Consider the following 141821-nt stretch of genomic DNA (forward strand, 5'->3'; position numbering starts at 1 on the left):
ACAGCCGTCTGTTCTCCTTGCACACAAATGTGTTCCCAGCTCTGAAGAGGTTATGTTTACTCTGGATTTGAATTTAAAATCATTGGCTAGAAACAGCGTAAGGAGTATTTGTCTCCAGTGGCAAGAGTGTATGTTTTGTGTTAGTGGAGGAATGTAACTTTGTGTAATGTTATTGAAACATCTCAAACGCTCTGCTGTTGTAGAGGGAGAGCATACAACTTTAATCTTCTGTTGGGGGTTCTAGCATCCGGGTTCTGCAGTAATTGAAATAACTTAAAATGTAGGAGAATCTCAGTGAGCAATTCCTAATGAACTGTACTACGTTGATTAAACTGAGAAATAATGACTTTTTAGGGGTAGAATCGTCTGAATGTTATTTTTAAATGTGATGAAAATAGTATTATGTTAATGTCAGCTCCTGGTACTAATTGTTCAGTGGAACTATGTTTCAGTTCCCAGTGTTGGGTTTTTACCCCACAATAAAAGTTAAGATTGCTGTCCAGCTTCACTCTTGCTCTGCAGAAAATGCGAGAAATGAAGCACATCTCAATATGTGTTATCAGCAGTTACAGTTGGTCTCACTAAATTTTGTATTCCCATCCTATTAGTAACAGTCTTCTGCCCTTTGGGAAAACTGCCTTGATGACCTCCAGCTGTTGAAGGTTTAGTTCCATTTTGGCTTTGTGTTCATTTTGGGGGTTTTTGGAGTTAATTGGTCTTTGAGCAGTTGTACTTGCAATAGCTGCAGTGTTTTCCATCACCTGTCTGTATTCTTTCAAGCAACAGAATACACAAGATCAAAGGGAAAACTTAGTCAGCCTTAGGAGTCTATCTGGATATTGGATGCAAATCCCTGGGTGCAATTAGTAGAACAGATATTTTATACTCTAACTTGGCAAAAATGTGGTAAGAAGGATCAAGAGGCCTACATCAACCTGCTGTGTAGGATTTTAAGTCAGAAACTCCTGGCACGCAATTTTATTGTCCTGTAAAAACTAAAAAGCGTATTACTGACTCAAACTATGAAATTTAAAAATCGGCAAATGTATAAATCCATGTGCTTAGCAATAAAGAGCAGAAAGTCACTTTGAGACACCAGTGGTACCATGTATGCTGTACTTATAAAAGGGAAAGAAATTTGCTGTTAACATTAAACACATGAAAGAGTAAGGAAAGGGGTCTTCCTTTATTAAGGGCCCACTGGAGGGCCCCAGTAAAGCTGCTGTGTTTTGTTATTAACTGAGACTTTGTGTGGTAACCTGAACCCTGTGGCTTAGATCTGTGTTGGTGCTGAACCATGTTCCTAACTATTTGTTTTCTGATTACAGGAGGAGGCTGCAAATTGTCAGAATCTAAACAGTGAAAGTTAAATGCAGTCCATTAATATGCTTATGTGTTTACTAAATCTGCCCACAGTAGCTGTGGCTGTGAGTTGTTTCCAGTCAGATTTACTCACCTAGCACCCTTTTTATTTCTAAGAAGGGTTGGTGTTGTAAACACTGACTTGCTCAGCTAAGCAGGATTGGGTTGAAACAGGAGTGTGTCTTGCTTTTACTGAACTCCTACACTTTTCTTAGCTAAGTTTCCAGCTAAGGAGATGCTAATCTGTATTCAGCCTATGCATTTTGCTACCCTTGTTTCACCATTACAGCAAAAATTAATGGTGAATGCTCTTCCTATCTGTGTAATCCTGCCTCAGTGTCTTCTGGTGTTCTTTTCTGCACCTCTAAAATCAAGCTGGAAATCAAGTAACTTCATGACTCTTGTACATACAGTGCATATCTTCTGTTTGTTCTGTTCAGTGAACCAGTCTGCTCTGGGAAGGGCAGATAATGTGAGGAAGGGCACCAAGACTTTTTCCCACTGTTGTGTTTTCTTGGACTTCAGTGAAGAAGGATTCTTTTTTAATTTGCACTTGGCTATTATCAGATGTTATTGTGTTTGAGTCACCTGCTAGTATTTAAGTTTCAAGCAGGATGTGATACAAGGTGCTCAAATTCTGTAACGTTAGTAACTTTGTCTTGCTGAAGTAGGCACTTGTCCCATACAGTCAGGGACCACCTTGTTTTAAAGAATGTATAATCCAGGATATTCACATAATTCCTGGAAAACCTCGAATATGAAAGAAATTAAGTCTCAGCTTAGTTTCTTTGAAAACCAGAACCAGCATAAAATTCAGAAGTGGTGTTTTCAAAGTAAATAGTGTGTTACTGGGGGAGAAGATAGAATCATGGAATCATACAAGTTAGGGTTGGAAAGGACCTTAAGATCATCAAGTTCCAAGCCCCCTGCCATGGGCAGGGACACCTTGCTCTAAACCATATCACCCAAGGCCTCGTCCAACCTGGACTTGAACATTGCCAGGGATGGAGCATTCACAACCTCCCTGGGCAACCCATTCCAGTGCCTCACCACCCTAACAGGAAAGAACTTCTTCCTTATATGAAGATAAGAATCTGGAAAGTGGAATTAGTAACTTCTCATTAAAAAATGCAAAGCAACTACTTGTCTTAGGGAGTGGTTTTCAAATTTTAGGTCCTTTGATTTATTTTTAGTGTAGCAAATTTCTTATGAAATCACTTTTCATAGTTTGTTTCTATTTAGATCTTTCAAAAGTAATTTAGGAGCCCAGAAGGTTCTGGACAGCAGTTGAAACCCCACTAATCCAGGCTGCAGAAGGACTAATGCAAGCAAAGTTTGGTGGTCACTTGAGTCATTACAAGGTCAAAATGTGTTTTGGTCCTCCTTGGTGCTTCCTTTCATGGATCCAGTCATGATAAGCACTGCAATCTATAAGGCTACCTTCAAATTAATTTTAAATTTGGGAAAATAAGACTTGTAACTGGGTGCACTTGCATATCTTGCACAGTATGTCCTCAGCTTTCAACAATAAAAACACATTCAGTGCATCTCTGGTTTCCTGGTTGCTATATGCACATAAGAGACAAATGAACATAAGCTATAAAAACCTCCCCTTAGCCTTTTCTCCCACCATAATAGATGCCATCATCTATGTTACTTGTACAGTTATGTTGAGCCTGCTACTAACATGTAATGAAAAAAGTGGTAAGCAGTTTTAAGGCTCTGTCCATGACATGCAGCTCTTTCTTCAGCTACTTATGTTAATGAGAATGTGAGCTGAGAACAGTCATCAGACTGCCCAAGATCTGTCGAGGGGAGGGCTTCTCAGCTTTATGCCAACCAGAATCCCAGTGCTCCTAAAGTGCTTTGGTGAGATTTTGTGATCTTGCAGAACTTGGGAGGAAGGGTAGTAAAAGCTAGTAGGAGCAGACACTGTCTGTTCCAAACAGTTTGAATTCCTGATGGGTCCAACCAATGACTTTGTGCAGTGTGAGTAGAAAACATGCTTACAGTATTCTGTAACATCATAACATTAGAATCATGCCAACTGAGTTTGGAGATGATCAGTCCTCTGCTCTGTAGCACATGCAATTAGACTGTGTTGTCCTGGACCTTGTCCAGTGGAGTTTTGATATCTTCAAGAATGGAGATCCTACAATCTCTCTGGTGACCTTCTCAAGCACTTGAGCACCCTCATGATTTAAAAAAGAAACAGATAAAAAAAACAAACAACCCAGCAAGCAAAACCTTTCTCTGTTATCTAATCAGAATTTTTGGTTTTCTGACACTGAGCCTTACTATGCACCTCTGGCAAGCCTGGCTTTGTCTTCTCTATACTCTCCAAGGAGGTAGTTGAAGGTAGTAGTAAGGTCCCCCTTATTCTCTTCTTCAGACCAGATAACCTCTGTTCCTTCATGCTCATCTTGTGCAACGTACTTCAGGCCCATTTTCATCTTTGTGTGTCACAGTGCACCCTTGGTACATCCTACTGTGCTCTGTAGCAACACAGGTTGCTGAAGTGCCTCTGAGTGTCTTCCTCATGTAGCTTATGCTTGAAGGTATAACATGCTAGAAAAGCACGTTAATTTTATTGTGGAATCTTCCATAGTCTTTGGGATGGCGCTTGCAAGATTCCTGTTGCTCAAGATGCTATGCAGCAACAGTAGTGGGGAAGGTTCAGGTCCCCACCGTCCTGTAAAAACAAACAAAAAAATCTAGGAATTGTTCTTGACCAAAGTATTTGCTATCTGCCTGTGACCTACAGCCTTCCTATGCTATTCTGTATTGTATGCTGTTGTTTGCATACAGAGTTAGACAAAGGAGCTAACACAATAAGGGTAATACAGGCACTTCACTACAGGTCCTTCAAATATTTGAGTGATTGACTTTGCAACCATGGTGTTCTTGTGTTGTGGCTTTGTTCGTTTATTTGTTCTGATTCTATCCCTTTACAGAAACTCCTCTAAACTCTGGATAATTTTAAGTGAACTGTTAGGACCCTAAACAAAATAACCTGTCAAGTTTCCAGATCATCCTTCTCCTCTGATGTGGTTCTATTTCATGGAATTATAAACACCCATTTTTATTTTCCATGATTCCATAGTTTCAGTACTCACATATTATTCTTAGTGCTCATCTCAGGATGGTACCACTCCCAATGCAATCTGCACATACTTATGAGCTCCCTTTTTGGTTTATTTTTTGGCCTAATCACATTCAGTTGCAGTCAGAAATTCATACCCACCTCAGAAAGTCTTAGGATACGTTTCCTAAACTCCCCTGTAGTATCCCTAACACTGAGCTATATTCCATTGTTTGAGGACTGGGACAAACATGATGGGAGCTGGAAAGAAACTCAGAATATAGAAACCAGACAGAAAATGTAGGAACTGAGAGCAAGGATGGTCCTTATGACTCAGGTATTGGACTGGCTCTGGATCATTTGTGAGACCCCTGGCTGCCTGTGTAACCATTGGCAAGTCACATCATTTCTCAAGTTCTCATCCAAACTTTCTACATGAGGAGTTACAGGTCCCATTGACTTTGTACATCGCATCTCTTTAGTGAGCAACTCCAACTAAAAACTAGTAAAAAATGGCAAGGATTTTTTCCTTACATCTCCTGTGTCGAGTGTGCACATTGTTTAGAAACTCTGAGCTAGCGGAGGTTCTCCCATGGGATGCAACGCTTATTAACAGCATGACAAAAATACACTTCAGATAGTCTGTGCAGAAATGCCAGTAATTCTGAAATTGCATTCAGGCAACAGCAAGGCCATTTAGATACAAAAAAAGCTTTACAACTGTTCCAAATACTTACTAGGGGAAGACTGTTAACAGACGGAAAAAAATGGGGAAGTGTCCAAAACCAGCAATCCACCCTGGTGAGAAATCCAGCTGCTGGGAAGTGGAATGGTGCTGGAATTCATACCAAGTTGTTGTCTCTGGACACCAATCAATGGACTCCATCTTTTATATCACCCTCCCATTAGCCATAAGGATTCGGTGTTTTTCAACTCCTTCTCTCTTGGCGGCTGGATATGGAGAAGGAGCTTTTTCTTTCAAGTCCTTGCTGAAGAACTGCTTGAAAGCTGTTGTCCAGGAGGGGAACACCACCACTCTACCCCACTCCTTCCTGAAAGTTGCTGTTTGGCAGAGAAAAAACGACTGGTCTACCCTTCTTGCAGCTGCTTAGCTCCTGCTGAATGGTTTCTTACTGTTGGGCCCTGAGCTGTTTATCTCCATAGTCTTCCTTCTGCTGAATAACTTCAGGATTTACCTCTAGAATCAGTGACCACTTTCTTCTGCACAAAATTGGGAAAATGTTTGAAAATCTCAAGAAAAACACCCCATTCCCCCCTTCCACCCTGCAAATTTGAGATGACGATAAAAAAGGAGAACTAAAGAAAAAAATAATTGGGAGTTCTTTTTCTTGATGTTGGGCGTGCTTTTATGATTGTGTGTTTTGAGATTTTCCACATAGCCTCGAGGAATGGGGAAGCTATTTTTTTGGACGTTAAGATTTCAGGTTAACAACTACAAGATTCCAGCTGCTCAGGCCTCAGGCTTCATGATATACTCACCGATTTATGTGTGCTAATGTTAAGAGATTTGGCAGCACTTCAAGCAAGCGAGTGAAAACAACGTGTTTATTCTAAGCTTTGCTCTTGCCCTTTGACTTGATAGCGGCTGTGCAACTGGCCTGGCTGCTCAGCTTCGCTCTGCCGGAGCATGGGAAAAGTAGGAGCAGCAGCAAAGAGACAGCTGGCTGGCTGCTGACTTAGAAAGACATCACTGCATCACGTCACGCTTGGTAAGTTATCTCTGCAATCCGAAGGGCCGGGATTTTCCCTTTTTATTTAAGGGGGGAGGTAGGTGCTCCACAAATTGACCGCACGGATTTGGCCCTGCTGAGTAAAGCATTCCGTTTGTCAGTGGCGAGGTGGTTTTCAGCCTTGAAGTGTAATGCTTTTCTGACCCTTGAAGAGCTTTGCTAGATGCCTTTTGAATCCCCTTCAAATGAACTGTTTGTAACCTTATTAGGGTTTTCTTCTTCATTTCTAATATGTGGATTGTTTGAATGGAAATATTAAAGCCAGCACAAGCAATAAAGATGTAACTGCCAGTAAAATAAAGCTTGGCCTCTCACCGCACAGAGGAAGCAGATCAAGTCAAGAAAACATTTCCTAAAAGTCACTTTCCTAACTGTAGGACTATTCCAATAGCTGCTTCTTAAAACTTACACTATTTTGCAATTTACTAATCCACACATTTAACTCAAGTGGGAAAGTGCTAGTTAATTGACATTTTGATTCCAAAGAAATACTGATATTCTGAAGGGCTCTAAACCAATGCATGAATTACAGAGTGGGAAGCAATAGAAATGTATTTCTGAGAGTCCAAGAAGAGTTTGTAAATGATATATAATGAACAAACATGAAACAGTATTTACGTGCATATGGGCTGCTAGTAAAATCCTGGCTCTGGGTGAATCTCACAGGAAAATTATGATTTTCTGTCATGCCAGACTTTCGCCTTGTCTCTTTAAAACTCCTATGGTGAAACTCATAGGGAGGTATGTCTTGCCCAGTTCACATTTACTGTTGTAAAAGTATATATATGTAGAAGACTCACTGGTAGGGAATCACATATGGGACTCTAGCCTTGAAGTCACTAAGCCGGTGAGTGTATTTTACACCTATTTATGTTGAGCGGGCTCAGCAGCTTGCATGAGGAATGTAATGTCCTGAAGGGCTGACTTTGTAATTTGCGGCTGTGTATATATTTCCTTCATGAAACCACATTTATGTTTCTTTATTATCATTATTATTTTAAAGGGTTTTTTAACTACTCACAGCTTCCATTTCTTTTTCCGTAAGTCCTGCTACCCCATCTTCAGCATTCTGACTTTTTAGATTTCAGATCTTGGGTATGATGTTGAGGATCAGGTTACCAGCTGGGGACATCTGGATGGGTTTAAGATCTGTGCATATCATAATGAAATCTCTTAACTATATATTTTGAGTCCATGTTTTCATTCTTCCCCTGTGTTTCCCATTGTTTTGTATCCTCTCTATTTGCATGAGTGTACACAGTCTCATGCAATTATATAAAAATGGTTTCCTTATGCATGGTATGAATTTTTATAGCTTTACATTCACTTTCTTTCTTTCTTTCCATCATCCCACTTCATGTTTAAATAGGTAGAATAAGTTGGGTAATATGTACACAGGGACTGCTCCACCATGGACTGGAGCTTTAAGTATCTCTGTTAACACATGCTATAGCCAAAGAAGTTTACGGCATGCAGAGGGAAAAGGTTATTGTTAGTGTAACTGAATAAGTATTAGGGTTAATATATAATGTATAGGTCTATGTAATGGATAGTTTTTATTCATCATAAAATGTTCAAATGACTTGCAGATGTATGACTGCTGCAGCTGTTGCAGACCTTGTAATGGCATTAGGCTCTGACTCAGAAAGCAGCTAGTTTGCCAAGAGATTCTGGCAATGGCTATGGCTGTGATATCCCCATTGAAAAAAAGTATTGTCAGCAGTGGCAGTGGTGATACAAAACTGGAGTATGAGAAAGCGGCAAGGCTGGGTCTAGGTACAACAGGAAGGAAAATGGGGGTTCTGAAAGTGTTCATTTTTTTTTCATGTTTAACTATATCAGTAGTATTCTACCACTGCATGGTCTACTAGGGAATCAGCTGCAATTTATGGTCACCGCAGATTCTGGCTGCATGCAGCTTATGTTATACTAATAAGGGAAAAAAAAAACCCACAAAACACCAAAGCTTTGATAATGTAAAAGCTTGCTCCTGAGTTTTAAACAGGAAAAGAAAGCTTTAGTCCCTACAGGCAGATAGAATTGAATCTCACTGTGCAAACGCAGTCTGTCGCACAAACTGTGCAGCATGGGGGGTTGGCTGCTTGCTGCCCATGGAGACTGTGCAGTCATGGAATATGCTTACTTAGCAGTCAAAGGAGTGCCATCATCTTACAGATGCACACAGTACTCTGAAACAGTACTGAGGAAGAAAACTTAAAAGTCCCCTGCATGTTTTGTAATTGTTTTCCTAGTTCAAATTGAAGTAAAGGGAATAATGAAGACTGACATCCTCAATGGGCATGCAGTTTATACCTGGGATGTCATACTGAGGTGACCATGCTGGGTTTGACGAGGCATTTTGATTCTTGTGTGACTGCAAAGGCAGAAGCATGATCGTTTTTAGAGGAGAATTGGGGAAGGCAGTGCAAAACAAAAGCGCAATTTTGACAGGGTTCAGCACTAATACTCAGAAAGTGGGTGTGTGGGAAGCAAAGCCTTGCAGCAGCTGAACTCTAAATCTCTGAACTGGTGAGAAAGCATAACGAGAGCTGCCTCTCAATGAAGAGTGGATTTTGTCGCTGCCTTTTCCGATGCTTTAAACTACTTACAGACCGCAATGCTGACTCGTGCTTTCTATGAACAGTTACAAAGCCATAAGCAGTATTGTTACTGGCTCTTTTCAGAAGGCCCCTGCTGATTCCAATATGGTCAATGCCATATTTTTGAAAGTAAAGCTAGCAAAATATACAGATTATTAGAAAAGAGATGCAATCTACAAGAACTTCACTTACTAGATTTAAAACCCCGAAATTCCAACTCTTACTGATGTGATTTATGCCTTACATGAGTAAAAGTGAATGAGCTGCTAATAACTCCCTTCTTTGGGGCTCAAAATTCCTTGGATAAGGGAAAAGAAGCCAGCCAGCATGACTGTGTTGTAAGCTGTTAGCTGGGGCTTAGGTCTCCCGTCCCTAGCAAGTGTGCTGCTCGCTAGACCAGGGTTACTTGTTTAGTCTGGACAAGTCTTGGTGGGCAGACCAAGGTCTGCTGGTGAGCTCTACCAAGGTCCCATCAGTGGGAAGCAGTGTGTGACAGCAGTGAGCTGTTCAGCTCACCAAGCAATTCACCCTGCTCAGGGACTGTGCTTCAGCTGCTTCCTAAGAGCACAATGTAAAATACAGGGCTTTCTGATGGATGCAGGATGTGACTCAGCTTGGACATGGGGCATGAGAGCAATCAGGGCATGGTAAAAGGCAAATTTTATTTCTAGTCTGGTTCTTGATCAGATGTCTTTAAATAATCCTACAGAACACTGTTCCATCGTCATCTGTGCTGGCCAATAAATACTGTATGCAATGAGGAAGGATCTCCCTAATGGGTGGGTGGAGCTCCTGTCCACAGAGTCCCTACAGCAATGGTATGGGACTATGGTCTGCAGATCTGTGGGATTTCATGCGCCGTTTCTATGGGAGGAGGCCTAAGTCTACCCTGGGAATCTGCACCTGTTCTGGGAAATTAACATGATGTTACAAACTTAGAAGAGCTAAAAAGTCACTGTCCTGCATCTTCCATATTAGATGGTTGATGTGGGAGGTGGTCCTGTATCCTCAGGCATTGCAAAGCTTCAGAAGCATGCCTCTCAGGATGTGCCAGCATGGCACAGTACATCTCTGTGCTGCAGATCCCCAGCCCAGGTATTCCTCAGAGGAAGGAGCAGATCTTGGCAGGGATGTAATCTTGGATCCCAGAAGCAGTATTGCCTTGGTAGCACAGTGCTCAGTTTCAAGCTAATGTGCCTTGCCTCTTAGCCCACCAGCTGAGGTTGGTATTTCTTACTCTCCTGCTTCCAGATCCAAAGCTATTTCATACAGAGCCAGAATAGGGATCTCTGTACCTTATTGCTCTGCAAAGTGTTGACACATCCTTTCTTTCCTATGTTTTCTCATCAATAAATTTTAGAAAAAATGTCCAGAAAGTCTGCTGTATCTCCTCTTGCTTGCGAGGAAAGGCTGACTTAGGTAGTCTGTCTCCAGGAAAGACTCACTGGTAGGCAAAAGGACATTAAAAGAATTGCAATCTGTAAATGGATTTAAAAACTGGAATAGGGGAATGATGGAGAAGTCTGCCAGTGGCCATTGAATATGGGGATCTGATTCAGGAAGGTGCTACATCATCCACCCCAGAAGCTCCTAAGATACATCAGAGAAAGGCTGACCCAGTTTTCATGTTTCTCACACTCTTTCACTAAGCACCTACTTCTGGCCACTGTTGGACTCAAGGTAGTTTGACCCACATGTACATATGGAAGAAAGGATTGCCCTGCATTTAAGAAGTGGGTGCCACCTAGATCCATCCAGGCTATGTGTGCATTCAACATGTGTGCACAAGTTAGTCTTGTACTCAGCTGTCAACAGCCATTCATGTTGAGGGGGAGCCTGAAAGAGTTAATGGGAATGCTGCCCCAAACATCAACCATCAGATATCCAGAGCCTGGTCCAGGTGCCTAACAACTCCAAAGAGGAATGGCTTCAGCTAGATGTGGTAATAGGAATGTGTTTTACATCTGAATGACAGTGTGGATGTGGGCCTGGAGGATATGGTGTAAGTACTGCAGCGTGGACCATCAGAAACAGGCTTGTCTACTTTCAGCCCAGAGGTGGGTGTGCATGGGTGTTTCCACAAATCCTAGCCTGGCGAAGGCGTGAAGAGGAATGCTTGTGGAACGCTTCTGCCCTTGGCATTTCCTATTTGCTTTTTGCTCTGTGCAGACGTCTGTGTGGAGCTCAGCTTTTCTTTTGCTTTGTGCTACCAGCTCAGGTGCCTGGCTAGACAGTTTCACTAGGCAGCAAAGAACCTAATCCTTGCTGAAGGCCACCTAATCCTCTCAGCTTAATGGCCTTCTACTCCTTCAGATTGTCCATTCTTTATTTTTTCTCTATTTGCTCAGCAACTGAATTCTTTCCTCTTCCATCAAAAAAAGAGTGTTGTGAGCAGGCTGCCTGGCCAGCCATTCTCATTTGTTGTTACCAATGCCCCTCGGTTCTTCTAGGCTCCAAAATGCAGAAACCCATAAAACCAGTTGGAAGTAAATGAGTAATGGAGGGGAAAGGCATGTCTCTATGGGCTGAAGAAAGTGCTCTGTAGACCAGTGTTTGAAAACCTCTCATTAATGCTTCCTGGTTATTTTTTCTGCATTTCACTTTGCCGAATCCAAATCCCTCTGAAGCCAGTGGGAATTGTTCCACTGACTTCTGCGAGAGTTGGATCTAGCCCCTGGTCTGAAAGGTAAAACTAGTCTCACAGGTTTTCTTTTATTTCAGTTGGTTTCACTTTCTGCTTCTCAACTCCCTGAGTAACATGAATGCATTAATAATGCTCCACGGTGAGATTCATACAAAATATTCTCTTTTTAGGCTTTTTGTAAAATAAAATCAAGATGTGCATTAGCAATTCTACCTCTGTCCTCCTGACTATGCTTTTATGCCCCTCTGCACTGTTTTTTGCCCTCCCCCATTGAGGTAAACGACAATGTATTTTTAAGTGTAACACATTTCTGACAAAATTTTGCAATCACACAACAAGATATTCTCAACTTTTGGCATCGTTAAGAGGAGACAGTTTGCCCTCAGAAGGTACTCTGTTTATACCATCTCAAGTGGAACAAGTATTAAGTGGGTATGCTGGGTTGTGAAAGATGTTTGTTCCATCACCATGGGACTCCTCACACAGTTCCCAGGGCAAGGCATTGCATGTAGGGAGGTGACAGTGGATTTCTACATCACAGCTCAATTTTCAGCTTTTAAGTAGAAGCTGTACTTTTATGATAAGTTCTTTTTCCTAAAATAGCAATTTGTTCAAATTAACATTTCTGATAGCAGAAAGGGAGCAATGTAGAATACGGTACTGCAGGACATAGAAAGGAACATTATCTTATAGACCTTTGGGGTTTTATCCTCCAGATTGCCCGAAATTCTTTCCAAGTAACGTGTTAAGATACTGGTAATGCAATGACTCAAGCATATAAACAGATGGAGTGAGTAGTATGAAACCAGTGATTCAGCTAATGTACAGCTCTGGAAATTCAAATTTGATTTAACAAGAAGAGAAATGTTGAATAAGACATTTATAATTTTTCCATTTTTGAAGGAAGCTCTAAGTAGGTTGTTTTTTCTACTGTAAGGGTACAAAAACATAGGACAATAACAGCTCATCAAAAGGATAGCATCTTGATCCCCACACAGAAACTCCTTGCAGTAGTACTGCACTGCAGTGCCAGCTCTTGGTCTGAGCCCAAGTCCTGCTGTGGGACACGGGCTCTTAATTTCTCCAGAGGGAGGGCTCCCAACTGAGTTACACAGACCTCCATAATCTAGTTCAAGCAAAGCCTGACATTTATTTAGACTGAGTTAACTCATTAATTTCAGCTTTAAAAATCTTAAAAGCCATATCCATTATAAAATAACTCACACATTTTTCCCAGGCTCCTCCTATACCACATAAATTTGTGGCTGCAGATGTGAATGTGCTGTGCCTACAAACAGGGCACAGAGAGGTTGCTTTCTGGAATGCTGTCCAAACAGCCAGAGGACATCTAAGTCGTTGACATGTCTTTTTACATACTTTTTTCACTGTGAGTGATGAAAGAAGTAACTGGTTTGCTGCAGAGGCCTCCCATTGTTAAGAGATCAGCACTTAAAAATTTACCTGATTTTTATTGGAATTTGGGGAAAACCCTGCTCTGTTTAAATTATTCCAGTCTTATCACTGCAATTACAGTCTTATCCAATAAGTTATGAGCCCAGATTACTGCCACCCTCACGGAAGACCATCCTTTCACCACTACATAAATGTTTCCTTTGAGAGCTTAATTATGAAAGAGTTGCAAAGTACACAATCAAGAGCCTCTTTGTGAATAGGTTAAATGCATGTGAATGTTATATTATGCACACAGTTGTACTATTTAGAACTTGGAAAATACTAAAGGATGTCAGAGTAAACCTAATTTTGTAGATACAGTTTTGCCTTCCAGTAAATTTACACAATCCTAATAGCACTGAACTGCAACTGAAAGTGTGTTTCAGAGAATAGATTTGGGAGTGCTTTTCTCATTTGGTGAGACAGGACCTTCTTAGTTTAGTGTTTGAAAATATTTGGTCCAGCTGTGGGGAATGCTCTTATACATCTGAGACTGTTCTCAGTAACCAAGTAAGGTCCTGACCCTACAAACATATCTGTGCATACTTTCAGTAATGAGCTATATTTAATAAGCCTATTTAATACATACAATGTTAAGAAAGAAACAGAAGTTTGAGAATTTGAGTATTCCTGAGAATTTGAGTATTCCGTTATTTGCAGTTACAACCCTAAATATTACAGAACCTCAGATTTACGTACTTGTAATTTGCTATTACAAAAGACAAAAATGGCATTTCATTCACCCTGGCATGTAGCTTTTGTTTTTTCAGGGTAAAAAAAAAAAAAAAGGCAGCTCTCTCCCCATTGCATTTCAGTGAGCACACCCATACCAATGGGAGTTCATAGCATAAACCTACATCAGTTGTGTAATAATCCTTATAAAATGTGTAGCATGGAGAATTTCTTCATGATAGCTGTCTTCTATCCTGCACTTTGGACGCGTGTCCTTTTGCAGAACTGATGAGGGATAGCACAGTTTGCTTGGACAATTAGAAACAAAGAAAGGAAAGGGTACCTATCCTTTCCCTTTTTGTTTGCTTGCCTTTGAATTGCTTATCTCAGTTATTTCTTCATTCTTTTCCCTTGCTGCTCCTCTCCTCCCAGCTCTTTTCCAAATGCTACAGGCTCCTCTCAGAAGCCTTGTAATTTTTAGTGCTTTATCTTAAAACTTCATCTCCTGAAGTCATTTTAGCTGTGGTATTTTAAAAAACTAAGCTTAGCTTTCAAGCCTGCAGTGGCCGCATCAGAGAAAACTGAAGATCAAATGAAAAGCACGGACCTCTCAACAGTGGCTGGGAACAGTGCACTCAGTGAGTTTAAAGCTGGGCAGCTGGAAGACACAAGTCAGATCAAGCTTGATTTTCAGGTTACTTTCTTGTGGGAACAAGGTTTATATGGACATGTCATGTAGGTACAGGTATATCTGGGGGTGTATCCATGTAATTTAATAACATTTCAAGATACTACATTCAGGATTAAAGCTGTCAGAATAACGTAGTTCCTGTAGCTTTCATGAAAATAAGTTGTCAAACAGAGAGGATGTATCATGTACTCCCTGAACAATGGAAAGCCTGCAACACCAGCTTTTAGGCAACAGCATCTATTAACTAAAAAGAGACCTTACGTACACCACAACTTTGGAAGATATTTCAGTTAAAACTTGCACCTTAGACCCTAAAGTTAGCAAACTGTGAGCCACAAATGTGTGGGGAACCAGGCTTTCTTAATTCTGCTGCTTGGTGGTCACATGCTTTAAGATTCAGGGAGTCAGAACATCTACTGTTATCACAAAAAGCATAAGGGGCTGGAGAGGGTAAAGGATGGAGTAACCTTACTTACAAAGGAAACCAAGAGATGAGATTACTGGGGTGAAGGGGAGACAGCAGATGAGGAATTTCTGCTGCTGTCATGTGTGAGAAAGGGAGCTAGGAAGAGAAAGTGGCAGGCAGGAAGGAAAGGAAAACCAAAGGGAAGCAGGAAGAAAAAGGAAAATGCAAGTTGGGAAAGGCATCAAGAAAGGCTTTGAACATCACTGGGAGAAGAGATTAAACAGAAACTGAATTAGTTTGAATTTAATCTATACTTTTTCAGAAGAAATCAGTGATCTGTCTAAAGAAGTACAAGCAAGGCAGAAGGAGACCAAAGGGTTTGCAGAGAGAATCAAATTTGAAGAGGCAGGTCTGGACATGGGAACCAGTTAATTTTAAGCACTGTTCAGTGAATGTGTCACTAATGAATGTGTCAGGGATAATGAGAGATGAAACCTGTGGTAAAAGAAGCCAGCCACAGGAACTCTATTAAAGGTGTTACACGGTGCAAGAACAGAGACTCTTGTGAGTAAGACAAACTAAGAGTTGTATTTTTATTTTTTTCATCTTGTTTATATAAGCTGTTCACATGAACTTTGAGACTGGATTCACACATCTGAGCACTCTGGATTAGCATAGTTCATTTTCTCGCCCACTCTCTGCTAGGTGTGCAAGTTATTTCTATGTTCACAAGCCTGGCGTCCACGTGGTTCTGTCTGTATGGGGGGGGAAATGGCTCAAAAGCAAACTCCCATAAAGGCTCCCAGCAGTCTAGCAGGAGGATGAAGTGACTGTTTTGTTAGTGGACAAATGGTGGCAGTGTGCACAGTGTCTAGATCCCTGGAGACTGAGAGCAATTGGGTTGGCAGAGCAGAGTCTTGACACAGCAGTTACGCTCAGAGGACTGGAGGCTGACTTGGCTTGTGGGAGGAGCTGTTTCTATTGCCAGAGTATCAGCTAGCTCTTCTTTAAGCGCCCTGACCCAGGAAAGTACTATTGTAGAACCAACTAGGCAGCTTGCTACCGCTGTTAAAGCAACAGGAAGAGTAGCATGGACGTTGAAAAAAAAAGGTAGGGCATTCCCTGTTTACCAGGGTACAGGATACGCAAGTATATTCCCAGCTGCTGTTCTGCAGAGGGACTACAAAACCTGAAACTAAACCTGCTTAGGTTTTAAGCTGAGGTTCCTACAATGACATTTGCTCTGTACATATCAGCTTCTTCCCCCACCCTTGATAACATCGGCCCTCAAAGAGAGAGGGAGAGGGGTTTCTATGATCTTAGATGCCTTAAGAATGACGAATCACCCCAGTGATGTGACCCAAACATGCACATTCAAGCCCTTTTGAACGGCAGAGAATCCACAAGTGAGAAACTTGTAATATCCCGCCAAAATGGCTAAGCCACAAGACACCCATCTGTCTGATACCACATTTCCCTGATAGTCCTGCTTTTTGGGAACAGTTTAGGGAAACAGGGTGGCAAAACATGAGGGAAGAGTGCTGGTTTCTTCCAAGTGGGGAAATGGGAGTTTCTGTGAAAGACATCTGTATCCAGCAATTTTAATTCAGATCATGGCAGGACCTCGGGGCAGGATCCTGGAGCACTGCAAGACGTGGGTTCGGAGGAACGTGAGAGCAGCTCTGGGAGTCACAGCATGGCAAGGGCTTACCATGTTTCACCAGCCAGTTTCACACCACACAGGGTGAAGATGCTCCCCCACATAGTTTCAGGCTTCTACAACCTTCGGGGACGCCTCCAGCGAGACCCCTGCCTTACCTTCTCCGAGGCTCTAGGGCTCGGCAGGGTCCGCCTGAGGTGATCCGAGGGACAGCTGCACACCTCACGGCTGAGCCCTCTGCCCGCCATTTGGTATCTCCCTCCTCCCCCCCCCAGTAAAGAGCTGATTTCACCGTTCCCATCTAAGAGCCGGAGACGGGCGTGGTCAAGCTATTTGCCCGCCCCCTTAATCCATATTCATGAGCGAGGCGGGAGGCATAGGGAGGTGGTGCGCGGTAGCCCCGCCCGTTGGTGGGTGGGGCTACCGCGCACCACCTTCCTACACCTCCCGCGCGCCCCGCCCCTCGCGGTGAATATTGATGAGGCGTGATGCGCGGCGTGGTGTCGTGTAGGGCGGCGCGCCCGGCGATTGGCCGTGTGCGTGTGTGCGCGGTGACGCGTGTCGCGGCGGTGCGGGTCCCGATTGCTGCAGCCGCTTGTCAGTGTGACGAAGATTGGCACCCAAGGTAAGCGCTGTCACTCAAACCCGCTCCCAGCCAGCCAGCCAGCCATCCATCACGGCGCACCCGCCGCCGCCGCCACTACCGCCGCACGGGCCCAGCCGTACCACCACACCGGCGGGGAGGGGAGGAGGGGGGGGAAGGTTGAGGAAGAGAACGCGGAACAGCGGGGAGGGGGGGACCCGCACTCCGCAAGTCGCCCCAGAGGGGGGTTAGGGGCGGTGGCGGGGAAGGGGGGGGGAGGAGGGGAAAGTGAGAGCGGGGGGGGAGGGAGGGAGCGAGGAAGATTCTGGAACGACCGCCGTGTAACCGTTGTCTCTGGCGGGGGCGCGCGCGGGTGCGCGCGGAGGGGCGGGGAGGGGAGAAGGGGAGAGGCGCCGGGCGTGAGGGAGCGCGAGTCGGTGCTCGAGGACGCGGCGGGAGCCGCTGCCGTGGAGAGGGGGAAGGAAAGGGAGAAGGAAGAGGAGGAGGGAGAGGGGGCGACGGGAGGGGGGGGGGGCGGCTACGTGACACTTAAAGGGGCAGCGCCGTGCTGGCAGGCGTGCCTTGGGGTGAGGGGGGGATGGGGTGGGGGTGTTCTCCGGGGTCCTCATCACCCCTGCCTCCTGTCCCCGCCGTGTCAGGCCCCTGCCGACTCGACCCAAGACGGGGAGCTCTCTGCTGTGGCCGCGATCAGACCGTCGCGGCAGCTGCCTCCTCTCCGCACCTGCCCTCGGGGGCAGAACGGGGGCTGCCGGCGGCAGTTGGCCTCGAGCTGACGGGGGGTAGGGCGGTCAGCACCCACCCCCCTAGACCCTGCCCCCGGCCTTGGTGCCGTTTCGGCGGCGGGGCGGTCCGGCGGAGCGCGGCGTAGCCCCCGGGAGAGGGGGTGTTGGCGCGACTTCGGCCGTACCCCCCCCGCCACCCCCCCAGCCTCCTCTCTTGTTCATAGGAAGAGTGTTCATTCAGCGGCTGGCACTTGGGGCAGTGTGCGCGGTTCTGGCGTGAGGTGGTGGTGTCTTCCTCTTTTTAGTATTACTTTTATCATTTGTGATGTGACCTCATTGTCTCTTGGCTCGGTTATAAGTGGAAGTGCTTGACACCTTAGACCGAGGCTTCGAGTGTTTACATAGCCGCAATTAGGAGCTGAAACGTGACATTGCCCAGAGGTCCTGCTTATGATGTGTGTAAACAATAATGAATCAAGTGCTGGTTTTATCCTGAAATATTGCCTCAATTAGCCACATGTCATGGGTCTCCGTGGAGTAGTCGATAGCTTTCCCTCATTCGCACAGCACCAGCTGCTGTGACCCCGACTTCATCAGTTAGTGGTATCAGTAGTTAACGCATCTGTGTGATAGGTCTCTTTTTAGCTTATCCCTGTCCTTTTTAAATTATTATTATTTTTTAAACACTTTGTGTTTTCCTAAATGGGAACATTCCATGTAATTCTAGAGACACAGACATTAATCTGCTGCTCTGGTTCTTGACCTCTTTTTGTCAGTTACATCTAGGTAAATGACTAGTGTGTTTTTTTTCGGGGGGGAGAATGGCCTGATCTGAAATGATACCCTTATAAGTGAATTTTTATGCCATGCAGTTATTTATTTTTTCTTTTGGTCTCATGGAGCTAAGAGCTGTTCTGGCAAGATTCGTTTTTGTCCTTGCCCCTATTTGGAGTGTGATGTGTGCATTCCATTAAAACAGATGACAGGAATAAGGAGCATGGACGCTATGTTCTGATCTGTGGATGCTGGGGAACACTTGAGCCTATGGGGGATAGTGGGAGGGTGTAGATCATTTTCAGTGTATGCTAAATGTCTCTAATTGTTTTTCTTTTAAAAAGCTAAATAATTCTTACTCTTTACAAAAAGCATTCACATATAGTTAGTTCAGAATACTGTTCCTAATTTTATTGTAGAGCATGCTTTGTGCAAAGTTTCACCAAAACAGGTTGTTTGATTAGGGGAATGTAACACAGCTCAAGAAATTTATGCATCTTGCTCTTCTCTGTACTGTGAATACACTTGTAGATTACTCCCTTTGCTCTATGGGATATAAACTGTTTTATGGTCTGCCAGTGCTGTGGCAATATCCCTTTAGCTATATATGTGCAGCTAAAGCAACACAGCATCTGCAGCTGGGCAAGCACCGAAGTCTCGATTAAGAATGAGACCTGCTTAGTCCCCATTAGCTTATGTACAAGTTTTATCGCTTATCCTGAACCAGGAAACAAATTGTATCAGAAATTCTTGTATGTGTTTCCAGAATGTGTCATTGCTAGAGTAACAAGGAACAGCAAATGCATTTTGGGTGCATTTTCTAAACAGCTTTGTAAAATAAAATTGACAGAATTATCCTTTCCCGAGTTTATGTATAGCCATATATAATTGTTATGTTTAAGTTTTCAAGAACTTGGGAGGAAAAAAAAACCAAAGTGCTTCACACTCGATCAATCTGAAGAAACAGTTCAACACTTCTCAGTATGTCATTACTTTTAATCTATCCAAAATAAATCTGATTCTATTTTTAATGTGTGTCATATTTTCTATTTATTTTATGACGTGTATAGTGCATTTTTACTGTTGACTGTTAAAGCTTTACGTATTTTCTTGTCATGATGTGGTTAAAGTATGCACAGGAAAACCTAGTGTAGGTTTCACTGTGTGTTCTTAACTTAAGCTTCAGTTAAGCAGTGGAAGGCATAGCTCCATTCACTTCATTCACAGAGTAAAGAGGGATAGTGTAGAGGCTATTGCGTTGCACTGAGACTTTGAAGCCTTGACCTCAGTGATTTTTGGAGCATGCATTTTTTGATCTATGCCTGTGTATCCTTCTCTGTGTACACTGAATTCTAATAACTGTCTTGTATCAGAAGTGGGTCTTATTATCAGTTAAGTTATTAAGTTTGTATTTGGAAATTTCTCTTTGGCGTGTAAAAACTTAGTCTAATCTTGTGCCTTCTGGCCTTGATTTGTGCTCTTAATCTAGATACAGTTTTGAAGATTAGGATTATCTTTTGAGTATGAAATAACATTTTTCAAGCTAAGTCCTTGCAGTCTTCTGTTAGTGCAACTGAAAGTTTAGAATGGATGAAATATACATGATTATTTTAAATGTTTCAGTCTTATAAAATGGTATGGCTTCTAGAAGCTGTATGTTCTTTTTCAGAATTTTACTTTCTGTACTCTCAATGCAGTGCTGTAATGAAGTAATGATAGTTCTGATTGCTACCACAGCAAGTTTAGAGATATTTAGAAGCAATCCAATTTCCTGGAAAAGATTTAACACTTGCTGTTATTAAGCCCTCTACTAACAGCCAGGGGTGAATGATCCACAGAAGCACTACTGTGATAGTAGAAATGCTTGTTCTAATGGCCCTGTTAATGTCCTGAAGGGAGAGAGATGTAGACCAAAATGTATTTCAGTATATTATGTTGTGGTCTGAGAGCCAAATGTTACCTCTGCAAAACTGGCACATACGTGAAAGCTGACAGTAAATCAGATTAATATTTTTATTTTGGTGTAAGTAAGACAATTATTTTGTTTGGTGTGAAACGTAAAATTCCACAGATGTTACTTCTGGTTGCTTTGGTGTCACTTGTTGAAAGAGTTTGTAGGCTTACAAGTGAGAAGTCTCGGGGGGTGGGGGGTGGTGGTGCTTATTTTACCACAGCTCGGTGCTGTACAAAATGTAAAACAACTCACTGCTCTTCTAAGAAGCAAGAGGATTCCAAGAGCAAGGAAAAAAGCTGCTGATAAGAGTTCTTTCTTCCACTTAATTAGTGCCAGATGTTACCAGAGTATTTTACCCAGGCCATTATAGCTCTCCCCCCAAGATAGCAGAATGCTGAAGTGTTCACATTTGTTAGCAGGTTCTTCACATTGCTCAGTAAGATTGTTTCATGTGGGACACTGGTATCATCAAATGGAGCTGGGGGTGGGGTGGAAAGTGGAATAAGAACACCATGAATCTAGAGATACCAGTCTTTGTTGTTACGGAGTGCTGGCACTTTTTTATGGGATTGGTAAAAAGTCGTAACTTGGTTCCCCCACCAGCAGCTTGCATATACTAAACCTTGTATGTTACTGAAGCACAAAAAGGAAGTTGATGTTGGAAGTGGAAATACGGGTTTGCTCGTTGTTAGGTGCTTGCTTATCATCCTCCATATGAATATGCTTGTTTGTTTTCAATATAGCAGCTACTCCAGGCCATAATCTCATTTTTTCTATACATACATGCCTAAGAGGTATTTGCTGTTAAACAGGAAGGCCATCAAAGTACTTAGGCAGTCAGAAGGTGACTTGTGAAAATGGGAGCTAATGGGCTGTGATAGCCTTGTATTGTTCTCTATACATACCCATGAGTCTGTCATCTTCTGCAGCTGACAGTAAATTCAGGCAAAAAAAAGTAGAATAGAGTAGTTTACTGCTGGTGAACTGAAGGAGGAATCCATTTTTTTTTCAAACCACCAAATTCCAATTTGTATTTTATTTGTGAGCTTTAGGAGTTGCCTGTGTTTTTTCTTGAGGACAGAGGAAGTTAGGAAATGGGGTTATACTTCATATCCTGCTTAGCTTTTTTCAATTTACATAGCAAACAAAGCAAAGGGAAAAGGGTATTATAATACTACTGAAAAATAAAGACCAAGTCTTTCATGTTCAAAGGAAGCAGAGGCAGCTATAAAACAAATTGGAGCTTTATACATGTTCAACATGCCTGGAGAGTAGGGGAATGAAAATGTGCTATGTTGTATGTTTTTATAACTAAGGAGCATGAACTTCCAGGTCAGTCTGTGATCACTTCATTCATATGTGTTCTAGCCCATTTTTCTGGGTCACAGGTCATGATAGTAGTGATGCCAGGAGTAAGGTTACCTGGTTGTTGGGGGTTTTTTTATTATCATTTTGAGGTGGTGGTTTCAAGTAGCTTATTTCTCAGTCATACTGAAATTTACTGTGATGAATATGTTCAGAAACTTTAAGATAAAATTACTCAGCATTTTGAAAATTACTTTTAGAGAAAGGAAATAGGTTTGTTTAAGAGAAGCAAAATGCTAGCTTGCCTCATTTAAGAGCATACCAGCACCTGAGTCCTGGAAATCAGCATTGCAGAAGAGAGAGGGGGAAGAGAGCGTAAGCATTCACACGAAGCATATGGCTGTTCCTTAAGAAACTTCAATTAATCACAAGCTCTTGAAAAGCTGGTTCATGTATGTTACTTGGCAAATATTTATTAACAAAATTATCTGAATATTCCATGTAACACAAGTATCTTACTGTCTGTTGGTCCTTGGGTGTCACCTGACTGTGCAGTCATCATCTGAACCAAGTAGTTAAGCATGATGCATCCCTCAGCAGTAGGTGACGGGTAAGTTTAATCCTAAATAGTCTTTATCTGTACTTGTCCCCTAACCGCTTTGGGCTTAGTCAGCAGTCAGACTCCTGGAGGGACGAAGGCTGGTGTTCAGGGAGTGGTGGGGAACAGGGACTAGAGCCTTAAGAAAGCACAGTAGGCCTAGGAACCTGAAAAGGATGATGCTAGCAAAATTACAAGTGGTCAGAGTGAGGGAAAGGAACAAGAGAGGGCAGGAGGTGAGAAAGAGGTCAAGCTGTATGTTGAAGCAGCAGGAGCAGTGGGGAGGGGCAGTGCAAGGCCGAAGAGCAGAAAGAACATGGGCTGAGAAGTAAGAGAGGATAGTGTTGGCAGCAGGAGCAGAAGAGGCTAGAACATGGCATGTGTTCTTTGCAAAAGCGGGCTGAACAGATTGCTTCTGGTTCACCTGCTACCAAAGAGTTGTGGATCAAGTGGGGTGGGAAAGGAAGAATTTTTATTTAATTAGCATTTGGAAAGAAAGTAACAGTTCATTTTAGGGCCTAAACTTAGTAACAGAACAGAGCTGTTCGTGTTTGTCCAGATATGAGGGTCAAAAGAGGGAAAATTCTGGAAAACTTGCCAGTTGGAACTGGATTTGACAGAGGGTTGCAGGGCCAGGATTTTGTTCAGCTAATCCAAGTTAATGCGTGGCTCATTGACAGGCCTATTATTTCTGAAATCTGAAAGACCTAAAAATGAAATAACTGATAATGGAACATCTTAATCTTTAAGTTTTTAAGTGCAAAAACGTGTAGAGGGGATTTTCTTACGCATTCAACATCTTAAGTCCATTTTAAATGAAGTTACTAGTTAAATAAAACGACTTCATCCTTTAATTGTGCTTCAGCAGCATTAAAAATTGAGTCTTTAATAGAAAGAACCATTAGAAACTTAAGGTTTTATAATAAAAATGTTAGAAAACTTATATATGCTTACATAAACTGCTTACTAACATTGTAATGTATTCAGTAGCAATAAAGGCATAGTGAGATTGGTGGTTATTTTGTGTCTTTATGAAACCGCAAAGTATAAACACAAAACAAGATTAATTTCAGACATAGTTTATTGGGTGCTGATACAAATCATGACTAAAATAGGATTTCCTGTTGCTTTGGTTTAGTTTGCCTGGAAGGAAAACTGTGCTGTGGCAAGTAGGTATTTGTGGTGGGAATGCTTGATACCTGTGCTAGAATTCACAAGCGATAATTGTAAAAAGTTCTGCAATTTGCAGTATTAAGAATTCAAAGGAAAAAAACACAAACAAACAAACAAAAAAAAACAACCCACCAAAACTAAAGATATCTTCATTCACTCTCTGAATGCTGGGAGATGGAGTGATGGGAAATATTTTTGCTCCCTTGTACCTTAATCCCTCAGGAGTCTTGGAGCAATTAAAGAAGGCAGGTTTCCTTTCCCCCAAGTTTTGGTTTCCTTTTACCAAATTTTCTGTTTAGGCCCCTTAATTCTGTACTCTTGCTTTATGGAGCTAATGAAGCAGGGTCAAATAACAGTGTGAAATGGGAAGGAGAAACTGAGATGCTGCAGGAGGTTTCTTGAATTTGAGAATTTTTTAGTAGTTGGAAGATTGAGGTTTTCATTTTGCAGAAGGTAGGAGAGCAACCTGAGGATTTCTGCAATGCCAAGAGCTACCTGGAGGTGGGATACCTAGCATACTGAGGTGACATTATTTTATGACTAGATTGGATATGATTTTTCATCTTTCCCTTGTTAGGAAGAGCTGTGGTAAATTGGTGGTCACATGAACCATGAACATGAACCATTATTACGCATGCTTCCCAAGAAATGTGCTGATATAAACACAGGGATGCATACAGAATTAGGGGACGAAAGTTCTTCAGAAGACTCAGATGCCCTTAATTCTGCTTTTGTTGTTGTGCTCAAGAGGTTTGTTATTCATCCTTAATATCCACTTAACCAGTTAACTGCATGTACAATTTTAGCTTGTAAAGTGGCACTTTTTTTATACTTTTTTTCATATTTGGTACCTGCAAATAGGAGAATTTCCAAAATTCCTTTAAAATATCAAAACCAGAGTTTGCTCAAGGAGTGAATTGCTAAAGGAACGCAAATCTTCTCATGAGATGATTGGTTGGTTGTCATGCACTGTGATGTTGATTGTTGATGCTTGGAAGATAGTCTGTGATATAAATACTTTGTATGACTTGTTAAGTTCGGAAATGGGGTGATATGAAAAGAGGATGCTAGGAAAGATTAATGGGACAACAGGGTGGTAAATACAGTGTTGGAGAGGTCTTGCTGAATAAAGTCAGTGTAACAGTATAGATGTTCAAAATCCTACAGGCAAAGAAAGTTTAATGATAAGTTGTATTTCTAAATAAATTTTAGTGGTGGATTTTAATTTTTAATTTTCAGTTTCTTAAAGTATAATATGCATTTAGGTTTTTTAAAGTAATCGCATAGTCATAAAAAATAATACATAAATAACTCCATTGTGCCACCAAACAACAAAGGGAAAAAATTGACACAAAGTAAATCTCAGTGCAGCCAAAAAATGTTTTTGTGGCTTTTTAGTGCTTGTCTCCTAGGGAATTTGACAGTGTAGCTATTGTGTAATAACTGTTTAGTGTGTAGTGCAGCTCCCTGAGGCTGGCATTATATTCCTGAACAGGAGCATCATCTTTCTGAAAGTGTAATATTCTAAATAATGGCTGTACTTTGTGAGTACATGAGATAGAGGAAATGGAAGCCACCTTACTGCTGAATGAGGAGTATATTCTCATTGAGCACAGTTTTAATAAACTTGTGTGCATCAACTTCATACTGATTTGTTTGTCTTAATTTTACTGAATGTCTCTTTGTAGATAGGTTGATGGAGATAAATAAACATTCTACCTTTGCAGCAAAGGTAGGATGAATCCCTGATGGCATGTTGTCATATATTGTCTACATATTGCTTTGTTATTTGAATCTATAAAAATATGTGTCTTGATCTTAATGTTTGCTTATATTTATCATATGTATATGCACAGGTCTTTGTTTCTTACTAGCTGACATGCAAAATGAGAGAACAAAAAGAGGGTTCTTCAGTGCTTGAATGAGCAAGGTCATATTTTACTTCATAGTAAAAACTTTAATGGTGACACTTCTTTTAAGTGACAAAGCAAATTGCTTTTGTTTTTTGTTTCATAGTTAAATATCTTTTTTTATTGTAATAACATGACTTTAAATCTTGTTTGCAAGAAGAATAAAAGGAAGAACCAACTTGGAAATAGCAGTTCCAAGCTTAGGCTTGATAGTGAATTGATGTTGTCTCCATCCTTTATATAGCAGGTGTCTGTTCCCTGTCTTGCCCCACTGAGACTTGTAAGCTCAGATCTATTTGTTTTCTTGTGACATGTTTTAGAGTAGATTCTTGTCTTAATTGCTGCCAGATATCTCTTGGAAGAAGGCAATAGGACTGCAATGTCCAATGGCTCCTTCTCAGCCAAACCTTTTACTCTGCAGCATCTTTCACTTGTGCTTGCATTTCTTCAGTACCTCTTTAATTCTGACTTCTCATGCACTACCCAGAAACTTGCCTATTTCCAGAGTGTCAGCTGAAGGCTTTCTTCATGGCCTACTTTTCATACATTTAATGTATGAAGAGCTACTTCTTCATACATTAAATATTTCAGACTGACCAGATCTGGCAGCAGTGGCACTGCCAGTTTTTTGCTGCCGTTGTTTCTGAATGGAGGGAACAGGTTTTTCAGATTTGCTGTGGTGAAGGAGTCGTTCCCTATGTCTCAGCAGGCAGGGAAGAGATAACCAAAATTTACCTGGCAGTGACCTACATTCAGAAGATGCTGTGAATAATGAGAATTTATCTATTTGAAAATAGCCCAATAAGTTGGGCTGTGTGAAAATGATTATCAAAAATGATTATCAAAATTGCAGAAGATAAATGGCTTGTGAAGAAGGGAGGAAGAAGGTACACTGCTTCAGAACAGAATTAAGAAGCTGCAGAAATGAGAAAAGCCCATTCTTTGGGGACGTAGGTCTTTAACAGTTTAAGAGAATGGTAAGAACTTTTAAGATGTCGTCTGCTCCTTGAATCTTCAAGACCGTGGCTGTCAGTTTGAACTGAAATTTCTAGCTCAATATTTAATCTCTAACCAATGCTTGAAGCTTGTAACTCATCAGAGTATCTTCCCTATTCTTTTAGAGCTAGGTTTCATGAACCAGAGATGGCATATATGCTGAGTGGCCCTTAGCGTTTTGCTTTTCTGTGAACTTGTCTGAAAAACATTACTTCCATACTACACATGGATAAATTTTGGTTCTCAAATCCATTTTTCAAAAATGTTGGGGTTCCTTTCATTGCAGTTGACAGAACTGGAAGTGCAGGAACTTCATCTGTGTGAGAAAAAGCGATAATCTGTTTCAAGATCTCAGCTGTGTGTTTGTCCACCATATAATTTCAGTGGCCTTTTTGCAGCGTTGGTGTCTGGAACTTCCCTTTACATAGCTTTGCTGGCTTTTTTCTAATACTTTCCAGCAATTGCGTTTTTTTTAAATGAATTTTCACAGTGTCTGCTACTTCGCTTTTGCAATCATTACTGCTTTTTAAAAGTTGTATATTTTACAAATATATCAAGCAGGTGCTATTAAATGTGATTAAAATAATTATAAAGTTAAAAAAAAAAATTACCAGTTTTAAAAACTGCTGAATAATCCTGTTGCAGAACCTGTCTTCACAGCACATGCGACCCTAACAGTGGCTCATGCCCTTCCTATAGTCTGTTAGTTTTATATCAAGTAGTTGATTACTTGGTCATAGCCCTTGTTAGAAAACATTCTATGGTAAAATCAAAGCATGATTAGGAAGGAGATTTAAATAAATAGATAAAAAAAAGACTTTCACCTTTCTTGGTTTCATGCTCAATTTTTACAACACTGAGGAGTTACAGCTATTTGCATTTCATAGTTTTATTTTTGGGATGTGTCTTGTCTAGTCTAAGCAGACAGACACTGAGCCAGAGACTAAAATACAAAGGTTGAACTACAAGCAAGTTAGCAGTCCTAATGCAGCCTTCTGCTAGAGGTGTCAGCAAAGACAAAGGTAAATATGGCAAATGAATGAAATAAGATGGGGGAATGCGCGAGTAATAGCACGAGTAGGTGTGATTAGAGATTATTAAAATTAAACACCCCTCCCCCCAAAAAAAAACCCAAAATCACACACTCACACACAAAAACACCAAAAAACCAACCAAACAAAAATTGGATTTGCAAAACATGTAAGCAAGCAAACAAAAAAGGCTTGTCAGTTTCAACTTGGGGGTAATAAACCGTAATGTTTTCTTTGGTCATACTCAGTCTCAGAAAGTAGGTGCTATGTTGTTGTCTCCTGAACATTTCTCTGTTGATTTTTAGGTTTCTGTTGTCTACTTTGTACATCAGTGGGATCACTCTACTGGAACAAGATAATGTCATCTTCAACCCACTGAGGGAAAGGGGTGAGTTTTCTCACATCCGATATTTTATCTCCTTTAAAAAAGCAGTGTGCCCTGGAAGCAAATATCATTATGTTTTTTGCTGAAAAGTGAAGACTGTTCTAGATACTTTTAATGTGTCAAGCAGGCTTGCTGTTTTGATTTTTTTTTTATTTTTAACTTTGTATGTGAATATAGGGGTGCATGTTATAGAGCAATGAATGAACAAATAGCTGAATCTGCCAGTCGTTCATTTCTTTGTGAAGGACTTCAAAGGAACATGTATAGGGGAAAATTAGAAGGAAGGATTACTTGTTAACAAGTCTGGTAGGTAGTTTCTTCACCACCCTAAGACAGTTAGTGGTTAGTTTATACCCTGAGGCATAACTATTTATATCTCTTACAAACATCTGTTGTAGCTTGTATATGTTAAAAATGATATTACTGAAATCCAACAGCTTGGGTTTACCTTATGTTAAAGTTACTGGGTGGTCCCTTTGCTCTTAATTATGAAGGAGTAAGTAGAGCAAGTGAGGAGTGATGTATGTTAAAGTTATCACTTTGTGTACATGTTTCATCTCACCTTTAATCTCTTCTCTTTGATATTCCTTAACTTGCAACAGTCTCCACATTTCTAATTATGATTATTCCTCTTAATTTAGTTTCCTTTCTACTCTGCGTTTTACCTTCATACTTATTTTTATTAAAGGCTTTTTATTTTTTTTTTCATTTCACTTTGTTTTCCAGAACACAATGCTTTTATGAATTCCCTTTTGCCAGAGATCTCAGTGGAGTTTCTGATTGCAGTTTGTGCATCAGCTTCCAGTTTACATGACCTTAAACATTTCCTTGGGTTTTCCTCACACTTTGTTTTCAAGATAAATAGAATCAGAGTTAATTCTGTTCTGCATGAAGCAGGCTGGCTCACTTTCTCACCCTTGGGTTATTTTTGTTATTTGTAACTCTTTGACTGTAACACAGATGCACCGTTCTACTCTCATTTACTCTTGATTTCTTTAACAAAAAATAATTGACATTTTTAAAGCTAAGTTGTTCAGAAGTCATGTGCTCTTAGGCTCACTTCAGATACCGTAGGCTATATAGTATTGGGTATAGCTGTGCTGGTTAAAGATGGTCCTGCTGTGAGTTGATAATCGCCACACATGAGCAGAAATTACCACACTAATAGGTCAGCCAAGAGCAGGGGTTGTATGAGTCCACAGCAGTGTGCTTCAGACAAAGTCAGCTGGTTTACATCACAGCCACCTTTAACAGCGGGTTGAACTAGCCTAGCTGACTTTGTGTAAAACGGATCAGAAATGATTCACATGTTCTGTGTGCACAGTGGTAGAGCTGTGGAAGTAATTAGCTCTGCCAGGGTGGCACTGATAAACATCTGGGTGCGATACCAGCTTCATCTAGCATCATTGCTTGCAGAATGAACATCTGCTTAGGCTGTGTATCTGTTAACTAGAACTGGGTGCTGTAGCCTAAATTAGGTTATAAAAGCCAAATGTGTAAATACCTTTTCAGTTACTTTTCTTACAGTTTGATGTAGTTTGTTTCTTACCAGTACTGGGTAATGAGGAGATGTTTCTCTTTACTGAACCAAAGTAATTCCTCAGTTAATTGCCTCAATTTAAGTATGTGATTAGCTTAATTTGTTCTTCTTGATTTGCAGTAGTTGTCTTCACTAAATCTCATCAGTTGTTATCTTGCCTAATAGCTTAATCTTCTACTGTAATTATAAGTCAGAGGTTAAGCTTTTACAGGAAATGAAGGATATACCCATGTAGAATTCTTTTCAGCTGTTCTCCTGGATGACAACAGGACAAAAGTCCTTCTTGATGAAATAATCTATGGATCTAGCTTTTTCATTCTTTGTGTGGCCTGAGGGACATCCAGATGTGGAATATCTTTTCCTTATGGAAATCTGGAAGGAAGGGTTGATCCAGTTTGTCAGATTCTCCAGCAATTCTTGCAATGTCCTACTGTCTTCACCAGTTTGCATTTGTTATCTTTGTTGCTTCCCTCTTTGTTGCTTTGTGTGTCACTAATCTGATTTCACATCCTTGCTAACTCTTAAGACATTTTTTCTCTTCCAGGACTGTTTTACCTCTTATTTCCCCACCTGTGACTAAGAACTTCATCTTTCTCCCACAGCCAAAAAGTTTCTTTAGCCACATTTTGTAAGGAACTTCTTCAGCTTCTAAAAGAATTATTTTGCTGATCCGTTCTACTTTTAATTTGAGAGTAGTCTGGTCTGCTCTTTGGATATCACAGTCAGAAATTAAATGTGTGCCTTTTGAGAAGGAAGACAAGCAGCATTTTGTATGTGTCCATTCATTCTGTTTGTATAGAAAGACACTAATGCCCCAGTTGCAAGTTAGCATTTTTTTAAAGAAAATAAACGTTTAAATGTAAAACAAATGCTTACAGGACTGATGTTTCAGAATGTACCCCTCTTAAAGTATTTTGAGAGATAAATCAGCATTTACCACAGGAAAATGAGGTAACTTTAACATTAATGATTTATAACTATATATAAAAAAATCTGAAGTACTTCTGTCAGTGAGTGGATGTATGTTGTTCCTTTTCTGTGAAGAAATCATGATTTTGGAGTTTCAAAGAAAGAACTACGACAAATTAGAACCAGAAAATACTTTCATTAAAGCTATTAGGAGAACTCTGAACACAGTCTTTACTCTTTTACTCTGTAAATCATATTCCTAAGAAAAATATACTTTAGCATAGGAGTCCTCAAACTGTAGCGTACCTTTTAGGTAGTATTCCACAAGCTACTTCAGATGGTATGTGCATGTTGTCTACAGATAGCATCTTGTTCAGCTCTGCAAGCACATGACCCAGTACCAGAACCAAGATCTGTTGTCTGCTCATATTTGTGGTTCTGAAGATGCCTTTGCATGTGTAAAAGGGCAGTCTCCCCAAGAGTGTCAGCTCAGTTTAAGCATGAGTGAGTGAAAGTCAATAACCTAATTTTTAGAGGAGGTCATGTTTACGTCATCCTTGTGGATTTCTCTGGTCTTCAAAGCTAATTAAAAAATTAAAAATCTATGAATGAACAAATAGATAACCATTAGGAATTGAACTGTGGCTAGAACTTGATGCGCAGTAAGGCTTGAGGCTTGTCCCAAGAAGTTAGGTTTGTCTCTGTGCTTGAAACCATTAAACAAAGAAGAGGATCCTGAAATTTCTTCTGTCTCCTAAATGAAACATGTACTTGAGACTGTTATCTGTGCAGGGAAATACCCAGAAATGTAAACATTGCTATTCAAAATGGTCACATACTTTAGTAGTATGCAGTAGTGAATGAGAGTTTTAAAAATAGGTTTAAAAAAATGTAATGTTTGAACACATTACAAAGAAAAAAGGTTTTCTTTCAGATCTGAAACTGCTGAGAACACTGTAACTTAGTTCTTCGATACTGATATAAGTGGAGAGAGCAGAAAACCTGGAATTAATACCAGGATATAGTATTTTTCAAAATATGAGCTATGTTTTCTTTTTTTAATATGAGTATTTTTTATAGTGGCTAAACATTAGGACTCCTACATGTCAAGGTAAATTGACTTCTGTGGTAATACTTAATGGTAATAGCCTAATGAATGATGTGATTTCAGTTGCTAATCTGACAAGAAAATGAAATGTAAATTAGTAATATAATGAATAAACTCTATCAATGTGCTATGCTAATTTTTATTTTTTTTATTACTTAATGTCTAACTTGGAAAAGTGTTTAACTCATTTGAGCACCAAACTCTAGCTAATGCTTAGAGTTTCTCACTTGTGCTATAAATCCTATTAAAAATAATATTTCCCGAAGTATCAAATGTCTATGAAAATGAGACTTCTGAATTCCTAGGTCACTTTTGAAACTATACAATCACATAGGCCCAAGTGTTTAAAAGTTGTTAGATACTAGTCTATTCTTTGTTGAGCCTTAAATCGCTGGTGTCAGAAGCAATTTGAGACTTTGGTTTTCTAAAAGTAATTTCAGGCCTTAATCTTAGAATAGGATTCCTATAAGTAAATAGGGTATTCCTAAATACTTTTTGCATTTGGTTCATGGTTTGAGGTCTATTATTATTTCAGTTACAGTAATGGCTCAATGTCTTGTTAGCCTTCTCAAAACACAGAAATGTAAATCTTTGCTCTGTCCTAGATTTTTATGTATTACTTTAGAATAACTTAGATAAGTAGCACAAAAATATATGCTAAAGTTTATTTGAAGTTTGTAAAAGAACCACAGCCACTTATTAAAAATCTTATGTTAAAATATAAAATTATACAAGGATCTTTTTGCTGATGAAATGTTGAAGCATTTGACCAACTTGATCATTGTCCTCCCTCCCCGACACTGAAAAATACACACCTAATTATCATTGCCAGGGTCGCAGATTTTTGGGGGGGAAGTGTGCATAAACCTTTATATTTTCATCTTTTATAACTGGATTCTAAGTTGTCATTTTTGTAACTGACTTTTTTTTTTTTTGAAGAATATTTGTTCATACTTATGATGATTTGACATAATTAACGTATTATTAACCATGATGGCAACACAGACATTAAGTATAGACAACTATCAAGATGGACAACAGGTAGGTGTGATTTTCTTTCTCTATGAACTAAATACAGTTAGCAAGAAAAAATAAGGTAGTGACTTTTTCCTTAGTGCCTGCTTTGGCATTCTTTTAAGCATCTCTTCTTGTTTGCATAACAAGATCTTGAAAGTGATAAGCAGTTATTTAGTACCTCTTAACAGCTTTGCTAATCTTTGCATGACTTTGATTAACTTGTGAAAGAATGGTTAGATAAGAGGTTTTCTTCTGAATCTGCTCTAGGTCACTTGTGTGATGTAATGCTCCTATTTTTAGAAAAGTCAAACGGGCATCCGTAATACTTTGTAGATGATATTTCAGTGTTATTATGTGTCTGCAGTTACAATAGATGGATGACACTGATGCAGTCATAGACTTTTTGGCCTTGATCAAGTGAAGGATAAATTTAGTTACCTAGAATTATATACTACTTAGACTACACTGAAGTTGATGTAGTTATGCTTCAGGCTGAAAACTGGAAAAATACTTAATTTAATATTAATTAAGCCATTGATAAAATAGCTAATTAGGAAGCTGGTCAGTGGGCTTCCAGTTTCTTACTTACAGTAACAGCTAGAATAGTGAAACATACTCCCATATGTTGTGGCTGTGTTGTTTCTTGATTGTACAACAGGCTATATATTGCAACTGTTTGAATTGCTACATTAAAATACTGTTAACTGGAGACAAGTAATGCAGTGGCCGGTACTCTGAAGACCCTTTTTTACGTTACTGTATGTCAGCCCTAAGCAGTAAATACAAGTACTTCTGTGAGCAGGTGGAAATAGTGGTGAACAGTCAGAATTAAAAAAAAAAAGGGCAACTTTTCCCATGTCTTATAAAAATGTGTTTACCTGAATGCAATCTGGGATTCTTGATTTTTGTTGTTGTGTGCTGCTTTTATTGCAGTTCGCATTTCTGTTCTCTCACCTACTTTACATCTTTTATTTTATTTCCCCTTGCCATCCTGTGACAACACATCAGTGAAAGTAATGCATCTTTTTGTAAGGAATGGATTAGTAGAGAGAATTTTATTTCTATTTGTTTTGTATTTTAAGTTCTGGGTGAGCTGGGGATGGTAATTTGGGTGCCTGCTGCTTTTGTATTTTGGAAATGGCCCATAGAAAATAGCTTGAAGTTTTAAGTGAGCTATTTCCCGTAGTGAGATGGAGCCCTAGCTGAACATGCCCTCTTCCTTCAAACTCTGTAGATGTATGGCTCAACATTTACAATCACTTGTATGAGTCATCCTCTTTATTTTGCTCCTCCTTTGTGTCATTAGCCAAGAAATTGTTCCATTATTTGCATCTTTTTTGCAAGCATTCTGGTTTAAAAATTATCTATGATTGATGAAGAACAGCTTTGCAAGGCAGGCTGCTCTGTTGGGTAGGATATGCTGGCATTTTCTCACTTTCTGATAGTGCTAGGAGATGGCTTGACATCCTCAATGGCTTGACATCCCCAATTCTGTCAGAGTCAGATCCTCTAGTAGTTTCTGGAGGCCAGCCCTCCTCTTGGAGAGTTTCTGTGGGTGATATGATGTGTACATTTCATGGGAAAAGAAGGCAGAGAATTGCATTCTGTACATTCCCTTTCTGCAGGTGTCAGTGCTGTCTCTCTCATGGTATCTGTACACTGTCTGTCCTCTACTTGAGACATAACATGCTAGGATTAAAGTAATAAAAAAGAAGATTGCAGGAAGTTCTTTGTACAGATGTTCCCAGTGCTCCAATAGGAGCCTGGGTTGGGGGCAGAAACAATGGTTTTCACAGGTCAGGTTACTTTAAGACCTTTTAGTCCAAAAGATAATTAAGGCGATTTAAAAACTACGCATTTAAATCATCTCAAAGGCATTACCAGCCATTTATTGCAATTTTGGAGCTACTCTGTAGAAGTTGTGGCTCTATGTTGTTTTTCCAGTGGTGGGAGATTGTGTAACTTATTAAATGGATTTATGGAAGTAGTTACTGCTGTCTTCTCCAGTAGCTTGATATTCCTAAAATAATTGGTAATTACAATATGTAAATGTGAGTGGTAAAGGTCAGGGAGGTTATGCTTCTGAAGATTGGAGAGACACAGAATACAGAGACTATTTCAGTTCTTTGTAAGAAAATACACATTTTAATGGACAAGAGACACATCAAAATCTCTTTTCTTCAGTATCCTGATACAATGTACAGTAAGAAATAAGGAAAGCCAGAGTAGAAACTTACCATTCTGTTGCTTGCATCCAAAAGGATTTTTATGCAGACATCCCATCATTTTTTTGGAGCAATGTACTGTATGTAACCTGTATTCCAAAGGTAGACACTTTGGAGACAACATGCTTTAACAGTTTATTGCTATCTGTCATTTCCATTTTAAAGCTGAGTGCTGTCATTCCCATTTTAAAGCTGAGTGCTGAAACTTGAAGTGACCTTTAAACTACCCATCAAAAAGTGTCAAGGATTAAAAGAGGGGTTTTGTTACTTCTGCAGCTTTTCGTGCAGCTGCCAAGTCATACCAACCTTCTGGCAATTTAGTAGCCCTTTGCATTGCTATTTTGCTAGAAAACAGTACACTTATTTTATGTCAAGCATGCAGGCTTACTTATAAATTACTCTTTTTCTACAGATGCAAGTAGTAACAGAATTAAAAACTGAACAAGATACTGATGCAGAAGGGGTGAGTCCTGCCCCAGTAGAATCTCAAACTCCAATGGATGCGGACAAGCAGGCCATTTACAGGTAGTAATGGAATCGTGTTCTGTCTTTTGAAGGGTAATAGAGGATTTTTTTTTTTTTTACTTTTTTAATAAATAGCTTAAAACTAGGTGCCTAGCTGTCTCAGTAGCTTGCAGGGAAAGAATGAGATTAAATTAGCTTCACTGTGAGTCTTCAGCCAAGAAAAAACCTTCCCTTTATTATAGGATTGTCCAATTTCAGCATCGTTTTAAAGGGTATTCTAAGGGTGGCTGCCATTAAAGCGACTCAGACTTTTGAACTATGGTCACTATTTGTTACGCTGCAGTTTTTAATCTTTAATGTGAGATTTTATTTTTATTCTAATTAGGTCAATCTTTACCCTCTTTTCTTTAGGAATAACAGTCTATTGCCCAGTAATTAGCTCAAACTGGACTAAATGTTGATGTATAAATACAGTAATTTGAGATTTTCCCATGTTAAGTGCTGTGTTAAGCGGTATGCCTAGTTTTGATGAGGTTAAGTGTTCTCTCACTTTAAGTGCTTTATAAAGACATAAGTATTACCAGTTTGCATGTAAAAAAAAAAAAATCCTAGCCAAAAACCTGAAGCAGAAGGATGTATCCATTCATTTTCAGACTTGTGCTAACAAAATCATCTTCTGCTCTGAGCATGATTTCATAGGAGGCCTCTGAGTACAGTACTAAGAACAGTATCTATGCTGTAAAGTTGTGATGTTTAAGTATGGGCCACATTTAAGAATAAATGATTTTTATCAAGAGTTTTAAATCTACATTCATTCTATCTTAAATCCTAATTCTAATCTACTGTATTAATGTATTTCTTGCCACTCAGTTATAGTGGGTTGCGATTGTTCTCTTTATTTAAGTTTACCTGTTTTACTGCTTTATTTGCCTCTAGACTATGTGGTTAAACCAAAATAAAAACAAAAAACCAAACCCACACTTTCATCATGTTTTTCTGTAGCTTGTGGTATTCTTTGCAGTCTCTTCCAAGGCTTGTCTTTCTGTTTCTCACATGAATGACTGTACATTACATGAGGTAGATCTTCCTTTTCAGTGGTGTACACAAAAGTGAAAGTACTTATTCATGTATTTTAATTTTTATTCTAGGCACCCACTATTTCCCCTGTTAGCACTATTATTTGAAAAATGTGAACAATCTACACAAGGCTCAGAAGGCACAACTTCTGCTAGTTTTGATGTAGATATTGAAAATTTTGTAAGGAAGCAGGAGAAAGAAGGAAAACCTTTTTTCTGTGAAGATCCAGAAACTGATAATTTGGTAAGTATAAACTGTTTATTTCTGAAACAATCATCACATTCGCGTCTTCTTCCTAACTTCTGATCTCAACTGGTACTTACTGTTTCTCCTCAAATTTTTCTTCCTACAGAAGATTCTTCTTTCTGTTAATGCTGAGAAACATTTATTTTATTTTTTTTTTTTTTAGGTTATTCTGACCTCTTTCTTTTTCCGCCTTTTATCCATAAACTTACATTGGGCCCTTCACAGTAGCTTCCCATTCTAAACTGGTTGAGGTCAGTGTATTAGAGACAAAAAGAAACACATGCTTGCAGTAGCCAGGTTGACTCTACAAATCAATTTTAGAGTGTCAGGTGTATAGACAAACTGATAAAACATGGACTAGATAAATGAGCAGTGAGATGGACTGAAAACTGGGTGAACTGCGGGGCTCAAAGGATTGTGGTCAGCACCATGAAGAGTAGTTTGAAAGCTAGTCATAAGCAGTGTACTTCAGGGGCTGATACGGAACCAATACTATTTAACATCTTCATTAATGACTTGGATAATAGAACAGAGTATACCTTTGGCAACTTTACATACGTTGCAAAACTTGACAGTGATGACTGTGCCATCATTCAGAGGTACCGTTGTGGTTTAAGCCCAGCCGGCAACCCAAAACCACGCAGCCACTCTCTCACTCCCTCACTTCTTCCCCCCATACCCGGAGGGATGGAGAGGAGAATTGGAAAGAATGTAACTCCCATGGGTTGAGATAAGAACAGTCCGGTAACTAAGGTATAACACAAATCACTGCTGCTACCACCAATAATAATAAAAGGGAAATAACAAGGGGAGAGAATACAAGCACTCACCACCTGCTGACCGATACCCAGCTTGACCTGAGCAGTGATCTGGGCCTTCTGGGTAAATCCCCCCCAGTTTATATACTGGGCATGACGTGCTGTGGTATGGAATACTGCTTTGGTTAGTTTGGGTCAGGTGTCCTGTCTCTGCTTCCTCTCAGCTTCCCCTCCTCCCTGGCAGAGCATGAGACTGAGGAAGTCTTTGGTCAGAGTAAACATTACTTAGTAACAACTAAAACCATCAGTGTTATCAGCATTGTTCCCAGGCTGAGAGTCAAAAACAGCACTGCACCAGCTACTAACAAGGAGAAAAACGACTGCTACTGCTGAACCCTTGACAGGTACTTCGTTTCTTTTGGAGAAATGGACAAACAGGAATCTTACGGAGTTCAACAAAGAGAAATATCAAGTCCTGTAGTAGGCAGGAGTAACACCATGCACTAGTACACTTTGGGGACCATCCAGCTGGAAAGCAGTTTCACGGAAAGGGACCTCACAGTCTTGGTGGACGCCAAGCCAGATATGAGACAGCAGTATGTCCTTCTGGCAGTGAAATTCAACATACTTGGGCTGTGTTAGAAAGAGCTGTAAGCAGGTCAAGGACCATGATCCTTTCTGCCTGCTTTGCAATAGTGAGACACATCTGGAGTGCTGGGCTCCCCACTACTGGATGTAAGACACACATACTGGAATGAGTCCATCAAAGGACCAAAAAGACAATTAGGGGACTAGAGCATCTTTCATGAAGGAAGACAAGCTCAGCAAGCCAAGACTGTTTAGCCTGCAGTAGTAAAGGTTTGGGGAGATAGCAGTGTATCTAAATACATAATGAAGAAATAAACAGAACAGACTGTGTGACTCTTCTCAGTGGCACCCAGTGAAAGGGCAAGAGGAAATGGGCATAAATCGAAATACAGGAACCTTCATTAAAACAAAAAAAACCCACTTTTACTGTAAGGGTGATTGAATACTGGAGCAGATTGTCCAGTGAGTTTGTGGAATCTCCATCCTTGGAGACAGTCAAAACGCAACTGGATGCCTGAGCCACTTGCCCTAGTTGATCGTGCTTTAGGTAAGGGGGTGGATGAAACAGTCTCAGAGCTATTTTGTGGTTTCTGTGAGACTTCAGAGATTGGTTTGCCAATGCTTCTGGTTGTATACAAGAATTTCCTCAGATCAAGTTTGCTTTGGTTGTAGATGGGTCTGCTGTGTTCAAATAGTCATTCGTGCCGGTCGACCTGTTTGTGACTTTAGCGGTGACAAAGTCTCTTGGTTTATGCGTTATTCACCTTTGGGCTGCATGGACCTGACTGATCTTACTCAAGATGGATGAGGAAGTATTTGTTTATGTCTTGTATTCCATGGCTGCTGAGGTCAGTACTGTCTTAAACTGGAAACACATTGCAAAATCAAAAGTCTTTGGCATGGAACTCCTGTCGTGTAGTCATATTGTTAGCTATGACTTTCTATTACTAGATACCAAATGAAACTTGAGTGCGACTTCTCTTCTGCCTGTCCTGAAGGCTCAGGACTCTGAACAGCTGACGCTCAGACAGGTTGTTCATTTTGGCAGAGGCAATAAGAAGAAGATCAGAAGAGTTTCTGTCAAGTTGTGGAACAGCTAGTATGATTTTCAGCTTGAAATACTGGTGCTTGCACAGAGAAGGCTGTAGCTGGGCATTTTTTTCTGCCGTGTGTCACACAAATAATATATTTTTTATATATATTTCAAATCTCCTTATAGTAAAGAGGGATTGTAATATTGTGCACTTTTGTTATGTCTTCTGTTCTTGCTGTTCCTCCTTTTTTTAACTCCAATATAAGTCAACCATCCCTTTGAAAGGAGAAGGTAGTACAGACTGCTAATTGGAATGAGCCAGAAGGGTGGAGCAGGTTGGCCTGACAACCAGTTGCTTTCCACCTGTGCTCTAATCTGACCCCAGCAGAGTTAAATAAGGTGTAAATGCTTGCTTCATAGCAGTCATTCAGCTTGGAGCTAAACTGAGGTGAATTGAATATTATAGTACTATAAAGAGCCAAATTCAAGTCCTGTCCAAAATGAGTCGCAGGCTTGTGTACAATAAGGCAGTTAGCCACTAATTCAGGTTTTTTTTGTTTTTTTTTTTTTCCATTTGCTTATTTTGGAAATGGCATATAGAATTCAGCTTCACTGTTTTTGTGATTGATCTTAAACTAATGGCTCAAAAATAGCAGAATATCATTTCAGGCTCCATACTGCCTATAGACTAATTGACTAGACAGCACTCTTCACTAGAAATTGTGAAGGGTCACACTTATTGTCTGTAGGGCCTCTTATATTCCTGGCAATGTTTGACATTGCACACTCGCTTGAAATGCATTGCATATTCCAAAGAAATAGTTTAATTTTCATCCAGAGAATGACCTAATGTTAATCTGGATGGCACAGGCATTAGATCAGTTTGACTAGAAAGGACATTCATTAAGAGGAGTGTATGGGGTTTTTTCTAACTTGAGTAGCTCTTAGTAAGCTACAGTCTGTATTACCTTGTTGCTTTGGTATTACGGTTTCCATTCTAAACTAATTGGTGGTTTCCTGCATTTGTAGTATAAAGGAGTTTGGCATGGGGCAATAGAAGTAGCATTCATGTGAAGCTTAATTTTAAGGATATCCATGTATTGCTGAAATTGGACTGTAGATGAAGTTTCAATCCTTTCTTGTTATCTAGATGGAGGGGTTCCATTATTTCTAGTTAACCACTCCAACAGTGTCAGTTGGTCATCTTGAAGCAGTGTGGGAAAGGGTAATGGTCAACACAGAAATAGCATTACTAGGCCTTTTACCTTTGGTCTGACTTTGTCAAGCATTGTCAAAATAGGTGTTTGAAGTGAAATGAAAGAAAGCATTTCTATAAATAATGATGGCTTCTGGATTGGGATAGGACTTTAATATTAGGTTGCAGCATATTTAGAAGACTTAAGAATTTCTCAGAAGAGATTTGAAGAATTTGGAAAAACGTTGAAAAAAATGGCACTTTCTTACAGAAGGTTTTTTCATCTTAGACAAATTTTTAAGGTACTCTGTGAAACAACCTGGATTAAGTATATTTTTATTTTATTTATTGCTATGTTCCTATTGTTTATGTACATTCATGCAGTGGAATTGGCAATGTTTATGTTCAAAACCTGTAGCACTGAAAACTCCACTAAATTGAGTTATGACATCCCTGAAGTGTGACATTTCAGGTACTGTCTCTTCCTTTGTCTGAGAGGTGCATATGCCTCTTTTCCTTCCTAGGAAGAGCATATTGCAGGAAAATGCAAAGTTCAGTTCTAGATCTGTTGAAAGAAAACTGAGGAGCTTCAGTGCTAGCTCCTGGACAGATTTTATCAGCTTGCTCTGAGATGCACACAGTCTTGACATTCTAGGTATGTCTTTACTTTTCATGCAGATTCATTTTCCAGTTAGAAGAGGTAGTTGTTTTTGGACAACAGCAGTTTCAGTCCATCCCTAGTGAAAACATAGAGAAAGTGATTTTTCTGTGGGAGTTACATGTTTGCGCTTCAAGAATTGATGGTTACAAACAGAACTTTGAAACTTTCCCCTTCCAGCTTCACTGACTTCTAGCCACACAGGTTAGACTGTTAAGGGGGGTAAAAGAGACAGGTACAAGTCATGATTTTGTGCATTAAATGTTTAGTTCTTATAGATATGTATGGCATAGCATGTAATTTGAGCCAGAATTTTCCTCTATTTTGGGATGTCTTCCGTAGGTTTCTCCTGGCTTTCATCAGTTTAGTTCTGTTTTCTGATTCTTGGTCACTCATGCTGTTTATATCTCCATTGATCTTCTCTGAACTTGATAGTGCTGATTAGCTGCAAGAAGTCTTGCAGATCTCCCTTTTTCAAATTCTAGTCCCTGTGGGAAAGGAAGTGAAAGCTGAAGATTTCTACAGAAACCTTCATGTCCTCCTGTTGTAGATATTTAAGGTTTTATTTACCAGACTGGAAATACACTTTCTTCCCCTGAGCTTTTACTACTTCCATATCTTTTTGGATTGTTATTTTGCATCCAGCTTAGTCCTTACATCAAGCAGCAGTACCAGAAGATATATGTTTGCTGACAAGAACCAGATCTTGGTTCTTAATATGCTTCTTTCTGGAAGCATGCTCAGCTATAGCCCCATAACATGGAGTATCATCTGTTGAAGCTCCTTACGCTTTGACATCTTTATCTCATTTTCACAGGTAAAACAGATCTTGGAATGAACCAGTGAACCAACTTCTCTTGCTTTCCATTAGTATCCTTCTGTGCTTAGGACTTAACATGGACAGGTTCCTCCATGTTCATGAAGTTGTTCAGCTTGAGTGTTTGCAGATAACTTTTAGAGCTTTCACAAATTACATTATGTCTTAAGGCATTAAGTACTTAACACTTCTTTATTGCTTACTGTTAACCTAGCCACTGCAGAAACACCACAGTGCCTCAGGATGGTTCCTGCCTGTTGTAGAGCTTCCGTTCAAAAACTTTCCATGTATGGGAGGCTTTTTAAATTTCCCCACATTCATAGGACCATAGGATGATTTCAGGTTGGATTATGAGCTCAAGAGCTGTGGTCCAGCCTCCTACACAAGGTAGGGCCAGCTGTGAAGTCAGAGCAGGTATCTTAAGGCTTTATCAAGTCAAGAAGCAATACAAAACAAGGGGCGTTAAATATACTCTCCCTTTCCTATTTGAACAGGACACTACCCTTTTTTGAAGACACGAGAGTTTTTTGTTTCATTTGGGATAAGGAATTTTGGTTCAGCACCTTCTTCTCAAAGACTATCCTGTTGAATTTTCGGTTGTGTCAGGAAAAGTGTTAGTAGTGGTGAAGCCAGCTGATGTCATATGGATATTCTTCATTGAACAAACGATGCTTTTACATTTCTGAAAAGCATTCTTACTATTGTAATGTGCACAACTGTCTCGTAAACCTCTAATCATACCTTTGCTAGCAATGTTTGGGTCCTAGTTGGGATCTCAAAACATAGGAGAGAGGTTATGAAATCAAAACAAGTGAAAACAAAATAGCCTCCCTCCCAGAATTTGCATTCTTCCCTTAATACCTAAATTGCCCCAGAAGAATTTGCTCAGAAATGTAGGGGGGTTGTGAATGTACATATTTTAACTGGGTTTTTTGGTGGTTTGTTTTTTGTTGGGTTGTTTTTTTTTTTTTCAAATAAGAAGAGTCATTTGAGTGAGAAGATTAGTTGCCAGTATATGAAGATTTTTCCATATATGTTGTCCCTGTCTGTATTTGCTATATGCTTGTGTTGTGTGCCCTGAAATTTGTAAAAAATGGTGGGTATATGTTTTAGATAAATGAAAGTGATCTGGTTATTATGACCAAGTGCATAGTGTGTTCTATGCCCTTTGCATCATGTGCTTGAGGCACTGAAAAGACAGGATGCAGGCACAGTCTAAAGCATTTTTAGGGCTAAAGATGTCTCCAAAATTAATACATGATAAATTTATATGAAAATATGCTCTAGATAGCAGTTCTAGCAAGAACTGGAAGTTTTTCTGTGATCTTTTTTTCCTGGTAAGTAGTTTACCATTACCTTTATTTAAATAAAACAGTTCCAACAATTTCCATATATCTTGTGGTTGCTTCTGTCTTTCTGCATTTCTGTGGAAATCGTGCTCCAGGTTTATTTCTGCATCTGGCAAGGCTGAATCGGTTGTGTTATAAAAATTCATTGTTCTGTTGTAGATTTGTTCATGGTTGTTGTAGGTATTTAAGATTTGAAATTTAAGAACGTAGGAATGAAATATTACTGCTGCTGTGATCTGTCTGGAAACATTTATTTGTATTACCTTCGTTCAACAAGGATGATTTTATCAGGAGTTCTTGGTTTTCATTTCAAGGAAAAACTGAACTTTGCCAACAAACTTAAGGTTTGGTCCACCCATGCTGCAAAAGAGCGAGCAGGAGCCATATGGCCACAATTAGCATAGCTGTAAATGAGTAAATAAGTCCTGGTGACAGGCATGGCATATTTACAAAGTTTTGTTTGCCTTCCTAACCACAGTAGCGCAGCTTCCTGTAAGAGCAGTGTGACTGTGTGTGGCTCTGTAGAAACCTGGGTAGTGTTACTAATTCTTGGTTTATGGTTAGTTTTGACTTTCATTCAGTTTTTACCTCAAGTACCAACCATTGATCGGAAACTAAATCTGAGCTGAAGAAAGGACTTTTATTTTTCCTCTGAACAAATGCTGATTAAAAAAATAGTATAAATGTGGGTTCTGGTTTAAGAGGGGAGAAAAAAATACTCCTGACTGAGCAAAACTAATCACTGATATGGTCAAATATTATGTGCCCAAAGGCAGCTTTTTTTGTTACCTCAGTTGAAGCTGACTGTTCAAGGCATTCACTAATGTATGTGCTGTTTGTTGGTCTGCCACACATGAAAAATTATGATTTAAGCTTTTTTGTCTTTGAAACACAGGTAAAACGTCTTTAAACATAGATGTCTTTTGTTTGTTTGTTTTAAAACCTAGTTAAATTTGCAGAGTTTAACTTGGCTATGTTTAAGGTACTTAAACACAGTTTAAACAGCCATCACTGCTGAGGCCTGTTCTAGAAGGCATACCTCAGTGCTAGGCCATTGCACTTAATATTTAGAAGACTTCTGGTGTCATAGGTTGTATGAGTTACCAGATACTAATTTGGATCAACTGCCTCAAGTCTACAGCTCACATTTTTCTGCAGCTGTGCTTATAAAGATACATGGATGTTTATTTTTTTCTTTTTACTCCTGAGAAAGAAGAAGAGGGTAAGGATTCTTTCCCTTTTTTTATTACTTTTTTTTTTTTTTACCTCTTGTTCAGCCCCAAAGACGCTATGCTAACCCCCCAGCTTTTGGTTACCATGGTAGTGTTATTGGGTGTACAGTAACTGCAGCTGTTTAATACACGGGGCTCCAGAAACCGAGCCCTTTTGTGCCAAAAACTGCCACAGAATATGGGGAGCCATGACTGCCAAGGCAGGTGAGCGGCCTGAGGCTTTGGGGGTGGGATGGCTAGGAAGTGGGAATGTCTGTGCCTCCATCCTCCAGGCAGCCCAGTGCTGCCTTCCCTCCTTCCCTGTTTATTCAGAGCAGCCCTGTGGAGAAGGACTTGGGGGTGTTGGTCGATGAGAAAATGAACGTGAGCCAGCTTCAGGGTGCGCTCGCAGTCCAGAAAGCAACCGTATCCTGGGCTGCACCAAAAGGAGCGTGACCAGCAGGTCGGAGGAGGTGATCCTGCCCCTCTACTCTGCTCTTGTGAGACCTCACTTGGAGTATTGTGTACAGTTCTGGTGTCCTCAACATAAAAAGGACATGGAACTGTTGGAACAAGTCCAGAGGAGGGCCACAAGGACGATCAGGGGACTGGAGTACCTCCCGTGTGAAGATAGGCTGAGAAAGTTGGGGCTGTTCAGCCTGGAGAAGAGAAGGCTGCGTGGAGACCTCATAGCAGCCTTCCAGTATCTGAAGGGAGCAGGGATTCTGGGGAAGGGCTCTTCATTAGGGGCTGTAGTGATAGGACAAGGGGTAATGGGTTCAAACCTAAACGGGGAAAGTTTAGATTGGATATAAGGAAGAAGTTTACTGTGCAGGTGGTGAGGCCCTGGAATGGGTTGCCCAGGGAAGCTGTGAATGCTCCATCCCTGGCAGTGTTCAAGGCCAGGTTGGACAGAGCCTTGGGTGATAAGGTTTAGAGCGAGGTTTCCCTGCCCATGGCAGGGGGGTTGGAACTAGATGATCTTAAGATCCTTTCCAACCCTAACTGTTCTATGATTCTATGATTTTAACATACAGTTGTCTGCACTGGGTGAATGCAGTACTATTTCTATTGGAAAAAATGGCAAAAAGGTCTGTCACAATGAAAGCTTAAAGTCATCATGGTGGAGAAGGCAGCACACCAAGATGTTTGTTCGCCTTGATCTTCAGGTGCTTTGAACAAAGGCATCTTCAGCTCCCAGCTGCCTTCTTTAGTAAGAACTGTACTAAATGGATTGCTTAGTAAGCCATCATTTCTGGTCATTGGATTTAGTACTCTGGCCAGGTAAATGACCCTTCACATAGGACAAATTTTTCCAAATAATGCTAAAAGCAAGCTCTGCACCATGTTTCAAAATTAAAATCTGCTCAGTTCTATAAAACTGAAGGATATTTTTCTTTGAGATCTAGCACAGCAAGCGAATGTTGGGGATAGCATGCTGTATAAAAAATAATTACTTTGCTAGGGTGTTATGTATATATTTGAATGTCCTCAGTTTCTTACTGCTTCATGAAAATTTAGACCATCTGGATTTGATTTTAGCTGCTGATCTTCTGCCGTGACCCTTACAATCACCTAAGCTATTTTTATGCAGTATGTAATACCATTAGCTATCCAAGCTTACAAGTATTTTTCTCACAGAAGCATCATAAATATTCTCATCACTTGCGTATCTCTGTACTTCAGTTTTTGCTTAAACATGGATTGTTACTGGGTTTAGTGCTTTGTATTTAATGGTTTGTGTTTCAGAAAGAGTCTCCTTTCTTACAAGATTTTATCCCAGAGTTGCTAATCTTTGATGTACAATTGCAGGAGAATTTCAGAGCTCTAGGACTGAAGAACTGTTTGATTACTTCAAGCTTTTTGGACAATGTGACTAACTTTGGGACCTCTTTATTCTAATTTTATAGAAAAATAAAAGCTATTGTGTTTTTATTACAGGTCCAGATGGTGGGCCTTTTACCCTTCCTCACAGTCTGTGTGACAAATTTATGCTAAGTTACAGAAGGGGTCTTTGCAGTGTATCTCCAATTCTTCTGTACGCTTTTGGTTTTCTTCGGTCAGGGTGTAATGTGGAACTGAACCCAATACTTCTGATATGAGGCTCAAGATCACTGTTGCTTACCAAGCCTGTTTCAGCCAGGCTTTCCAAATAGCATGTGCGGATGGGATTACTTGCCTTCACTTTCAGTCTTGTTTGGTGTATGACCCAGAGCTGTATGATGAGGATAAAGATGACATGGGCTCCATGTACACTTAGCTGTGCTCTGTCTGCCTAATGAGTCACATGTGACAAAGATTACATTGCTGTGTTTTGTTTCCTCTTCATGGTGGTTTACTTATGCAGTGGAAATATACAGGTTTTGTATGTAAACATGATCCTTTCACATTTCAGGAGCATAATGATCAGAGCTAGAGAACTCTAGTCAGCACTTAGCAATTAGTAATACTGCTTTAATTAGATAGTGTTTGTTACTGGAAAAGTAGTATTTGCTTAAATCCACATTAAATATTCTTTTAAATAACAGTTGAGGGTTTTTTCTATTTTTTTTTCCCAATTCCCTCCATAGATGGTAAAAGCAATCCAGGTTCTACGTATCCATCTGCTTGAGCTAGAAAAGGTTAACGAACTCTGCAAGGATTTCTGTAGTCGTTACATTGCCTGCCTGAAGACAAAAATGAACAGTGAAACGCTATTAAGTGGAGAACCTGGAAGTCCTTATTCACCTGTGCAATCTCAGGTATGCTTCAAATAGTTATGTGTACTTTTGCTCAGATTTCTTTAGGAAGTTATAAGTACACTTCTGTTGCATTAGTTTGCAAACAGAGTTTCTGCTGTTTCTTTGTTTTTCTTAAAACTGGTTATTAGGAGTAGAAAGAGCTGTAATTTTTTTGGGGCACCCTTGTGTGCCACTGCCTGATGGACAAATTTATTGAAATGTGCCAAAGCATGGAGTCACTTTTTTTAGTCTGTCTTCCTTTTATGATTCCTTTTATGTCAGTTCAGCAAATGGAAACACTCAGAATAGGCTGGATTTTCTATTTTGTTGGAAAAAAAGGCTAGGAAACAGGATAAACAAAGAAGAAAAAAAATTCCTTGTTAAGAAGGTCTCCTTAGTCTAGTCTGCTTCATTAAAATATTGAGGTGACTGATACTTTTTATACACCATCTGTATTCTGGAACAAATGGACAATGTCTGATGGGTTGTAGTTGCAATATTTGAGATACATCATTGCGTAACACCTGGGGTAACTGAAGTTATGAACAGTACCCATTTTTATACATGTGAAGCCCAGTTTGTGTATTATTGACATTACCTAAATGCAATAACCAATTGCATCTTTTGTAGTAAATTGACAACAGTTAATTAACAACAGTTACTACATTATGGTTGATGCTTCTACTGTTGGATGCTAGAAAGTAAGTCCTGTCATCAGAGTGCCTGCTGTGTATCTAGTCTTAAGGGGATGGCCCTTCTCTGACTTGCTAATGTCTTCAATGCTGTGTATTCTGAAAAACCTCAGTGATGTAATCTTCACTGTCTGGACTCCTTACTTAAGTCTGGAAGTGTGGAAAGGAGAGTCTAAAATCAGACAAAAGCAACTTATTTTAAAAGATGCTTTTTGTGTATCTGTTACAGCCTTCTGTAGAGACAGGAGAAACTGAATTTACCATTTGGTAAAAATAAGAGATTATTCCATATTAAAGAATAATAAAGAAAGTCCTTGGTCAGAGTAAACATTACTGAGCAAGAACTGAAAACATCGGTGTTATCAGCATTGTTCCCAGGCTGACAGTCAAAAACACGGCACTGCACCAGCTACTAAGGAGAAAAATGACTGCTACTGCTGAACCCAGGACAGTGTATCAGTTTGCATAGTCATGGTTGAGTAAGAACTATGCTGAGCAGAATATATTTGGCAACTTGAATACTTTATACATTATTTTGGAATTGAAGGAATTAAGGTAATAATTAAAATTCTACAGCTTTGACGCTTGCAATAAAACCACCAAGGGTTCATCTCATCTGTCCCCTTTCCCTTGTACGTTTAGAAACTGTTTCTCTTAGTATCTGTATACCTAAAATCATTTCTCTCCAAAAATTTCCCCAAGGTAGTTTTGTCTTTTCTGGCAGTTGTTTTCTTGAGGGTTTGCAAAGGTAATGGTTGGTGATAATGAAAAAGTTAATGTAGGTAATGAAGAACCCCTAATGAAAATCTTTTTTTCTTTGAAGTTAATCCTGTGATTAAACTCCGAATGTCTTTTTAGAGACAAAATTACACAAGCATGCTTTATCTCCCTTAGAAAAAAAAAAAAGGAAAAAGAAAAAGTGCAAGCAACTAATTGTTTTATTTTTCTAGCAAATTCCAAGTGCCATTGCAGGCACACTCAGTCCCCAAGGGATTATGGTGCCAGCATCAGCATTGCAGCAGGGAAATGTAACTATGGCAACAGTAGCAGGTATGACACAGTAATGAAAAACTGGCACCTTGCTCTTAATTTTGTTTCTTTTATAGTTGTTATAAAAAGCACACAAATACTTTAAACATGTGTTTTAACTTCAGTACCTGAAAAGTTGTTACAATACAGTTAAATGCCTTAATGTTTCTGAATGCTTGTTTAATTTATATGTGTACTAAGTATGCATGTGGGTGGAGTTTACATATATATATAATATTAAGAGATCTTTCTGTGTAACACTAGTTTTATTAAAAGGCATTTCAGAAATTGGAGTAGTTTACTCTTTTTCTTTTTTTTTTCCCTTTCTTCTTCTTCAAAAAAAAAAAAAAGGAATTCTGTTTGACAAAAACAGCATTGCCTAAAATACTGCACTTGTTAGCTGTCTCATGTCCTGTGGAATTTGGAAACCCCCCTACAAGTCTGTAAAATCCTGGATGTCCAAGTTGTTTTGCTGTTGTGTGGAGATGGCATTTGAACTGAAATGTTTTATCTAAGCTTAGAAGCATAATAAAAGATAAAAACAGAGAAAAACCTCGACTACAAAGGCAGCAAAGCAGTGCAGTCTGCTCCTGCAGCATATACTTGGAGAGAGGTTATCCTGAGACACCATATGTGCCTTGTGGCTTTGGTGTCCAGAACCCTCTGTGCATTCACCAAGCTTCAGTCTCCTTGGTTGATCTGAATATCAAGGTGTCACCCAGCTGACCACTCTAACTGCTTGACACATGTAGGTGTGGTACTGGTGTTGAGGCTTATGTTGGCTGAAGAGTTAGCTAAAACAAAACTATGAACTATTTTATAGCCATAGTCATGGCATTGTCCTTTGAAAATGGATTCAGAATGCCTAAAATGCAGGGAAGTAAAATGAAATTTTGCACAGATTTTTGTGCATGGAAAAAAATGTAGTGTAGCAAAGAGCATATCTTACCTGCTTACTAGAAGATAATAGTTGATATATTATCAAAACTGCTGTATTGTCCACATTGCTGGTGTGTCTTGTGTGTTTAAAAAGAATAACATTTGAAGGGCTTTTACTTACCTGTAATCTTCGTTGCTGTTTTATATTAAGGCGGGACAGTGTATCAGCCAGTCACTGTGGTCACTCCACAAGGTCAAGTGGTGACACAAGCACTGTCACCTGGGACTATTCGGATCCAGAACTCTCAGGTTTGTTTCATGTGCTTTTGCAGAATACTATTCTGGGTTCAAATAAATCTCACTGGTTTTCAGAGGTTTGGTGTAAATTTAACACACAGTCAGAATGAGCTCTGTGTACACACATATAGTAACTAATGTGGAATTAATGCAACCACTCGTGTAGGAATTGAAAGTTGTATAAGGTGGCATAAAGTCCCAGACAGATCTCCCTCACTATGGCAGGTCATCACAGTTCCTACCTGCTAAGTATCTTTTTTTATTACTGATGGCAGTGAAGTGTAGGTGGATTTAAAAAAAAAAAAAAATTAATAAAAACCCCCGAACCTAACAAACATCCCCCCAAACTGAACAACAAGAAAAAAACCCACTCTGAATTAAATAGACACTTTTTTTCAATGATCAGAACTTCTCTAATTGTTAAGTTAGGTTTATGGCTGGATAGATTTACTGTGCTGCATAATGGTGCAATGCCGCTGTTGTCTGGAATTTGGCTGTTTATCATCATGGCAATCACAAGTATCGTGAAACTGTGTATGTATTTTGGAATTTATTTATACTGAGAAGCATTTTGCCATAAAACCTTCAAAAATCTCAGATGAGACTATGGGAGATCCTTGCATTGGGCTTGTTATATCCTAAAATATAAGGGCCAGCACTTCTTTGAGGAGGCTCTTAAGGGCTGGGCCTGGAGTGTTCAAAGAAACAATTAAGGAAAAGGAAATGTGAAAACTAAACCATCTTCAGTTATGGAAAACCTTGACAGCTTTCTTTTGGAGCAGGAACTGGTAAATAAGTCTTCCAGGAATCTGGAGTCAATTAAAAGTGTGAATGAGGAGCTACCATTTCCACAGTATAAAATCTGCTGGTGATCACTGATGCAGTGTCTTCTCATCTTCCTTATTCTGACCTTCCAAACAAAAAGTATGCTTAGAATATCCTTACTTTCTTTACATTGGTGGTAGCGTATATGTACTTGCCTATATTCTTCCCTTGAATGCATGCAGTTCTGTCCTCAGATGCCTTTCAGAAAGAAATGTGTAAAATTACAATCCTAGGCTGAAGTGGTTTTGAAGAAAAATGCTTTTTATTCCTCTGATGGGAAAAAAAAAATAGTGACTGGAAAATAATTCCTGTAGCCTGCAAATAAAAATTGTCTTGACCTTATATACATATAATATACATGTATATATTTATATATGTATATCTCCATGTCTACTTTTGATGTGAGAAGGAATCTCCAAACACACCTATGAGTTTGAGCCTATTTTCCTTGTCACCCATAGGAAACCCTTCTTGAAATTCTTCTTTCTCGGTGTTTCAGAATGCTGTGGAGGTAGGGGAAGAGCTATCCTGAGTTCATTGTAAAACCTCCATACACCAGCAGGTTATTGAAAATGTAAAGCCTTATTCTGGGAAAAAAAAAGTATGCTCCAAATATATATTTATTGTAATTTGATAGCTTAAGCCCTGTTTAAAACTTGTTTCATACAACAGACAGACATAATGACTGGCGTGAAAAAATTGCTCTGTATTGTCTGAAGAAACTGGTTTAGATTTATTTCCATTATAATTGTCTGAAATATAATCTCATATACAGTTTATTTACTCTTCTTGTTATCTCTGCGTAAGCATTTAAGAATGCGTCAGTCATATTCTGGTAATTGATATGTAAATGATGTACCCATAGGAAGTGGAAAAGAAAGTAAAAGTAAGAAAGAAATAGGACCCTTTAGGGAAACTGTGTGTCATAAAATGCATTGAGGGTTCTATCTCTTGTCTTTGAGGATGTAGATGTATTTCTTTAGAAGAACCTTCAGCATCTTTGTAGCCCTAGCATAGTAATTAATTTTACTTTAAGTCTTTAATCAGTACTGGTTTACAACTTGTTTTGTTGTTAGTATTTCCACACAGTCAGTATTTCAACATTGTGTTTTTTAATTGCTCTTCACATGTGCAAATGACTACATAGGCTGACAAAGCAGTTGGATCCCTAGGGTAGTGTAGATAAGTACAGAGGATCATTAACCTGACATGTGCTACATAGGTGGATTTTATTCTAAGTTATAATGAAGTAGCGTTTGGCATTGTCATAAGATCACAGACATAACCTGATAACAGCTATACTTCTTAAAACAGAAGTTACATGACATGTGAAAACTGTAGGAGTCTGGTATGGCATTCTTCTTGGATAAAGATATCTTATAATGCTACTGTTGTAAGTCTTCCCTAGCAAATAAAATAGCTTTTTATGATCAGCATGCATCAAGCCTGATTTCATTCCTTCTATAAATGAGTTATTCATACATTGATACAGAATGCTATTACTGTGTTAATTGCTTTATTTCTTCTAAAATTGTATGTGCAGCTTCAGTTGCAATTAAACCAAGATCTAGGCATCTTGCATCAAGATGATGGCTCATCAAAAAATAAAAGAGGAGTTCTTCCCAAGCACGCCACAAATGTGATGAGATCTTGGCTTTTTCAGCACATAGGGGTAAGGACTGAACATGATCAGGAGTCACAGGTTTTTATGTAACTCTTTTATGTGGTCTCTTATGATTTTGCATTGTAAAGAAGGTGGATTTTTTTCTCGTGTCATTTGCGTAATCACAGTTCAGTTTTTCCCTGAAGTCATTTGGAGTGGTTCCCCAGTCTAATGTCTGTTGATTTTATTACTGTTCTAATGTTACATTTGTACCTCATGATCTTAGTAAACATTGTTAAAAAGGATCTTTCTTCATCACATTATGTTGAGAACTTAGTGATCTCTTTGCCCTGGCTCATGGCACAAGAAAAAATGGTTCCATCTGTGGGGTTTTTTTGTGTTTTTTTGTTTGTTTGTTTGTTTGTTTTAGGAGAATGTCAAAATTTTTTGCTTTATCTCCTTTCTAACAATCCTTCTAATTTGGACTGAGTGTGTTTTTTATAGTATGTCTTTCCCTTGCATATCCCTGAAAGGATAAATAGGTCTCAAGTTATATCACAATGTTTAGTTGAGTGATATTTTGTCATTTACAAATATTTTACAACAGACAAATGATACAGGGGAAATGCGTGTACACTTCTTTAATATTACATATGCTCTTCATCTGTTTAGTTCAGAGTAGCTTTATTTAACTGGAAAGTGCTTGTCAGTACTCTCATACGATGTTGCCTTTAGACAGCATAACTAATCAGATCTTATCACATGCTGTGTTGCCTGGGGATCATGCTGTTTAATAAAGACTGGCAGCCATGAGAAGCTTTTTATTCTGCATTACACATCAGCAGTTTAATGGTATCACTTCCAAGGATAAAATCAGCTTTGTGTAGTAAAGTGCTGTTTGTTAAATTATCTTCATATATGAAAGTTTGACAGGTATCTAAAGTTTTGTTTTTAATGAGTCAGGTGGTCTTAATCTAACAGCTTTAATCAGTTGTAATAAAGGAGTCCTTATTTTTGATGAGGAGATGAAACAAGCTTATGCCTTTTTTCTTTTTTTTTTGTTTGTTTTTTGTGTTCTGTTCAGCATCCATATCCAACAGAGGATGAGAAGAAACAGATTGCAGCACAAACAAATCTGACACTACTCCAGGTTAACAACTGGTAAGCGCAGAATCTCTTACTTAGCATCTGTCATTGTCTCCACGTGCTTGCAACATAGAGAAGTAGTTAAGAGTATAACTTGGACATGTGGACTTGAACTTTCGGTTCTACATGTATTACAAAAAACGTAAAAATACAAGAATTACGCAGTGATACACAAGGATATTATTTTATAGTTATATATAACATTAACTTCTGCCATTTAGATTATATAAGAACTCCAGAAAACTTTGCAACATTAAGGATTTACGTTCTTTTCTATTGCTGAAAGAGATGGAAGTACTCTCATGTCTCTCCTGCAAGTAAAGAAATTGAAATTTAAAGGCATCTAGTGACCTGAGACTCTGAAAAGTGTTCTCTGGAAATCATGGTTGCAAATGTTCAAAAAGTTACTGTCCACAGATATTCATTCTGCGCTTCAATGAAAGGATGCTGTTCTCTGAGCAGTGATGTCCAAATGGAGAGTGTCAGTACTCCAGCTACTCTAGTTCATGGTTCACCATGTTTTAGCACGTCTCACTAGAGGTTTAAGATAATATACTTGCCCTGCAGAAAAGAGGATCAAGGGTGCGAGCATGCATCCTATTCTGCTTGTGGTATTAGTTCCTAAGATTGCTGCAGCTAAGTCTAGCAGGGATCTTCCTCAGATTTCAAAGATGACGCTGGCTGTGTGGCTGCAGAGAAATACTCAAGATAGTAGCAATACACTGATTCCAGAAGTGGAACAGTGTAACTATGCCTCTGTGACACCACAGTAACTGAGTTTTATGGTAATGGGATCCAACTAGTATCTACAAAGCATTGCATTACATCATGTGGACCTGCCAGCTGCACCTTACTTCCTTCCACTGCAGGTAAAAAATGGGTCGTGGATGTGTTTTGTCAGATTTAGCAAGGGATGCTGTCCTCAGTCACAGCAGCTTGCCACAACTAGCTACATTAAAATTGATTCACCTAGCTGCTGGTAGCTAAGTGTGATGTGGTTTAAGTATGTTCTTTACTAGCAGAAAGTGGAAGGACAGCAATTAGCATGCTAAAGTAAAAATGAAAATCAGGGAACGAAAAGGAAATGGGAAAGATCTGAAAAATGCGTTTGCTGTTGTCTCCTGAATCAGGAACCAGACCTTGGAAAGCCAGGGAGCCTGTAAAATAAGTAATGCAAGAGCTTAAGGAGGTAAGTGAATCCAGACCAAACAAACTAGGTTAGGCAAGGGGCTATGTTTTAGGTGAACTCTAATGAGAGGAGTATCAGCTTTCTGAGCTGTGCTGTCAGCAAGTTTTGTGGTGCTTAGTTTTTAATAACATCTTGAAATGTGCATCTGTCGTGCTGTCTAGAGAATTTCCCCTTCTGAGGTAGGGGAAAAATTGCTGCTAGCAGCAAAATGTTAGAAGTACTTTCTTAGCTAGTTCACCAAAAATCAAAGGATGTCAGTGTTCTAGGAGCAGTTTTACATGTTAGAAAGAATTTTTTATATTGCTTCCCCACCCCCACTGCATACTGTGTGAATCTGAGAGAGAATTTGCAGTCAACTGCTCATAAGTACTCCTTACATTTGGTTGTGTTTAGGTTTATCAATGCTAGGAGGCGAATTCTTCAGCCAATGCTGGATTCCAGTTGTTCCGAAACTCCAAAAACGAAGAAGAAAACGGCTCAGAACCGACCGGTTCAGAGGTTCTGGCCTGACTCCATTGCCTCAGGAGTTGCTCAGCAGCAATCTAACGAGCTTACAATGTCAGATGGTAAGGAGAACTGGCTAAACTGCAGATAACTGAAGTTAATCCCTCTGTAACAGGGAAATGAAGGGTTTGATGCCCTTGAGGAGAAGGAAACTTCTTGATACTTTGGTATAGATGTGTTTTTAATCTAGAAAAACATAACAGAAATGTGTTAAGTTATACCTCTTTAAAAAGTTTCTGTGTTTTAGAGGGGTATTTTATTGGAATTTATGTGAAGAGAAAATTGCTTTTGTTTCAGAAGATAGGAAACAAAGGTTAGGTGAACAACTAAGTTCTTTCAGTATGTGTAATGCGCATCAGTAGCATTCTGTTCGATTAGCAGCAGTATGGGACTGCAGTTTCAGTTTCATGGTTCCCCATCTTGTTCACATTCCTTTCACTGTTCCTAGAGGGACTAAGCATCTGCAATTCTATATATGCCTCACGTTTCAAGTTGAACATTGAGAAGCAGATAAATGTAATAAAGCTTCCAAAGGCTGAAGTAACTTCCTTAGCATCAGATCAAATAGACTCAATTTAAAAAAGAAAAATAACTGCTTTAAGTTCAAGACCATCCTTTCTGTCCTGCTGTCTCCTGCTTTACTCTTCCCCAGTTTGTAGTTACTTTTCCCTCAGCATCTCCTGGGTCTGATAACAGCGTTATCCATTTAAGTCACCCTGAATCTCTATGAACCCTTGCATTTGTCTGCAATGAATTAAGCTGGAATACTTTGCAGAAATGGTCTTGTGATGACTTGATTGGAAAACTGTTGTAATAGGTGTCCATAACACAGCTATTCCTGGCCAACTTAATTCCGGGATTTCCTGATATTTAAGTGTTTGACAACCTGTATAGCTTTTATTTTCATTTAATACCTTAAATTTTCTTCCTGTTGATTAGAAGCAAACTCTATTAAATATAAATACGTATTACTTAGAAACAAAAAAGATACTAAAGTACTGCAATTGTGCTTCTCCAGGTGCTGTTGTAACAATTACAGCTCCAGTCAACATGAATGTAGACAGTCTCCAGTCTTTGTCATCCGATGGTGCTACTTTGGCTGTTCAGCAGGTTATGATGGCAGGGCAAAGTGAGGATGAGTCTGTAGACAGCGGTGAAGATGATGGAGGAGATCTCTCAACAACAAACATCAGTGGGCTGGTCTTGGATAACAGCGATTCTCTGCAGTAGGAAGCAAGAGAGTGTGACAAAGTGTTTAGGAGAAAGAATAAACTGACTGACTGACTTTTTATAGTTTGCACAGCAAACATTTTACACAAGTTTTATTTCTAATATGTTTTATATGTAGATATAGAAGGGTGCACTTTTTTGTATTTCATAGTAAGCTTAAAGAGTGTTTTTGCAGGTGCAGCAACTTCTTTCAAATGTTTTTTTTCTCTTCATTTCTTTTTCTTATTTCATAAAATTATATCTAGTAATATAAAGAACCACATAAGCAACCCTTTGTTCTATGAATTGAAAGTGCTGCCATTTCTGAAGAATTATGCAGTTTCAATTAGTGCTGTTTTTAACACAGATTTTGATGGGCAGGTGATGTAAATTTAAAGCATGTGACACTAGTGTGTGGAACTTGATCATTAAGTTAGATGCATATATTTGAAAGATGCTTCTGCACCTTAAAAACTGCTAGTCTGAGGTGGACAGCAACACACATAAAAAGAAAATGTTGATGTGTGATTCGGTAGCGAATGTATGGCAATTTAAATAAGTTTAGTTTCTCTCATAGTCCGTGAGCCTGTTTATCATTTGCTATGAAAACTCCTATTTTTACCTTGCCGGGGTTATTGGATAAAAAAAATATTTTTATAAATTCACTAGGAATTGGGATGACGACTGTATTAAGCAGGAGGTAAAAAAAACAAATTTCCAGAGGGGAAAAATAAATGTTTAGTATTCCTATTTGGAAGGTCTGAAAACTGACCCAATTTAATAAATGAGCCTATGCTAGCATTCTATGATTGTCAGCTATCCCACAGTGATATACTATATTTGATAATAGCATAAGAAGGCCCCAGTGTTTGGTGGGATTTTGATATTGTCAAACATTGGTTTATATTATGTGTAAACTAATACTCAGATTGCATTAACTCTGTATCTAGACTTGTATCTGCAGATATTTGCTAAATGAGTATTCAGGTAAGTAAATTCAAATACCCACAACTTTTCCAGTTTTAGAGCAATTTAACAGTTTATAGTTTGTACATCTGAATCTGAAAAATGAAAAGGTGCCTACTATACAGTCATGAATTCTGCAATCACTCTGCTATTTTATTGCATTTGAAATATTTTCCCCTAATACAAAAAGAAATATAACTTAAGGATTTATATAAAATTTCTTCAAATATGAAGGTTACTACCAGAATATACAGCAGGCTTTATTAGAGTAGAAAATCCTCGTGTGTCATTTAAAAACTAAGAGCTAGTGATAATTTTTTGTTTGTTTGTTTTGTGGTAGCAGTTCATTTCTTCTTTCCCAAAGTTTGGAATCTTTCTATCCATGAACACTTTTGAAGCTTTTGTATTTCCTGTTGTTAAGTACAAATATCAGACTCCAAGAGTCTCATGGTATGATCAATGTCCTCTTTTTTCCCCCTGTCCATTCATCACAGTGCTGGATTAGATCAAAGCCAGAATTTCCTTCTGACTTAGACCAAATCTAGTTGTGTTTCTCACATGACAGGGAAAAAGATGATAAGCTTTTAGACTCTTTAAACATTGTATTTGAACAAAGTCCTTCGGCAGATGCAAATATTTAACTGAATACTTAGTTTCTGCTTCACAAAACACTCAGGCATGTGCTTAGGTCCCATTGATTTCAGTAGGATTAATGCATGTACTTTTTAACATGCTTAAATGGTTGGAAGCTGGTCTTTAAAGATTGTTTTCCAAGACAAGTGTAAGTCGGTATGAAGGAAAACTTAAGAAACAAATGTCAGTAGTATTGGCATACCTACATGGAGAACAGTAATAGTTTTCAGTGACTAGTAGCTATTTTGAACAATTTATGTTGGGTTTTATTCAACACAAGTGATGTTTCTGGTATGGCTTTCACTGATTCCTGGCTGAGAATCTTGCTGCTTAGTTCAAATGCTGTATGATCTCCTCCAGCTGGAGTGGTAATTTCTAAAGAATTCGTTTACTTCAAACTTTTCTGCTTTGTTACTAATGTGACATGTTTGTTAAAGAATATAGTAAATGAATGATGAAAACTGTAATTAGGAAGGCTTTGACATAGCATAACTATCTCAAAGACTATTGCCAAATCCAGTTTGACGTCTCAAAACGTTTTAAAAGACAGATACTATGTACAAATCATGCTCCTTTTTAAACATTCAACCTACTGCTTCTACAAAGGATACCTGAAATGACTAGAGCTGAGAGGCGGATCCTGTATTTTTCTTTTTAGTTGTTTTTGATTCAGCTCTGTTGAGTGCTTTGTCACCCCCACAATTTCCATTACAAAGTAGGGTATATTTGTTGGTTTGTTTGGGGTTTTTACTCAGCTACCTTCCTTGATGTTTAATATTGCATTAATCCTTGTACCCCTAGAGAGCTATCCTTGTACCTGCAGAGCTACGAGGAAGTCTGGGAACCAGCTCAGCTGGCAGATTTGTTGTGGTAGCAAGTGGCCAGCAGAGAAGGGAAGGGTAAACCAAGATGGACAAAACTGTGTTTTGGAGATAAATGTGGCAATGGGCATTTGCCTGCATTTCAAAACTGTGAGAACTGAGATTTGAAAAAGAGAGGATATTAGAACAATTTAGTATCTGTACAGATGCTGGATTAGGGTTCAGGAGCATGTAGTTTATGTGTCACTTGGAATTCAGTTGGAAACAACCAGGTATCAGGGTTTGCAGTCTTCTGAAAGTCTGTCTTTCAGAAAGAAACTGTTACTAGATTTTTTTATTCCCCCCACCTTACACGCAGCAGACTTTTTATGCTTCTGGAACATTTGCAAACTTGTCTTCAGTTAATTTCTCAATACCTGGAAAGTGAGGTTGACAGCATTTACTGTGAAAGGGGGAATGTGGAATAGTTTCGTTGTCAAATTAGAAACATAAAAACATGGATATGTATTCCTAAAACTGAAAAGGCTTTACCAATGTAATCACAGGTATTGCTTTAACATATGGGACTCAAACCTTGTCTTTTAGTTCAGCCAGAATTTGGTGGTGGGTGTGAACCCCACACAACTACTTGTTCTTTTCACAATTAAAAAAAAATAATGTGCCCTTCATTTCTTGATGTGCAAAAAGTATTGGTGGTTTAAGCAAAGCATCGCTATTCAGGAAAGGTACATGTTTACATTAGCTAAAAAGTCTTTATAGGGGGCCTAACTTTAAACCCATGTATAATTCCTCCCCGCCTCCAATTAAAGTCATATTCATATGCAATAGAACTGATTTGTTTTTAAAATAAATTTAATTCTTCTGCAATTATGGTTTTTGAAGCTTTTAATTCTTTTTCAGTGTGATCTAGATCATTAGAACAAGGTTCTCAGACCAGTTTTTCCAAGATTTCTGTAACAGGCCAGGCAACTTCCTCTTGTTTTTTAACTTCAGCAATACTGCGTTTTAGTAAATCAAAATCAGTCAGGATATATTTTTAAGTTATTGCTCCAAAGAAATAACCATGTTGGGAAACATTTAGAATTGACAGGCATGGCTCTGGCTCTGCAGAGAGTTTCCTAGATCTGGATATTGGGTCAAGGGAACTTGGGAACCACAGGGAAACTCCATAAGACTGCATGTCAGGCTGTATTTACCTGCAAGAGAATTGGTTCTTTATTCTGGTCCCTGATCACTATTAGGAATCTTTTGTAGAGCCCTCCAGTTTTATCTTGCCTGTATACCTGCGATTTCTTCCAGTGAAGACCAGGGTATGGACAAAGGGCTTTTTTGGAGGGCAGGAATTCATATTGACTTGTGGGCACTACGTATCATTTTGATGTTCAAAATATGGCCAGTTCTTGCCAATATCCAGTTTACGGATATTCTAGTGGAGTAGGGCCACTTAAGATTTTAATCCATGAATGGTGTATCTGTTTGTTTCTGGAAGAATTAGAAGGCAGTTCACCTTCCTGTCTTTATGAACTTGACAGCCGGAAAGATGAAACAAAGCCTTTCCAAGGGGTGATAGTTTCATAAAACCATTAGTCTTGTAGCATTTAAACAGAAAACCCGAAGACCATGGTATTTTGAAAAATTGGAACGTGCATTTAATTGTAAAGTTGATTTAAGATTTATTTTCTGAAGCTGAGTTGTCTTGGGAGAAAAAAAAATAGTTAATTATTTGTCTATGCAAGATACAAATGTCAAAAATATGTGAATTACCCATTTTTAGATGCTGTACTGTTACTTGTTTTCTGACTTCTTTGATTAGTCTTTTAATCCTTTCAGCCATATATTCAGCTTAGTTTTTAGAGTTGGATAGGCAAAATGTAGTTTTGAAACCCTGTTGGGAATGTAACTAACCTCCATTCCTTCATGCAAATGTCACATTAAACAAGTAAAATGGTTGGTTTCCTAATAATGAATTCAAACTCTCACCACCTGCTAAAACCAGAGCATATCCATGAAAATGCACATTTGATTGCAGCATGCAAATGATGAAATCTTTAGCCTTAATGCTGAATACACTTTGCTCTTTACTGTTCAGTGTAGCTGAATAGTAGACCAGGTCCGTTTTGCCCAACTCAGACTCAGTGTGGATTTCTTCCTCCCTGCCCTTGGTTTGCTAAGTTCCTTCAAATAGGTTTTAGGTTGTTTAATTTTCAACTCCTAAAGTAACTTGATCATCCCATGTAAAGTGTAGCGAAATTGGCACTAATGTGCTTTTAAGCGATTGCCCAGGTCATGTTATTTGTTCATTCTGGTCACCTGGCAATATAAAATCTGTTCCTTTTCTGTGACTTAGCTCTTTAGGACCTGCTGAGTGATCACAGCTGTCTTTGTCAAGAGGAAAGCAAGGTGTGAGAAAGCAGTGAAATGCCTTACAAACCTTGTAGACTACTATAAAGATACTTGTTTCATGCTAATAGAATTGTGTTTTCAGGTCACGGCAGAAATGGCCCATAAATCTTCCCATGGGTTGGCAGCATTTGGTCTATACAGTTGACGGTCTTTAAAATGTGAACCCTGTAACTTTTTTTTTTTGCCTAGGTTGTTAAAGGATTTTGAAGCAACTGATCTGTCAAAGGATAAAATTCAAAGTGAGAATCTGCTTCATGGATGGTTTGTTTTTACACTACTGTTCTCTGTGAACAGAAAAAAAAAGTGCATTTTTAAAGCAAAGCATTTGTGTTACTTTAAAGTTAACAGGTTTGTTTGGCTGAAAGACATGTTTTTGAGAAATCTTGAGCATGGTTTCAAACTAGTTAACCAGTTCTTGGCCAGAAACAATCCTGGGCCTTTTTGTTTGGTTAGTTTTTCTTGTTTATGCAAATTAAGAAAAGTGTTTACTAGTGCTTACACCAGTATGGGGTTTTTTATTATGCTTTTGTAATTCAGAAGCGGTTTCGATGAAAGCAAGAATTAGCAGGTAAATAGACCATAATGTATGTGACTTGGGGTTGGTTTTGTTTAGGGGTTTTTGTGGTTGTTCCAAAATGGTTAATTAAAATGGCATGGACATGAAACTTTCAGTAATGGTTCCAAGCATGTATGATAGCAATGTACTTAAAAAGACATCCTCTGTGTAAGTGCCATGCATTAACTTGTTCCGCCAGACAGATTGAGATGCATTTCTAAAATTGCCGTCTTCGGCTAGATCAGAAATCTTCATGAAATTAGCAGCCTTTTTATTACAAGATAGATTCCTGTGTAGCAAGAAACACATCCAGTGTGTGAGTCTTACTGAGCAAAGGTGCAGACAGACATGGGTGCTTTATAGATAAAATATACTTCTGCTTAGCACTGAAATGTTGTTTATTCCTACTCTTGCTTCCCTGGTATCTGGCATGATGACATCCAAGTTCAGTCAACAAAGAGTACAGCCCAGAGCCCGGTACACTGGGCTGCAGGGGTTGTGTGTGTGACTGTACTGACTACAACAGGTACAGCCTTGTGATGCCATACGTTGCCTGGCAGCACATCCCCCTGAGTAACAGGTGGACCTGGTGGTGACAAGGTGTGGGCACCTTCCCTTGGGTTTCATGGGCCATGTTCAGGTTATCAGGCCAGGGGCTCTGTCACCTTTGTCACTGACTGTATGGCAGATTTCCTTTATGGGATTTTCCTGAAGTACATGCAGTTCCAAGTATAATTGACAGTGTTAGAAAATGGTCTTTTTATAGCTGTTAACTTACTCCGGAACATGTCCCCAAGGATTTGGATCGTATTTTGTTTTTAAGGGGTTAATCTGCGATTAGCCGAGTAGTATGTGTTCTAGACACAGGAGTAGTTGATCATTTCTTTGTCTAACATTAGAAGACTGCCCGAGAGTAGTGCGAGTTAACTCCTGGGAACATCACTGGGAATAGTTTTAACTCCACTAGTGACAGGGAACAATTTTTTCCCTCAGTACTTGCTTTAGCGTGCAGTTTAGGGCTGTTTCTAAATACCTCTCTTCATAGAAAACCAGAGCACTATTTTCAACACTAAAATGAGGAAAAATTAATTCCACAAGTAGTGTAAAATGAGGATTCTGCAAAAAGCAACAGATTAGGCCGGGACACATACTAGGTATTGTATTATTTATTTAAAATCTATGTTTAGAATCATGCAAATTCAGCATCTGCAAGGTGTTCAGGATTAAGCCTGTGGTGTATTTAAAAATCACAATGTGAAACCACCATTTAGATACCCTACCTGAAAGCAATGGGACCTTCATAGGCTGATCTTCACTGGTTGATCTTCCCAGTGCAGCTAAGATGTAGTCTAGAGCTTATGAAACAATTAGGGAGAATCTATGGGTATTTATCTTCTCTGTTGGTCTTTGGACTTTTGTGTCACTATTAGCACAAGTCAGAAGGTTAGGCCCTTGCACCTACTCCTGACTTTTATTCCTAGCACACTTTGCTAAGTTGATCACTGAAGCCTAAGCATAAACTGATGGATATACTAAATGTGAATGTGGAAATAAAATTTTAGAGACATTCTTGTCAAGATCCAAGCATTTTTAAGCTTAGATTTTTAATAGTCATGAAAAATATGCAGATCATACTTAAAAGCTAATGATTGACTGAAATGCCAGTTTTGCTGTTCCCCCCCCCCACTGCAGCCTTTCACTATGAGCTGTGGAGTGCAGAGGCTCTCCTTAATGTCTTAAGGATCATCAAATCACATGTACTACACAATTCTGCATGTAAATAGTAAATCAAATAGCTCGCTTTATTTGGTCTTTAAGATTTAGACCACTTTTAGCAGGGCTAGCACACAGAAAAGACAAGGGGACTTACAAGGATGTAAGCAAACTCAGTTACTGCTCAGGTACTGATTTTTTCTAAGATAAGATCATATATGGCTCCATGGGTGAGATCTGAATTAAGGCCAGGAAAGAGGGAGAGAGTATTTCTGATACTGGTGTCTCTCTGTATTTCAATATTGGAACAAGAGGGTGGGTGGTTTTGCTTTAACACACAGAAGGGCTGTTTCGCACAGCTGATTCTGATTTAACTTGCTTAACTCAGTACTACAGCTGCATTGAGACCTGGAAGCTCTTGAGAATTTTGAGCAGCATCATCAAATGAAACTCAGAATTGTAAAACCAGGGATTTTTATGAGCTGGGTAGCAATTGTTAGGTAATACCTGTGCTGCCTTTTCAGATACTGGGGCAAACAATACTGCTTGTAAAGCCTGTGACACTTTAAGTGCTTACAGAAACAATTTCCTCGGAGATCCTCCAGTGTGCTTCCAAACAACTGGGTTTGTATTCCTGCTCTGGTTTTCCTCCCCTTTCGTTTCTTTGAAAACGGGCAACAATTAATCCTTGATTACACACCCTAGGCTTTTTCTGTGTCTCTTGAACTGTGAATAGCGTTGAATAATGACTCCATGAATCGCTCCAAGACTCAAAGCCAGCTTTGATGGAAAAAAGCCCAACAGCCTTCCTGAACTGAGTTGTGGATGCGCTATGAATGCAGTATAGGAATGATAACCGAAAATAAGCTGTCTTTGGCAAAAATACACAACATTAAGCTAAATCATTTGAAGCCTAAAGCAATTTGTATGTTATTTTCCCAAATCAATGTGTGTCAATTTTGTCTCCATAGTTTGTTGTTGTTGGGTTTTGGTTTTGTTTTTGTTTTTTCTGTGGGGTTTGTTTTTGTTGGTTGTTTTAAGAATATATGTTTGCTCCAGTGAAAGGTCTTGGGCATAGAAAGGCACATTGTAATACTCTGTGTCACAAAATATGCACATCTTAGGGAAACATGCAAAAGCCCTCCCGATTAAATCATGCAAATTCTTAATTTAAAGAAATCACAATGGTCAGAAAAATACATTTCTGTTTTCAGTTTCGGAAGCAAAGCATTGACTGTATCAAGTGTGCATATATTGAGTTTGCCCTGAAACTCCTGAGCACTAAATCCTTCTTCTTACGCAGCCCCTTGCTTGGTGTTCCGTAATTTTGACTGAAAAAACCCCAGTGCTGGCTCCTCTGCTCTTCCCAGAGGACGTCTGTTTTAAGTGCTGAATCTACACTTCTGGTCCCCCCTGCCCGCCTACACAAAAGAAGGGAAGGCTGTTACTTGTGTAACACAGGTAGAACAGAGAACATCTAAGGCTTGGGGATTCTCTTAATTCCATATGATACTGCCTGCAATTTATTTTAAAATACCTCCATGATTTTTCACTGTGATACTGAACCAAGGGGATAGGGAAAGAAGTTGCATTAAAAAAAACGTGTTTCAGCTGAGCATCCTGTTGTAGGTCAACTTTCACTTCATAATATGTTTATGTTGATCTGTTTGTGCATGTGGGTTTAGTTCTCATCTTTGTGCTACTTGCTGATTAATATGTTGGTATGCCTGGAGGCATCCAGGGCAACATGTGCTTAAAATTTCTGATGAGGATCATGTTCAAAAGACGGTGTTGAATATTACCTCCCTTCATGCCCCCAGAATGTTCAAGTATTTATAGGGTGATGTAGTCCAATGCGTTACTAACATCGAGTGGGTACGGTCTAGTTTAATTAGGGCATCCTCTAGGAACCCTCTGGCACCTTGTTTTCACCCTGATCAGAAATCACAAGTGCAGAACCTGCCACAGGATCAGGATTTATGGTAAAAGCATAGTGATAGAAGCATAGAATGGTTTGGGTTGGAAGGGACCTTAAATACCATCTAGTTCCAACTCCCTTGCCATGGGCAGGGACACAGTAATAATTCCCAGACAAAATGACAGGCACCCACCTCCTACATCCCGGCTTTGGAGATGCAGGCTGGGGGAATGGAGCAGCAGGGATGCTAAAGCTGTTTGGTGAACCACCCAGAAGGAATTCACTAATGCAGATTGTCAGTAAAGGTAGAAGGACTTGGGGAAACACTTTAACTTCCTGGCACTGGGTATAGTTGTGCTGAAACGACATCTCCTAACGGGCTTTCACTAATAAATGTTTTAGCTTACTATTTTACAGCCTCATGAGGCAGGAACAAAGAGAGCAGTCAAAAGGATTGATGCCCAAAACATAGTTCTGTTTAAATCAATGACTGAATCAATGAAGAAAGGCCCTGTCCCTTCCATAAATAAAGCAATGGTGACAATCTTTTACAAGTTAGGGACATGAAGAACACAGAGACCCCACCCCCCAATTTGACTGCACTATGTGTAAAATGAGTTACTTTTAGGAGTTACAAATTTCAGCTTTTGCCTCAGTTTTCAGGGCTAGTTCAGGGATGCACAAGGGTGAATGCTGCTTTGCACTTCAGAAACAAGTACAGCTCCTAACCTGCAAACGTGTGCCTGCTGTGATGCAAAGCACCCGTTACCATGCAAATGAGGAGCCACAAAACTACACTGTTGTCCAGTCCATGGGGAAAATCTGAGCTGGAAAAACACAAGTAACGATAGCAGCAATACTGTGTCCGAAATGTGGACAAGCACATGGGTGATTAATACGGAGAATCCAGGGCAACACCCGTTCAAATAAAGCATGACAAAAACCAAGACATTAAACTTGAGTGAATAAACTCTGATGCCTGAACAGTGTGTTGTGTTTGAACAGGTTTATTTCTTTTCTCCCCTCTGCTGGGGCTGTTCATGGAAGAAGTAACACAATGCAGATACTTCAGGGTGATGAAGCATAGACAGAGATCCTGTGAGACTTCCAGGCAGAGCCTGCACATGCAAGCTGTCCTGAAATCAGAGATGGTGGCAACCCAGGCATTGCTGTCTGTTGGCCATTTTCTCCCTCAAAGGTTATCAGTCACACAAGGCAGGGGGAGGAGGAGGCGGGTGTAGTGCAACAGATAAGCTGTGTGACAAAGGATAAGCAACCCCAGCAGACCACCACCCTGCCCAGGCAAGGAGTCTGGCCAAATCACTTGTGACTCTCTCTGAACAAACTCTCCTCTTGCAAACCCATTATTCTTTCCTTGAATGTTTGTCATACACAAAAGAGCCAACCCCAAGGACTAAAATGCTCACACCTTGCAAGCATAAAGCAAGCAAAACAAGGGGGATTTAGGTTAGATATAAGGAAGGAATTCTTCCTTGTGAGGGTGGTGAGGCCCTAGCACAGGCTGCCCAGAGGAGTTGTGGCTGCCCCATTCCTGGTGGTGGCCAAGGCCAGGCTGGAGGCAGGCTTGAGCAGCCTGGTCTAGTGGAAGGTGTTCCTGCCTATGGCAGGGGGTTGGAACTGGACGATCTTAAGGTCATTTCCAACCCAAACCATTCTGTGATTCTATGATTCTGTATACAGGATGTGAATTAATTCAGCTGTTCATAAATACCTGGACAGCATGTAATTACTGCCCTGTAATGGGCAGAATCCGTCACACTGCTGGCTCCAGCAGCAGCACAGGATGTCTGCTGTGTGCCTGGGGGTTGACAACTGAGCCTTGACCTTAGTGAAAAATAAGATGTTTTCAACCAAATGGAGAAGAGCAGAGGGGGCAGGGACTCCCTTCCCTGTGACAGAGAGGCACAAACAACCTCGCTGCCTGGGAAGGGTGAATTGTGATCCCTGCGCACCGCTCAGCCCCAGTAAAGTCACTGGTGGAAGAGGTGTGCCTTTGCTGTTGTACGCTCAGTATGAGTCACCGTCTACCTTCCTTTATAACACCTACCTCAGAAAACCAGGGGAAAAGAAGAGGTGTTGTTTCCTGACCTTGTTGGGTGTTGCAAGTGGCAAGTTTCTCAGCTCTGATCTGTGAAGCCCTGCAGAAACTGCTGACTGCCCAAAGACAACTTGAGTCGGTGCCTCCTGTGCTTGTGGTGGCTTCTGTGAGACTGCGTCACATCACGGTTTGCTGGAGGTGAAACTGCCGAGTGCTCCGGCTCTGTAGGGGGGGTGATGGCCCCAAGGGTTGTCCCATCCCCACTGGGGAGCTTGCAAGGCACAGGCCGGGCACATGGTGGGGTAGGTTTTCCCTGTTGAATGTGTCTTTCTCCTCTCCTGTTCCCTTGCCGCTGTGTCCCCACAGCAGCTGGTGCAGGACCAGTGCAAGGAAGTATCCCAGCTGCCTGCTCCACACAGAACATGTCCCCTCACGTCCCCAGCATGTGCTCTCAAACTGTCCACTGCAAGGCCACAAACCCTTTTCCCTTTTAATGCCCAAGAGCCCTCCAGACATGGGAAGAGTCCCGGCTGGGGGTCCCAGCCTGCTCCCACCCTGCAGCTGCCAGCCAAGAGCCATCAGTGGGGTGGCTGGGCTGAGGGGGACAGTGCAGTCACTCGGATGCTCTTACGCCACAGGCCCAGCTTTGAGGTGCACTGGTTTGGGGGTATGCTGAGCTGTTACATCCCTGGATGTAACATCACTAGAGCCCTGGGCAAGGTCAGCCTCTGACAGCCCTGATTGAGAGACGCGTGTTTCATCCTGAAAGGCAAATTCCCCTCCTTCCTCCAACTTTCTTCTAACCTTCCCCCTGAATCTCATCGGCTCCCTGTTTTTATTGCAGTCAGACAGAGCAGTAGAGAGGAATATGAAAACATCCAAGGGGCACGTATGATATTGTCAGGCATACCTGGGGCAAGGTGGCTGAAGAAAGGCTCGCCTGGCCCAAGTAACACCAGCTGACACATAGGAAATCACATGTGTGCTTATCAGTAGGTTTCAGAAGTTTATTGGCAAAACTGATTTTATTAAACCCCTTGAAAGAACACAATTAACACTGGTTAACGTCTCAGCCTGAGGAAGCTGTGGTGTTTATTGAAGTATCTCTGCATATATATATCTGTGTGTGTGTGTGTGCAATATATCTATATACATCAAAGCATTCAGGAGACGCAGCTCTGCTGTACCCTGTGTCTGTCTCCAGTGGTAACAGGAGAGCCCAAGTGAGGACACAGTCACTGACATGCAGTCTGAGGTATTGGGACATGTCAAGGACTGACAATGGGATCGGCCCTGGGTGACTAGTCCATTGAGGTGACTGACCCTAGACTGCCAACATCCTTACATGAGTCTTCAAGGCTTTGATCTGGAGGATGCAGGCACAAGAGGAATTTGCTTCCATCTAAGAACACAGCCCTGTGCTAACCCACCTACTGCTCCCACCCCAAAAAAAGCCTGGAGAGAGGGATGCCAGCCAGCCTTCTGAGTTTGGTCCCATCACCTTGAACTTGATGGAATTACAGGAAGCAAAACCCTGGCTCCTGGGAGGAAGTTTAGCCAGCAAGTTATATAGACAGACTGCATAAACACATACAAAAGCACAACCATCTCACAAATAAATAAGTAACTGCCTTTGCTCCAGTTACATGCTAGCAGCAACCAGTCTAAGCTCTCATAGACCACTGCCATGGAACAAACCTTATAACGAAGCAAGCTCACCCGCTATAGACGCTTTGCCCTGGTGTATACATGACATACAATGAGGCATCTCTCTAGCGCTCTTTGGCACGGCCACAGCCATCGCCAAGTCCTCTAGACCAGTCTGAAGCACTTAATACCTCTCAGTGAGGATGCCCTCCTGCTGCTGGAGGGGCTCCCCTGTCCCTCTGCCCTTGCCAGCGGAGGGAACAGCGCAGTTCACTCCTTGCTCTTGCACTGCAGCCGCCCGCCCTGGGCTGGGCAGGTACAAACCTGGTCCCCCCGGGCGGTGGTGGTGCCGGCGGGCACTGCCATCTCCTCCTCGTCATAGCACACGCATTGTGGGCAGCCGTCAGCCACAGGGCTGCCCACGGCCTGGCAGGTGGGGGGCAGGCTGGGGCACAGCGGGGTGCAGGTGATGTCCCCGCCGGGGTGGCAGGTACACAGCTTGCGGGCGAAGTCAATGTAGAAGGAGCGGCCGATGGGGACGTGGCCGCTGGCGAAGCCTTGCATCTCACAGTCGCTCTCCAGGTACGGGGGGCAGGCGCAGGGTGCGGGGCACGGCGGGCAGCAGCCCTCAGCGGTGGTTGGCTCCTCCATGTCCCTGTCAGGGCACGGGGTGCAGGCACTGGGGTCACACGTGGGTTTTGGGGCCACACCGCAGAGCAGGAGGCAGGCGAGCAACAGGCGAAGGGCACTGGTGAGAGCCATGCTTTTGGGGAGAGAAAGGGGAGGCCAGCGTAGGCGTCAGGCTGGGCATGGGCACACCAAACCCACAAGCTCTGCACCCCAACGACATTCCCATAACCCACTCCCACAGTTTTGGTCATATGCAGTGTTCTGGGACCAGCATTGTTTGCCTTAAAACATGAAGTCTTGCACCCAAAAGCCCACCGAGGTGTCCTCCAGCCACCAGCTGTGGCTGTCCTCTTCAGACAGCACAAGATGGGCACTGTGGCAGCGAAATCCACACTGCAGCACACGCTGAGCTTTGCCATGGTTGCCCTGGCCAGCAAACAGCACATGTTCACCCCTATAATGATACTGATATTTTATGTTTCAGTGACTAATTGTCCCTGGGAGGCATTCAGGCATGGGCACTTGAAGGACTCAAAGAAGCACTCCCTGCTCTGCTGGCACATCCCTGTGGCTGCGGCCGCACTTCGGACCCTGCTTCTCTAAGGAAGGTGTTCCCAGTGCCAGGCGCTCCTGTGGGACACTGCTCGTCGCCTTCTCCAATGCTCTCAAGCAGAGAGCCTCTCACAGGATGAAATCCCCTCCCTGTGCCAGCTCCCTCCTCCACCTGCAGCTCCTAGGATGCACAGCAGTGCCTGGCAGCCCATGCTGACTCTCCTCTCTGTTTTAAGGACCCTGCCAGCTTTCCAAGACCCAACATTTCCTTAAGTGCAGCCACAGTTTTGGATCCCTTCCCTCTGTCTGACTGACCTTAGGTGCTGCTGTATTAAATACGCTTGGTCCCCTCCTGCACTGGGTCCTTCCAGGCTGGGTCTCTTCTCCAGTTGCCCCAGTGCCACCTTTGATTGCAATTACATCATTACCTTCACGCTGTGCATTTGATAGCCCAAATTTCCTACTCTTGCAGACATGCAACTACTTGTAATTGCTTCTTAATGTTTCTTTAAGCAATAATATTCCAAAATTGCATAACTCTGAAGAAAAAGCTTGGAAGCACAAACTCCCATCTTCAGTTCGAAAAAAGAAAGCCTTTGAGGCTTTCCCGGGTTTAAAGTAAGCTCTTGCTTGTTTAAGTTACTGGCAACTGCCATTACCAAAGGCTTTGCCCCTGCAGACCCATTCACTGCTGAAACCTCCAACCCCACCTATCAATGGAATTGGGCTTCTCCAACAGAGCCTGTTTTCCACAGAACCACTACATGGAGCCTGTCCCTCAGCAGCTGCAGCGGGAGCAGCCTCCTGTGCATGCCCAGCCACTTCTCCTAGCTCACCCCCCTCAGTTCTGGAGAGCCGGGACTCAGGCTGGCCAAGGTGCTCCCCTCCTGTCCCAAGCCAGGTCCCCGGGGTCTCGGCTTCCCGCGGTGCTGGTTACCTGCTGCAGGGCGGCTGGGCAGGCGGGACGGGTGCTAGGGTGCAGAGCAGGACCCCAGGTGGTGTCTCCGGTCTTCACCCCACAGCCTGCCCTGCATCCTCTATTTATGTGCTGCTGGTGGTGGCTCCACCATGAAACACTGGTGGGGGCAGACGGAGGAGGCGGGGAAGGTTCTGTAGCACAAAAGGTGGGTGGGCAGGGCCAGGGAGATGCTTATCTTGCGGGTGGTGTTGGCTTAGTCTGTCTGGCTGCAGACTAATCCGGCATCTCCCAGCTGTCTGCAGGTCTGTGCTATCTCCCCACGCCCCTCTTTGCAGACTTCAGACCGGGTTCCTGAAGCGTCAGCATCTCCCTGCGCTTCGCAGGCTGCCGGGAGCATGGGTAACAGTGTCCAAATCAAACTGATTTGAAAAGTCTAGTGAGGCAGCACAGGTGGAGGGCAGCCAGCTCTGGGGTGATGCACCCCACAGTGCTCCCGCTCAGGAGCCGAACACGGGTATGGACCTTCTCAGGGCACATGTTTTATCCTTGTCTCCATGCAGCTTCCTGGGGCATGCTTGGCACACACCATTTAAAGTGCTTTAGGCTCTGCATCGCTGTTTTCCTCTGGATTAAGACACCTGGAGCCAGGGTTATGTATCTCAGTAGAGGAGGTAGGCATGAGTTTCACATGCAGGCATAATCCAGGTGTCCTGACCAGCACAGGCAGCCCAAGCTTCCCCCAAGCTTCCCTGGGTCCCCTCTGCTCTTTGGTGTGAAATCATCATAGCCTGATGTACTACTGAGCTCATTGGAAATGTGCCCCCCGACCTTGCAGAGGAATGGGATGGTGAAAAACAGAAATACCTCGCAGCAGATGGGACTGTGGAGAGCAGCTCCCTCATGTACGTGTGTGTGCCCCTCAGAGCAGGAGGTGCTGCAGAAGAGCATAGGCTGGGGCTGCTGGACCACAGTCTGTCTCCTGCAATGGAGCTATGCTGTGCTCAGTGGAGTGAGCACAGCACAGTGAGGTGGGATGCTGCCCAGCCCTCACTCTCTTCCTGCCACCCTCTCACAGCTCCTTAAGATGAAAATCCCCATTCCTCTGGGAGATATGTGACCACCATGCCCCACAAACCATGAGATCACTCAGATACACTGAGCTGCACATGCAAAATACTGGTGTGGCCTCGGTGGCAAGGGAAGGGAAGGGAAATGAACTTGAAAGACCAGTTATCTGGAAGGGGTTGTCGCTGTCAAGGGCAGCCCTGAGGACTTCAGTAGAAGGGACAGTGGGTGGTGGGTGACAGGTGATACACTGGGCTCTTGGCCCTGCTCTACCGTGAATGCTGTGTACAGGCATGTCTTTACAGCTCCTGCAGTGATTACTGCAGACAAAGCAAGTGAAACCCCATCCCCTGCTTCCTGAAGCCTTGTGTGGGCAGAACAGCACCAGCCATTCCCTCTCACCACCTCCTGCATCCAACCCAGCACCCCGCGGTGCCACTGCTCTGCCCTGGTGCATGCTATGGAGTGTGTTTGCATCCTCAAGACCGCAGTCTGTGGCAAAACACCACAGATGCAGCCCTCACATTGCCAGCCAGGGAAATGCCACTGCTGGATGTGCCTGCAGTGTGGATGTGGAGCAATCCTGGAATGTCCAGGGCTCACACCCAACTTTATTGATTCCCACACTCACAGTTAGCACACAAAAGCCATTGTGTTTGTGACTAATACTCAGCGGTTACTTCACCTCTGCTGAGTGCAGCTGCCTGTCCTGTAGCGCTGCTGCTGCTGGGGCACAGGGGCTAATCCATAGGGCCCATGCAGACTGCAGAGAGGTTCAGGGCAGCTGATACCTGGGCTGTTGTTAGGTGCTGTGAGCCCGTCATCTGGGCTTTCACGTGGCTGGTTTTGAGAGCTGACACATTGTGCACGCCCATGCTCAGCATGCTGGGCAGGAGCCTGCTCTGCAGGCGAGCATCAGCTCAAATGCATCAAATAGTGTATTTGTTTCTGTTCAAACTCATGGTAATGGTACACGTTTTACATCAACAGATGCAGTTCCTGAGAGGACAGCCCATTAGCGAGGCTTGTCCCCCACAGCCTTGCACTTCAAGGTGGTCCAGATTCATGCTCAGGTCTGGGCTCCGTGGAGTTACGGGGCACTTTTACTCATGTGAGTTTGGAATACATACCCAGACTAAGATCCTTCGGTTTGCAACAGAGCTGTTAAAATAAATACAACACAATGAGGTTGAGCTAATCAGTTTTTACTTTTTTGTCAACAAATATGGTTATTACTCGAGCAAAAACTTGCAGAAGATTTGATACAGCTTGTGTTCAGGAAGCAAAAGACAACAGAGACGTTCTTCCTAAATATAAATACTTCAGCATTCTATAATTTAATAAAAGTCTCGTATAAACTAGATTAGGCTGAAAGTATGGACTAAACACTTGGCAGCAAAGCAGAATTGGAATTGGCTGTTGTCACCTTGCAGCAGCTCCCAAGACTTATGGAAAGACTTATGGCAAGGCTCAGAGTGTCTTTGAGGGCAACTCCCCCAAACCAGGTTTCAATGGTGTTTTAGTTTGGGCCCCCAGCCCACCCTCCTTTCACTTTTGCTTTCATTTATGTTTAGTGCAGACATGGCAAATGGCTCTTATGACCTTCATTACCAGTTCATGGAACACAGTGCCTTCACAGCAAAACTAAGATCAACCTCTCCTTCCCGTCAATAACGAGCTCCCAGGATGCATATCCGTGAAATGACTCTTACAGGACACAGGGATGAAGCCACATTCCCTTTCCCAGTTACTGCATGGTGAGAATGGGTCTTTACTTCTTGAATAGGTTTGGTTCACTGCCCCATCCTGAGGGACTGTGCTAGAGACACCCAGTGCTGCCAGCTCCCTCAGAGGTAAGGAAAGCGTTTTCCAAAGGCCGGTTACGACGATGGGAGCCATCCTTCCCCCGGCAATCGCAGCCCTTGGCTCTCCTTTCACAACTCTCCTGGCCAGGTCCCCACCTTCCACATACCAGGGTGCAATGTCCCACCCATTCCTCACTCTTCATCACTCCTCTGGGGCCCTGCCTCTCCTGCTGCCTCCTTGGTCCACAGACAGAGCTGGGGATAAGCAGGAGGGTCTCCAGGGGTGTCTGCAGCTGTCCTGTGAGGGATGGAGAGGGGCAGAAGGGTGCAGCCATGATGTGGCTTGCCTCAGCCCTACTTCTCTCGCAGCAGAGATGGGCTCCAGTACTGGTGTGGCCAGGGTGACTCGTGGCAGCACCAGCAGTGCATTGGTACCTATGGGTAGCAAATACATTGCAGAATCACAGAATCGTTGGGGTTGTAAGGGACCTCTGGAGATCATCTGGTCCACCCCTTGCCAAGGCAGGGCCACCCAGAGCAGGTGACACAGGAACGTGTCCAGGTGGCCCTGAATGTCTCCAGAGAGGGAGACTCCACAACCGCCCTGGCACCTGTCCCAGTGCTCTGCCACCCTCAACATAAATAAGTTCTTCCTCGTGTTGAGGTGAAACTTCTTCTGTTTTAGTTTATGTCCATTGCTCCTTCTCCTGTCACTGGGCACCACTGAAACGAGTCTGGCACCATCCTCCCGGCACCAAACCCCCACCTGCTAAAATCTGTGCAATAACAACCTTTCCCTTCCCATCCCCACCCCTCCCTGCGTTACCCCTTCATACGTGGGAAGCTCCATGTAACCACACATGGCTATTAAACACAACTGCATTAGTTATCTTGTTGTTAGTGGTATTCTGGGATGTCATTTAGCGGACAAATGATCATTACAGTACGATTTTCACCTAGTCATTCTGAGAAACGATCAGCTGGATCAGACCAGAAAGCACCTCGCCAGGAGGTGGATGCTCGGGGGGCAGCTGGCTCTGCCGGAGGAGCAGAGGAGGGTACAGCCAAGCTGCTCTGCTACTCCTTCTCATTTCTGCTGACAAAGGTGAGGAGGTCCATGGCTGTGACCACACTGAACACCATCTGCTTCATGAAGGAGCTGCCGTTCCCATTGACTGCAAGCACAGAAAACGCCAGTTTAGTGGAAATACAACCAGAAGAACCCCCCACCCAGCTGTGCAGGGGCTGCTGTTTGTTTATGAAACAAAAACCTCAATGGAACTGCAGCTGTCTCTGCTCTGCCTCAACAGGAAACACTGATGCAGCCTCGGTCAGGTCACATCAGGGAGGTTTTAGCTGCGAATAATGCACCTTTTACCAGAGCAGGAAGCTTAATTCCCCAGCTGTTTTTATCCAACCTCTGTTGCAGTCTTGCTTCAGTCTTCTCAAAGCTTTTCAGGCCAAACTAATGAGACTCTAAGAGCAGCACCGAGGCGCTTTCTACTCTGCTCTCATAATGTCCTGCACCACCATTAATGAAACAGCATTGCAAGAATTGCTTTAGCTATCTGATAAATGTTTTCTTAAATAAAACAGAACTAGCCACCAGAGCCCAAACACGAGATAAAATGCAGGCTCTGAAGGTGTGGGGATAAGGTAATAAATAAGGGGGTAACTACGACAGCATTAAAACAGCAGCTCTGGAAAAGCAAATGGGTGTTGTCTGAAAACCAGAACAAGAGGCACTGCGTGCAGCTGGCAGATGTTTTTCAGTGGGTACCATTTAATTTGTGTTGAAATGTGATGCAAAACAGATCTTCACTATTTTGTGACAACAAAGCTGAGAAAGGAGATTCTGCCCAGCATTATTCTCAGTGAGTGAACTGAAAATGTGCATCAAAGGCAGCTTTGAATGATGGACTTTTGCTCACAGCATTTTGCGGGAACATGTCTAGACTTGTAAGCCAGCTTTAGAGCCGGCTTTGGGGCAGCAGGCTACAGAGAAGGAAGCAAAGGGGTTGGGGTGTTTGCATGTGGTTGGTTTCAGAGACCCTGGGTTCAACAGGCAGCCCTTTGCTGGCAGTCAACACAGCACAATATTGTAGGAATGCTCTGCATGTAGCATGTGTAATCCCATAAAATTAGTACAGTTACACCCTTCAGCCCTAATTTAGAAGACCTAAGCATGAGTCTTCTGACTGCTTTTTCATGCTGTTAACATTTTAAACAAAGCAACTCCCCTGAGATAAGGCCAGATTTGTACTTCTAGAGGTTTTACAGTATAATTGCCCTGGAAGGGTGTGTTAGGTCAGATTTGCAGAACAGCACCTGCCACCGTATCAGTTGTGGTCAGAGGAGCAGCAAGGTGTGATCCCTCTGTCAGGGATGTGTCAGCAACCCTCATGCGGTCCCACTGCATGTGACTACTGAGTGGTTTGCTTCACAGAGGAGGGGGTGGCTGTACAGTGGATCGAGAATAAACCAAAGCTGCTGGTACAGCTGCTTTATTGGACTGGTCTAGTGGTGCTCCTGAATTGGCAGAGCATCCCTACATCCAGCTGTGGTCCAGGTAAGGCTCACACACAGATGTACCCATCAGTGTGTGTTGTGCCTCTTGAGCCATGTGCCTCTGATGCAGGGCTTGCTCACGGTCCAACACATTTGTTTTCATCTTTCTCAACTTACCCTGGACCTCCAGGGTAGGTGTCTGATAGCACCAGCATCAGATAGCACCCTAAGTTCCCTCAGCATATCTAATTACCTAGGCTCCTTTGGGCACACAGGCATAAGGATGTCTCTTGGCTGCATCTCTAAGGGAACAGGGAACAGGGGTGTTCAGAAGATGGTACAGCCTCTGGGCATGCACAGAGGAAGGTCTTTAAGCAATGGGATGCAGACTGTATAGTTTGTTTCCTTGCACTTAGATGCCTGAATTCCACCTAAGTTCTATCGAATGTGCACAAATTCTCCTTTCATAGAATCATGGAATCACAGGCTGGTTTGGGTTGGAAGGGACCTTAAAGATCATCCAGTTCCAACCTTTCTGCCATGGGCAGGAGCACCTTCCACTAGAGCAGGTTGCTCGAAGCCCCATCCAACCTGGCCTTGGACACTGCCAGGGAGGGGGCAGCCACAGCTTCTCTGGGCAACCTATGCCAGTGCCTCACCACCCTCCTAGTAAAGAATTTCTTCCTAATGTCCAGTCTAAATCTATCTTCAATTTAAAACCATTCCCCCCCTTGTCCTACCACTATATGCCCTTGTAAAAAGGCCTTCTCCAGATTTCTTGTAGGCCTCCTTTCAGCCATGCCTTGAATACTAAGCCTGCAGAGATCTCTCATTTCCCTTGTTTCCTCTGTTGCTCACAACCAGTGAGGCAGTGATTTGAATTCACGGCCAAAAGGCTAAACAAGAACTAGAGGCCTGAGCCTACAGCTGTGCAGCAAATGCACTGCACCTGAAGGTGCTACTTACAGTACACCTCGGCTGTCAGAGGGGACCAAATGAAATCCCTTAATGAGTACTTCTCATCCCCAGAAGTGGATGTCTATGGGAAACCGTGAGATGAAGGGAGGGGATTGAAATGGTGGGTGCTTCAGCATCACCCCTGCATGGAGAGGACAACACAGCTCCCACGGCCAGGATCTGGGAAGGGCTCCAGCAGGATGCACATCCTGGTGCTAGTCCTGGACTCCTTTGATTAAGGCTTCCCTTCTCTCCCCTCATCTCTGTGGTGTCAGGAAAGGAAATGGGTGAATAGTTGGCAGTTCCAGGGCTTTGCAGAGCCAAAGGGCAGAAATCTTTGCTGTAAGGGCTTATACCTACCAAGCTCAGTTTGAGAATTTGCCTTTCCCCTCTCAGGCATTTATGCAAAGCCCACACAGTGCTGCTGAAGATACCTACACTGCATTTGCTCGTGTACAACAATAGCAAAGTGGTCGTTCTCCAGGATGCGGGAAAGCTTGCCGAGGCTGTCCTCCAGGCCAATCTGAACAGGACAGAAAGAGACATTTTAAGCTTCACTTCACATTTAAAGGGCAGTGGTAGCAGAGCCTCTTTCCTGCCTCTAAGCCATGAGCTGCCAACGTGCCATGCAGCTGGACCAAGATCAGGTGTACCTCACCCACTCACACTGTTATGCGGAGATGGGAGGGCATGCCGGCCACCTGCAGACCAGGCTTTTCTGTAGAATCAACTAGGTTGGAGAAGACCTTTAAGATCATCAAGTCCAACCTTTAAACCTCCCCCCAGCTCAAAGGGCCTCTGTGGGCTAGCATGAGGAGATGGCTCCAGCTCCCCTAAAACACCATCCTTTTACCTCACTCCCTCTCTGGACCACTGATGGACATCCAACCCAGGCATCTCTTTCCTGCACACCCACCAGGGCCCGTGCCTGTTGCCCCAGCCCTGCTGAGCCCTGGCAATGCCTGGGCTCTGATTTCAGAGGGTGCTGAATCCCCAGCTGGACAAAATCCTCTGACAGTGTAAGACTGGAGGTGGACATTCACATGCTTTGTTCCTGGTGTGAAAACTCCCATGTCTGAACCCTACAGGCTCAGCAGCATTTTTGCTGCTGCCTGTCCTTACTCTCATCTCCATGATGTTGCCAACACCCTCCCACCTCTCTTCTTTCACCTCTCTGTTTTTTCATTGCCCTCCTCTCCCAGCTCCTGTCACACCTCAGGGTGGTCTCGCTTCTCTCCCCATGTCCCCATCCCTGGGCAGCAGATGCCACCAGGCACAGCAGTACCTTTGAGAACTGGTCGTGGATGACCTTCGTAACGGAGTCTGAGAACTGCGCGTTTCCACTCAGCACTGAGGTAAGGGTGTTGCTGAGGGTCACCATTCCCAAAATAAGCCTGTAAGGGAACAGGGAGTTTTCCAAAAGGTCAGGGCTGAGACAGAGCACATGATTTATGTGGGGGCTGAACGGCTCCCCTCAAAGTCAGTGACTAAATCACTGCTGCTGTCAACGGGAGGCACCAACTTTTTCCTCATCTTAGTGGGACAGGAGGATTCTTGTCCTCCCCAAGCTGTTGGTATAAGAGTGGTTAAAGTCTGCTGTTGCAGAGCAGGACTTAGCAGATGGGAGAAGGAAAGCTTGCAGTCTCTCCAGTTGCTTATTTGCGTGGGTTTTCCACCTAGCCCTCACCTCTCTTCTGGCCTCCCTTTGCACTGATCCAACCTCTGCTGAGTCTGGTGGGCACTGGATTTGGTTTTGACTTTAACTGGCTCATTTACAGAGACACACGCATCACAGAGTCCAGTGCAAGAGCCCCATCATGGGATCAGCAAAGGCACTTTCTCTTTAGCTTCCTTGTGGCTGCTTTTCCTATGTGAATGGCCATCTTTGTAAAGAGTAAAAATAGTTACCCTGATTCAGCAACAACAGGAGCTTGATCATATCCCTTCTCCTGGAGGATCTCAATTGCTTTTTGACAGCTGACTTCAGGGAGGAGAATGAGAGGGGCCGAGAGATTCAGTTTCTGCACCTTGATGTTCCACCACCTGTTGAAAGACAAATGGCAGCACCAAGCTGTTACCCTCTGCTGCATGGCTGTGGGCCTTGCTCAGCGAGGCAAGGCCAGCAGAGATGAGACCAGCCACACAGAGACATTCTGCCTGCCTGCAAGGATCATCCCACTTCTATCCCCAAAGCAGTGATGCTACAAGTCTGCCATGGCCAGGTCTTGTTGAAGCCAAGCCCAGTGTTCATACAGCTCCAGAGGCAGGGCTGAGGCCAGCAGCTGGCAAAGTGTGGAGCTGTCCTGAATCCAAGGAAGTTACTGAGGGCTTTGCTCCAAGCTCATGAGTGGTGAGGACTATCAGTTTTACTTCTTTGGTCTGCATCTTTGGTCCTCAAAATGCAGCATCTGCAGGTCCTCCAGGAGACAGCCTGGCAGAGATGCTTGTGTGATTTATACAGGACAAATTACGTTTGTTTGCTGGGGACCACAGGCAACTCCCAACTCATCTCAGCCCTTCATCCTTGCTAGAGGCTGGAAGAGAAATTCTAAACAGGCACAAGAGGCCTTGGAAATGTATTGAGGTTTTAGGAAATATTTTGCAATAACCCCTGGTTGTAGTACCCTACAGGAGCAGGTGACATCAGCAATACCTGCTGTCTTCAAAGTGAGACTAGGCACTTTCTAAACAACTGGCATATGCCCGGCCACATGTCAACTGGCATCAGCCCAGCTGCATGTCAGTTGGCATCAGCAGTGTGATTCCCTCCCTTGAAGGGGCTCTTTCTCCATGGCATCCAAGAGACAGCTCAGTTGCTCATCTCTGCTGGCCTGAAGCTCTGGAAAGTGAAAATGTACTGTTCCCTGCCTGAAAAGACCTTCAGAGCTGTTTGAAAGGGTGCTTGCTACAGGAGAGAGCCGTCTCCCCACCAGCCCCATGTTCCTTGGAACACAGGAGGTTGTGAGTGGAGCTAAACGTGCCCCTCAACTCAACTGTTCTGCTCAGCAGGGCTTAGGTGGTCTGGACAATGACTGCCATGTGGGAGCAGATCAGCAACTTCAGGATGTAAACATCTCCTTCATAGACTTTGATTGCAGAACAGGGGTTTCTGATCCCTCAGAAGAGGGATCCAGCAGGTTTTCTAAATACTAACAGATAATGCTTTCCTTTGAAGTTGTTAATTTCCAGGCACAGTTTGTACCGCTGGAAGCTGTCTTACCAAGGCTTGTGCTCCTGGGCGTCGTTTAGGAAACCGTTTTTTATCATCCACTTATCATTCAGAAATTTGGACCTAGAAATGACCAACAAAGAGCGAGTCTGTGAGCCCTCCAGAAGAAGTCGTGCTTTGTTTCATGCACTAGACCGCAGCACTGCCCCGGGGCTCCCATGATTTTTGCAGCTGGCTGCTCTTAGCCCCTTTTAAGGTCAGCGGGAGCTGCGGGTGCTCAGTAACTCCTGTAAGCATGTCAGCTATTTGCCTTCCTAACTTTAGGCATGCAAGTTCAAAAACCATCGCTTGACTCATTCCTGCTCCGTGCAGTCAGTCAGTGACAAGAGGAAATAAAACCCAAGCATCCCAAGACCCAGCCCGTGGTGCTTGCCACAGCAGTATGCTATTTATCCCTGTCGTTTGCTTTGTTTTTCCTATGAGTTACTCCAGGGGGACTCCCATCTCTGGGCTCACACTGGATGCCATGCAATGAGAGGTACTGGTGTGTACTCCAGCAACCCATGCCACCAGGGCTCAGCAGTGTCCCTGAAGGGCCCCACGGACCCAAGCCATGGCGTATGCAGAGTTGGGGAGAAGGCTGTGGAAGCTCCCACCCAACACCAGAAAGCAGGTGAGGAAGCATGAAACTCACATGTAGTTCCTGACAGAGTCGGGCAGGATGACAACACAGCGCTGACCTTCCTTCAGGTCCTTGGCTGCCTGCACAGCAACAGACATGGCACTGCCCGAGCTGCCTCCTGGGTGGGTACCAAGAAGAGAGAGACAAGCATCAGGGCTGCCCAGGGTGTAGGACCACAGTTCCAGTGCATGGGGCACGGCACTGCCATGGCTAATGGCACACAGGCATCCAAGAAAAACAATAGCAGAGGTGGCACCTCCTACACCAGGCTCAAGACACTGGGAATAGGAGAACAATCAGCCCCACAGCCCCGTAGGCTTTAGGATCAGGAACAAGGGATATGTTCATATGATGGCTCTTGGCAATCGGCATTTGTGGCAGTGTTAAGAGTCATCTTATGAACTTCATGAACCATTTCTTGTGGTGAGTCTGTGGGCAGGCCAAGGTCTGAAAGGTTCAACAGAGGGACATTCTGCTGCCCACACCGTACCCTTCCTTTGGGTGATGAAAAGACCACACCAAACCTAGACCTTCTAACGGACATATCTGGCAATCAAAGATTGGCTTTAAATGCATTGTAAAGACTGAAAAAAATCCATAAACATTACACTCGTGCTTAGAATACCAAGCCAACGTGATGGAAGACTTGAATGCTTCCTGTGCCTGTGTGCACACATGTGGTTTGCTGCACGTAAGGAAAGCAGGTCCCTGCTTTACAGAGGCAATTCTTCCACCAGTAGTTCAAGCACTGGAAGTCAAACACATTCCACTATCTGTGTGCCAATTACACACTGCATTCAAGGCAGCACGTATTTTACAGCAGGTTAATTAGCACATTTTTCAAACAAATGGGGAAAGGCCCTAAAAAATGCAGTTCAGGGAACATGGAGCTATTCACAAATTATAGTTGGGGTCAGTAAGTGGTTTCTGGTGAAACACAGTGACTCTGTGCCTGCTGGGTTAAATCAACATTTAAGTGTTTCATTACAAATGGCCTGATCTTTTCCAAAACTCCCTGGATGTGAGTACTCAGGGCTTTTATCAGCTGTAACTATAAGCCTACGTGTTGCCTGATCCTGGATGGGAACCTATGGCTAGCTGCTCGGTGGCAGGGAACGCTGGCTAAAACCCTGATGCTCTGTGGGGGCTCTTAGGGCACAGGCAGGGTTTGTTTGAGGGCATCCTTTCATTTTGGAAAGCTGGTGGGATCACTTACAGGTTGTTGGCACAGGGAGAAATGCTCAGTAAGAACATCTTACACTTTCTTTACTTCCAAGCTTTCCTTGGTCCAAACCTGGCACCTCCTGTGTGTGTGGCAATGGTTCAACAAGTGTCCTGCCTCACAGAGTTGTCAGTGGAGCAACAGTTCTAGCCCACCTGTCCTGCCCCGAGCCCCATTAATCCTCTCTTCAGCCCTTGTAACACTACACCACACGGGGTTAGGCCTGAAGATCCAGTTCCATGTGCAGAAGTGCCCCGGTAAGAGGAGAGTTATTGCTTCTATAATTACTGTGGCTGATGAGTCAGATCCCAGACCAAAGGCACACTGCCATACCTCTGCAGTCAACACAGCCCTACACACCAGCTCAGGGTGCAGCCACCCGGCAGGCACGAAATGCAGAAAGCACCCACACCAAAGCGTTTTGGTTCCAAAAGGAAGAGATTCAGAAAATGTGTTAAGAGAAGGAGGTGCTGTTGGTGCTTACCACACAATAGTCCCTCTTCCCTGATCAGCCTGCGCGACATGAGCAACGAGTCTCTGTCATTGCATTTATACCACTGATCAACCACCTGAAGAGAAAAGCAAGAAGGTTGGGTCTTGGTAGTGTTATTTCAGGCTGTCCCTACCCTCTGAGGTATTCCATGGTGCTGATGCCTACGTCTGGCAGCTTTGAGCTGCTTTCTATACTTGTTGAAAGCAAATACATTTGTCAGGACATCCTTGGCCTGCAGGGCATGCCTTTGCTTTGCAGGCAACCACTCTAGCCTGTCTAGCCAGCACCCTTTCCTTGGGGAGTTAGGGATGTCTGAAAGGTCCAGAATCAGGGTGCTGTAGAGGGAGTGATGTCCATGATGCCCTAGGCTGTGCTACACTAAGGGTCAATATTTGCAATGCAAAATCAGACCCAACTACAAAAAGAGTTGGAGGTTATTACAGGTCCCAGTTCTAAGGCCATGTGTCAACAACAGAGATGTAGTTAGCACAACATCTGAAAGCAGAAAGAATCTGAGGTCTGAGGCTGTGGGGGACCTTTCTAAGAACGAGGATGGGGGATCACAAGCAGCTTGAGTTAGGGCTTTAAAGCTCTGTACCTGGTGCCACAGATACACTGAGAAGAAACTTGACAAGAAGCAGAATGACATTCACAGTCTGTTGTGTTATATGGCTTGGTCTTGTCTTCCAGCCCATAAATGGTGCAAGGTTTCTGCTGTGTGCATGTGGTGCTTGTGACAGTGATGGCTCAGGAAATGCTAGGGTGATGAAGAGCAGCCTTAGCCCTGACCTCTTTGGTGTGATCACAGTGAAAGAGGCTGCTGAGAAGGCTGGTACTGTGACATATTCCTCATTTGCGCCTGTATTTACCTTTTCATTGTAGCTCAGTCACGAACAGATTTACTCAGGTGCTTTAGTGCTGGGGTTCCAGTCCCCCCACAACAGCTTGTTCTGCACTGGGAAGGCACACAAGTAGCCTTAGATACAACTGGGTGCCAGAGCTGGCTACCTCTGACCTTGGGGGTAGGCTGGATGCAAAGCCAAAGATGGGACAGAGGCCTTTCATCACATGGCTACTTACTGATCTGTCAAGGACAGTAGGGATAAAGTCATGCCCAATGCCCTCCACTTCGATGTTTGTGGTGTTTGTTGTGTTCATCTCGCTGGGCAGAGCGACGATGGAGCCTTCAGGATCCACACCAATGACCTTTGACGGAGGGGAGTTTTGTTAAACCACTCACAGGAAAAATTACCCACAGCCTTATCAGCAATGTTTTCCTTCCCATAACTGCCGTTCCACTGGCAGCAAGGAGAGCTTACAGGATAAAAGGACACTGTTTTGCATTGACCTAGATATCTATTTAAATAGATCCTAGGTAGTGTTCAGCTGCTGAAGTGACTGGTGGCTTAAAATGTTATCACTCTTAAGGTGTTTGTCCTCACCTCTTTGGCAGTGACTGCTGCTTCCAAAGCCCAACCCTTAGGATAGTGCGAGTGCTCTTTAATCTGCTGCAGTGCCAGATAGCTCAAACCTCTGGAAACCCGTGGCTACAAAATCCTTTCTGGATCTAGTTGTGCTGGCTGCCAGTGACACCTCCTTGGTTGCTTATAGCTTTACATCTGTGCTGAGATCTCCTCCCTCAGCACAGCTGAGACTGAGACAGTGAAAGCTGTCAGTGATGTAACCTCATCCCCAGCTCCTCCAGCAGCTGGGTGCACACTATCTCAACTTGCCTCTGGTGAATGGGGTACCTCTCACACACTGGCTACACAGAGGGGCAGTAACTGTCAACCCTCCAGTCTGCTTTGAGTCACAGACTCTGCAGAATGAGCATCTATGACTGGTGTCAACCATAGAGCAGGGAGGCTTTTGCAATGGCAAATTGCTTCCAACAAAAGTCAAGCTTGCTGTGGAAGAACACATAAGTGAAGACCACAACCGCTAGCTCAGGTGGGCCGTGGGGTTAGGTTTGATCCAATCACAGGCAGGAAAACCCAGGGAGACACAGCTCCCAGCAGGCAGCCCTGCCATGCAGCTTACCTTGCATTCTGGGCATTTCTCCTTCAGCTTCCTGGCGATGCCAGTGATGGTGCCTCCTGTGCCAGACCCAACCACCACCATGTGGACCTTGCCTGCGGGTCGGGGAAGAGAGAAGCTTGCAGGGGCTCAGCACGGCCTCCAGCATGGTATTCCCTCTATTCAGGACCCTGCACAGAGGCAGAGCCCGTGCCCCTCAGCTGCTAGAACCCCATGTGTTCTAGGATAGGCAACAGTCATGCTAGTGGTCAAAGCATGGTCCTGTGCAGAAGCTCAGAAGAGCTTGCAGGGCAGGAGGCTGAAGGTGACCTCCAGATCTCCCACTGGTCTTCATGATTTCTGTGTCTTTGTTGTCCACTGGCTTAAGGGGGGTGGAGTATCTCAGTACTCCCAGCCCTTTCAAACCACACCACATTGAAGCAAAGCATCTACATTAATAACAACACGTATCAATAACAGGCACTACTTTTCTGCTAGTGTTAGCATCCACAGCAGAGAGATGGCAGAGCTCTGCCTTGGCACCTGTGTTGGTAGGGTGTAGCCCCACTGGCATCAGTGAAATTGTACTGATTTAAGATTGGTAGGAGCAGAATCAGAGACTTGTGCTTCACCTGCATTGGGAAAAGGACTTGTAATTCACTACTGCTGGCAGCCAGCAGGAGCACATTTCAATGTGCAGAAGGGGAGGCTGGGACTCCTTTGTTCCTGTTGCTACCCAACTGCTTTAGTGTTATGATAACTGCTCTCCGGTTAAAACCCTTGAGTCCTGTTTACATTCTGCAGTGCTCCCAGTACTGGCAATAAATTTTACTCCTATCTGCATAGACATGGGCTCCTTCAATCTCCACCAGCTATCGCATCAAACATCATTAGCCTGTGAAGTTTCAGTCTGTTTTGGTTTGCAGATGAGTGTGCTGGATCCGATGCAGCCCCCCATGCCCTGATGGATTCATGTTCCCCTGTGAGGCCTCTTGGGCCATCTTGTGTTTGCAGCTGACCGGTTGCAGAGATTCTGTAGCCACAAAGAGACTGGTTCTTCCTCCTTGGGAACAGCCTGAATTCGTCTGGTCTCCTCCCTCAGGGTTGTGAAATGGGAGCCCATAGCAGGGAAGCCCTGCAGGCTCAAGTGTATCTGCAGTGGGCTATGAGAAGTTGCACATGGGTATTCCTGAGGGTGCCTTCACCTACAGAGGCCCTTTTGGCTGTTTCTGGACATTTGGGTCAATAAATGATGTAAAATAAGCCTCTCCAGGGGGCTATAGCCTTCTGCACATCCCCAGCACGTACAACGTACAAACAACAGCACAGACCGTACCTTCACACTGCTCCAGGATCTCCTCAGCCGTGGTGTCGTAATGAGCCAGGGGGTTGCTTGGATTTCGGTACTGTTTATTTCAACAGAGAACAGTGTGCGTTACTGTGGTGTGAAGCGCAGGTCACATACCAAACTAGCAATAGCTCCTGACCAGCTTTGCCCAAAGCATGCGGCTGCCCCCTCCTCTCCCTGGCAGGGGGTGAACTGCAGCCTGGCCAGGCCACGTCACAGGTGTTGCTCCTGGTTGTCACTCCGAGACAGATCTCCAAGGACACTTGGGATTTGCCCACACTGGAAGATTAAATGTGCCCCCAAACACTCACTCTGGGACCCGTGGTGCTTATTCAGTGGGGCTGTTCCAGGTTCTGTGGGCTCTGGTGCCTTTGTCATGGCCCTAGCTTAGACTTCTGTCTATTGCTTAGACAGAAGCATTTTAACCTTTTCTGCTGCCTTGAAAAAGTTGAAAACACAGCCCCACAACACTGCTAAAAAAACTTGGGGGGAAAAAACCATCCCTGCTCCAAAGCCATATTGGAAAACTTTCTTTCATACATGCATATGCAGTTTTGAGAGCTGCTTTGTCATGTAGAGGCGTTTGTGGTTGGCAGTGCATCACATTAGGTGGCTGGGAGCTGTGGGGCAGTGTGGCTGTCCTACCTGTACAGAGGGATTTACCACAGGGGTACACAGGCACAGCACTGGAATGTGTGCAGCCTCATGTTCACACCCGTAGAGCAGGCTGCTTCTGAACAGTGTGTTCAGACACTGAGCTCCCTTTTGCTTAAAAGGAAGGAGCTTCCCTGACTCTTTTTGCCCTACAGGAGATCCTTTCTTGCTCTGGGAATGCCTTCCCGCAGCGAGGACAGACTGAAAGCAGAAGTGCCGTCTTGTATGAGACCCAGCACTGCAGGAACTGACTTTTCTTAGGTCAAAGTTAAATTGGAAGCAAAGTAAACCTGAAGGAGTCTCTGAAGTGTGCAGGAAAACCCAGCCTTACCCACATCCAGGCACTGGTAGAAGTACTACAGGTTTGGAAGGGTCCCTTACTTTGTTTCTGCCACCCCATGCTTTACAATTACATTTCAAACACCATAAAACACTGGCAAAATCTTCTCTGCTGCCAGTTTGAATGAAGTCCCCAAACAGAGGCACACTTGTAGGAGCACATGCTGTAAGCCATGTTTGGAAAGAGAGCCAGTGGAGGAATGTCATTTACCTGGTCCAGGATGTGAGAGTTTGGGATTTCACTTTTCAACTTCCAGGCCACACGAATGTTAGACTCTGGAGCATCGAAGCTGGTGCATGGGGTCCTCACAATTTCAACACCCAGTGCCTTCAGAATATCAACCTTTGGGAGGGAAGAAAGCAGATGTAACAGAGCTGATCCCATATAGAGGCAGTAATCTGAACCTGCGGACTCATGGCAGCACTGGATGCCAGAGGAGCTTTGCGTGCAAGAGGTGTTTAGCATTTGGAGATACGATGTCCAGTTCTCAGTTATACTATCTCTGACATCCTCACGGCAGCCAGGGACTGCTGCCTAAAGCTGGCACAGATATCAAGCCTGGCTTTGTGCCCTGTCCTACTCAGAGGGCAGGCTGGAAATGGCAGAGGTGGGTTAACACTGTGCCGCTCCTTGGTAGAAGGAACCAGGATAGGAAACAGTGTCTCCTATGTGCTGTGGTCTGAGCCCTTGCATGCAAGGAGGAGGAGGTCTTAAAGTTGTCTTTGCCCCAAATCCCTCTGTCTGCTCACCAAGAACAGGGAAGGAGCAACTACAAATCATCCCCAGGGTATTAATCCACTGGGACTGCAGCTGCTGGGGAGAAGTGGTCAAAAGAGAAGGATGGGTAAGTGCTGGGGCACCTGGAGATGAAGCCCATGGCAGCTGGAGGTGGCATCTGATCCAGACTGAGCTTAAGTGAGATTGAAAGGAGGGCGGTGCTTTGGAGAAAGGCTCAGTTTTGAGCTAAGGCAGGGTCTGGGTCTGGCTTCACTGGCAGGAGTTCAGCTGAGCAGCTTGTGAGAGTTCTGGCTCCCCATGGCGGGTGTTTCTGCCATCTCCAGGAAAGCAGTTTCACCCGATCAGCAGCTCTCATGCAAGTGACTTCCCTTCCACCATCTCGAGAAAGCAGCTCAGACAACCAGCGGTGTCTCCAGGTTTCAGAAAACCACAGAAACACAGAGACCAAGGGACACACCAGATGTCAGAGGGGAGGTCAGCAGGACCTGCCTGCCTCTCCTCCTCACCATCCAGCCCTTGCCCTCACAGACAGCAGATACTGCTTCGTGTCTGCAGCCAGACGTGGTGTTTGGCTAAGACATGACTACATGCACCAGATAATCAGCCAGGCCATCACAGTGTGCTTTTTTTTGCCCTCAAGAGGAAATCTTCTGAGTAACTACAGAGCTATGTCAGTGTGTGCAGTAAGGCTCGTTACCCTTTAAAGGAGAGAGTACTCCAACTCTAGAGAGGGAGAGGCTGAGAGAGACAGGGCAGAAGATGTTCCCTGGCTGCAGGGTAATACCATACAGAGCTCTGACCTTCTCCGTGCTCATCTTCTCCGGCAGGACAATGATGCAGCGGTAACCTTTCACTGCAGCCACCATTGCCAGCCCGATTCCTAGGTGGTGGGGAGAAAAGGGAAAGGTTGACAACAGCATTTGGCAAGGCTAACTGACATTCATTGCTGCTTATATGTTCATCTCTGCTGCCAGTGAACATAACCTAGGTATGTTCCCTGATGAACTATAAGCAAAGGCATCCTTCATGAGCCTCTCAGCATGTGCCAGCACTGCTAGGGAGCATGGGTGAATGTGGAACAAGCAGGCTGAGCTGCAGCATCACTCCTGCTCACGGAGGTCTATTAGAGTGGCACAGAGAGAATGGCAAAGCTGGGGAGAGCTTTCCTGCAACGCCCCTAGAGGCTCAGGCCTCTTCCTCTGTTTTCCAAAACACAGGAATGCCTTTCCCCCTTCCCCAGATGCCCTCGGCTGGGACACACACACACAAAGCTGCACATTTCACCCCATGGTGAGCAGGCGAAGGGGACCGCTGCTTCAGTTTCACTGTGGGTGATGGATGGAGCCAGCTGCTCCCCACACAGAGCAGGAAGGTGAGGCTGGAGGAGTGCGTCCCTGTGGGAGGCTGTAGGGGACATGGTGCAACCCTGCCTGCCCTGGCTGGGCAGGAAGCCACCAGGGAACAGCTCTGGGACACACAGGTCTCCTCAACCCATAGCTGGGGGTGGCTAGGGCAAGACGGGCCAGTAAGGAACAAAATGGCTATAGATGAACCCTGTTCTGCATGGCTAGTGAGCAGGAGGTGGGGAGTGCAGAGAGGGACATGGTCTCCACTCTGTCCAGAGCACCTTGACTGCCTCCACTGGGCATTTTTGCAGGAAAGCATGCTGTGCGCATACATGTCCCCACCATGGTGAGGGTGCTGGTGCAGCAGAGACATGGACACTTGCACCAATGGTCCTGCACAGGCTACAGAATAGAGGGGAGGCTCCTCTGTTGTCCCCCTTCATTTTGCACCCCACCATAATCTGGTGCCTGAATAGGATGGCAGTGAAACAATCCGGATGATTTATCTTCCAGCCCATCAGGGAAACACTCCCTGGGAACCTCTGGGTATTCAAGAGCTTCCCAGCCTGAAAACACCCAGGGTTGCCTGAGCTCCTTCAGCTCCTGAGGCTGTTTGCCTTGCCACAGGTAGCCTGAGTGTGCTTGCGAATTTCAGCAGCGAGGCACCTCAGCACCCCAGGATGCCCATGGCCACACTGAGGGGCTCCAAGCTGACCATGTAACTCCAAGTGCAACACCTCTTTGAGTACCTGCCCCTCTGACATGCCACCCTGCTGGGTACTCAGTTGTTGGGAGCATCCCTGTTGTTCCCACCTGTGTTTCCTGAAGTGGGTTCGATGAGTGTGTCTCCTGGTTTAATAATCCCAGCTCGCTCTGCATCTTCCACCATCCTCAGGCCGATGCGGTCCTTTATGCTGCCCCCCGGATTGAAGTACTCACATTTTGCCACTGGAAATGAAAGGGCAGGCTCCATCAGGGACAAGCTGCAGCTGGGAGCACCAGCTACTTGCTCCCCCAGCCCTTGCTGCAGTCATTTGAAGATACCCATTCCTCCCCTGCAGGATGATCCTTTGCACAGGTGAGCACATCCACCACCTGCTTACAGGGTGCCACAGCTTGTTGTAGCATTACCCACCATTAGATAACCCACTATGGGATGCTAAAAGTCCATCTTTCCCCTACATTTCATATACCTGCAGCACTCTGAAGGCAGGAGGCAGTGCTAGTAAGTCTAGGATGGGTTTAAAATCAGCTGGACATAAGGTGGTTACTCTGAGCACGGTATTATCAGGGTTAATGGTAATGTTTCAGGGTCTTTCTTGGGGCATGGCAAAAGAGTTGCCCTTCTGTAAGGATGATCTGTATCCCTGAATGGGGGGCCATAAAGAAAAACAGAACAGAAAGAGCACCTTTAAGTGTCAGCCAGAATTATAACTTCCACTAAGCTACCAACAAGAAAGGGAGACTTGCCAAGGCACACTCAAACCACAAGGCACACCTTACCACACACAATTCAGGCCCCACAGGTGCCTATTCAGGCACCACAGATGGTGCTTGGGGCAGGGCTTTTCTTACCAAGGTTTTGATGAGCATCTACATCTGAATGGGTGATGTTTTACAGACAACAGGTAGAAATGGGTACCTTTTTTTGTGTCATTCACTTCATCCTAGCAGAGACAGCTACTTGAGGCTGAGAAATTAACCCAATACCTGAATGGGGATAAAACCCCTTGTGCTCATCGTTACATGTAATAATGCAAAGTGCCAGAACTCCAGCTGTACAGAGGGATCCCTGGAGGCACAGGGATTACCAGGCAATTACCTCCAACCGTAACTGCTCCCTCGATGAGGCAGTGCTGCATTCGTGTGTTTGCTTGGTCAGAGGCTCTGTGCTGACCTGCAGCTCAGGGAGGACCATGCAGCTGCTCTGCCTGCCCTGCGCTCCTTCCCCTCCTGCGCCAGCGGAGGGAGACACCGTCCCAGCAAACGGGGTCTCCCTGGCTGCCCGGCTGCTGTTGGCACCAAGTCTTCCCATGTCCCTAAGGCGACATCCTCCAAGGGACAGACTGCTCCAGAGGTGGGACCAAACACTGCAGACCTATCCTCCTGCCTCCACCACCTCTGTTCCACGGTCCCCTAACATTCCCTGAGGTCTCATTCTGGGAAGCGAGAGGTGGTACAATGGGGAGGTTGCAGGGTTATGGGCCCGAAGATCCCAGAACCTGAGAGAGGATCTGGTCAAAGAGCACAACACGCTTCACACAGCCATGTGCCCGGTGGCAATGGGCTGGTGTGTGGATTCCCAGCTGCCAAACAGGACTGCAAAGTCCTACTGTGCAATTTTACCGCGAGCACTCATCAAATCACTCCTTCACACCCAGCTATGCAATGCTCATGAATCTGACTGCCTCCGAAACATCTCTTTCTGCCTAATTTGTCTGAAATTATTTAATAGCATTAAAAGTTGTAGGAAAGGAGACTGAGAGGTCTGTATGCACAAAGAGAGCCTAATCTTACTCTCCTGATGTCTGAAAGCAACCAGGTTAAAACGAGCTCCTACATGATATAGCACCAGCGTTGTGCTAACATCCCAACGCAGGGAAGACTTGGGTCCTGCTGGAAAACCTGCCCTTGCAACCAGCCCCTTGGCTGCACTGTGGGAAGGCCCCCAAGGGAAGCTGTCACTGCTCCACAGGCAGAGATGCAGCAGATGGCAGCGCCTGGCCCAGCTCCAGCTGACCTGGTGGAGATGATGCCACAGCAGAGCAGTGTCCCTGCTGCATGGGAGCTCAGTCTGGCAGCCAGGGGCTATGCTGGTGTGTGTCCAGGCAACCTGAGATGCTCCCTCTGCCTGGCTAGGCTGTGGGAAGGATCCCACCGTGCCCTTCACCCCATCCCAGCCACCATGTTTCATGAAGGCTTGGCCAGTCTTCTGTGCACACAGCATGCTACTGCAGTGCTGCAGCATCCCTGCCCGCTGCCAGGATGACATCCACCCATCGCAAGTTCAGCCCAGCTTTGCTCTGAGCTTATGCTTCAGTTATGTGGGAAGAGAGATGCCTCTACTACCATTAGCCCCATTCATTGCAGCTTCAAACCATCCTATCTGGTCTGACAGATGAGTGTGCTGTAATCTAATTAGTGGAAGAACCCAACATGTGCCACCTCTGGCCCTCCCCATCTCTGCCTGCTCTCCACAGAACCTCTTCTGAAGCCCTCTTCCAACACCACCCCTTACCCTCACCTTATGGCATGGAAAAACATGGTGGAAAGGGGACACTCACAGAGTTCACACTTGAGCCCATAGGACTTCCCAATCTTGTTGACTCGGACCATTGGGGTGCAGCCAATTCTCTTCAGGATGTTGGGCAAGATCTTTTTTTCTTCTGGTCTGAAATGAAGTGGAGAAAAGAGAAATACATCAAATTAAAACAACTGTTATGCAACACGAACCAACAGAAAATCTGAGTGAGATTTCTGCAACTTTAGCAAGGCCACTGACAGACAACCCAGCTCCAAGAGAAAACATCCCCGTTGACAATTAATGGCAATAGGAGCCAGTGATGGTTTTCCATCACTCCTACAATGAGTTATTAATTCTTCTGCATAAAAAATAAGGTAATTTATTTTCAGGGCTGTTCTGAAATGTCTTGTTCTGCAAGGTTCTGGGCCAGGCCTGTAATTAAGTGCAGTGGGAAGAGCTGACAAGCCTTGGGCCTCGATGCAGTGGGTGAGATAGCCAGGAGGCCATGCACAGTATAAGGCTCCTCCTCTTTCCTCCACCCTACCCATCGCCACCTCTGCTCTTCACATTTTCAGCTACCTCAGGGCCATCTGCTGCTCGCCTGGCCACATGCATGGATGGCTCCCAGGCATCGGACAGGCCCAAGCCACAGAACACTCTGGAGGGTGCTTTCTGCAAGTAATTAAACCAAACCCTTGGATCAGTGGAATCCAGCTTTCCAGTTCTGCTAGTCGCAGGCTCCAGCAGAAGCCAAGAACCACGTCAAAGCAATTGAAACCAGAATGAAGGACTGGTTTGCCCAAAGCCAATGCATCTTGCCATGCAGTGAGAGGACTCATGTCCTTGGGCTTTTTAAAAGACAAAGGGGAAAGATTGATGAGGGCTGCTTTTATTGAGGCCACAAAAGTATTGCCCCTGGTTGGGGAGCCAGCACGTCTCTCTTTCAGTGGGGTGGCAAAGCCCCACTCCCTCACTGCTCAGCACTCCTTTGCACAGCTCTGTCCTACTATCGTCCTTTGAACCTTGAACCCAAGTTATCCTTGTCAGCTATCACAGCAAGGCAGATGGCTGTCTGCTGACAGAAAGTCCATGTGGTGCAGGAATGACATGCAGATTTACTTAAAGACACACACACCTCCCTCTGGGTTTTGCAAGAGTGAATGAAACTAACACTTCTTGCTTTGCAAGAGTACAGGGGTAGTGGCTTAGTGCAGGGCTTTACCACCACAAGGAGCCAGCTTTCTTACATCTCAAGCCCAGAAAAGATGGAGTATTACTCGTGTGCTGTTACACACTGCACGCATTGCAACCTCTACTGAGTGCTGATAAATGTGAGGTAATAACTCAGTAAATGAGCTTCCCCCACTGCTGCAGCCATTTTCCATCTGTTCTAAAAGCCACCAAATACTCAGCGATTTCAGTGGGGCTGAGCCACAGCATGGGGAGGCTCCAGCTCCTTCAGGCTATGTTTAACTAGAGAGTTAAACACTGCCTTTCAGTGTTTTATGCTGTGTATTACGCTACGCGTCTATATTGCAGGAAGACAGCTTGAGAGAAGAAAGCAAGGCCATTTATTTGCCTTCACCTAATAACTGTGGTGAATAAGATGTGAACCCCAGCAAGACGTGATACAGCATGGCGAGATGCTTGTGCAGCTCCGGGCTCTGCAGTGGTGGACTCTAGCAAGGAGATGGAGAAGTGGACTCATGCCGGGGTAAGCCTTGCTGGGAGGGTGGAGGTGGGAACCAGAAACTGGCCTGCTCTTTTGCATTGCCACCAACAGATTTTCTATGGTTCCCATCAAATACCTTTCCTAATCACTACCATATTTTACTAGATAAATAATCATAGCATGATCAGCTCCCTTCTCCAGCTGCATGTGCCCGGAGGCAGCAGGTCTATGCGAATACATATGTTTGAGACAAACACCTTTGTTGCTCCTAAAGGATGCAGTGCAGACACTCTAGTCCTGCAGCTGCTGATATCTGTTCAGGATTGCAGAGGACAAGGATGTTATTTTCCCAGGATACCTGCTTTTACTCGTGGCATGTTATTCCATAAGATGCCCAGGGAAAAAATCAATCCTGGCAAACAAAGCGATTGTTGTTGAGATTATGGCGGGTTAGAATTGGCTCGAGGGATTTCAGAGCCAGTCTAGCTCCGTATATTTGGAAAAACACAAATAATTAATGCTCCTAGTTAAAATAACATCTTGTCTTCTTAATTGAAATAGCATCTCCCTCTGCCCCCGTCCTCTGCTTTTACCCCCAGAAAATTGAGTTTCACACAGGAATCTCAGAAAATCCAGAGATTTTTGCTACTTCAGTGCTATCTGTGGTTTACCAAGAGAGGAGAAACCAAACCACCCCTTCCATTCATTGCTGCAAAATAAAACAAATGGTGAGATGTGTCCTGGTGTATTTTCTTCACTGCTGTACAGTACGCCATGTTTCAGTCCCTGCCCCAGCGATGCTGCACAGGCCCCTCATCCAGACACCAGTGCCTGATTTCTGGATGTGGGGCTGCCCCAGTGCCACCCCCCTCCCTCCAGCTGCCCATCTCCTGGCACCCTAATGCTAAACTGTTAAAAACCAGAAATACTATCCTGGCCGGTTGAGAGAAAAACCCCAGTTTGACTGAAAAAAGCTGGTCCTATCCTCAGGCAGCAGCTACAGGGATTGCACTGAGTGCATGCCTGGATGCATATTTGCCAGGTCAGCAATAAGGCTGTGGATTCCACTCTTCCGCAGTTCCTGAGCTGGAGGTGGTTCTGGGTTCCACACACACCAGTGGCTGTGCTCTGGCCATGTCCTGCCAGGCACGTGGTGTGACACTCCTCCAGCTGGCTCCCGGCTGGCAGGCATCCATGCAGAGCAGTGCCGCACCTCCCATGGGCTCCAGTTCCTCACATGCTTGAGCTAAGTCATGTTTTGCATCTTTGGCACCGCAGGGACGTGTCTGCAGCTCCCCTGATATTTATAGGACAGCCTTATCTTTAATAGTTTGTCTGTGTCTGCTTTGCTGGGCTATTAAACGTCTCTCATTGAGTCTAGTCTGAGCACTTTGGCAGGCTTATCTCACCCTGGGAGGAAACACGCTGCTGTGAGGACAAGAACCACTCAGAGCAATGACTTTGCTTTGCACTGCACTCTTGTGTTGCTTACACATAGCGGGCATCCTCCGTGTGGACCATTTTCTGCCTGTTTTAAAGCCCAGGCCCTGATTTTCATGGAAGTTTCTTAGCCATCAGTAAAGACATTGCTAATGATCTGAAATCTCACACATAGCTTCAGACTGTTTGAATGAAGGGGGGTAGCCAAACTGCAACACTTCAACTGATGACTGTGTGACTGCTACTGACTGTGCTGTAGAGCAGGATGGGTACACAGCTTCGGGGTGTAAGCATGCATTACACTGCAGCCAGGAGAGCCACTACTGCACATCCTCCAGCATGTTGGAAGTGCCCTCACTTGTGCTGTGCAACACCAGACCTCACAGAGTCCACTTTGCAGATGTGTACAAGACCCTGGTTGAAATCTACCTCTGAAATATGCTCATCTGAATTCTTCTAAAATAGGTGCTCCAAACTGCTTCATACTGACAAGTAACAAATGACTGCAGGTCATGACCATCCTGGTGTAACAATAGTGCTTCCTCTTCACAAAAAGATACTGTCTGCACTCTGAAATAACCACCATGAAAGAATTACTTACAAGGGCACGCAGGAGTGTGGAGACTTGGAGGCAGGTGTTGTAGGTGTCCATGTGCACTTACTGGGCAAGTTGGGAAGAATCCAGGAGCTGTCGGCTTTGTTTCCATGATTCCCCACACAATTGCCGTTCATGAGCGGACACAGCTTGGTCAGCTCCTGTGTTGTGGAAATAGAGACCCACCATCACCTGGGAGGACAAGCAGGCAGGTACCTTGGCAATCATTGTGGAAGGCAAGAAATGACATTTGGGTGTGAAGGCAGCCAGCACAGGGCATCCCCACTGGCATTTCAAACACCTGATTCTAACAGATGCATAGAATTGCTCTTTCGGAGGGGTATACTAGACCATGTACATGGTAAATTATCATTTGGCCACCATCTCCAGTCAATCTTCCCCTGCTCTAATGTATGTTGAAGCATCCCTCCCACTAGAAAATGTAATGCTTTGTAATTAATTATTCTGTCAAGAGCAGTATTTGTCACTCTAACAGTGAAAAACTGCAGATAAGTCTACCCTGCAATCATTTGAGAATACTTGTGTAGTGGTAGTGAATGGCCTCAAAGCAGCAGAGGACACCTATGCTCTGGCATCTTAGTGTGTTAAAAGTGAGAAGAGAGAATTGATAGAAACAAAACTTCGGGGAAGGGCTGCAAAGGTGCTCAGGGGTACAGAGCAAGTTCCACAGTAAAACAGCTTAGAGAATGATTCTGGTGGTAAGAGCAGGCTGTAAATCCTGTGGGAATTTTTGGGTGACTGAGAAACAATTTTTTGGTTCTCAGCATCAAATAATAAGGCAAAATAAAATTATCAGGAACAACTATAGGAGCAGAGCAGGTAAAACTGGAAAAAGAATAGTTTAAACAAGTTCTAAGTGCAGAGGGTTGCCTGCAGAAGGATCAGGTCTGCAGCCACTTGAAGTGGAGGGGATGTGGGAAAGCCATTCTGGATACTGCCCTGCAGGAGGAAATTCAGGCCACTGACAGGAGGATGCTGGAGCCAACACGCACAGCTCAGGTAGTGGAGGCCAACAGGTCCACAGAGCATCATCTTCATCCCAGGCCATAAAGGCACGGCTCTGGCCCTCCTGGATACCCGGGCTGCCTGCTATGCCTGCAGAGCCCAGCTGAGTCACGGTGGCCAGACCAGAAGCCAGCACAGTGTTGTGGCTGGGTCCCCATGACCTGATTTATCTGTGGCTCCACACGTGAGCCCAAGGACAGCCTGAATTACCGTTTCTGCCATCCTCCTCCTGCTCGCTTGCCTGTTTCACCCACTTGGCTGGAGCTCCTTGGAAGCGGCACGTCAGGACTACCTGAGGTCAACGTCGTGCTTTCCCAGTGGCTTCCCCACTGGCCAGGAGGATGTGGCTGTGGTTTTCTCCTGGGCGTTGGGCTGTCCCTGAAACACAGAAGTACACCATACTGGTGTTGGAGCAGCACCATGGCGTGAGGTCAGGCTTGCTTCTCAACCAGAAGCCCTAGGGAATCTCTGAGGATGGACGTCAGCAACCTCATGTTGTCGCCTGGCCCCATGACTGCAGCTTGAAGCAGGGCAGCAGGCAGCAGACACTGGATTGCCTTCACATCAGACACTGAGCTGCCTTTTCTCCTCCAGACACACAAACCCCAGTCTCACAAAGCAGAAAGACACCATGAAGGTGCAAGGATGGTCATGCCAAAATGGCTTGGACCCTGCAGCCAACAGCAACTCTTCCAGCACACTTTATCTCCCAGTGCTCTTCCCCCCAAAATCTGCTCTGTCTTGGGATGATCAAGGGAAAAATAATAAAAATGTTATTTTCTTGCAAGCCAGGATTTGTGTTGGCCTTGAGTGTGTCTCCCCCAGCAAATCTGTATTTACCTAATGAATTAACTGGGAAGGAGCAAAAGTCCTCTGTGGGTAAAGAAGAGATAAGCCGCAGCGTATCAGAGGCGCTTGCACTCTTTCACAGCTGAAGTCACTGGTTACCAACCAAGCTGGAGGCAAGCTGGTTTACTTTCTTTCTTTTATTAGTACCTTTCTTTCTCTTGTTTTCTTTTTCCTGGTGATGCCCATCTTGACCATTTCACAGTGAGGTGGAAAGAGAGGAAAGGCAGGGGGCTGAAATTATTAGAGCTGCTTTTGTGGGTCTTCTCCTTCTTTGCCAGCATGTTGCTGACATTATCAGCCCAAGGGAGGCTGACGTTGTGGGGCCCCACATAAGCCCCCTTTTCCCTCCAGCCCCAACTATGTGGGCATGCTGCCTGTGCCCCATCTTCCCCTGGGGGCTCAGGAGCACACTGAAGCCCTTCAGGCACCCACCTGAAGACAGCAGGATCCATGCTCCTACCTTGCTGCCACCAAGAAGTGCCACAAACTGCAGCATCGCCCCTGCCTGGAGCAGCCAACCTGGCCCACAAGCCAAGAGTTGGAGGCAGCATGCCATGCTGAGGTGGTTGGTGCTGGAGGACTGCATGGAAGGAAGAGTATTACTGGCTGTCTGCCTTCTAAAATAACGATTGTATTCTGCTCACTGTGTTCAGTTCCCTTAACATCTGATCTAAAAGAAATGGCAAGAACGGGCATCCCATTTGTTTGCTCACCCAAAGCGGATCCAGATGTGCTTTCTTAGATGCCTGGAGAGCAAAGAAACAAGACCTGGCCCTTGTCAACATCCACATTCCTCTCTGCTGGAGGATTTCTCATGTATCATCTCAAGGGTTGGTTAATTCCTGGTGTGGTGCTGCAGCAGTGCACAGATCTCATCCTGGTTATGAATCACTTAAAAAATGTCTGCAGCACTGTGCCCAGGGTCTGGATTTAAATTAAGACGTGTCTGAAACCACTGTGGCTCTGAACGGAACCTTAGAAATTACCTGAACTGTAGGAACCCCAATACTGTCTGTATGAGACGGCAGATGACCTGCTACAGTACCAATGGGAAGAATCTGACTTTCCCCTATCTTTTGGAGGCCTTGACATGACACCAGTGAGCTGCTCCCCTGCTGATGGTCTCAGCAGTCACTTCCATAAACATGCAGGCTGGGTAGCAAATATGGGCAGAAAGGGGCATGGACAATCTGACTGCAGCCAGGAATGACTGAAAGGAGCAATACCTAGTGCTAACATCTCCCCACACTGCCTCCAGTGCAGTTTTAAGTCATTTTATGTCATAAATCAAAGCTACGTCCTCTCTTGATTACCAAAACTCTCACGTACCATAGAATCACAGAATAGTTAGGGTCGGAAAGGACCATAAGATCATCAAGTTCCAAACCCCCTGTCCCAGTACAACTCCTAACCCCTGCCTGAAACTTCATCTGATGAAACCGATCATCTGATCAGGCTGTCAGATACATGTGACCTGTTGGTAGGTACCCTGAAATGGCCTTGTTACTTTTCTAGATAGAGAAGCTTGATGTGGCACTGGACAAAGAATAAATGAAAATATCTATTGGAGCTGGGAGGCAAGCCAAGATACCAGTTATGTAACAGTCCTGTAGTTGTTGCCGCTCACTGAAAATATATGACACAGAGCATAGGCTAACGTTTATAGAGTACTTTGCAGATAACAGATTGTAATTATTAGGTTATCAGACTCCACTGATAACATCAAAAGGAAGAAAATCAAGACAGTCATTAATTCAAATGCAGGGGAAGTAAGATGAACTCAGCAGGGCACAGAGTTACATGCGAACCCGCCCCATCCAAAGCAAAATGATATTTTCTTGCTCTATTTAAAGAAAACCCCAGCACTGCTGTCACTGAGCAAGACAAACACAACATCAGTTTAACAGAATCATGGAGTGACCCAGGCTGGAAGGGATCTTGTGAGGTGCCCAGTCCAGCCTCCCGCTCAGAGCAGGGTCAGTGCTGCCTTCAGCCCAGGTTGCTCAGGGTTTTTTTCCCTTGAAAACCTCCATGGATGGAGTCTGCACAAGCTCCCCAGACAACCGTCTCTACCACCCCACTGGCCTTGTAGCGCAAAGCCAGAACCTCCCCAAGTTTCAGCTTCGTTCAGACCTTTCTGAAAGCGCAGACACTCCCTGGATCAGCGTCAACCTTTGAACAGGCTGAGAAACAAAGACTACCAGATTCCTCCTGTTTGCATGCTTTTCCGCAGCAAAGTTACCTGGTTAGTGGGCATGGCTCCCATGCACTCTGCCATTGGAAAAGCAGCGTTCTGTAATAGCTAAGCCATACTTACCACCTCCAGCGTATCAGCCAAGTGCCTTCACTGCACTCCAGCACTGAGCTTATATGCGCCCGGTGGCAGGGGACACCAATGGGCTGCGGTAAGCACCCTGCGCGAGGACGCTGATTGGGTGCTGCCCCACGCCTAGGAATGCCCAGCACCTGATTGCTCTCCAAGCGCAAATAATAGGGGTATAAAAAACCGATGAGCAATTCATTGTTAGTTTTAATTCACACTTACCTTCAGAAGTGCTGTCAACCCATCTCTCAGTGATCCCGTTGTGGTTTTATACCTTCGTTTCTGATCTGATTTCATGTCTTGTGCTTAAACCCTGCTCGTCTGCATCAGCATATGCCTTGCTGAATCAGGTATAAGCAATGACAGCTATGGCATATTACATTAGATGCTGTCTGATATAGACTGTGTCCTCTGGGAACCCGTGGTTAGTCTCCACACCACCCCCAGCCCTGAAAACCTCCTTTTCTTGCTAGCTCCAGCTCCTCATGCAGCTGCTTTACCATTAAAAGAGCCAAGAGCAGTGAACAGCTTCTGCTCCATGATGATTCCTGAATGCTGGCTGGGTGTTTAGAGCACTATGTGAGTGCAGATTTACTGAAAGAAGAAAAGCCCATGGGAATTTCAGTCCCTCCTTTACCTGCTCCTTCCCAAAGCCAGGGCAGTGCACAGAGCCACATGGCCCAGGCTGGGGCCATGCACACCCAGAACACAGTCATGAAGGAAACTTCACCCCTATTCAGACATTCAGGTGAGAATAAAGCTTTTTGGAATGCTTATTTTGGAACTAAACCTTTCAAAGACACAACTGGTGCTGGTATTAGCCCAGGAGTGACATTACCTTTGGTCTTTTTGCAACAAATGAACCCTCTGGAAAACATTGCCAGAGGTAATCCATTGCAGAAGAATCTTGTGGGCTATCTGATGCGACGCAGAGCATGGAGGTCTCTTGTAAAGAGGCTGCAAATAACCCTAACCCCTGCAAGAATTGTGCTGTCTGGGCGCTGCAGTTACAGAATAACCCAGCCACCCTTCCTGGCTACCTCCTGAAGGACTTGTGCTCCAAGTGAGGCCACATTGAAAACTAAGGTTCTTCCCTTCAGTGACCAAACAGCAAGAAATGGTGATCTTTCCAACCTAAAATTAAACCCAGGTTTAGATGGGTATCGGAGGGACAGAAGATTTTTTTTGGATAAAATACTTTGTTTAGAGAAGTAGTTTTTTTAAATGAAAGTTTTTTTCAGAAAAGGTCTAAATGGCAAGTTTGGAGGCTTGGGAAATAGAAAATCCCCTCACTTCCCCTTTTCTGGGGCAAGGTAAAAGCTGTAGCTACATCCAACAAGGTAAAAGCTGTAGCTACATCCAACGAGGATGCTCAAGTCATTTGCCACCTGCTGCTATTGGAGCTGTTATTTGGTCTGTGTTCAGCATCATCAGCTGCACTGGCACAAGTGTTTGGTTTTGCCCCAGGCAAGGACAGCAGGCATTTTGACATGGTTTCTCCTGCTTTGCCTGTGACTGGGTTGAGAGGAGAGGAGGAGCTGGCCCATGGGGGACTGGCTGGGGTCTGCACTGACATCCATGGTCATGCTTCCACTCCACACAGGCACACCAGGCGCTTCACAGCCTGTGCACGTAGTAAAAACATGTCCCGTGGGTACCTAATCCTACCTTACCATAATGTGGTGTTGTGTAAGTGTTACTAAGTTGAAAAAGCACACAAGAGCACATCACGCAGCCTTCCATTCCAGCTTGCACCGTACTGCCCTTTATCTGAACAGTTACCTTGCAGCTTTTTCCTTGCAGGATCCCGCTGACTAAACAGCAGAGTCCTCAGGCTGGGAAGCAGCAACCAGAGAGAACCAGCCAGGGCCATAGAAAGAGAAGGAGGGAGGTGCAGGGAGTGACTGGGGTGGCTGGGAACGCTGGGATGGCCCCTTGCTCTCACGGGGTGGTGTGGCAGAGAGTTCATGCCCGTGCACAGGGAGAGAACCTCTGCTTTTAAAGCGTCATCAAAAAGACTGCGCAGAGGTGGTTTCATGGAACTCCCCTTGGCAGGGTCAGGAAGGGACACAGCACTCAGGTTTTACTTCTGGGTGCTTGGGACATCTTTTGTGACCACAGAGACACCCCTTCAGTGAAGTTTTATCTGGAGACCATCAGGTTTTAAACCAGGTTCCCGGATCTGATGTACCAAGTGGGAAGAAATCCATGTTTTTTCCTTCCGTGTAGTTTAAAATCAAAATGGCTTTGCACAATCCAAGACTGAAATGGGTTTAAAAAGTTGCATTTTTGTTACTGCGCTGAGGAAGCCATCCAGGCCCTCCTGCTTTGCGAGAGGTCAGCATTTGCTTGTACAACCCACACGTGCTTTGAGTGCGTCTGCTGCCGGTGGCTGTAAGAGAGCCATGCTTTTCTCCAGGCAGGCAGCAGGCCTGCTTGTCCTAGGAGGACAGTGGAAGGAGCCCAAGGCACGAGCAGCTCCAAACTCACCAGATTTCACACCTTTCACAGGTCAGACCTGCTCTGCTTGCCCTGGTCAGCACATTCCTGCATCCTGATGAGTCCAAAAAGCAGAGTAGTGTCACTGTGAATCAGCACATGGCCTTCACTCCCCTTTCCCCATGGATATGAGGTGTCTGTTACAAACCACATAATGCAGGGAATATAAGGGTGGTTGGTGCATGCAGGACACTTGCTTGTTTGTCTGGCCATATGAATCCAGCTGGTTACCACCAGAAGAGGCAGCATTTTTCCAAAGCCTGAGGGTTGGCAGGTGTGAAATATGTATTTGTCTGAAGCAGCTTATGGTGTCTTTTTAGCTGGGGAAAGAGTAGTGTAACCTGTAGTGCAAACAGCACTTGGCTTTTCCCCTGAATAGGGGCGGACTTTTTCCTATGACTATAGCAGGGGAGCACAAGTGATGGCAGGTGAGGTGGCTGTGCTTCTTACTGCCACCCCACGGGTCAGGTCCTGCAGGCTCTCCCCTCACTCACCTTCCTCTAGCACTACATCTTCCAGGTGACTCAGAGCTTGGCACCAACCAAAGACTGGTTGGATACAGCCATGACACGTGGGTCTCCCTCATCCTTCCCCCCAACCTTGAGGAAGGCACAGGGATGGCCCAGATTTGCAGGAGCTGCTGCTTGATGTTGTGGCTATACCCAGCTGAGGAAGGAGCTGCAGTCCTCCCTCCTATCCCCCTTCCAGCCATTCCCATCATACATTGCTTCTTCCATTACGAATGCCTAGAAAAACAAACCACAAACCTGACTTCACTGATGAAGCAGTGTGGTGTGGGGGGGAAACTGTGTTTCAGCTGGATGCAGTCTGCAGTGCAGTTCACTGTGCAGAGTCAGGGCAGCTTTGAGGCCAAGCTGGAGCCCCAGTGGGCAAGACAGGGTGACTGGGTTCACAGCTGGGCATGGGCATGGCTACAGCACAGCTTTGGCAGCGACTGAGGGAGAGGGCCTGGGCTCTGTGGGACACCCATACAAACAGAGCATCCCCAGTGTATGTGTTTAACCCCACAGCAAGCAGGACAAGCACCCTGGTGCAGGCTGGGCTCTTTGGGCCATGGCACACAGCCACTTTCCTCTGCAAGGCTCCATTTCCAATGAGCCCATAGAGATAAAGAATGCCTTCAGGAACATTTAATGAGCAAAGCTCAGACAGATCTACCTTTACTTTGCAGTGGCAAAAGGTAGTGCATTTCCATCAGCAATCCAAGTGTGGTTGTTTGTTTTTTAGTTCCCAAAGAGAATTTATTGCTTCTGTAAGGTACCGTTCTGGACTGAAGTCCTCCGTTTATCTCCAGAGCCAGAACAGCAGATTGTTCCCAGTAATTTTCCTGTGCTGGTGACCCGCAAGGAGGGGCAGCTCCACAGCGGGGGCCAGTTCAGTCTCCCAGAGGTGCCATTAGCTGCCAGGCACTGCCTCAGCTCCCAGGAAAAGTCAAGCCTCCTCCTGCAAAAATGGGGTGTCCCCAAAAATGATGACTCCCTGCAGGCAATGCTCAAACCCTGGGGCTGCTGCTAGGTGGATGACACTGAGGAGCCCTGGATGTCTCTCTCAGTAGCTGCACTGGATAAAACCTCTCCTGATCTGCCTCCATAGGGTAGTTTTAACCAGTGCATGTCCCTGTTTGGGATGGCAGCCCCGCAGCACAGAGCAGGATTCGTGGCTGGGGCAGGCATGCCTTTAGCCTGTTGGCAGGTGGAACTTGATCCCCTGTGCTGCCTGCTGCTCTCTGTGCCTGGTTAGCCTTTGGCCTTTCTGCTGGAATGCTCTTTCCTTGCACGGGTGAGCCAGGGAGCGACATCAGCCTTCTGTGTATCAGACTGCAATATCAGGATCCTTTTTGCCAAAAGGTGAAAAGAAAGTGATGATCTGCAGTTCTTGCTAGCAACGACAGCATTTCAACTATCACATGGAAAGGATGTGCAAGGCAAGAAAAGTTTAGTGTACCATTTGCCTGCTGTGTCAGTCACCCCATCTTGCTGGAGAGTGAACTGGATCAGGACCAAGAAGATAAAGCTGAGAACAGAACAGAACACTGTCTAAGGAAGTAGATTAACAATTGGCACGCAGACAAGTGAACCAGCAAGGAGTTCATGCCACAGACCTGTGGGGCTGGCCTGGCGCCCGAGGCTGGCAGAGGAAGCCCCCCTGCACCTCTCTGTCCACTGGCCTACCCCTGTTTCTCTTAGATGGAACAACACCCTGGTCAACATGGTCCTTTGCTGTGCGGATGAGGCTGAGCAAGGACTGACCACATAAAGAAATCGGGACCAAAAACCAAGGGATAAGGTGTTTACCCACTTGCCTAGCAGACATGAACAGCCTTCACAGCAGTCTAACTTGAGCAACTGACCAAGAACCTGAGTGACAGCACAAATATATTGCTCTGAAATAACACAGACAGTCCATTTGGTTTCTCCCAGCTGTTCCTTATCCACAGAACAACACCCATGCAACTCACTTGAATTTGTACACCTTTTAACATTACAGCTTCACCATTAATCTCAAAAGTCATTGTCTTAACTCAGGCTGGTCTGTAGCCCTTACATTTATTCAGAAACATTATCCAATTGACCATATGGAGATCTGGTGCTTATAGGAACTCCAGTGGTGGCATCTGAGACCTAGCTCTACATCCTTACTTTCCTGCCCTATACAGACACCAGCCATGGGAAGCAGATGCTGGGCCAGCCCACCATCAGTCCTGCCATACTGGCGGTTCCCTGAAGACAGAACTGCAGTCTTGCAGTCCACACATTGAAAGTGAGAGGTCTTCTGCATCCAATATATTTCACAGCTTGTGGACTAACACTGTCAAGTTGAACTGGCATTAAAAACCCAGAGTCACTGTGTGATCAAACATCTTTTACTGAACTCTTCGCGTTGCACATTTGTGAATATCTATGCAATAACAGCACATAGTACTGATTTTTCCCAGCTTCTTAACACACAAGAAGTCTTACCTTTGTCATGGTCATGTGTTGATACCACAGAGCAAGAAAGGCTTTGGGGTGGCAGTGGCAATGCTGTGCAGTTCCTGACAGCGAGCAGCTTGCGTGAAATTCATAACGACAAGCCACGTTTTCACAAACCACTCAGCGACGAGCTCGGAGGGTGGCAGATGGAACTGGTCTCGTTGCTTACAGGAACCTCAGGTAGACAGAGCTCTGGAGTCAACCACAGCTTGTGCAAGAAGTGGGAAGTAACACTGGGTGCGACAACTTCAAAATGATACTGAAGTCATTGCCTGATAACTGCTTGCAAAATATTATACAGATTTTACTGGATAATTGTCTCCAGGTGGGAAAATAGAAGTATTTTTGCAGAGCCAACATTAGACCAAAAGTACTGGTAATTATCTTTCAGTGGCAAACAGATACGGCAAAACTGTTTATATGAATATCCATGTGCAAAATAGTTTTCAGGCTTAGTCAGCACTTCCATAATCAGCTGTGCTGGTTTTGGCTGTGATAGAGTTAATTTTCCCCAAAGCAGCTGGTACAGGCTATATGTCAGATTTGTGCTGGAAACGGTGTTGATAACACAGGGATGTTTTAGTTGCTGCAGAGCAGTTGCTTACACACAGCCAAGGACTTTTCTGCTCCTCACACCACCCCATCAGCAAGGGCTGGGGGTGCACAAGGATTTGAGGGGGGACACAGCCAGTACAGCTGATCCCAATTGACCCAAGAGATATCCCAGACCATATGGGGTCATGCTCAGCATGTAAAGCTGGGAGAAGAAGAAGGAAGGGGAGGAATGTCCAGAATGATGGTGTTCGTCTTTCCAAGTACCTGTCACACATGATGGAGCCCTACTGTCTTGGAGATGTTTGAACACCTGCCTGACAATGGGACATGGTGAGTGAATTCCTTCTTTTGCTTTGCCTGCATGTGCAGCTTTTGCTTTACCTATTAAAAACTGTCTTTACCTCAACCCAAGAGTGCCCTCCCTTTTACCCTTCAGATTCTCTCCCCCATCTTGTCAGGTGGGAGGTGAGCAACTGCGTGGGACTTAGTTGCCATTCAGGGTTGAACTATGGCAGTCCTTTTTGGTGGCCAACGTGACTGGAATATGCTAAATCAAATTTGTAGGTGTTATTGCAGTTTAGCTATTAATTGGGAGGTTTCTGTGCTTGCCACAGGGCTTGCTTGTCTTACTGTAAAGGAGTCCCATGCTTGTTAGTGGCTGCTTTTCTGCTTTTGCTGCTCTTCTTATCTTCCTCTGCTGTGCCTGGGAACATTCTGATAACAGCCGTGGCGATGCACCTGGGCTGGCAGATGGCCAGGGCATCACTGCTGTTAACTCAACAGGTTAGAGCTCAAGTCGAAGGGACTGTGACCTGTGCATGAGTCCACACTCTTGCTCTTCTGATTCTCTCATCCTGGCAGAGGGGAGTGAGCGAGAAGCTGTGTGGTGCTTAGTTGCTGGCTGGGGTTAAACCATACCACCAGCACAGGTAAATAGAAGATACAGGCACCCACTTCAGAAAAAAGTACAGTTCTACTCAAGCTCTAGGCTTGAATTTCACATCAGAGACCAACCACCCACCCTGCAATGTCTTTCTTGGTCCTCAAAGTGTTTCAAACAAAGAGAGGAGCCCAGCGTTAATAAAGCCCTTCTACTACTACTAGCCAAGACCAGGCTAGTAACAACATTCTCACACATGCAGAAAAATAATCACTCTCATAAGCTTTTGTATGAGAGGAAATTCAACCCTGCAGAATTCTTGTCCCCTTCTCTTTGCTGCCTTCATCTCAACTATGGGAAAGATCTCTGGAAAGATTTTCAGCCATTCAGCAGCTACTTTCATTTGCCCAGTTTCTCTGGTCAAACAGGGCTGCTGCTGTGAACAAGTGTGGCTGGTGCCCATTGCTACCTCTCTGTGCCAGAGCAGAACAGGAGACAGCTCCTGCTCTTGACAAACCACACAGGCAAAGCGGTGCAGGTACGTTTCTTTGGACAGTGTGGTAATCAAAGGATGCAGCAAAAATAGAAGTAATCATAGAAATAAGTCTCTCTCGGCCTGCCCTGTAGATTAAGTATAGATATGAAAATATATTTGTCTACAGTATTTGAAATGATTGGTAAAGTAATGTAGGAACTTGCCTGAAATACTGATGTCTCAAGGAAGACCATTCACCGACTGCTTCTGCACTAAGAAACATCACGGATGTTAAAAATGCTCAGATCAAAGACCGTGCCCTTAACTCTGCGAAATTATTTATGACCTCCTCGAAGCAGCTCAAAAGTACAGTTTGAGAGATGAGTTATTAGGCTCTGCCAAGCAACAACAGAGGTAAGACAAGGCTGCTCAGCCTAGAAAAGCCAAACCAGATTTGAAAACAGCCTCTTTAATACACAGGTACACATATCTGATTCTCCCACTAGTTCAGCCTTCCACAAGTTACAGCACTCAAGCTGGGGCTGCTACTACAGTGAGGGGGAACAGTGAGGAAGAAATCACTACACAGCATAGGGGTAAACAAACAAGAAACCAACCAAACAAAATCATCCATCATTTAGAAACATTATTAAAGACACGCATTTTAGACTTAGTGATTTATTCCAGAGCCTTGGGAAAAGTTGTCTTAAATTTTAAGGAAGTACATGAATTTAATGCTTAAACCACAGTTTAAGGTAAGTATGAGTCACGTTGCTTCACTAATAGCCCTAACCCGAAGGGACAGTCAATGCCAAAGGAAATAAACTGAACAAGAGCAGAATAAACTTTGCATTTAGCAGCCTGGCATTAATGAGTTAGCAAAAATCAGTCTGAGGCTTTTTATTATTACAACAAAGTCCTTAACTTTCACAAATTTAATGTGAGATAGAAACAGCTATAAAACAAACAAGGCCGTCACACTGCTGGCAGGCAGGCACTGTCACTGGTGTCACTTCTTTGGCTTTGAGCTCTTGCCTCCCTCCTCCAGCCCAGAAAAGTTGCAAAGGCTCTGTTTGATGCTCTTTGCTCTGCATCAGCATGGGGCAGGATGGCTTCTGCCACCTCTCTCCTCTGAGCACACACTTCCAAAATGTACAGCAAATTTCACTGCCACAGGGAGGCCAGCAAGGTAGAAAGAAATCTATATATACAGGAGGTAGTAACTGTGATTTTTAAATAACCATTCTGTTTTCTCTTAGCTGACTTAGAACTCCCTTCAGCTTTAACAAAACCAAAAAACCACAAGAATACCCAACACACACAAAAAGAACCCAAACCCAACAACTTTGCTATCCTAGCAGCAACAGCCCCAGCCTCAATACTATTTTTTTTTTACTTCAGTGAAGAGACAAGCTAAAAAAATTGTCACCCTTGCTGGTTAAAACATTTATACTTGGCAAGAGGCCAGTCAGAAAATGACCAGAGTAGTCTTTAATGAAGATGAGGAATCACTACTTCCCTCCTGTAACCATGGAACGATTCCACTCATCAGCAGTAAGTAGCCTGAGCACAGCAGCGCAGGGATGCGGCTGCTAGTGCCAAATTGTGCCAAGGCTATGCAAGTCAAACATTACTGAAGGATCCAGAGTTATGGAAGTTGGCCAAAAATGGTAGCTGCACACACCTACTGTGCATTACTCTTGTGTACTTTTGACACTACCAGTTCACACCATGTTTTCCAGTTTTTGCCAAGCTTGCCTACAGTGAATCCAGCTACTAGCAGGGTTTTTCTCCTGGAATAAGGCACTACAGCACAGCAGCACTTGAACAAGACTTGAAAGATTTTACAGATCTTTACAGGTTACCTTTGGCTCTTCTAATGCAGGCATAAAAAGAAGCACTTTAAGATAAATGAGGTGGGGAGCTAGGGGGAAGGTACTAGATGAAACAGTGTGATTTTCAGAAACCTTCAGGCAAGAAGGTTGATCTTAGGTTTTAATCTTTTCACTTGTGCTTCCTTGTCAGGATACAGTTGGAAGAAAGAAAGGTCTGTCTTTGCAGTGAAAGCTGGTGCACCATGTAAAACAAAGTCACTAGTTTGTGCTTGTCACTTCAGTGCCAGGCTTCCACTCGGGTCAGCTGTACCTCAGAGCAGCTGGTTGAAAAAACCCTCAATGCCAGCCCTCAAGATTTCCTCTTTACTCTGCTGTCACCACCAAAGGGGAAACCCCTCTTTCTTCTCAACACACCCCAGTCCCATTTTTGCCTCCATGCAGGTATTATCTAACTTAAGACCCTTGCACACAAAAAAAAGGAAGAAAAAAATTAGCTCTCCTGGGCCTTTGCTTCTGTAACTCTTTATTTCAACAGGTTTTGTGAATCTGAAACAATGTATTGGAAGGCCAGACTTCAGGCGTAACGAGTAAGGCACATGCCAGTTAATTTAGGCGTTATTTTTACATATATATATATAGAGAGAGAGAGAAGTAAAAAAATAAATTGTCTTGGTGAGAAATATCGTGTAACTTATTTAAGAAACGAGTCTGCAGAAGCTGTGTCATACAGCAAAATGCACTGGCTGTGTAGCTGACACCAGAACAGCTGACTGATTATTTTCAGAATTTAAGAAAAAAGAAACACTGTAAGGACGGACCATTCTACCTCGGAAATAAACCTGATTCTTTGTTGGAGATTGCAAAATGTTCTTGAAGAGGCTCCATGCTGCTGCTTGTCTTTAGGTGGACATTCTTTCCCGTTCTCGTGCAGTCACAAAGTTAAGCAGGTCGATGGCTGTAACGATGCCAAACACCATTTGCCGCTTGCTAGAGGAACCGTCAGTGTGATCTACACAGAAACAGAGAGGGCATTCTGCCTTTAGGAGCCACAGAACCAAAAACATCCCACTTGCCTTCAATGGCATTGTTTGTAAAGGCACGTGCCAGGCCACTCCAGCTCCACGTGTCAGGGCCTGTTGATCGGGATTGCCATCACTGATGACCCTTGTACATCAAGGGAGAATGGGCACCTTGACCAACAGTCACACAGAAGTAGCAAGGATCTTCATTTCAGAAAGGCTCCTCAACAAAAAAGCTACAGAAACTGATGATGGGAGGAAGGATAAGGGTTAATCAGATTTATTTTTCTTGACATGAAAATTGAAACCAAATCCTCTGTTATTAAAGATATTTTCCTCATACATTAGTTTCTGTGGCTCTACTCGATACAGCTGCAAACTGGTGTTATCCTATTAGAACCAGAGTCCACTACCTGAGGACATGTAACATTACCATCTATCTTCCCACACCACTACCAAATATAGAATTAGTGTAAAAATCACAATACAACATTTTTCCATTTATATCCAAATGACTTATTAACCATCTAATCATTGCCTCATTGAGAGTGCAGGTTCAAGTGATACTTCATTGTGAGCATAAGCCTTTGACCTGGAAGCCAAGTGGCTAAGTGACCTTTATCTGTGGTTTAAGTTGCCAGTTCCTAAAGTCTAGCTGTCTTGAAATATTTAGCCTACTCGTATCCTCAGTTGTTCAGCCAGCTGGATTGTCCTGAACTTTTCAGTTATTCAATCACTGCTCCATAGCAAGCTTCTAGGGAGATTCTAGGTTTATGAATACTTAGCACAGAGTCAAGAGCACATCTTTATGGAGATTATCAGGGAACAAGCCCAAATTTGATGCCTGTTCTTCATTTACAGTTATAATTGAGACAGGTGTCAGACAAATTCATCTGGTGAGTCTTAATACTGTTTTTAGTCTAGATTCTCAGTTCTTGTTAATTTGCAAGTTGCCCACTATAAAGATAAACCAGGAAAAATATTGTTCACATATAACAGTGACATACTCTAGCTTTGAATAGTTATTTAGTCATTCCCAGTTCATAAAGAAGGCAGTGTAAAGAATTTCAAGAAGGCTGATGAAAAGTAGAGTTTGGAGGAAAAACATAAAGTAAAGGGGAACAAGTTAGTTTAAACAAAATGAGCAGGAATAAGAAATACTAAGCTGTCTTGCATTGGTGATGTCAGTGTTGACATCCAGATCTTACCAAACTTTATGAAGTTGTAATAAAGGTTTTGCTTTAGAAAGGCAAAAAAATGTAGTTAACCTGGGACACTCAGTGTGGTGAAACTGCTGGAAGTTGTATGACAGGAGTAGGAAGAAGCAAAGCTCAGTTGTACTGCAGGAGCTCATTCACTGGCTTACTGCTACTAATAAAGCTGGTGTACAGTGGACTAGACTCAGGCATTCAGTTTTGAGCAGTAACTTGCTCCAAAAGCAGGTACATTACAGGATGTGAGGTTATTAATGGATTTAACATTTACTCTGCAAGAATTAAAGTGCTAGTGTCTTACTAAGTGTTAGTAGCACATAGTTCCATACACAGAAAGAGAATTTGGCTTCAGAACTTGTTTACACCTTCACAGTTGCACTTGCTTTTTGCTACTACTCAAAGATTATCTCTTACAAGCCACAGAACATCATACTCACATTGAATTTGTTCATGAACCACTAGAGCAAAGTGGTCAATTTCCAGGATATGAGAGAGTTTCCCCAAGCTGTCTTTCAGGTTAATCTGAGGAGAGAGTTGCAAAACTTTAAAAAAGCAGTCCTTTATACATAAAGTATATCTCCATGTACTTTATGTAGTATTAAAACAATACATCAGCATTATATACTGCTCCCATCTGAAGTATTGTAAAACACTTAACAAATCAAGGCCAACTTAAAAGATCAGTTTTCTTTGGTTTTGATTTCAAGAATACAGAACAAAAAATGAAGCATTACATGAAGTTTTTCATTCTGGTTCTGTAAACATAATGAATATGCTGAACACACTTGAACATCTGAGAAATGTTAATGATGGAAGAAGGTCAAGTGTTCTATGTGTCTCACAAAAGGAGTTACCATAAACCTCATTATACTTGGTGATTCTACTCTAGCAAGACTGGGAAAAAGTGAATGAATCTGTCAATCATTGTGGAAGCGAATATAATCTACAAAGGAGGCAGGGGAAGAGAAAAGCACGAACAAGCCAAAACCAAGAGTAAAGATTGCTCAGCTAACACCGTATTCAGGTGCAAAGCAAGGAACTGGGAATTAAAAATTCATTTTTAGTGAGGTCTGACATTGCTAAGGCTAGACAAGAAAGCACCTATGTTGACTCTACAGAAAGAATATAGATCCTTCTAAAATACTTAGCTAATCCCCTGCTGGAATCCTTTGAAAGAACGCACAAAACTCTTCTCCCTACATGCTTTAGTGTATGAAGCAGCAGCAACAGGTTCATTATCCAGGTGACTCTCCCAGGTAACAGCAGCACCCACCATCTGACATACTTTCATTAAAGGGGATTAAAAGAATTTACAGCAAAGTATTACACCGCAGATTAAAATGCCTTTATCCTGCCATGAGGTCAGCTTGTAACTGAGGGTTAAGTGCTGCAGCATAAACAGTTGGGCTGCACTGGAACACAGAGCTCTCATTAACATACTGTAAGTTAGAAGAGACCAAAAGGACCCCCAGTAGCCTGTGTTTAAGGGATGAGCAGGCTACAGTGCATGCTGAAACACCAGTCCTTAAACCTGTGGACCAGGTGAGGGTGGAGAGAAATCTGGACCTACTGCCGCATCAAGTCAACTGTCAGTCACCACCACTGACAGACAAGCAGTTTTGTGCAATCATGCATGCAAAGCCTAACTTTTGAACCCAAGTTCAAAGGTCACTGAAGGGGTAGAGCCCCTTGCCATCTCATTGTGTATAATCAAAAGACCTGTCTTCACGGACAGGGTAGGCTAAAGATAACCAGGACAAGGAGCCTACAGGCAGCACTGGGACAACTATGAAGACATAAACTGTAACTAACACCTGACTCCACAACAACCCTCCTCTCCTTTAACATACAGCACTTGTTTGGATTGGCAAATTATCCTGTGGCTAGTGTTTCAAAGCCCTAGTTGTTCTATTCTGCTGGAGACTAAAAAGAAGTTATAACCATTACTCTTCCATTCTAAAAGATCTCCACAAAATAATTGTGGTGCTCACATCAAAGAATAGCTTTGCCTTGGTAGTCACAGGTTAAGCCAACCTCTTACCAGTGCAGGCTGTGGTACAAATCCTAACTGTAGCACATCAAAAGTCATTTCATGACATGATCTGTTTTCCCAATTTTACCAATAAACAAGTCAAATAAGCCTGACTAAAGTGGTAAGAAAAGCAAAATCCACAATACTTCTGATGTTACGTGCATTTAACTGTGTTGCTTCATTAAATCATCAATTCAAATGGAAAATAACCACAGAATGGCACTTCTAGTTAGCATGTTAGCAATACCACCACTTTTGTGTCACTCCCCTTGCATCCTCCACCAAGGAAAAGTCAAAACTAAAGGCAAATGAAAAGGTTAAGCTGTTCTTTACTGAAGAAGCATAAGAAACTTCAAGCTGCCCGTGGAAAAAAGCCACAACCTCAGAAGTGCAGAGAATTGGCTACCACAGCTAACACCAGTGTAGCTACAAAACTGCACACCACCAGCCCCAGGAACTCATAAGGTGTCCAAGTGAGGGAGAATATGAGCTAAGCAGTTTTGTTACGCACCACATTTCCACCTGATGCTTGATTATCTGTCTGGGGAGGAAAAAAATATATTTACATTTGTCCATAAAGAACTAGCATCCTTTCTCAACCTCAGTGACTCGGTAGTTTGTGGACTGAATGGAAACATTACATACACTTCTGGAATACAGCACCTCATCTAGTGTGGGACAGTGTTGAAACTAAAGCCTGGTGAAAACTAGGTCAAGCATTCTGTGTTAAAAACAAAATCCTTTTCCTACAAGAGAAGCAAAGCAACATAACAACAAATGTATTTTAGAAGAGCACCCACAGAGCTGGGAAGTTGTGGTATCTTGGCATACCACATTGGATGAACAGGTGAAAGTGACTAACATCAGAATTCACATAGTTTGACAACATTAGGTTTTGGCAGCCACCTTGTGTTTCAGCAAGGCACCCGATACAAAAGGCAAACAGTTGTTTGTTTTCTGGCCGATACAGAAATTATTTAGAAGAGTTGTTTCAACAACTCCCTGTCACTTCTCCTGTTACACTGCCAGATCTGTGCCAGGGTTTCTGGGGAAAGAGGAAAGGACAAGCATACTAGAAGAAAGCCTGCTGAAGTAATGGAGTAGAATTATGTAGAGACACAACTCAAACCTGGGTGCTATTAAGTAGCCTAGCACATCTGTGCTCAGTAACCTTACCCAACCCGATGCCACTGTAGTGTTAGGACATGTACTAGTACTTTGAACCAGAGAACTAAGAGTTGTAGAATATACCTGCTTACCTGTTTAAATTGGTTGTAGATTACTTTGGTGACTTTATCAGAAGGCTGAACTTTTCCAGCAAGCAGTGAAGAAAGCATGTTACCCAGGGTAACCATGCCCAAAATCACCCTGGGGAAAGAGAGAGAGAAGACAAGGGTAATCAACATATAAGGATAATCAACATAAAAGCCTCAGGTATTCCTGTAAATAAAAGCATCAGCTCTCAGCCAGCCTGGAGAAGTCAGTTCAACTGCTTCATGATATAAAGCAACATTAGTGATGGTACACTTGGATTCTTTGCCTTTGCAGGAGGCAGAGTCCTGTTCTCAGAAGCTCTGGAGCCTCACAGATGTCAGCAGGGTGCCTGGCCCTTCTGAACGTCAGGCCCTTTGTATCTCCAGTCCTTGCAACTGGAGAGTTTCTTGCAATCCAAGAGAGCTTTTGAAAAGCACAACTTCACTCTTTTAACCCCTCATCTCTTTCTAGGGGTCACAACAAGATTGCACTATAATGCAGAGTTCTGAAGAAACTAGGTGAAAGCTACTGTGGAGATGGGTAGGTTTGGGGTTGTTTGTTTTAAACATGAAGTTTTGCTTTGTTAAGTTAAACAGCTATTATAAGAAACAATGAAAATATCCTGCAGAAACACAATAAGTATGTAATAATAATCATTAGAAGCTTATTATGTGAAGGGCAGGACAGTCCAGGCATGACAATGTATTAAGTCCAGCATTGGTGTGTTTAAGGTAGCATTTCTGAACTGTGTTACTGTAACTGAAGAAAGATAAGTGACAGGATATTGTACTTCTTGTAACCACTTAAAAGACATCCCTTGGGACCTGGTGAGGGAAGTGATACATATAGATGAATAATGATATATGTGGACATACCCAAATTCATCAACAACTGGTACCTGGTCGAATCCCTTCTCCCGCAGAATTTCAATAGTCTTTGCACAGGTAACAGTTGGAAGCACAGTAAGGGGAGCAGAGAGGCTTAGTTCCTGAACACTGATGTTCCACCACCTGGGGATGAAATAAAAACCAAACCCACACAAGTCTTACGGAGAGAACAAAACCAGTTATCCACGTACAGTGGCCTTCAACACTACAGGGATGACAAAAGGCTGCAGGGAAGAGTCAGGATTCAGCCAGAACCAGCAAAGCTTCAAGGCTCTCAAGTTTTCTCCCCAGTATCAGAAAGTCACTGCAGTGTGAGAAGGCTGTAAGACCAAAAGTCTTTTCCTCATTTCATCTACTTCCTAAGATTACAGAGAGTTGGTGGAGAGTACTGATCTCCCTAGTTTCATTATTTATACCTGAAACAGAAAATGTTGTGCTCCTACTCCAAGAGCCAGCCATATTTACAGTCATTATAGGTACCAATTTAGGGAAGATCCTCTCCCACTTATGTACTCACAACGCTTTGCACTCAAGAACGCTGATCTCAGAAGGGCTCTCTGTGAACTACTTTTTCATTTCAGATACAAGCCTTTTCATGAAAAAAAATAATCATCAAGTACCAAGTTTTCCTTTGCTGCCATGCAACTCAAAGAAGGACATAAAATAATTTAAGCAGACCTGATTAATAGCTGCAATTATGCATCAACACAATAGCATGAAATATTAGCTAAACCAAAGGTAGTGTAAATTGAAATAGCTTTAAATTAGCAACTGCCATGAAGTCAACTGAATAGACTCATGAAAATCCAAATGGATCTGACATGCTTACCAGGGTTTTTTGCCAGGGTCCTCTTCTTTCATGAACCCTTTCTGAATCATCCATTTGTCACTCAAGAACTTGGACCTGCAAAGTATCAGGAAGTGAAAAGCTCATTAGCAGGCTGAACATCTGACAGCAAACTTAATATTATAATGGAGGCAACTGTTTTCAGCTCACTACCACTAACAACTACAATGTAATGGAAAACGTATTGCCATTTGCCATCCAACCTTATGGGACACTGACCCACCCAGCCAGGGACATTGAGAATAAAAAGGAATCCCATAGGAAACAGTTTCAAGTACATGAGTCTCTTGCAATATGACAGACGCATAGCCTGGAATGGTGAAGTGCCAACCTGTACTCAGGCAAGGTCTATCTTAGTTTCTAGTTGTCAGGTGTTGTGTTGGATGCAACGGAAGCCAGGAATCACAACTAAAACCACCATGCTTTGGGGTATGTTTCAGTGTGGTAGGACAGAAACTTCTGGCACAAAGTCCTCACACTTCCACCTGTAAACTCACTCCCACACTGGCTGCTGCTACAATAGTGCTGTGTTCTGCTGTGGACACAGGCAGAGAGAGCAGACAGCCTTACAGGGACTCTTCCACTAATGGGATGATACCCATGGTAAACAGTGAAAGCAAGCTTTTTCCTGTGATAGATCCTATCCAGTGACGGTTATATATTGAAGTCAGACACAAGGAGTGGGTCAGCTTTCAGAGGCCTAAGCTCATTTCTACTTCATGTCAGGTGCTTTCTAGATACCTTGGAAGTTGTGTCCCAGACACATTCCTTGCTTGGGTAACTGGGTACTGTAAAAAATATGTATTTAACTCGTCACTGCTATAAGGAGGTCTGAAGGACTGCCTCCCCCTTTTTCCCAGAGAGAAAGCAAGCAGGTTCTTACATATAGTTCCTGATAGAGTCAGGGAGGATAACAACACATTTCTGACCTTCCTTCAGCTCTTTGGCTGCCTTCACAGCAACAGACATGGCACTGCCTGAGCTGCCACCTGGCAAAATGCAGATCAGAAACAAAACTGTCAAACCATAAGTAAAATGAGAAAGCATGAGAAGAAGGGAGACCACAGAGGAGCCCAGGGTGAAGAAGACAACTTCTGAAGTGGCAGGAGGTCTCCCTGACATGCACAAGGCTTCAGCATCCCACACTATTCAGAGAAACTCAAAGGATTCACATCTGCTCTTACCACACAGCAGTCCTTCCTCTCGGATCAGCATGCGTGCTAAAGCAAACGACTCCTCATCGTTGCTCTTGTACCACTGGTCCACTACCTGGGAAGGAGCAGGAAGACAGAAACAAGGGTATATTTAAATGAGGAAGACTAGGGGAGCTACACAACTAATGTGAATTCAACTCATGTTCTTTGAGGTAACAGCTACCCAACTGAGTCCTAGCCATGTGCCTGGGTTTCCATCCTCCAAATGCCAAGTGGCTTTTTTTTGCCAAGGTAAGATGATCACATTAATACAACAGACTCCTTATTGAAACCTCACTGTGAGAACAGGCTGTGGTGAGACAGACACAAAGAGCATCAGTTTCCTCCTGTCTTGGAGGGCTTCCCAGGAGCATAAGCGCTGCTCACAACAGTCATACCACTTTTGGCCAGGAGGGGTTGGGGTGCTCTGTTGGTTGGTTCTGGCTTGGGGTTTAGGGTTTATTTTAATTGATTGACTGGGCTGGGTTTAAAGAGATAAAGACAGGTTCTGTGTTGTAGGAAAGCATCATCTTCTCGCAGCATTTGTAAACTAATGCGTCCGTTGCAGAAACTTTCCAAGGACTCCTTTTGCTGATGGAAAGAATGGGAATAGCTCTGTCTGCTAGCCCTCACCTTTCAGCTCAAAGAAATATTTCCCCAAGTTTTACTTCCACCTTTCACCTCACTTCTGCATCCCAACAGAGGACAAAAGTCAGTAAATCAAGAAGCGTGACTTACAGATCTATCCAACACTGTGGGGACAAAATCATATCCAATTCCTTCCACTTCATACATTGTCTTGCCAGTCTTGTTCAGTTCCTCTGGTGCAGCAAGGATGGAGCCTTCAGGATCAACACCTATAATCTGAAGAAGCAGTTTTCACTTTGGCTACTATGATACGCTGCTTTTGAGAGCACAGCTATTTACTCATGAGCACTGGCCTCTTTACAGCTGTTTGTGTCACACTGGCTACACACACAGCCAAGCTAACAGCAAGCTAGTCTCCTATTCATTTCTTCCTGGCAACATTCACCTCCCCTGTGAGCAAAATGCTTTGCTGCTTCTGGCCCCTTGGCAACCCATCCTGTCTCCTCAGGCTGCGGACACTAAGTGAAGGGCACCATCCTGTTTTACATGGGCTCTACTTGGTTTAAACAGAAGACAGGGTTTCTGTGAAACAAGACTATCGTTCTTCACCTCAGGCACCACTGCAGCCAATATATTTGTGACAAGTGTAAGCAGGTAAGTATTACTTTGTTTACCACTCCCTGTCTGTAGGCATCTATTCACAACTGAAGCACAATATCAACTTCTGTGAGGAAATCTAACACAGCACACAGGTAGACACATAGGTTGGTGTGTGCAGAGAAAATTTCACTGGGTAGAAGCTGGGCAGCTCCAGGCAAGTTAGTGAAGGCACAGTCTGAAAGGGGACACAAAACTGCAATACACACCAGTGAAGGAAGTTTCTCAGATACCCCATGAAGGGATCTGAGGGCAAGTTTTCATCTTCTGAGACAAACCTGAACTCTGGTCACCAGTGAGACCAACCTGTCATTATTTCAGACAGCCTGACAACTTTTCTTTGCTGCTTAGAACTACCTTTTAACTGAGAACATCCATGAGCTTCCCATAGAGACCCACGGCAGGCTTGCAAGGAATGGCATGGGCCAAGTGGAGCAGTTTGGATTTCACCCCACTACAGAAAAATAGGTTTGCCACTTACTTTGCAACCTGGACACTTCTCCTTTAGCTTTCTGGAGATGCCAGTAATAGTGCCTCCTGTGCCAGCTGTAGCCACCAGCATGTCTATTTTTCCTGTTTAAGGATAGAAAGCAGTTGTAAAATCTCCCCCAGAATCATAGAACCATAGAACGGCTTCGGCTGGAAAGTACATCAAATCCCCCTGCCATGGGCCAGATTACTCAAAGCCCCATTCAACCTTGAACACATCCAGGGAAGAATGAGGGATTAAAACCCCAATTACTCCAAGCATGGACTTTCTTCAACAAAATGCAAAAAGTGACAGAAAAGGCTTTTTGTTTCCCAAGAGCTGTTATGAGACCTACCTTGAGACCACCTTTCTCAATCCTTATTTACTTCAGCAGTGGCTTGAAATGTTCGTTCAGTGGGCTGGCAAGGCACTAATTTGTGGTACTCTGGACACAGATGGAGGTGGCTCATAAAGCAGACACCTGTAGTTTTACTGTTACCATATTTCCTGACACAGATAATTAATTTTCTAACTTAAAATAGACAGCCCATTAAATTAGTTAATTTACTGAACGAGTGCCAAGTGCATGGGATAGGCGCCATTTTAGAGAACTGTTAACACAACTACTCTTTCATTTTCACATGATAAATACTGTTTTGGTCATTGTCATGAGCACTATTTTATAAGGCAGACCATTAGCCTCTGATATTACTTCATTATACTGCCTATGGCAAATGCCTACATGGTAAGCTGCAGCCTATTATTCATCACACTGAATGCCTCCAACAGCTCTCAAGTCCACTCCTCAGCCGGGTGTTAGTCCAGCTAAAGCTCTCTGCTGCCACACTTCAACCATTTCTGGTACTCCAACTCAGCTGCCTAGAGCAAACATCGAAGTGATCCGTGCAGAATAAAAAGGTCATACTGGTGACATCTGCAACACAGAGCAGTTTCTACTCCTGAGGACTCCAAAGTGAAGAAGCTTCCGGAGTGCTTGAGTATTTGGTCTGAGGCTGTACCTGTGTTTGTATTTCTGAGCTGAGAAAAATGACCCTATTCATTCATGCCAGTCTATCTGTGGCTTTTTTTTATAGGATAACTTAAGCATCACTGTTTTCTCCACCTGATCACAAGCAAAAGAGTCTAAAAATTAAAGCATCTTTCTTTAATGGGGAAAAAAAAATCATTACTACAACTACCCAAATAAGGTAATTCTCTAATGACACCCAGCATACTCATGGGATTTGCTATATCAAAATCCATGCATTTCTCATCCACCTCAGCACTCATTCTCCAAGAACCTAACAATAAGAGACTACTAGGGACCCACTCAAAAGCAAGCATACCTTCACACTGCTGCAGGATCTCTTCAGCTGTGGTATCATAGTGTGCCAGAGGGTTGCTGGCATTACGGTACTATATTGAGAGACAAAATAGCCAATTGAGTAGACCAGAAAGCCAAAATTCACATTGCGAGGCATTTCAAAACAATGGCTAAAATTCCCAAAGCCCCACGGCAGCTGCATATACCCTTTCCACACTGCTTCCTTATCTATTATCTGGACCTAGGCAGAGTGCCTGAGGGGAGATACAACTTTCCTAAGTAAACTAATTTAAGGGTAGTTCTAAGGTGCCAACACCCGCTAATGCCATGATCAGTCCTGTCTGTGGGACAGTTTCATTTAGGTACCTCATGACCTATGGGTACGTTATGCCTATTCTTCTGCAAAGGAGGGACTACTCAGCAGCAAAACCCCTGTTTTGCAGTTTCTGCAAACATGGGCTCGTTGCTGCCCTCTAATGACTATAAAAACTTGCTACCCCACAGCATGGCGGTTGCTCAACTTCAGTCCTCAGTCATCGTTTCCTCCAGATACACACTTCAGGTGTTGAACAGTCAGTCAGCCAAGGGCACTAAGGAACAAGGATGCAACACCTCTTCCCATGCCATGACGACGCCTTCGCTCTTACCTGGTCTAGTATGTGCGCATTGGGGATCTCGTTTTTCAGTCTCCATGCTACACCCACGTGAGATTCAGGAGAATCAAATCTAGCAGTAGTTGGGGTCCTCACAATCTCGGCACCCAAAGCTCTCAAGACATCCACCTGTAGCAAATGAAGGTGGTCACAACCCCAGAAAACACTCTCCCAGCACAGAGACTTCACTAGGATACAGGGGAAAGAAAACATCTTCCCTTTCGCCTCGCCTGCAATAGCCTCCTTAAGCTAAACCCCAGCCTCACATCACTGAGCCATGGGTCCAACTCCTTAATGTCACTTGATCCTAAAAAAGCTTTATTGGGAAGACAGATGTCAAATTCCTGCCTCTATCCTAGGCCTTCAAGCCTGTAGGAACTATTATTACATATTGAGAAAACTTACTGAGGCAAAATACCCTCTCCTCATGCTGGTCACATATGTTCCGCACTCCAACAGTGCTGTTAGCCCAGTATTTTAAGTGCAAATTATGCATACGTACCTCATCCTTTAGACACAGGCAGCAAACAAAATCCTCCAAGACCCTATGCACCACTCAACTGTAACCACTCACAAGGGCAAGTTGATGACATCGAGATAAGGCAAAGCCTGTCGTCAGAAAGGAGGGAGGCCTTTGGTTCTGGATACCACCAACGGCCATGCAGTACCTCTCCCTCTGCAGCACATAAGAGCATAGGTATAGGCCTTCAGGGGATATTGTTCTTATTTGTGACACTGCCTTTCAGTTGGAATACTGGAAGTGTTTGAATGGAAATAAGCAGTTTTACTGACAATTTGCTGCCTCAGCTATGAGTCACATGGGATCTCTGCTCTCTACTCTTCTTTTGGCTGTAGGTGTAGCACCACAGGACAGGTCTTGGTCTAGAGCTAGATGTTTTGTGCTTTCCACAGCGAAGGTAAGTCAGCATTACTCAGGCACCTTTTCCTTCCCCTTTGTTGTTGTGGTGACACAACTCAGATGCTTGCCAGTACCGCTCAGTGTAACCTGAGCATCTCAACAGGCTCTCTCACAGCCTTGCTCCGCCCAGTGCAAAACAAAACATTCCAAGCTTCAGCATTGCTTTCTTTCCTTCTCCTTTGCTCAGTTACAGAGAGCTAATCCAGGGACACGTAGTCACTTCAGTGGGCTAGGTAAATCTCAAGTTCCCTTGACATTTGTAATTAAAACAGCTATGTCACTTTTCAAAGTGACAGTGCTGTGGGGACAGGTCTTAAAGACACTTTCTGTCCATGGATTTCTCTGGGCCCTGGCAACAGCCCCTCAGCAGAGTTGAGAGACCAAATGCCTAAACCTTGGTTGCTAAAGACACAGCACTCATCTGCACCAGCAGCTCTGCAAGTGCAAACCTGCTTATTTGTAAATTCTTGAAAATAAAAACAGATGTGACCTTCTCCATGCTCATTTTCTCTGGCATCACAATGATACAGCGGTAACCCTTCACTGCTGCAGCCAAGGCCAGCCCGATTCCTGCAAGCAAAGATATGCAGAGTATTCAGTGAGGAGCAACAAAGAGCAAAACCCACAATGCTAGCTTTGGCATGCCCTGGCTTTAATCAGATTTTCACCAGAGGCTTGAGTAGTGTCTCTAGAGGTGTGGCAAAAGGAACATTTCTGGCTATTGAGGAGAACTGGATTTACAGATGCTGCTAGTTCTTTGAGGATCACAACCAACATAAACTTTAGCCAAGGATGAGAAAACTTGACTTGTACAAACTGCTAGCTTTAACACATGTATATCACCTTTCTCCTGTCTCAGCCACTTCATCTGGTAAAGGAATGAGCTAAAGAAGACTAGAGCAATCATTTTGGTACTGTCAGAAGAGCATTAGAGACCCACTTTTGCATTAAATTCCTAGTCTGCAATGGGCTGAAACTAAGTCCTTTCAGAAAAGATGTGATTTAGATGCTGTTTGTGATTGAAGCTCTAATGCACTATCTCAACTTGCTACCACAGTGAAGTACCCTGACAGTTAGAGACAGACACCTCATTTCTACTTTAAACATCTGCACCTCCAGCCTGATTTCTGCCTTCTAGCTTGTCATTGTCTGCCTACCTGAAGAGCTAAGCCAAAAAAAAAACAAACCCAAAAAACCAACAACAAAGGCCTCACTAAGGCTGAGGACTGAAGAGAAGCCATCCAGCACTTTCCCTCTTTCCATTATGGTCTGTGATGAAGAAAGTATTTTGAGACCTGAACTCTGTCACTTTGTAGGTTCTGCTACTCACCTGCAAGTGCAACAAACATCAAAACAGGACTTTGGCTGAGGGAGAAGTGGGATGCAGAGAGGACAAAAATGTAACACATTAGCTCTCACATTTAACATACTCAGTAGCTCTAAACAGTTGTCTAGAGCAAAAGCCAGTTCTCTCAGGTTACTGTCTGCCCTTGTCTTTGCTTTTACATGAAAAGACAGCTTTCTGAAGTAATTGTTTTGTATCTCCTTCAGTTCTGCCTTCTTTCTATCTCTTGGGTTCTGTGACAAGGAGAATCCTGTATAACCTATAGACCAGAAAGCAGGATATCATAGTATGACCTCAGAAGGGGAAGATCCAGATTCACACCAGCCTTTTGGTGCTTTTTTCCCCCAGTAATTTCAGTCAAACTTTAATTTTTTAATGGGGCCTAAATATCCTGGTGAATCTGGGCTAAAACTTCTTTTATTTTAAAGCAAAGAGCCACTGTGAATTGAGCAGGCCTCCTTCCCACCTGCATAGTCTGGTCAGGATAGGACATTGCAGAACTGTTCCTTGTGTGAGATGGAAGAGGCACTGCTCCCTACACCATGCAAGCAGGAAGAGATCCTCTTTCTTCACTGCACCGACAGCCTCCATGCTCCAATCTCAAGTCTTGCCTTTTCCAGGAAAACCATCACAGCATCTTCCCCCACACTTTGCTAAGATCTCTCCATTCCCTACCTGTGTTTCCAGAGGTTGGCTCTATGATCGTGTCACCAGGCTTCAAGATCCCAGCCTTCTCAGCATCCTCTACCATCCTCAGGCTGACACGGTCCTTCACACTGCCCCCAGCATTGAAGAACTCACATTTTGCCACTGGAAACAAAGAAACCAAGCAGAGTTCTTAAACAGCAGTAATTTGCTAAATAGACTGCTTATGCCTCAAATATCTGCAAGAGCAAGATATGTTAACATGTCTGTCCAATTCACCTCCCTGCTTCACACCACCAGAGATGGGGATTCAGTTCACAGCATCTCCACTGTTAGGGATCACAACAACATGGCAAGTTTGGTACTTGATGCTGGCCACAGAAGCCAAGCCACTCATATTCTGTCAATCTCCTCAAAATATGACCTCTCCTTTAATCTTTACTGTTTATTACAGTCCAGTCATTAAGATAAAAAGCCCCTTGGCTCTTCTAGTGCAATAGCATGGGGGAAGAGAATTCCACCAACACACCTTACCTCTTCCCCTGTACATTCCTCAGCCAAAGAGTTTCTGATCAAACTGGAAGTTTCTCCCCTTGTTCAGCCTACACTTTCATTTCAGTCCCAGCATTAATCCTTTCAGTGGTGCTAAACACCACCTTTCAGGACTCTGATCAGAGCCTCCAGATATCTCCAGCATAGCTGGGGTTTAAACAAACGAAACAGCAAGCCATTCACTGACAGTTTCATTACTTTGTTTTCTGTGATCTTCAGTGATAATTGCAGATCTGTATTTTGCACACACTGATGTATACTCTGAATATGAGAAGCAGTCATAAACTTCATACATTTGATTTTCGGCCTGCAGCAGTACTCACAGAGTTCACACTTGAGCCCATACTGCTTCCCAATTTTGTTGATTCGCACCAAAGGTGTATTGCCAACTTTATCCAGGATGCTTGGCAGGATTTTCAGAGGCTCTGGCCTGGTACACATACAAACAAGTCAGTTTATTCACAAAAGGAGCCACAGGCAGGTCACACAAAAGCAACACAGAATTTCCGATGCTTTTTCAATCATCCTTCTCCCTCCTTTTCATAAGAATTAATTTTTGTAGATATTTTAGTTCTAAATAATGTCAGTTGGATACAAATTCACAGAACATTCAGCCCTTGATCCAAAACAAGGATTAACCAGACATCAAGCCACGTACTGAGGCAAGAATTAAGTGCTCTGTACTTCTTCCTGGCATGAAGTAGCTTAACAGAGCTTAGAGGCAGCTATTTTACAAGCAAAAGGCATTAACAGTGCAATGTTTCATCAATCCAGGGAACTGCTTGCCAGGTTACTTAAAATAAGGCAGTTTAGTCCATGTACGTTTACATTTTTGGTGCAAGGCCCCTTGTATGCTTAATCTGGATTCTTAGCGTTGCTTATACATGGGAATTAGGAGCACTAGCATTCAGGCTAAACAGCATCAGTTTAAATCAGTCATCTTTTGTTAAATCCACATAGCTCTCAGGGGTCCTGGATTAGTGATGCACTGAAAATTAGCACTATATATAAGACTTACAGAGTAGTATGACGATGGGGTGAGGCAGAGAGGGGTTTCCCCAGCTTCCATGTACATTTGCTGGGTGTATCAGGGCGGATCCACTCCCTTTCCTTCTCATCAGCTTTGCAGTTCCCATTGGTCCTCTCACCAGAGACACAGTTTTTGCCAGGTGCATGAGGGCATGAATTTGAATCTGGCTTCTCCTGGGAAGGAACCATAGGCATTTCATCCTTGGGGATGGGCAAAAAAAATAAATAAAAGAGGGGGAGAGTAATTCATATGCCTTGCTGTAACAAGGTCACAGCATCCTTTGAGGTTATCAGAGTTACTTAAGTTCTACACCACGGGAGAACCCCTATTCACATCACTGGCCCCCCTAAAATGATTTTTAATCATTTTACTAATAAGGAGTCCTTATTCTTGTCTCTGTCCCACCACCACCATATCTACTGCCAGCCTAATGTTTCAGCATGCAGTATTTCTGAGGGAAGCCTGAACAGCAGCTACCCTGGTGGCAGTTTTCAGAACAGTATTGCCTATAAGCAAAAATGGGCAATGGCAACAAGTAGTTTTTAACACCCACAAATAGGTACTGCCACACCCTAACTAACTAACTACTGCTAACACCCAAGAATAGGTACAAGGGATCCTGCCACTTGTACCCAAGACCCAGGTAGTAGGGGAGAAAGCATAGTATGTCTCAGTTACAGGACTCAAGTGTCCCAGTCTTGGTTTTCCTTTACATGAAAAAGTTCACAACAAATGCGTATTTTCACGGTCAGTTGATGCTTCCATCGTACTGTGAAGATGAGAAAGCATTTCAGCATAGTTTTGCTTTGCTAAATCCTTATTGCCAAAACAAGAATCTTACCCTGCAACACTGAGTGAAAAAGCTCTATACAGTACCCTACGTGAAGATAACTTAAACACACCGAAGCATAAGCTTACTGTAACTACCCTCCATAAATATCAAGAAAACAGGACCAAGTCTCATGGGAGACATCCCTCCCACACTGAAAAGCAGCTCTCTGAAATAAAACCTCCCCACTCCAAGCAGAAAGGAAAACAGGACGGCTACTTGGTGACTAATTAGAAAACGGTGCCAGAAGATCCTGCATTGCTCCCTGTGGTCATGAAGAGGAACTTCTGCAGAAAGGCCTCTGGTTTCAATAGCACCTACCTCCAGAGCATTCCAGAAAAACAAATCAAACCAAACCAAACCAAAAACAAAACAAAACAAACAAAAAAGAAACAAACAAACGAAAAAAAAAGAACACACCACACCAAACAAACATTGAAATCCCTCTGGGGATTTCACTTTCCCAAATTCTGGAGACAGAAAGAATATTCCCCAGAAACCACTGAGTACCTGAGACAGAATAAAGGGCCTTTCAAATATCAACTTCTCCATGTTCTTTGGTGAAGGTGACAGCACAGTAGACTGGACTTTCTTCAGAAGACTGAGTACTGTGGGTCACGAGACTGGAACCCTCTTCAAAGCTGCAGATCATGCAAGTTAGGCAAAAACAGAACAAAACCAATCAGGAAAGAGTCTCTCCTAGGGGCAAAACACACCTTTTGCTTTCTTAGGGAAAAAAAGCAGCTGAAAACAAAGTAAAAGTGACCTGTATAAATACGATTAAAAACCATAACAGTTGTGCAGCATAGATATTGCACAAGAACAATGGAGGGTCTCCTGACTCTGCTTTTCCCACATTACCTTATCTTCCCTCTGCCTTGCCCTCTATAGTTCAGATCCAGGGAAGTAAGCAAAACCAAAATCTTTATTGGACTGACTGCAATGTCATAAGCTTGAAAGCTACATAAAGCAATAGCAAATACTGCCGTTCACATGATATGTACTTCTAAGAGACGTCAAGGGTGAAAGGGCTTTGCGATGCTATCACCAAAAAACCCTGCACACATTTTAGGAAACTCCCTTATACAGAAACAATTTCAGAGGCCTCTCTACCCTTGAGAAGACCAAAATCTCACAAATTCCTATCCAAACTGAGTTATTGTTGCACACACAAACATAGTGATGTTGGATATAACACAAACAGCAAACACCCCAACCAAAAGAAAGCAAGAAAATCTTCTATCAGGCTTCTTGTTTCAGAAAATAGCAAATATAAAATGCAAGCAGTGATTTCATTTCTCCTGCCCCACCCAGTTCATACAGCCTGCCTGCTTCCTTTCCATTGAAGACAAAGACCTGGCTGAACACTTAGAAAGTGTAGTGTTTTTCCCCCAGTATTTGTTTTTCTCATCACCCTTTTGCAGCAAGATTCAGCTCTTTCCATTACTGAATTGCACTAGGCCTGGAAACGGTCCCTCCTTCCTTCTTCTGACAAGTGCACACAAACCAGGCACAGCTTAGATCAGAGAGTTGATGGTCTGGTGATACACTTAAAAAAGAAAATAGAATCTGAATCACAGGATCAGTGAACTTCAGCATTTGATCCTGCAAGTTAATATGCACCAGTAACCACTACTACCTTATGCACACCAATTCCTTTCTTCCATGCTGATTTGAAGAAAATGACTAAGGCATTTAAATTGCCCTCCTTTAGGAAAAAAAAAGCCTTTGAAAGTGCCAACTTTCTCAGCTAAGGCTTAAAATAATTCTTCTAGATACAAAGACTTCCACGTCACCAAAATTATACAATTCTATTTTATTTAGGTTAATACATGCCTAAAAGCCAAGATGGACTACATCCTGACTTAGACTACTGCCCAGGACTAGACTGAGAGACATCAGTCCAAGAAAACTAACATTCCATAAATACTTATTCTTGGAATGTGGCTTTCCAAAAGCTGTCTTGTGAAGGGTTCCCTCTGGACTGAGCAAGACAATACCATCTCACTCTCACTTCCTCTATTGTTAAGGCAAAACCCCCACAATCCACTAATAACACCCTCCACCTCTTGAACTACAAACAGCAGAAACACAAGAATCTGTGTTTATTGCCTTCAACTGAGCTGTGAGATTCTCTCATGTTTAGAATGGCAATAAATAGCTTCAGTAATGGGTCTAGAATTCTGAACAAAAGTGAGGAGAGAGGAAAAAAGCTACCACAGGCATTGACAACAAAAATCCTGTCTCCAAATGCTAACATTAAGCAACATCATTCATTGGAAGGAACACAAACTTCTGTTCAATAAAACCTTTTAAATAATTTTATTAGGCATTATTTTAAATAACCCCACATCCATCCAGCATAAAGTAAACAGGTAAACATGTACATTTATTAATCCAAATTCTAATCATGCTGGTCTATAGTCAGTCCCAGCTATGATTACATTGCCCAGCTATGGTCAACCTGATATCTTACAGTTTTGAAGAAGGGCAAAATCCTAGGACAGACTTCATTGTTCTACGGGGGAATTCTCACTACAGCAGTCAGCAGAGACAGAAAAGCACCTGCAATGGCTTACAGTTACACCTAAGAAACAGGTCAAGAGCCCAAGAGCGACCTGTCATGTTCAGGACCAACAGAAAGATTTCAGATCTTCCAGCTACTTCAGTGCTACTGATGATATTCCTGACACATCACCCAGAACATCCACTGGTGCTTACAGCTCCAAATGATGTAAGTTCAGCAAATTAGGAGGCAGAGGTAGCCAGCCTAGGACATCCATATTCCCCCCATGATCCTGCCCACAGGCCCAAATCAGGCCATAGGAAGCTGGTGCATCTTTCTACTGGGGAGACCTTTGGGAACAAAGGAAAGGGGGTGATCAGAAACCACTAAAACAGAAGCTGACAGCAACTTCTTCGCTAGCCTGACCCTCTCCTCAGTCTTTCTTCTGGAGATACAGACTGGGGAGACACGACAGAAGAATGGCAATTCTGCTTTTCTAGCTGCAATGAGTGCTGCTCCAAAGAGTTTGAGGGATATAAGCTGCAGGAAGAGTTGCCCATTTTTAGGAAATAAACTCCACCAGCCTGAATTTGAGTTTGCTGTAAAAAGGAACACTCCCATATCTAGCTGGGGGTGTGGGCAGGGTCTAACTAGAAAAGCCTGACTAACTTCTGGCATTAAACCTGATTTTTTTTTTTGCCTCATGCTCTGCAGAGAGAATTCACAGATCAATTTAAACCTAAGTCACAAAGGGGATTGAGACATAGACAGAGATATGACATCCAGAAAGCCTCATGGGCAAGGCTCACATCTCTGGATCCATCTCCACAGTGAACCCAAGACCTAAACTATTTCTCAACTCCTATAGAGCATGACTGAAAGACAGTGAGTGAAATTAATCCTCAAACAGCCTGAGTTGAACTCACACCATAGATATGTTAGGAGCTATGGTTTCTAAGGCTATTTACAGTGTATGTTAGCACTGATGTAGATATTTAAAGAGTATCATGCATGCAAGAACCTAATTAACTTGAGTCTTGTCTGAAGCAGACATGAAGCTATCCAAAAGGCACATGTAAAAGATGAATCAGAGAGATGCCCCAAGGGCTGACAGCTCAGCAAGAGAGATTATGTTGCATTTCGCTGTGGCCTGAGAATGGGAAACTTTGATGTTAAGCAGGTACTTTACTGTGTGAACAAGTAAACCACTACAAACCAGTTATTCGGCTCACTCTTGAGTATCACAGAATCTTAGAGAGCTTTAGGATCTTTACAGGTTACCAAATGAAGCAGCACCCATCCAGCCTTTGGAAGCTGTTCAGAAACACCATAGTTATAAGTGATTCAGAAGACAGCAGACATTTGGGGTTGTTTGGTTTGTTGGTTGCAGTTTTGTGAGAGTGTGTGTGTGGCCATTCCCTTGCTAATTCCTCAGTGGCAGGCAGCTCCTGTGCCAGGAGGCATCAAGTGACCCAAAGTAACCAGGTTATTAATTAACACTGTGGCTCTAGGAAGAGATCCTTCAAGAACTGAAAGTCTTACTTACATTTTCTTCTACAGAGCTGATGAGGGAAGCGGTGCATGCAGCCCTAACACAGGTGTCTTCTGACATCCCCATTTTCTGAGCTCATTTCAAGCCTGTCTGGACTCACCTGGTAAGTCTTCTAAGTGAAGACTGACGTCTCCAAGGAGCAAAACAGCATTAAAGACCAGAGAATACCTTATCTGCATTTTTAACTGCTGCAGTCAGAAGCTTTATTTCTTTCCCTGCTTCCAATTCCCTCTCTTCAGTCAGCACGAAGATGGACCAACACTACAGCCTGACCAGTGCGCCTCATCTGCCAAGCTCACCAAGTACAGGGAGAGAAGCATTACAGGTAGGGTAAGAGAGGCTCAGAGACTGAAAAAGTTGCCTGTCATGACAAAACAGGGAGTTGGATCTCTGCTCTCAATTTCTGACCAGGACTATGAAACAGATGGAAGCACAGCTCCCCTTCCCCAGCATTACACTGCCCCACTGCAAGGCGTAAGATTTTTTGTTAGCCTGGGGACCTCTGCTCAAGTCAGGGACCTCTCGTAAAGGCTGGCAGAGAACCACTAGTCACCACTGCCTGGGCAGGAAGCAGCTTTTTGGCCCATGCACGTTTCATGGGAAGGACCAACTGACACACCCACTCTGGCTACATCTGCAGAGCTTTTGGCAGGCATCCACGGTGCAACCAAGAGCACGGTACGCCCTACTGTCTGCCCAGTTCCTGTAGGTCTCACATGCAGACAGCAGGTACCTGCCAATAGCCGGAGGCGAGCCTATCCTGGCAGCTGCCAGGGCCAGAGTGACACACCTGTGCCAGCATGTATGCTCCAGGAACTGGTCCCCCATGACCCTGGCTACCAACCACAACTTTGAGAAGTACTGCTCCAGCTCCTGGAAAGCAGGCTGATTAAGTTGCACACAGAGAGATCACGATAGGGCACTAAAGAGCTACCAACTAATATCAAAAAGGATGATCTGTCCAAGCACCATAAGTACTGGATCTAACCTAGCACCCTAAACCGTACTTCATCAGTAGTGATCTCACTACAGCTGTTCTCCTGCCAAGAAATGCCAGGCTCTGGGCCAGTCTCAGTTTCCCAGTAAATACCTTTCCTCCCTCACATAAAATTCCAGATTTTGCCTATTCCATAGTCTGAGATTTCCCTCCCTTCTGCAGCACATGTTTTGCAGAATATGGAGCTCTCATGCCTCAAATCATCAGACTCATTAAAAGAGTAAACACTCTAGGCAACTTTGCTGGTACGTGAAGGGGGCCTATAAGGATGCTGTGGAGGGACTCTTCATTAGGAACTGTAGTGATAGGACAAGGGGTAACGGGTTAAAACAAACAGGGGAAGTTTAGATTGGATATAAGGAGGAAGTTCTTTACTGTGAGGGTGGTGAGGCACTGGAATGGGTTGCCCAAAGAAGTTGTGAATGCTCCATCCCTGGCAGTGTTCAAGGCCAGGTTGGACAAAGCCTTGGGTGACGTGGTTTAGTGTGAGGTGTCCCTGCCCATGGCGGGGGGGGGGGGGGGTGTGGGGTGTGGAACTAGATAATCTTAAGGTCCTTTCCAACCCTAACTATTCTATGATTAGGGCTCAGCACTCCAAACCTCGATGGTCAAAGGCTTCAGGATTAGGGAGATACACAGAAGGCTAGTTACTCAAACAGGAGCAAGAGAAGAACCGCCTGCTTTTCAAGTAGTGGCTCGTTCAATAGTATGCCAGCAGGATTACTAATGCTTTTATTGGAGTTGCTCTCTCAGGTTTTAGTCAAGTTCAGAGCCTTCCCAACAGGGGAAGGGCAATATATGAAATAAAACTTTAAGAAAACAAGCTTCTTGGTCCACTCCATTAGCCAGACTTGACAAGAAAACATTGCCAAGAGACACTCAAATAAACAACGGATGACAGGCCAAGAACAGCTGAATCATTGAATGGTTTGGGCTGGAAAGGACCTTCAAAGGCCAACCAGTTCAATCCCCCTGCAATAAGCAGGCACATCTCTAACTAGAACACGTTGCCCACAACAACATCCAGCCTGGCCTTGAATGTCTCCAGGGATGGCACATCTACCACCTCCCTGGGCAAACTGTGCCAGTAGAAGAGCTGGGGCCAAACCCAGAGAAGAAAAACAAAAGGCACACCGTCACCTCGCAAGCCCGTCTGCGAAGCCGAAAGCCGATCTTTCCGCCTCCCGCTCCCTGCTGGGCGGAGGCAACTCCGCAGCCACCCTCCGGCCTGCCCAGGGCATCCCTAGGGCCGCTGCCCTCGCGGTTCCCCCAGCAGGCACGCCCGTACCAGGGCTGGCTCCATGGCTCCGCTCCCCCAGCACGGCTCCGAGCTTTCATCAAGTACAAAGAGAAACCGCGCAGGAGGACCGCATCCACCCCGCAAGCCCGCACCCCGCCATCCTTCCCTGCCGCCTAGGGAAGCATTCCCGAAGCAGCGCCCCCCTCAAAGGGATCGTTTAAAGGCCGCCGCCGCTGAGGCGCAGCGTGGCGCAGCCCACCCCAAGCTCAAGGATGATGCCCAGGGCGGCGGGAGAGGGACCCACCTGCCTGATGCCTGCTGCCTCCCCCCTCCCTCTCCCCACATGAGGCCACCACCTCACCCACGGGCGCTCCACAGGACGGCAGCGGCAACCCGCGCTGCAGCAGAGCGGCCACAGAAGGAAGAGGAGGAGAAGGAGGAAGAGCCCGCGTGTCCCGGGCCGGCCCCCCCACCGAGGGGAGAGAGCGGGAGCGCACACGGCGATTGGCAGACACGGGGGCGTCGGCGAGCCACAGACAGCCAATGGGGAGGCGGCGCGGGGCACGGGGCACTGCCTCCTAGAAGAGGTGTGCTGGCCGGGCCGGGCCGGGCCAGCCGGGTTGCGGGTTCGAGGCAGGGCCTGGCCTGGAGCGCTGCGGTGAAACAGGGGGCAAAAGGGGTGGGTTTGCCTAAAGGAGCTTCGCGGGGACCGCTTTGAGGTCGCTGCTGGCGCCATGGGGTGCCCCGAGGGGGCGTACTCAGGACGCCGGCCTTGGAAGGCCCATGGGCATCTGCCATAGGGAGGTAAAGGGATGTGAGCTGCTGGTCGCTTCTGAGCGCTGCTTGTGCTACCTGCTGCTTGTATAGTCTGTGGATAAAAAAACAAAACCCATACAGGTTTCACCAAAAAAAAAAAAAATGGTATTGTTCCTAGAATTATGGCTTTCCAATAGGTGCCTTGTGAAGGATTCCCTCTGAACTAGGCAAGACAATGCCATCTCACTCTCACTTCCTCTATTGTTAAGGCAAAACCCACACAATCCACTAACAACACCCTCCACCTCTTGAACTACAAATGGCAGAAACAGGAAAAGCTGTATTTATTGGTTTCAACTGAGCTGTGAGATTCTCTCATGTTTAGAATGGCAATAAAAAGCTTCAGTAATGCCACTACAACTGAACAAAAGTGAGGAGACAAAAAAAGCTACCACAAGCATTGCTGACAAAAATGCTGTCCCCACATGCTAACCTTAAGCAACACCATTATACTTGTATAATTTGGCAGAAAACCACCAAAACCATACCCACTGCAGAGGAGCAGCTGTGAGGGGAGCTCCGCAGTTGGGTCCACAGCTCTATCACCTGAACCACCTGTGAGGGCTTCTGGGTTGGGCCTTGTGCTGCCAACACTGCAGGCTGCCCCAGCCTGCCCAGCTTGGTATCGATGGGTAAAAAGGGCCCAAGCATCTCTCAGGCTCGTGTCAAAGCCTGTAAATATACAGCCTGAAGCATAGAGCAGCTGGTGAATCCCACAGCTGGGAGCAGCAGGCTTGAAATGGTGCCATGGAAAGTAAGTGCAAGTGTCCCACTGAAACAAATCCACACTGGTCATTTGGACCTGCTTGAGCAAGTCCAGAGGAGGCCACAAATATGATCAGAGGGCTGCATCACCCCTGCTACGGGGACAGGCTGAGAGAAGAGAAGGCTCTGGGAAGACCTTAGAGCAGCTTCCAGTCCCTAAACGAGGCCCTACAAGATATCTGGAGAGCGACTTTTTACAGCATGTAGTGGTAGGACAAGAGTCAATGGCTTTAAACTGAAAGAGGGTAGATTCAAATTAGACATTAGGAAGAAATTCTTTCCTGTGTGGGTGGTGAGGCCCTGGAACAACTTGCCCAGAGAAGATGTGGTTGCCCCACACAGGAAGATGTCCCTGACCATGGCAGGGGGATTGGAACTAGGTGGTCTTAAAGGTCCCTTCCAACCAATTCTGTGATTTCGTGATTTCACTATCAGTAGCTGTGCCACAAACCAGGAGATGGTTTATCCTAAAAGGTGCCAAGCCTGAAACATGGCTCTGGAAAAAGCCTAAAACTTCCTCTGCTAGAAGCTCCTGTGTTGCCTACAATTTAGCGCTTGTCTGCTGATGCACTTGTTGGCACAGATCTAGCCTGTGCACTGCTTGTGATCACTGTTTGTAGAGGCCATCTTGAGCCTCAATAGTGGGGCTGTGTCCTAGCCAGATTGACTTCATCTTTCCATTGGCTTCAACTATCCATTACGTTAGTCCTTATGGCACCAGTGCAATGGATAGTTATTAATCTCTGATATTATTACACTTCTGATGGTGTTTGAGAATATGATAATGAGGTATCTGCCTGGGAAGTCATTCAGTGTCACTGACAACTGTTGCACTTGCACTGCTGTGAACAGAGCTTTATGATGCGTAACAGGGGGTGCCGATCAATTTGATAACACTCAATGCAAATTGTCTCAGAGTAATTCTTGGCAACTACAATGTGCTCCAGGTTATGCAGGAAGTTAAAAAACAGAACAGAAATCCTTGCATGAAATCATGAGGAACCGAAAAAGCTTACAGGAGAGAAATGTCCCAAGAATGTAGCTTGCTGCTTTAAAAAGTCCAAGCAGCAATATCTTCTGTATCTGTAAAAAACACCAATAAAGAGAAAAGCAATTCAAGGTAGCTTTAGTTTAGAACATAAATCACCCTGAAGTGTTCCATATGTTTTAGGTGATCAAAGGAGTAGGGACAACTCTATGTCTCCATCTGTACATATAGATACCACACAGTATAGCTATTTGGAGAGTGAGTATAGCATGCAGTATAAAAATAAAAGGAACAGGATGCTTTAATCAAATGGTAAAAATGACAGATGAGATTTTTATAACTGGAAGTGACTGGTCTGAAGCTGAATGACCAGTCTTAGAATCAGCAAAGTCTCAGTGGCAAGAAAATGGACCATGATTACACTGTATGGTGAAATTTATGAAAGAAGACAGGAAAAACACTGAGCAATTAAAAACAAATAAAGAGAAGAGCCAGGTATTTTATATCGGCCTTAAATAAACAGCAACACTGAGGCAGCTGCTTCATTACACATTATAAAAATCCACATACATCAGAAAAATCCATGCTGTTGACAAATGACATTGATTTTTCCCTGCCTCTTTTGGATCAAAGTCAATGTAAACCTAGTTTGAATTCCATGTTGTTATTTTCCTAAAATTTTACTAAACATAGTATGATACCATAGACAAGGTACGATTTATTAGACAGTACTGCTGTTTAACAGGATAATTCTTTACTTTAAATCACAGTTTGCCTACCTAATTATGCTGGAAACGTACATGTAAAGTGGGGTTTGTGCAAGTAACCATTAGACCCACTGGAAAAACATTGATTGGAAAAGTGTGTAGAATGAAATTCTAGCTTGCATTTGGCACAGCTAAATTACAGAATGGCACAAGAGGAATACAGAGCTTGAAAAAGGTGCTGTTAAGAATGCCTGACTCTTGAAATGGATACCAGAAACCATGAGACACAAGAGCACACATGAGACCTGGCCACAAAGCACAGCAAAGAAGAATTAATGAATATTTGGAACAGAATGAGTGCAAGTGTTTGAAAACTGCAGTAGTAACCACAGTTGATAGCCAAAGAGGGTTAACCATACCTTGTATGCCTTGCAGTGAGGACTGAGGGAAGAGGCATTGAGTCAGCTGTTCTGCATAGAAAAAATGCCAGCCTTGCATCAGCCACTGCAACTTCAGGCAGATGGGTGTCAAGATGTGAAACTGGCAGCACCGATGGGTTTGCTAGATCCTGTAAAACGTAAAATAGATACCTCAGAGGAGACTTGTAAGACCAAGTGACGGTGCTAGGCATGTCGGAAACTATCTGAACAGAATGTGTGAGGCTAATGACAAGGATTTCTAACTGCACCACAGCTCTGTACTCAAAATTCAATCTCCTTCACCATGGCAGCAGCCAGGTGAAGGTAAACAGGCAATACTTACAGGAAAATATAAGATTTGATTAAAAAAAATACTTAAAAGATACCATATCAACACTGACCCAACACAGTGCCACTGACATTAGTGGCATTAAAAATAGCCATGGTGGCTGGGTATGAACACACAAAGCTTTTCCCCACCTCACTGCCCACTAATTAGACCCAATATGGCTGAGGCCAATGAGTGGAATACTTTAATTGCTCTTCAACCCAACCTTTCGAATAACTCCCATAAAGCATCAGGTCACTACCCATTTCCCGTGTGGAGCCACGTAAGCAATTTCCTGAGATCTGACAACACTTACAATTATTTTTTTCCCAAGGAACAAGAGCAGATGTGGTGAGGGTTGGTATACAATCAAAATTATTATTTGATCAGTGTAGTGGCTCCTCAATGTGACAGTGACTGGAATATTAACATAGAAATAAACAGCTTGTTTAGGAATGGCAAGCAGAGGATGTTTTTCTTGTGTCAGTGATGAGGACTGAAAGGTTGGACAAGTGCAGTCAGTGATCAACAGGAGAGGGGAAAAAAGGCAAACACTGTTGTGGTAGGAAGAAGGAGGCTTTTTTGTGAGTAACTAATGAAGTTACCTAAAGAAGCAATGGTGCCTTGGTGATATCCAGAGCTCTTATGGGAAAGGAGAACAGAAGGTTATCATACAAGCTCAGGGAAATGTCTTTATACAAAGGGAGGAAAAAGCAGCCCAAAAAGAGCTGCTCCACATTTTAACTGCATGGCAATGCCACAAACAATTCCAAAGACAGAATCATAGTTCAAAATGCTCTTTGATGGACTGGAGAAATGAGATGAGAAAGTCAAATAGGAAGTTGTTGGAAGGATAAATGCAAAATTTTACAGCTAGGCAGGAGCAATCAATGCTGGAGTAGCTGCTGTCTGAACACCAACTGTGTAGAGAGCAAGGTAGGAGTGCAGTGCCATGCAAACTCGATGTTAGTCAACAAGGCCTTGCTGTTGAGAAAAAAGCAAACATTTTGCAGGGTTATGCAAACAGGAATATAGCCTGCAGGCCACATGGCACTCTCAGCAGTGGTGCGCTTTGGGGAGGGACCCTGTCCCATCTGGAATGCTGCATTTAACAAATAAGATACAGCCCGTGTGGGACATGGCCCGAGAACACAAGAAGGTGCAGATACATGGCCCTGGAATAACAACTGGAAGAACTGCAGTTGTTCAGAAAAGGGAAACCTGAAAAAAAGCAGAACTGCTTTTATTTAGCTAAAGGGAAACGAGGAGGGTGATAAACCATTTTTCATGTTCCTTCAGAGCAAGAGAAAGTGGTAAAGGTCAGAGTTACAGCAGTAAAGATTTAGGCTGAACATCTGAACAACATCATTGCTCAGGCTGGAAGGGACCTCAGGCCATCTGCAGCCCAGCCTCCTGTTCAAGGCAGGGTCCATCTGGATATCAACACAGGTTGCTCAGGCCTTGTTCAGTCCGGCCTTGAAGGTCTCCCAGGTGCACAGCCAGTACAGTGCCTTACTGTCCTCACAGGGAAAGTGTTCTTCCTAGACCCATCTGGTATGTCCCCTCTGTCAATTTATGGCTTCAAGTAAAGATCCTGACTTTTTCTGTTGCTGACCTCCCTGAAGGCACAGGGAGGAGGCTGTTAAATTCCCCCATAGTCATTCCTCCCCTATGCTAAGCAAGCCCTGCTCACCTGGCCTGTTCTCACAGGGCCACCACTCCAACCCCTGGCTGTCTTGGAAGTCCTCTCCAGCACCCAAACTCACTCCAATTTACTGATGTCTTTTCCATACCAGGGCCTCAAAACAATAGACAGTATTAGGTGTGGTCTAATGGGTGCTGAATAGAGGGGGATAAGTGATTCTCTTCTCTCAGCCTGCTGGCTGTCCCTGTTCATCCCACCAAGGATGCAGTTGGCCCTCTTTGCTCCCAGGACACACCACGGCCCCACATCCAACTTGCTGCCTACTATGACCCCAGGGCCTTACCTGCAGAGCTGCTCCCCTGCCAAGCCTGTGCCCTGCCAGGGACCGGACCACCCAAGGGGTGGGACTTTGACTTTGTCCTTGCCGAATTTCACAAGGTTCCAGCCTGCCCTTGTGGATGATTGCGTGGCCCTCGTGTGTATCAGGTGAACCACCCCAGTTTGGTGTCATCCACTAATCCGTGAGGACACGCTCATTTTCTCCTCTAAGTCACTGATGGAAATATTAGAACAGATACCACCACAGACCCCATATACTAGTTATAACTGCTCTCTAGGCAAGGTATGAACTAGTTATCACTGCCCTCTGAGCCAAATGACCCAGCCAGTTTTTCTCTCATCTGGCAAACCACCTATGCAGAGTATAATAACCGAGCTTTGATGGAGTGAGAGACTCTCTCAGAAACCTTCCTCGGATAATCTACAAGTACTACATGGAGAACATAATCTGCTGTTCCCTCTTCATTATGTATGTTTCCTTTGCTGAAGATGTTTTTCTCTGGCAGGTCCAAAAGCACAAGGCTTGCATCCTTGTAGGCTGAGCAAGAAGGGTGGTTAAATGTCTCTTTGTTGTGGTCAACATAGCCACATTAAAAGGTAAAAAAAAAAACAAACCCCAAAAAAGAAATAATGAATCAAACCCCAGACATTACTTGAGACTACTACTTGGCCAGATTTTGGGCTTAGACCTTGGAATTTCCCTTGCTCATCCCCACTCTGGCAATGTAAGAGTTAACATTGCATGCAATCCCAAAGTCAGTAGGGCTGTCTGCTCACTTTCCACTTGTGCTTTGTCCAGAAACCAGTTCTTCATGTCCTGCCTCAGAGTCCCCTTACCAAGCTTTTCCCTTCTGTAGCTCCAGGAGTCTTTTCTCCACCACGCAAGAGAGGAAGCATCCTCGATATTCACTAGAAGTGAGGGAGGAAGGAAGAGGATGTAATGAAAGATTCAGGGCTGTTTTGATCCATGTTCTCATCTCTCTCCTAGGCACAAGCAGAATGAGCTCTCAAGGGAAATGGGTGGGTAGGAAAGGGAGGAGTGGTTGCTCCGTGTGGCTCTTCCCACAGGTCTCAGGCCCAGGAGGCAGGCTGGTACACAGGCTGCAGCGGGAGCAGCTCAGCCTCTCCCTCAGCCTGGCTATAGTCCCAGACAGCTCCAGGAAGAAAATCTGAAACACATCCAATGCTCAGCCACATAGGTAGCAGACTTGAAACCAAGCCAGGTGCTGGCAAGAGCACAGCAGGCCTAAGCCTGGCAGACTAAAAGGCTTTTCTGTGGAAAGTGAGGAGGCAGGGAGACTGGCTTGACTGCCGTCTGCTGCCTTTCTGCCGCGCTGTCACTGAAAGCAGAGCAGAGATGATTTTTCTTCCTCTAGACCTCACTAAACATGCAGTTTGCAATTGGGAGCTGGAAGTGACTCTCAGCACACTGGTTTCACAGTGCCCAGGAACACAGCGCTCTGCATACCTCTGTCAAAAATGCATGGGTTTGAAAGGAATACATGAATCACATTAGTTTTTTCTTCCTAGTGGGAATAGCTTGCAGAGTTCTGAATACCACCAAGGTACTTGGATCAAAGAGGCAACCATACTCACAGAAGCTGCCCAGGGATCCAGCTCCCCACCAGCCTCACTGGCATCCCACTGCTCCCTCAGAAGCTATCACCATTCTGCTCTCTGTAGGTACAAATGTGAGTAACTTGCCTTTGGTCCTATCAAAGCAATGTTGTTACAAAGCAGACACCAAAACTGAAATTAGGAAGTCCTGCTGAGTCCAATGATTATCAGAGCATCGATAAGGAGGCTTTTGTATCTTAACAGAGATAAGCACACTCTCATCCCTCCCACTTTTCAGGTGTGGGCATGAAGCCACTGGCTACCAGAGCCGGTTTGTTGGCAGCAGATCTGGTTTGTTATCTTCCACCATTCAAATGGATTCCACAAATCCAGTCTACAGTTGTAGATCAGTCTTGTGGCAGTAACTAACCTCCAGCACAAAAATGGGGACCTTCTAAAGTGGTTCTGCCCTTATTGAAGTACTAGGGCATGTGGTACAGGAGAGCAGTGGCCTTTCCTTTGTGGTTCCTCCTGCTGAAGGTTACGATTGTAAGAAATACAGAATGTAATGCATTAACAGCGGATTAGATGTTTATGACTGAGGAGCACATTGCAGACAAGGAAGGATTATTCACGTAGTCCAGGAGACATGCTCAATTTCCCATATATGTGGGTTTAACAAAATGAGAACTGCAAAAAAGAAAAATAATTTGGAGAAATTTGTAAAAATAACCCCAAAAGTAACACTGGCTAATTGGACGAGTTCAGAAATACTTGTGCACAGTTTTAGCATGTATCAATTCAGCATCGATTTAGAACATAGCAATTCAGCATGAAGAGGTACTGATTTATTCGAGACATTTAGCTGCAATTTTTATATTTTCAAAACTGAAATTCA

The 141821-nt window shown here is 43.8% G+C and overlaps 4 protein-coding genes and 3 long non-coding RNA genes across 16 annotated transcripts; 2 read left to right on the forward strand and 5 right to left on the reverse strand.

Moving 5' to 3' along the window:
- Nucleotides 1-13522: 13522 nt before the first annotated feature.
- On the reverse strand, nt 13523-16583 carry LOC133215280 (uncharacterized). Its single transcript, XR_009726363.1, has 2 exons — nt 16479-16583; nt 13523-14221 (listed from the first exon to the last, which is right to left on the reverse strand). It is a non-coding gene; the product is annotated as an uncharacterized LOC133215280 (long non-coding RNA).
- Nucleotides 16584-16785: 202 nt separating this feature from the next.
- Nucleotides 16786-56775, forward strand: PKNOX1 (PBX/knotted 1 homeobox 1). 4 transcript variants are annotated; one of them, XM_061359240.1, is made up of 13 exons: nt 16786-16945; nt 27693-27775; nt 31156-31332; nt 32268-32370; nt 34984-35096; nt 36185-36356; nt 46539-46709; nt 48331-48430; nt 49500-49597; nt 51954-52082; nt 53098-53174; nt 54742-54914; nt 55871-56775. In XM_061359240.1, exons 4-13 carry the CDS (start codon nt 32320-32322, stop codon nt 56080-56082), a joined length of 1296 nt encoding a protein of 431 aa, XP_061215224.1. In that variant the 5' UTR covers nt 16786-16945; nt 27693-27775; nt 31156-31332; nt 32268-32319; the 3' UTR covers nt 56083-56775. The 4 variants fall into 4 exon arrangements, with proteins under 4 accessions (XP_061215224.1, XP_061215227.1, XP_061215226.1 ...); XM_061359243.1 differs by lacking the exon at nt 31156-31332 and adding an exon at nt 27244-27378 and having other exon boundaries at nt 16787-16945; nt 32269-32370; XM_061359242.1 differs by lacking the exon at nt 31156-31332 and adding an exon at nt 27272-27378 and having other exon boundaries at nt 16787-16945; nt 32269-32370.
- On the reverse strand, nt 31467-32330 carry LOC133215305 (uncharacterized). The gene is made up of 2 exons (XR_009726371.1): nt 32197-32330; nt 31467-32115 (listed from the first exon to the last, which is right to left on the reverse strand). It is a non-coding gene; the product is annotated as an uncharacterized LOC133215305 (long non-coding RNA).
- An 11416-nt stretch (nt 56776-68191) lies between the features above and the next one.
- Nucleotides 68192-71561, reverse strand: LOC133215360 (fibulin-2-like). Its single transcript, XM_061359367.1, has 2 exons — nt 70897-71561; nt 68192-69540 (listed from the first exon to the last, which is right to left on the reverse strand). The coding sequence occupies exon 2, from the start codon at nt 69537-69539 to the stop codon at nt 69048-69050; it is 492 nt and encodes a 163-aa protein (XP_061215351.1). The 5' UTR covers nt 69540; nt 70897-71561; the 3' UTR covers nt 68192-69047.
- A 3067-nt stretch (nt 71562-74628) lies between these two features.
- Nucleotides 74629-98440, reverse strand: LOC133215287 (cystathionine beta-synthase-like). Of its 3 annotated transcripts, XM_061359230.1 has the most exons (16): nt 97409-98440; nt 96179-96333; nt 92506-92612; nt 90035-90169; nt 88676-88755; nt 87348-87479; nt 86132-86201; nt 84820-84911; nt 83860-83985; nt 82771-82855; nt 81077-81182; nt 80434-80505; nt 79122-79256; nt 78499-78607; nt 77652-77736; nt 74629-74923 (listed from the first exon to the last, which is right to left on the reverse strand). In XM_061359230.1, the coding sequence occupies exons 1-16, from the start codon at nt 97418-97420 to the stop codon at nt 74826-74828; spliced, it is 1599 nt and encodes a 532-aa protein (XP_061215214.1). In that variant the 5' UTR covers nt 97421-98440; the 3' UTR covers nt 74629-74825. The 3 variants fall into 3 exon arrangements, with proteins under 3 accessions (XP_061215214.1, XP_061215213.1, XP_061215216.1); XM_061359229.1 differs by lacking the exons at nt 96179-96333; nt 97409-98440 and adding an exon at nt 92724-93750; XM_061359232.1 differs by lacking the exons at nt 96179-96333; nt 97409-98440 and having other exon boundaries at nt 92466-92853.
- On the forward strand, nt 87479-90539 carry LOC133215303 (uncharacterized). The gene is made up of 3 exons (XR_009726369.1): nt 87479-87744; nt 89093-89247; nt 90117-90539. It is a non-coding gene; the product is annotated as an uncharacterized LOC133215303 (long non-coding RNA).
- An 11675-nt stretch (nt 98441-110115) lies between the features above and the next one.
- Nucleotides 110116-133856, reverse strand: LOC133215286 (cystathionine beta-synthase-like protein). 5 transcript variants are annotated; one of them, XM_061359225.1, is made up of 18 exons: nt 133721-133856; nt 127575-127705; nt 126224-126435; nt 125529-125635; nt 124684-124818; nt 123154-123233; nt 121739-121873; nt 121114-121183; nt 119780-119871; nt 118792-118917; nt 118045-118129; nt 117744-117849; nt 116843-116917; nt 116002-116136; nt 115132-115240; nt 114384-114413; nt 112278-112362; nt 110116-110616 (listed from the first exon to the last, which is right to left on the reverse strand). In XM_061359225.1, exons 2-18 carry the CDS (start codon nt 127614-127616, stop codon nt 110507-110509), a joined length of 1734 nt encoding a protein of 577 aa, XP_061215209.1. In that variant the 5' UTR covers nt 127617-127705; nt 133721-133856; the 3' UTR covers nt 110116-110506. The 5 variants fall into 5 exon arrangements, with proteins under 5 accessions (XP_061215209.1, XP_061215211.1, XP_061215208.1 ...); XM_061359227.1 differs by having other exon boundaries at nt 126224-126408; nt 133716-133819; XM_061359224.1 differs by having other exon boundaries at nt 133716-133819.
- Between the last annotated feature and the right edge of the window lie 7965 nt (nt 133857-141821).

This window comes from Neopsephotus bourkii, unplaced genomic scaffold, assembly GCF_033783945.1.
Source record: "Neopsephotus bourkii isolate Nb327-2 ecotype Australia unplaced genomic scaffold, CSIRO-AGI_Nbou_v1 NB_962, whole genome shotgun sequence".
Taxonomy (NCBI): domain Eukaryota; kingdom Metazoa; phylum Chordata; class Aves; order Psittaciformes; family Psittacidae; genus Neopsephotus; species Neopsephotus bourkii.

Bases quoted from the DNA above. Each gene is read 5' to 3' on its own strand.
- PKNOX1 (XM_061359240.1), top strand. From the start codon at position 32,320: ATGATGGCAACACAGACATTAAGTATAGACAACTATCAAGATGGACAA. The intron at 52,083-53,097 runs GTAAGGACTGAA...TGTTCTGTTCAG, and splicing joins GGCTTTTTCAGCACATAGGG to CATCCATATCCAACAGAGGA. The intron at 54,915-55,870 runs GTAAGGAGAACT...GTGCTTCTCCAG, and splicing joins CGAGCTTACAATGTCAGATG to GTGCTGTTGTAACAATTACA.
- LOC133215360 (XM_061359367.1), bottom strand. From the start codon at position 69,539: ATGGCTCTCACCAGTGCCCTTCGCCTGTTGCTCGCCTGCCTCCTGCTC.
- LOC133215287 (XM_061359229.1), bottom strand. From the start codon at position 93,013: ATGGGTAGGGTGGAGGAAAGAGGAGGAGCCTTATACTGTGCATGGCCT. The intron at 83,986-84,819 runs GTAAGCTGCATG...CCTCCGTCAAAG, and splicing joins AGAAATGCCCAGAATGCAAG to GTCATTGGTGTGGATCCTGA. The intron at 79,257-80,433 runs GTAAGACAGCTT...GTCTTTCAACAG, and splicing joins GCCCAGGAGCACAAGCCTTG to GTGGTGGAACATCAAGGTGC.
- LOC133215286 (XM_061359225.1), bottom strand. From the start codon at position 127,616: ATGGAGAAGTTGATATTTGAAAGGCCCTTTATTCTGTCTCAG. The intron at 124,819-125,528 runs GTGAGTACTGCT...CTTTGTTTCCAG, and splicing joins TGGGCTCAAGTGTGAACTCT to TGGCAAAATGTGAGTTCTTC. The intron at 121,874-123,153 runs GTCACATCTGTT...CATTTGCTACAG, and splicing joins AGAAAATGAGCATGGAGAAG to GTGGATGTCTTGAGAGCTTT.